Below are 143,018 nucleotides of genomic sequence, written 5' to 3'. Positions count from 1 at the left end.
ACTTTCATCAAGAGGCTTTTGAGTTCCTCTTCACTTTCTGCCATAAGGGTGGTGTCATCTGCATATCTGAGGTTATTGATATTTCTTCCAGCAATCTTGATTCCAGCTTGTGCTTCTTCCAGCCCAGCGTTTCTCATGATGTACTCTGCATATAAGTTAAATAAGCAGGGTGACAATATACAGCCTTGACGGACTCCTTTTCCTATTTGGAACCAGTCTGTTGTTCCATGTCCAGTTCTAACTGTTGCTTCCTGACCTGCATACAAATTTCTCAAGATGCAGATCAGGTGGTCTGGTATTCCCATCTCTTTCAGAATTTTCCACAGTTTATTGTGATCCACACAGTCAAAGGCTTTGGCATAGTCAATAAAGCAGAAATAGATGTTTTTCTGGAACTCTCTTGCTTTTTCCATGATCCAGTGGATGTTGGCAATTTGATCTCTGGTTCCTCTGCCTTTTCTAAAACCAGCCTGAACATCAGGAAGTTCACAGTTCATGTATTGCTGAAGCCTGGCTTGGAGAATTTTGAGCATTACTTTACTAGCGTGTGAGATGAGGGCAATTGTGCGGTAGTTTGAGCATTCTTTGGCATTGCCTTTCTTTGGGATTGGAATGAAAACTGACCTTTTCCAGTCCTGTGGCCACTGCTGAGTTTTCCAAATTTGCTGGCATATCGAGTGCAGCACTTTCACAGCATCATCTTTCAGGATTTGAAATAGCTCAACTGGGATTCCATCACCTCCACTAGCTTTGTTCATAGTGATGCTTTCTAAGGCCCACTTGACTTCACATTCCAGGATGTCTGGCTCTAGGTCAGTGATCACACCATCGTGATTATCTGGGTCATGAAGATCTTTTTTGTACAGTTCTTCTGTGTATTCTTGCCATCTCTTCTTAATATCTTCTGCTTCTGTTAGGTCCATACCATTTCTGTCCTTTATCGAGCCCATCTTTGCATGAAATGTTCCCTTGGTATCTCTAATTTTCTTGAAGAGATCTCTAGTCTTTCCCATTCTGTTGTTTTCCTCTATTTCTTTGCATTGATCACTGAGGAAGGCTTTCTTATCTCTTCTTGCTATTCTTTGGAACTCTGCATTCAGATGCTTGTATCTTTCCTTTTCTCCTTTGCTTTTCGCTTCTCTTCTTTTCACAGCTATTTGTAAGGCCTCCCCAGACAGCCATTTTGCTTTTTTGCATTTCTTTTCCATGGGGATGGTCTTGATCCCTGTCTCCTGTACAGTGTCATGAACCTCAGTCCATAGTTCATCAGGCACTCTATCTATCAGATCTAGGCCCTTAAATCTATTTCTCACTCCCACTGTATAATCATAAGGGATTTGATTTAGGTCATACCTGAATGGTCTAGTGGTTTTCCCTACTTTCTTCAATTTAAGTCTGAATTTGGCAGTAAGGAGTTCATGATCTGAGCCACAGTCCGCTCCTGGTCTTGTTTTTGTTGACTGTATAGAGCTTCTCCATCTTTGGCTGAAAAGAATATAATCAATCTGATTTCAGTGTTGACCATCTGGTGATGTCCATGTGTAGAGTCTTCTCTTGTGTTGTTGGAAGAGGGTGTTTGCTATGACCAGTGCATTTTCTTGGCAAAACTCTATTAGTCTTTGCCCTGCTTCATTCCGTATTCCAAGGCCAAATTTGCCTGTTACTCCAGGTGTTTCTTGACTTCCTACTTTTGCATTCCAGTCCCCTATAATGAAAAGGACATCTTTTTTGGGTGTTAGTTCTAAAAGGTCTTGTAGGTCTTCATAGAACCGTTCAACTTCAGCTTCTTCAGCATTACTGAAGAAGCTTAGACTTGGATTACTGTGATATTGAATGGTTTGCCTTGGAAACGAAGAGAGATCATTCTGTCCTTTTGAGGTTATAGTAAATTTGGGCTGTGTTCTCTTCTTCCACTCTTACACTGTAGTTGTAACTTTAGATTTCATTGACCTTACATTATTGAATGTCTCTTACGTGCCAGACTGAGCTGAGCACATTTATATACACTGTTTCATTTAGTTCTCACAACAGCCCTGAGAGACAAGCTATATTTCCCCCTAAGAGTCCTGGGCTCACAGCCAGGAAGGGACCTGTCCAGCACTGGAACTTAAAGCCTCTGACTTGATATCACTCTTCCCCCTGTTCTGTAGCTGTGCCATCCTCTCCTCCCCCTCTCTCTCGTCTTTCATTTTTGTGGAGGCACCATATGGTCTGGTCCTTGGCATGACCCTTCCACACCTGGCCTATGTTGATGACTCTCTGCCCCAGGTCACATCAGGCACCTTAACTCTGCAGCTGTCAGAGACTCACCGCGCACTCTCACACTTTAAAAAATTGCAAGTTACTCCCCAGAGGTCTGACCCTGTGTTTGTTTCTGGTTTGGTTTGTAGCTTCTTTAGTCAGGGCATTTGAGAGGAGTGATTTCTTTGATGCTAGCATCACCAAGGAGAAGGCGATGGCACCCCACTCCAGTACTCTTGCCTGGAAAATCCCATGGACGGAGGAGCCTGGTAGGCTGAAGTCCCTGGGGTCACTAAGAGTCGGACACAACTGAGGGACTTCACTTTCACTTTTCACTTTCATGCATTGGAGAAGGAAATGGCAACCCACTCCAGTGTTCTTGCATGGAGAATCCCAGGGACGGGGGAGCCTGGTGGGCTGCCATCTATGGAGTTGCACAGAGTCGGACACGACTGAAGTGACTTAGCAGCAGCAGCAGCAGCATCACCAAGGCCCAGCCGTTCTTTGTCCTCCCTAACTCTGTGCTGTTTGTTTTGCTCTATACTGCTTTGTTGGAGGAAATGATCGCTTTGTTTACTTCATAATTGATAACTAAAACTCCTTAGGAAAAATCCCAGTGGTTGATCTTATTAGAGATAATTACTCCATTCAAGCTCCTTTTTTAAAAAACTTTTATTTATTTGTTCACTTTTGGCTGCACTGAGTCCTCACTGCTGAGCGTAAGCTTTCTTCAGTTGTGAGTAGGAGCTACTCTTTATTGAGGTGCAAGGGCCTCAACAAGTGCAAAGAATTTTCAGTGCTGGAACTTAAAAGCCATTGCAGTGGCTTTTCTCGTTGCAGAGCATGGATGGGCTCTAGGCGCATGGGCTTCAGTAGTTGCGGCTCACAGGCTCCGGAGCTTGGGTTCAGTACTTGTGGCACATGGGCTTAGTTGCCCCACAGCACGTAGGATCTTCCTGAACCAAGGATCAAACCCATGTCCCCTGCATTGCAAGGCAGATTCTTAATCACTGGATCACCAGGGAATTCCTCAGCTACATTCATGAGATTTGAATCTCCCACTGCTTGTCATCTAGAGTCTGTCTATGGTGGCTCTTTACCAAATCACTTTGTGATTTACCATTTGATCAAGAATGACTTTCTTATTTCTTCCTGGTAGTGAAAGAAGTAGAGTCTGTCTATTTTGTTTCTTTTGACACTTCAACTTAGGCCCCAGGGTTAGAACCTGTTGAGTCTTAGAGTATTAAGGTTCGTGGTGACTTGTTTTGAGTTGAACATTAAGATTTATAGTCCCAGAGCATATGAATGTGTGTATGTATGTGTGTGTTTGTGTGTGTGCATAGGCTGAAATATATACTTGAGGTGTGTATTTGATGTTTATTAATCTGAAGTTAAGTATCTGATGTTTTATTAAATTCAAATACAGGTTTGCAGAGCAGTTCTGAATATGACCCTGAGGGTCCCTGAATACCGTTCCTAACTGCGTCGCTTGACCATCTCTGGGCCAGAACTTGCCACCTCTGTCCAGTGAACTCCAGAGAGAAGGGAGTCACGTGCAAACACTAAGCAATAATACCAAGTTGTGGTTGTTTGTGAGGACCATCCAGTGTGTCCCTGTCACGCCTGTGCCCATGTCTAGCCTAGCACCATCTTCACTTGAACACTATCTCTTTATGTGAACTGTTTCCCCACTTCAGATCACGGACAACCCTCCCTCTCACTCCCCACCCTGCACGAGATCATCTGATTCTCTTCTGTGTTCCTGGCATTTTGGCCATTTCCTGGCCTATAGCAGTTTGCTCATCAGATGTTTACAGAGCTGAATGGGTATGAGGTACATATACCCCAGACAAGTGAATGACCAAAGAGATTGGAAAATTCAGCGAATTCAAAGGCCCTGTCCTCTCCTGAGTGTGAAGACCTCTATCACTGCTTTACTCTCTCCCCACAGATGTTCAGCGCTTTCCAAAACGCCAACATCTTGGTGCTCATTGCAGGGTGTCACTGTGAGTATCCCTCCTCCCAGGCAGAGGGCTGCGTTTTGAATCGTGGGTCCTCTCCTCCCCAGGTGTCTGACCCTGTGTATGTTCCTGGTTTGGTTTGTAGCTTTTGTGGTCAGGTCACTTGAGAAGAATGATTTCTTTGACGCTGGCATCACTAAGGCCCAGCTGTTCCTCACCCTCCACGATGCTGTGCTATTTGCTTTGTCAAGGAAGTTGCCAGAGTCCTCCGAGTTAAGTGTGGACGAATCAGAGACTGTCATACAGGAAACCTTCTCAGAGACAGACAAGGTTGGATGATGTGAGGCAATGGGAATTGGGGGGAGGTAGGGGGAACGTCTAATTAGAGAGAGATGAGCAATGTGCAGGGCAGGTTTGAGTGTGGCTGTCCCAGAATGTGAGATGCTGGAGGGTTCCCTTACCAATTGGTAAAGAGCAGTCAACCTGGTCCCCAGGTTCCCACACTGCCATGACATCTGCATGTCATTCAGGATCCTTTCCCAACCGAAGAAGGGTTACCCCACCCAGAAGGGGCCTCGAGAATCCTTTCACAGCAAGCTCGGTTACTGCCAGTGCCTTACCGATTAACACCTATTTTAAATATCTCCCTTAGCTATGCCCCTACCCTACCCTTGGGATGAATAATAAAACTGACAAACTTCCAGACGTAAAGATCTGTCAGTCTATTTATGACTAGAGCAAAAGGTAGGGATTATGGACAGATGCAAAGCTGAAGAAGACAGCAAGGGTCCAGGTCATGAAGGGCCTTACACGCAGTGCCAGGGATTATACTAAGTCCCCTACATACAAATGAGTTCTGCTCCCAGAGTGAGTTCATAAGTCCAACAAAGCTAGCCTAGGTACCCAAGTAACACAATTGGCTGTATAGTACTGTACTGTAATAGGTTTATAATACTTTCCACACAAATAACACATAAAAACAAACACAAAAAAATAAACATTTCAAGTCTTACAGTACCTTGCAAAGTACAATAGTACAGGACAACAGCTGGCATCCAGGGGCTGGCATCGAGTGAACAGGTAAGAAGAGTTACTGACTGGAGGCAGGGAAAAGAGGTGGGAGATGGTAGAGCTGAAGGATCGTCAGCAATAGGAGATGGAGGGCAAGCTGCAATGTCACTCATGCCTAACATTGACAGGCAGAGGTTCTGGTTCCTTGCTGGAACCAGATGCGCATTCACATCTTTGGAAGCTCGCAACTTGGTTTGTATGTAGGGGACATACTATACATTAGGGGGTTGGAAAGACAAGTAAAATCAAGAAGACAAGACATTCGGGAATGCTGACAAGACCACAGTTGTTTAACTGGATGATCATGAAATCCAGGCTGGCTTAGAAAAACTAGAGAAGTTGGAGGTTATGGATTAATGGAGCCTGAAGCATAGTAAGTAACTGGGAAACTAGAGAGTGCCAAGAAGATGAAAAGCAAATTTAGGCCAGAAATATTTTCTACTTTGCCAGGAACCCGTGCTTTCTGGTACATTAAGTCCTACTATATTCTGAAATCCCTTGACTGTTCAAAAATTAAATGTACTTGGGAAGTTTTAACCCATCTAACTGTGTGTATTTCAGAAAGAAGAATCAAGACATAAAACAAACAGAAGTCTTATAGAAGCCCCCAGAAGTAAAAGTCCAGGCTTCTCCTTACTCCCAGACCCAGAGATGGAGGAGGAATCAGACTTGGATCTATATTCCACGATACAGATGTCTAAAGACCATGGGCTGGATCTGGACCTAGACCTGGATCGTGAGGTGGAGCCTGAGTCAGAGCTGGAGCCTGAATCCGAGCTGGATCAAGAGACAGAGCTCGAGCCTGAGCCAGAGGCCAGTCCCAAGCCGAATAGGCAGAAGTACTGGTCTCTGTTTAGGGCTATAATTCCCAGATCCCCAACTCAGACTCAGGCTAGGACACAGTCAGTAGACAGGAGACATCAAAATGTGAAACCATATACATCCAAGGCTGACACCAGTGAGGATGCCTTGGAGATCTAGGAGTAAGGCATCACATTTCCTTGGCAAATCCTCCCCACCCAAACAGGGCCACTTGGCCCGGAGATGCAGGTTACTTACAAACTAGCAGTACTTGCTTGGTGACTCCTCCACCTGCTGGCCTCCTTCCGTGCTCAGCACTGGGATCGCACTCCCAGATCACAATGCTAACCAACCAAGAATTATCTCTGAATTCCTTATCCAGGCTCACTTCATCTCATCTTCACCAGAGGTTCCACTGAGGACTTCCTTCTTCATACCCCTCACCCTTGAGATTTTTTTTCAGACCACCTCTAACTTATTCCCCTCATCTCTGTTCCCCTTCCTCCAAAGAGATGAGGCTCAAATAAAATACATAACTCTAGTTATATCTGGACCCTTCCTGCATCTTCTCTCTTCTCTAAGTTCTATATGCTGAAGAAAATGTCAGGGGGAAGAAATTCCAGAAGTGGGTACACGGGAAGAAAGGAGCAATAGAAAGAAAAACTGCGTAGCATCTGTACTTTATATGTAAGTTATCTCCACTGTGGCTTCCCTGGTGGCTGAGATGTGAAAGAATCCACCTGCAATGTAGGAGACTCAGGTTCTAATCCCTGGGTTGGGAAGATCCCTTGGAGTAGGAAATGGCAATCCACTCCAGTATTCTTGCCTGGAAAATTCAATGGACAGAGAATCGGACACGACTGAGCGACTGACACTCTACTATCTCCACTGTACTGGGGGAAATAGGCAGGTTAAGTCAGGCCAGCCTGTGAAGGCCTGTAGTACAAAGAACTGTTAAGCTGAAAACAGTTTTGCTATCACTCCAAGGTCAGGATCTTGACAGTTTCAGAAGGCCAATAAACTGGACCACCTGATGTGAATGTTAGCTCTATACAACTCCCCGTGGTCTTCAGATTACCTTCACCATTACTTCTTTCTTACAGGTTTTTAAGATACAGGCAATCTAGAATCTGTACTGTCAGTGGGCCAAATTCAGTTAAAATCTGTGACAGACACAAACTCCTTAGGAATGGAGAAAGTCAATCAAGTCACTAGTTTGGTCCAAATTCATTAAAGAAAATTTCCCCTCCTCCATTAAAAAAGTCTAGTATTAAGGTACAACCTGAAGAGAAATATAATCTCCTGGGCAAAGGCATATGGAATACTGAATTTTATTTCCCACTCAGTAAACAAGATTCCTCTTGCTTAGATAATCAACTTCTCTCACCTGTTAGATGAAAGAAATACTTTTTAAAGTGTGTCTCTTATCACAGAGCTAGCAGGTGCATTTACTCATTCTGCAGACATTAAGCATCTGCTACAGCACCCCAACTGTGGGCTAAGTAAAATAGTAATATCCCTCCCTACCTGACACATGTATAAAGTGAGACATAAGTTTTGTAACTAGCCCAAGGTCATATACAATCATAGACAACCTTAAAAGAGGTGGGAGCCCAAGTCACAAGCTTCGTTTGTTCCTGTTTACTCAGCACATTTACTGAACTCCTACTATGTGCCAACCATGGTCCCAAGTGCTGAAGACACAAAACAAGCAGTATAGATGACAAAAATAATTATAAATTGTGATAAGTACCCTGAAGATAAAATACCAGAAACCCAGAGGGCATAACATCAGGAGGACCTGTACCTATCTTGGGTGCAGGTCCTCTCAAAGAGGTCCTCTCAAAGCATCTATCACAGAAGCTCTTCCTATGGTGATGGCATATGGCCTTGCATCGGATAGACAAGAGAGAGACTTAAAGCAGGGCCCAATGACTGCTAGGAAAGCAGAACCAGACGGGTGACCAAGAGTGGTGACCGTGGGTAAGTACAGAAGCTGGGCAGTCAGGGACACCCACAGGTGGAGCCTCAGGGTGATTACCATGGCCCCAAGGGTTCAACCAGAAACTGGGTCAGACCAGGAATGAACTGTCAGGAACATTGAACTGTGGCAGGAACAGGCACAGAAACGTTTCAAAACCAAGAAAACATTTCACATTTAAAACAGGAGACTAGGAAGTGCATGGAGAGCCCAGTTTCTGTGAATGGCTGCCCTCTCATCCCAGCTCCCTTTCATGCCCACATTTCCATCAGCGGAAGGTCTTTCTGACCTGGCTTCTGACACTGGTAGAGTTTAGACTTTGGTTCTTTCTGTTATAACTGCAACAGAGCTAAAAATTGACTTTCATGCATGACCTCAGAATGACCAACCTGATGCTTGGACTACAGTCTATCTTTAAAGAACATTCTCTATAAACCCATAGCATCCATCCCCACCCAAAATAAGAATAAAAATGGTCAACTGATTGTAAATAGTTCAGCATTAAAGAAAGAATAAAGTGAGCAACAATTCAAAGGCTGAGTCTTCTTCCAAAATGCAGGTCACCTGAAATTCTGACATTTCAAACTTTACAAAATGCCATGGTTTGGATTGGTTGGCTCACTTTCATTGCATGGTCATCATTGCAGATTTTATATCTCTCATGGGAAATTGGAGAAAAATTCTAAAGCCCAAAAAACTAGTATAGGCCAGATCTGAAAGTATAATTATTTTAGCACAAATCCCTGATGGATTAGTTGGTAAAGTAACTGCCTGCAATGCAGGAGACCCCAATTTGATCCCTGGGTTGGGAAGATCCCCTGGAGAAGGGAAAGGCTACTCACACCAGTATTCTGGCCTGGAGAATTCCATAGACTGTATAGTCCATGGGGTTGCAAAGAGTTGGACACGACTGAGTGACTTTTTCACTTTCACTGAAAAAAAAAGACCTCAAAGTGGCTATGTTCTACAGTAAATGGATTATAGGGGTATGATTTATATTAATGCGTATTAAAAACTAAGTGAAATCAATAGAACTGTAGAAAAGTAAGTTTGGAAAAAAATTCGTCAAAATAGGTGGCCCTAGGTAGCTGTCTTTAAATCCATTAAACATCACAAAGCCCAATGGATTGTAACTTGATCTTACCCATATCTTATTTAGATGATATTTAGATGAGACTTTGCACTTAGACTTTTGAGTTGCTGCTATGTGAGAAGGTCATGAAGTTTGGGGAGCCAGAGATGGAATGCTATGGTCTAAATGTGTTGTCCCAAATTCATATGTTGAAATCCTAATCCCCAAGATAATGGTATTAGGAGATGGGGCCTTTGGGAGGTAATTAGGTCACCCTTATAATTATTAATGGGATTACTGGCCTTATATAAGAGGCCTCAGAGAGATCCCTCCTCCCACTCTATGAGAACACAGCAAGGAAACAGCCATCCATGAGCTAGGAAGTGGGTTTCCACCAGACACCTAACCTGCCAGCACTTTGATCTTGGACTTCCCAGCCTCCAAAACTGTGAGAAATAAATTTCTGCTATTTATAAACCACTCATTCTATTGTATTTTGTTATAACAGCCCAAATGGACTAACATGCCCAATGACTTAACTATACTGCATCTAGATTCAATGCTCATTTATCAGTAGAAATACAGGAAGTAATGGCAAAATCCATAATCCATGATGGCATAATAATCTTGAGATCATAGAATCTCAGTGCTAAAAAGGAACTTGAGGGTCATCCAGACTAATTTTACCCATCCAGGCTCCTACAGTTAAATTTAATTAAACACATACTTATTGGAAGACTCACTGTATCCCAAATACTCCATGTTTCCATAATCTATTACTGTGTAACAATGGACCCAAAATTTAGTGGCTTAAACAGTAGTCATATATTTGCTCACAATCCTCAATCTGGGCTGGGTTTACCTGGGCCCATTCATGAGGCTGTAGTCATCTAGAGATCCGCCTGGGGCTAGAATTGAAGATGGCTTTGCTCACAAGTCGTGGGGTCTCTGCTGAGATGGAGGGAAGAACTGGAAACTGGCCAGGCAGTGATCTTTTTCTCTGCAAGATTTCTCCAGAAGGGTACCTGGACTTCACACAGTGGCTCAAGGCAGCGTGTCATCCACCACATTCTGCTAATCAAAGTAAAGTGACAAGGCCAGCCTTAATTCAGTGTGAGGGCAAATAACCTCTACTAATTTTTTAACAAGTCTTTATTACAATATCACTTCTGTTTTATGTTTTGGTTTTTTGGCTGAAAGGCATGTGAGATCCTAGCTCCCCAACCAGGGATCAAATCATTGGAAGGCAAAATCTTAACCACTGGACTGCCAGGGAAGTCCCATATACTCCACTTCTTGTAGGGGAAATAATTTATGGCCATTTTTAAACCACCACACTATGAGAAGCATGAGGATAAAAGAATGAATAAAACACGATGTCTCCCCTCAGGAAGCTCCAAGCTTACAAATAGGCCATGTGGGGAGGGAGTGTCATGCCTCCTAAATGAAAGTATGGAAATATAGATGACAGGAAGGGTTAGAAAGAAAATGCGTCAGAGAAGCGAAGAAATGACACCTGAGCCGGGCTCAGTTGAGACTAAGTGGGATAAACCCGAGGTTCTTGATGGGCCAAGGATGAGCAGGGGCGCTACGTCTGCTGTGGAGCAAGTGTCCGGTTGGGGTGGGCACCAAGAAAAATCTTGCGTTTTGTTCTGGGAAACAGTTTGATCACTTCAGGTATGACTTGGATGCATTGTTAGGTGAGACTACAACATCATTTGTGTAGGGCTAAATTATTCCCCTAAATTGGGACAAAGTCTTTCTAAAAACTCTCTGAATACTGCTCTGAATATTGGACTTAACAAAATCAAAGGAACCTCATGCTTGAATTAGTTTTGTCTTATCTTAAAAATCTGCTGATGGAGACGTTTTTGAGCTTGTGATGTAGTTTTGAAGTGAAAGTGAAACTCACTCAGTTGTGTCCGACTCTTTGTGAAATATAGCTTTTTGTGTCTTTTTCTGGCCGCATCAGACAACATGCAGGATCTTAATTCCCACCCAGGGAATGAACCCCGGCCCCAGTGATGGAAACGTGGAATCCTAACCAATGGACCTCCAGGGAAGTCCTCAAAATACAGTTTTCATTGTAAGAATAATACTCTTTAATGAAAATCTATAAAATACAGAAAAGCAGGGAGTAGAGGGGAAAATTTTTTGAACTGTGGTGCTGGAGAAGACTCTTGAGAGTCCTGTGGACTGCAAGGAGATCCAACCAGTCCATCCTAAAGGAAATCATGTCTGAATATTCATTGGAAGAACTGATGCTGAAGCTGAAACTCCAATACTTTGGCCACCTGATGCGAAGAGCTGACTCATTGGAAAAGACCCTGATGCAGGGAAAGATTGAAGGCGGGAGGAGAAGGGGACAACAGAGGATGAGATGGCTGGATGGCATCACCAACTCAATGGACATGAGTTTGAGTAAACTCCGGGAGTTGGTGATGGACAGGAAGGCCTGGCGTGCTGCAGTCTGTGGGGTCGCAAAGAGTCGGACACGACTGAGTCACTGAACTGAACTGAACTGAGGGGAAGAAATCTGTACTTTCATTCCCTAGTGATAAATCCTGTGAACATTCTGGAGTGTTTCTCTTGCTTTACTAGAAAGCACAGAGTTGTCATATAATAAAGGGATTCTTCCCTCCCAAAGTTCAGTTCAGTTAAGTCACTCAGTCATGTCCGACTCTTTGCAACCCCATGAATCACAGCACGCCAGGCCTCCCTGTCCATCACCAACTCCCAGAGTTCACTCAGACTCACGTCCATCGAGTCAGCGATGCCATCCAGCCATCTCATCCTCTGTCGTCCCCTTCTCCTCCTCCCCCAATCCCTCCCAGAATCAGAGTCTTTTCCAATGAGTCAACTCTTCGCATCAGGTGGCCAAAGTACTGGAGTTTCAGCTTTAGCATCATTCCTTCGAAAGAAATCCCAGGGCTGATCTCCTTCAGAATGGACTGGTTGAATCTCCTTGCAGTCCAAGGGGCTCTCAAGAGTCTTCTCCAACACCACAGTTCAAAGCATCAATTCTTCGGTGCTCAGCCTTCTTCACAGTCCAACTCTCACATCCATACATGACCACAGGAAAAACTATAGCCTTGACTAGACGAATCTTTGTTGGCAAAGTAATATCTCTGCTTTTGAATATGCTGTCTAGGTTGGTCATAACTTTCCTTCCAAGGAGTTAGCGTCTTTTAATTTCATGGCTGCAGTCACCATCTGCAGTGATTTTGGAGCCCAAAAAAATAAAGTCTGACACTGTTTCCACTGTTTCCCCATCTATTTCCCATGAAGTGATGGGACCAGATGCCATGATCTTCGGTTTTCTGAATGTTGAGCTTTAAGCCAACTTTTTCACTCTCCACTTTCACTTTCATCAAGAGGCTGTTTAGTTCCTCTTCACTTTCTGCCATAAGGGTGTTGTCATCTGCATATCTAAGGTTATTGATATTTCTCCCGGAAATCTTGATTCCAGCTTGTGCTTCTTCCAGCCCAGCGTTTCTCATGATGTACTCTGTATATAAGTTAAATAAGCAGGGTGACAATATACAGCCTTGACGTACTCCTTTTCCTGTTTGGAACCAGTCTGTTGTTCCATGTCCAGTTCTAACTGTTGCTTCCTGACCTGCATACAAATTTCTCAAGAGTCAGATCAGGTGGTCTGGTATTCCCATCTTTTTCAGGATTTTCCACAGTTGATTGTGATCCACACAGTCAAAGGCTTTGGCATAGTCAATAAAGCAGAAATAGATGTTTTTCTGGAACTCTCTTGCTTTTTCCATGATCCAGCAGATGTTGGCAATTTGATCTCTGGTTCCTCTGCCTTTTCTAAAACCAGCTTGAACATCAGGAAGTTCACAGTTCACATATTGCTGAAGCCTGGCTTGGAGCATTTTGAGCATTACTTTACTAGTGTGTGAGATGAGAGCAATTGTGTGGTAGTTTAGAACTCCCAAAGTTATAGAACTCTAAAACTTTACCAAATTCGTGGGTGCTCTGATTAAATCTAAAATGCCCTCATCCCAGCATGCATTTCTTGTTCTCAAGGACTAAGATGAACAACCTGGAACTCTGCCGGATGCTCCCACCTGGCCTCAGCCCTCTAGGCAGCTCCAGGCCCACAAGTTTGTTTCCAGTGTCCTTTATTCAATGTCATAAATTTAAGGAAACGCTACGGAGTTGGCAGAAATCTGGTTTACTTAACAGTAACTTTTATGAAAGCGACTAGGAGACTGAGTATTAACTACAGCAACACTTAAATGCACTATGCCCTTGTGCCAGAAATTAGCATTTTTTTTCCTAAAAGGAAAGCAGTCTTTATTTTGGGGGGCTTCCAAAGCTTGATTTATAGTAACTACAAACATTGCTACTTTTGAAAGTTTATAGAAAGATTCTTAGAAAAATTTCAAACATTAGTCACACTGTTGTAATATTCATCCAGTGTTAATAATTTGTTCTTCAGTAAGAATGGAATTCTTCATAGCAAATGCCCAAGAGCAGCCATTAAAAACTTGCATGCATGGGTGCTAAATTGCTTCAGTTGTGTTCAACTCTTTGTGACCCTATGGACTATATAGCCTGCCAGGTTCCTCTGTCCATGGGATTCCCCAGGCGAGAATACTGGAGGAGGTTGCCATGCCCTCCTCCAGAGGATCTTCCTGACCCAGGGATTGATCCCAGGTCTCTTGAGTCTCCTGCATTGGCAGGCAGGTTCTTTACTACTAGTGCCACCTGGGAAGCCTATTAAAAACTGACTGTTAACTAAATCAGCTAAATGTTAGTAAAGCCTTCCTGAACACCTGTAGCTCTATCCTCTGTCATCTCCATAGGCACCACGTTTATCTAAGTAACAGCCAATCATGTCCGACAGGTACTAACACTAAGCTCTTTTACTGTACAAAAGAAGCCTAACATGGATATGTGTGCTTGCATAGCTGTACTGTTTGATGCTTGTAAAAGTAGATCTAAGTAATGCTTCCCTGGTGGCTAAGACGGTAAAGCATCTGCCTGTAGTGCGGGAGACCCGGGTTTGATCCCTGGGTTGGGAAGATCCCCTGGAGAAGGAAATGGCGACCCACTCCAGTACTCTTGCCTGGAAATTCCATGGACGGAGGAGCCTGGTAGGCTACAGTCCATGGAGTCGCCAAGAGTCGGACACGACTGAGCGACTTCACTTCACTTGTGGATGAGAGAGTTTACTTGGCCTTGACTGTTTCTCATTCTAGCCAGCGAACTCTTTGTTTATAATAACACTTAAAAAAAAAAAAAACAAAACCCTGTAGGGGACTTTCCTGGTGGTCCACTGGCTAAGACTCCGCACTCCTAATACAGAGCACTTGGTCAGGAAACTAGATCCCACACGCCACAACTAAAGATCCTACATGCCACAACGAAGACTGAAGATCCCACATGCTGCGACTAAGACCTGGCTCAGCCAAGTAAATATAAATAAATAAGTAAATAAAAACCCTGGAACACTAAGGGCAAGTAAAGGGAGCCCATCAGTAGCACAATTTGTGGGGCACCTGCAGATGACTGCATGGCAGATACATTGCAGCCTTAAAGAAAATGTCCTGTTTGCTGATATAGTAAGCAGCGGTTCAAAAACCATGCAAGAACTGGGATCTTCATCAAAAGTCCTGTTACAGTGAATCATGTAAGGGTCGTGAGCGTTAAAACTAAAGTTGGGATTCCACTGTTCAATTCAAGCAGGCAGGGATCTGTTGTCACGATGGAGGTTCACAGAGAAGAGAACTCTTCATTGAGCCCCTGAGCACAAATGGGCCTTCGGTTTCTCTTCAGGAATAGCTTCTGCTTCGAAATGGTCAATCACTCACTAGTGACAGGGACTGCCTGTAATCTAAAGCAAATCAGGCATGAAGTGAAGTCTCTCAGTCGTGTCCGACTCCTGGTGACCCTATGGACTGTGGCCTACCAGGCTCCTCCATCCATAGGATTTTCCAGGCAAGAATACTGGAGTGGGTCGCCATTTCCTTCTCCAGGGGATCTTCCCAACCCAGGGATTGAACCCGGGTCTCCGGCATTGCAGGCAGATGCTTTACCGTCTGAGCCATCAGGGAAGGCTAATCAGGCATGAGAGCAGTGTAAATAATCAGCCTGTTTATTGGTGTAATCAACTCTGTTTATCCCAAGCTCCCTGACTGCAAACATGGGCATGGCTGTCTCCAGACACTAATACCTGACATTGCCTCTGCCTACGTGTCTGTAAACACTGGGTGGTTGTATCCTCTTCTGAGTCACAATTAGCTTGTGAAATTGCAGAATCGTTCTGATTTATTTCAGTCATTCCAGGAGCTGACTTTGGGTCCCATTTATATAACAAATTAACATGTGAAAGGTCTTAAAATGCATGTATTTGTGCATTGGGAAGGGGATCAACTTCTTTTTCAATACTAAGCTGCCTTCTCTCTCTAAGCTCATCCTTTTGATCTTCTGTAGAAGCCAAGGATGGAGCAAATGTATCAAAAAATGCTGAATATGGGCTCACAGGAATATGCTGGGTTTTTTTTTTTTAATTAATTTATTTGTTTATCTGGCTGCACTGGGTCTCAGCTGCAGCATGTGGGATCTAGTTCCCCAAACAGGGGTCTATTGGGAGCCCAGAGTCTTAGTCACTGGACCACCAGGGAAGTTCCAGGAATGTGTTGTTTACTCAAAGTTCATTTTGGGGTTTAACCTGAGTCAGCAGGAAAAGGACATTTCTCAAGCATTAATCTAGAAAGGTGTGTGTGTGTGTGTGTGTGTGTGTGTGTGTGTTTTATTAGAAAAGAGGAGATTCAACTGTTAGTAAGTCTTCATGGGAAAACCCCAGCCCACAGTATCCTGCAACTTCTGTCTCAGAGTGACTTTCTATAGTGCTGCTGGAAATGACGTTAATATCACGCACAGAGCTTATGCCATTGTGCCCCTCTCTCTTTTGAAGTCCACTTTGAGTACCACCAAACCTTTTTATTTATTTTTGCCATGAGAATTGCGGGATCTTAGTTCACAACCAAGGACTGACCCCAGGCCCTGGCCATGAGAGCACCGAGTCCTAACCACTGGACACCAGGAAATTCCCTCCACCGAGCTTTCTGCAGAACATATCCTGTGGAGCATGCCAGTAGCAGAAATCTCCTCTTGCAAGTCTTATTCCTGGCGTGACACATGAATTATTATCGATTTCAATGCTTATTTCAACAACCTGAGGAGTTTCAGTGGCACAGTTTTGGTTTCTCCTTGAAGAATTCTTTGAAGGGCTTAATCCCTATTGTAAGGCAACATTTCCTCTTCTGGGACTGCTCTGTGGCTGAGAAGTGTCTCCTATACTGATTTTTTTCTCTTTGACAGGCAAGCATCTCTTGGAGCTCAGGCCCACATTTTCACTACAGCTTCCTCTTTCATGGCTGAAGAGATTCTGACACCTGGACTGGAAGTTATTCCATATTTCCCCCACTTTACCCATTGATTATAAGATTCTGACCAATAGCAGGCAGGGCTTTGGAGCGGTGGGAGCCTTGAAGGAAGTATGCTGTTCTTGTGGCCACAGATACGCATGGTGCCCTTAACTTGCTATACTCACTGAAACTCGCCCCACTGGTGTTCATTCCTCCATAGAACCCGCCTCTGAAACATTCTGATTAACAGTGTGTGGGAGGGACTTGCCTGGTGGTTCAGTGGCTAAGACTCCGGACTCTCAACACAGGGGGCCTGGGTTTGATCCCTGATCATGGAAATAGATCCCCTCATGCCGAACTAAGAGTTGGTGTGCCACAATTAAAATCAAAGATCCCAAATGCCACAGCGAAGACCCAGTGTGGCCAAATAAAATATCAAAATTAAAGAAATAAAGACAGGGCAACTCAGACGGTCCCCACTCTTCCACTCTGCTATGATCAAGTGCACCTTCTCTCCCAGGTAGCACTCATTTATTAACTCTTGATTGTGTGTCAAGTTCTGTTCTAAGCACTTTGCAAAAGTTAGCACATTATTCTGCACAACAACCCCATGAGGCAGGGCTGTTATGACCCCCGTTTCCTAGATGAGGAAACAGCACAGGAGTCCCCCTGCCCTGGACTCCAGCTGAAGCCTCAACTCTACCATCTTGTATTGCTTAACATCTGCGGCAGTGAAGGTTCAGAACAAGTCCAAATGAAGGCAGATGCCTGTTGACTGAGTGCATGCAATGCGGCAGGTACTTGACGGGTAATATCATATTTAATTGTCATTTCCTCCAATGCCTCTCCTTGAGCGGAACAGTTATTCTTTTTATCCAGGGTAAGACTCTAAGACCAAGAGTTTGTCCAAAGTCAAAGCTATTCAATGTCAAAGCTGAAATTCAACCCCAAGTGAGATACCAAAGATGAGGTGTTTTTTTCTGGTGGTGGTGTTGCATCATTTGGCTTTTAAGATCTTAGTTCCCCCATCAAGGATCAAATACGGGCCTCTGACATGAGGGCACCAAGTCCCAACCACTGAACTGCCGAGGCTTTCTCTTTACTCAGTGCTGCTTCCATTTGGGGAAAGGTGGTTTTTGATGTCTTTAAATTGAAAAATGCAAATCAGTACACCGAGTGCCTCTGTGTCTCTGCCTCTTCTCCCTGTCCCCACCTACCCCCTACCACTGCCCACCATACACACACCCAGACACCGTGGTTTTTACATTCTTTTGTGTTGTTGTTGTTGTTCAGTCACCAAGTCACATCCAACTCTTTGAGACCCCATGGACTGCAGCACGCCAGGCTTCCCTGTCCCTCACACTTTCCCAGAGCTTGCTCAAACTCATGCCCATTGAATCAGTGATGCCATCCGACCATCTTGCCCTCTGTCACCCTCTTCTCCCACCCTCAGTCTTTCCCAGCATCAGGGTCTTTTCCAGTGAGTCAGTGGTTCGCATCAGGTGGCCCAAGTATTGAAACTTCAGCTTCAGCATCAGTCCTTCTAATGCATATTCAGGCTTGATTTCCTTAGGATTAACTGGTTTGATCTCCTTGCTATTCAAGGGACTCTCAAGAGTCTTCTCCAACACCACAATTCAAAAACACCAACTCTTCGGCGCTCAACTTTCTTTAGGGTCCAATTCTCACATCCATACATGATCACTAGAGGAGGGAATGGCAAACCGCTCCAGTACTCTTTCCATGAGAAGCCCACGAACCATATGAAAAGATATTTTTTTCATAACATTCCTGAAGATAATTTACTGAGAACCTACTACGTATCTGACACTTTTCTTTTAGGCCCTGGAGATACAGCAGTGAACAAAAGTCACTGTCCTTCCAAGGAGCAGTGAGGCAATCAAACAAAAAGTCCTCTCCCTCCACCAAAAAATGCTCAGGTACACTGGCTGAGGGTGTATAAACCTCTCAAGGGTCCAAACGAAGGAATATGTTGAAATACTGCCGTTTGGATTGAGACAGTAAATAACTTTAATGACTGGATAACACATCTTTTTGCAAGTCAGATGGTTTCCAATTACCTGCTTTCAACAAAATGAATAAGGACCTCTTGGAATTGTCTGTTGATGGCCATGAATATAAATTTTGATGATTACCATGTTATTTTTGGCACGTTTGGAAGGAAATGTTTTAAATTATATTGCTGTGCCAAACCCTTTCTATTCCCATATATAAAAATTTTTTATTTTATGTGACCAAGTTTTCTCACCCATTACCAAAAAAATGAATAGAATAATGCAGGCCTCATTAAGAAACATCACCTACCTTTGCACTGATGCGTATTTGCAACAAAATTTCATCTATCACAAAATGATCCTGTATGTTATTTTGATTTATCATGCTGTGATATTCATGATAGGTAAGAGTTTTTAGAGGACCATGATCTTAAGAAATGTCTTTGGAAACTAAATTACAATGTTAATGCACATTTATGTGGTGAGGGATGACAGGATGAGCAAGACTTTTTTCTTAAAATTTATTTGACTTTGCCAGGTCTTAGTTGTGGCATTTTAATCTTTGTTGTGGCATCCAGGATCTTTTTCTCTTTTTGGTTGTGGCATTTAAAGTTTTAGTTGCAGCATGTGGGATCTAGTTTCTTTACCAGGGATTGAACTCAGGGCCCTGCATTGGGAACGTGGAGTCTTAGCCACAGGACCACCAGGGAAGTCCCAAAACAAGGCTTTTAAGCATAAAATTGTATTACCTGAGGATGAACTTCTGTGAGAGTAAAATGAAATAGAAATACAAGTTCAAGGAGAAAAGGAGGTAATGTAAAATTTCTTATAATTAACAATGATTTTATTTTTTTACATATAAAAGTGTATGACTACTGCTGCTGCTAAGTCACTTCAGCAGTAGTCACTCTGTGTGACTCCATAGACGGCAGCCCATCAGGCTCCCCCGTCCCTGGGATTCTCCAGGCAAGAACACTGGAGTGGGTGGCCATTTCCTCCTCCAATGCATGAGAGTGAAAAGTGAAAGTGAAGTCACTCAGTCATGTCCAACTCTTAGTGACCCCAAGGACTGCAGCCAACCAGGCTCCTCCATCCATGGGATTTTCCAGGCAAGAGTACTGGAGTGGGGTGCCATTGCCTTCTCCGAAAGTATATGACAATGGATATCAAATTGCTATTGTATTTAAATTCCACAGAATGGCATTCAAAACTGTGATGTAACACTATTTTAAATTGTCAATTTCCTTTCCAGTTTGTATGCCTTTTATGTTAATTTTCTTGTCTAGTGACCCTAGCTAAAGCCTTCAGCAGGTGACTGAATACCAATGCTGAGAGTGGACATCCTTTTCTTGTTCCTGATCTTAGGGAGAAAGCTTTCAGTCTTTCATCATTAAATATGCTGATAGCTGTGGGTTTTTTCCTCAGCCTTTATCAGGTTGAGGAAGTTCTATTCCTAGTTTGTTGAGTGCGTTGCACAGGGATAATTTCAAAAAGTTATTTTAGTGAGGAAGGAGACAAAGTGTTTTTGTGTTTTGGGCTGTGCTGGGTCTTCGATGCTATGCACAGGCTTACTCTAGTTGCGGCGAGCAGAGGCTCCTCTCCAGTTGTGGGGCTTCTCATTGCAGGGGCTTCTCTCGTTGTGAAGCATGGGCTCTAGGGCTCGTGGGGTCAGTAGCTGTGGCACAAGCTTAGTTTCTCTGAAGTATGTGGAATCTTTCTGGACCAGGGATCGAACATGAGTCCCCTGCATTGGTAAGTGCATTCTTTATCACTGAGTCACCAGGGAAGTCCAAGGAAGGAAAGCTCAAGTTCAAGTTCCTTAGAAGCTCTAACCTCCCTGCTATACCCCCCAGCACCAAACAAAGTGCCTGCATAAAGAAAGGGCCCGATCAGCATTTGTGGAGCAAACTACCTCCCACCTTCCCCCTTGCACTTTATACTCCAGCGATGCTAAGCTGTTTATGGTTCCCCCACATATCACATGGGGCTTCATCCCTGCCTTCTGTTCCCAGCTGACATTTTTTCGATGCTCTCCAATGCTGCACAGTGTCATCTCATTCAGGAGACGTCTCTCTCCTTACCCCTCCTCAAATCCTGAGCTGAGAGGGCCTCTTTTTTTTTTGTGCTCCTGTGGTACTTCATGCATCTATTATGTTTATAATATGGTGTGTGGTGAAGAGTAGGAATTTGAGAGCCTGGCTGCTCTGATTCAAAACTCTTACCTCTTACTATATAGTTTGTGTGACTTTGGTTGTACCTCAGCTTCCTCATCTGTCAAACACAGATGATAATAATAGTGTTGACCGCATAGAGTTGTTTGAGGGATGAGGGACAACAGTGTCCAGGAAACAATCATTACTATATAAGGATTAGCAGATATCTGTATATGTATAAACGGCTCACTTGGCTGTACACCTGAAACTAACACAGCATTGTAAGTCAACTATATCCCCCCCACCAATTTTTTTTTTTTTTAATAATTAAGTCCTACTGGGCAAGGTCTATGTTTTTTTCTTCTCTGCTTCTTGAAGCCCTTAGTCTCATGCCTGGGCTGCAGCAGGTACTTGATAAATCCTTGTCCTGAGGGTGGACCTGGTGGAAAGGATTTGAAAGAAGGAAAAGAAAAACAGATCTGATACTGCATAGCAGGTAGAAATCAGAACTCAAATGTCTAAACCATGTTGCCCATTTTTATGTGTTTCTCAAACTGTCTTTATTTTGGCCTCGAGATTGCCAAACTTTAGAAATTAAACCTGCAGTCAGAGCCTCCAAAAGGGCAGAGACCTCAAAGAACATACACAGGTCATAAGAGCTGTTCTGTGCCTGCCTGCCAGTGAAGGTTAACAAATGTGTGTGGCAGATTTTAGTCAAAACTTGCTTCCTTTATATCCCAGGAGTGAGGATGTGGGGCAGACAAGTCCTCATCACTCAGACTTGTCTGGTAGAAGTTCATTACCAAGGATAAAGAACTTAGAGTTAGACCCGATCAGCTTAGGTCAGTTTGTAACACCCTACTGCCTCGCCAGCACACCTCCAGGGAGCAGAGAAGGGGCTCCACCTGCCTCCAGAACCGCCAGTCTCTGCAACCTCCTCATTGCTAGAGAACCCGCACCCCCAACCTTCATGCTGTGGCCAGAGGAGGCCATCTAAGAGGAGGCAAGAGTTTCCCACCCCACCGAGCCAAGGCTTTTATTCTTATATCTCTTCTACCTACTCCCCTCAACTCTTCAGTCCAGCACAATTTCCTTGTGAAGTTTTTTTTTTTTTTTTTAATTTTTTGGTTGTACCACACAAGCCTCTTAGTTACCCAAGCAGGGATCAAACCTGTGTTGCTTGCATTGGCAGCACAGTCTTAACCACTGGACTGCCAGGGAAGTCTCAAAAGGGAAAGTTGCTTGGTCCTGTCCAACTCTTTGCAACCCCAAGGGCTATACAGTCCATGGAATTCTCCAGGCCAGAATACTGGGGTGGGTAGCCTTTCCCTTCTCTGGGGGATCTTCCCAACCCAGGGATCGAGCCCAGGACTCCTGCATTGTGGACAGACTCTTTACCAGCTGAGCCACCAGGGAAGCTTTTATAGAACAAAGCCAGAAAGGGGTTTATATCTCCAAGCAACTTCATTTCTCAAGCCTCTCCAGGGACCAGGGAGCCCAAGAGGCTGACTTACTCGCTTGGAAACTGAGGTCTGCTTTGGGTGGAGCCTGCTGACTGCCCAGACAGGCTGTGCTGGATATTCTGTTTGCCCCTCCAGACTCACCCTCCGCCGTCTCCACCCTGCTCTGTGCCTTGGGAGGCTGGCTGGACTGTATCACCCAGGCACCCCTGTCTTCTAACTTCCAGTTGGGTTTTGTGAATGGGAGGCAGTACCCAGAGAGGATGATTAGATAAAGAAGCTGGGTATTAATTTCCGTGCTAGGTGACAGCTGGAGCTTCCCTGGTGGCCCCAATATACAAGCATCTGCCTGTCAATGCAGGAGACATAAGAGACGCATGTTCAATCCCTGGGTTGGGAAGATCCCCTGGAGGAGGGCATGGCAACCTACTCCAGTATTCTTCCCTGGAGAATCCCATGGACAGAGGAGCCTGGTGGGCTACAATCTATAGGGTCACACAGTCAGACACGACTGAAGTGACTTAGCACACACACAAGTGATGGTTTTATCCCTTTATCAAAGGGCACAGCTGTATTCAGGTAGTGCTTTCTTACCACTACAGCTCTGTTATGGGTTGAATTGTACCCCCTCCCCAAAGACGTATTGGTATCCTATCCCCCAGGACTTCAGAAGGTGACCTTTTGGAGATAGGGTCTTTACAGAGGATTAAAATGAGCTCGAGAATGGGTCCTAATCCAATATGGCTGATGCCCTTATGAAAAGGGGAACTCTGGACATAAATCAAGACACACATAAAGAGAAGATGATCTGAAGAGACATGGAACAGGAAGCCACCCACAAGCCAAGGAAAGAGGACAAATCCTTCCCTCATAATTTTCAGAAGTAACCAACCTTGCTGACACCTTGATTTCAGACTTCTAGGCTCTAGAGTTGTGAGACAATACATATCTGTTGTTGAAGCCACCTGGTCTGTGATACCTTTTTTATGGCCTCATGGCATATGGGTCTTAGTTCCCCTACTAGAGATCGAACCTGTGCCCCCTGCATAGGAAGTGCAGAGTCTTAACCACTGGACCAGCAGGGAAGTCTCTATGGTACTTCGTTAAGGTAACCCTAGCAAACTAATACAAGCCCTCACTGGGTTCTGGTAACACGTCCACCCTTGTTTCTTCAGGCCTGGGGTGGTAAACACTCCCACTGTTGCTAGTCCCTGGATGCCTCGCCATCCCTAGCTGGTTTCCCTTAAGCCCCTCAATCCCTTTCTTCAGTTCACTCCAATTATTCTATTGACTGTGCCATGTTTCCTGATATTCAAGCCTACAATGTAATTATATTTTCCCAATATACTTCACAAAATTATCACAAAGGCAAGACAAAGTTCTGTGGGGGTTCTCCAATCATGCAGATGTCTACTGGGAATATTATTCAAATAAAGCATCTGTTTTATTCTCACTTTCTTCTTCTCTTGTCTACTTCCCCAGGACACAGGGAAATCCATAAGGGGAAGCGATACTTTGGATTTAATTCAGATCAAAACTTTGAGAGTTTGTGGTAATCAAGCCAGGGAATGTTGGGTGTGATGAAATAAGTATGGTACACTTAGGTGCTCATATTTCAAAATTCCAAAGAAGCATTAGGGAAGATCCAGGAGGGTCTTAGTAAATAAATTAGCTCATAAGGAATGGGATCTTTGCAGAAGTTAAATTCTCACTGCCCATAAGCAGCAAAACCACAACGATTTATGTTCTCTGAATTCTACTTTTAAAAGAACTTGCAGAAAAACAGTTGTGGGAGAGGAGTATGCATGTAATTGAGAATACCAAAGAATGCCACCACTTTTAAGAATAACTTCTGGAAGGGTAAAATCCAAAATAGATTAAGCCTTGTGAAATGGGGGGGGGGTGATTTTTAAGGTTACATTTAAAGCAAGAAGCATAAAAAATGATATAGGCTTTAGAATAGGGGGAAACCCAAGCAAGCTAGCTTATGTGAACAATTATAGAAACTGTAGAAAAAGTGTGAAGAACTGAAGCATGCTGGGAGAATGGGGGAAAACAGAAGAAAGAAAAAGAAGAAATGGTCAATTCTGGGAACTCAGTCCAATAAACTTGACAGTGACTCTGGAAAAATTCTCAAATGAGTTATTAAACAGAGGACTGATAAGCTCTTGAGATAGAGAAGCAACAGTCACCCAGGGTCAGAATAGGTGCGACTGATTCATGCCAAGCTACACATTCCTTTTTGATGGACTGGCACTAACCTATTTGAGTTTTAGCACAGCTCTCCAATTGTCCCTGTCAGTGTTTTCTCTCCCTCATCCAGACCTTTCTCATAAACTGCACGTCATTTGTTTTTTTAGCCACACCCTGTGGCGTCTGGGATTTTTTAGTTCTCTGACCTGGGATCGAACCTGGGTCCTTGGCAGAGAGAGCTTGGGGTCTTATCCGCTGGACAACCAGGGAATTCCCACATCATTTATTCTTTGATTAGACAAATATTTGAGCACCTAGTAAGTGTCAGACACCCTAATAAGTGCTTGTTAGTGAGGATACACCAAGGAAAACCCAAGCAGCACTCCAATTCCTATGGAGTTTACTTTCTGTGGGAAGTAATTTCCCCATTCTGGGACTCTCCTGAACCACCAGCACTCTCCTGTCTTTTCTAAATCCTGAGCAGGCAGAATCCTGACTCCAGGGTTTCAATGTCTGCCCCAAATCTCCTTTTGTTTTCAAGGACAGAACTCAGAGGAAACTGGGTTGTAGTTTTCCTGGACAACAGGCGCTGTCCTCTTTTGCAATCTGCCTAGAAATGCTACCATTCAGGTTCCCTGCAACAGATATTAATTATCTAAATTTCAAATTTGGCAAACCTACATTTCCAGCCTCACATTCTACTTCATCTTTTCAGTCATTACCAGCCTCAGTCCCTGCCTGTAGGTGTCCAAGCCTGTGTCTTTTTGCTCAATTGATTTTCTCATTCAGGAATGCGTGACATCTCCTCCACCTCTGGAAATCCTACACATTTCCCAAGACCCAGCACAAATGCTGTCTCCTCCCTGGCTGGACTTAGTGACCTACTTTGCTCAATAAAATCCTGCCCAAGCCCCCAGGCTTGACCTGTGCAGCATTATTGTACTTTCATCTTCCCGTCTCGGTTAATTAATTACTTCTCGGTCTTCCCCACTACAGTAACTTCTAGAAGAGCAAGGATCTGCAGGCTTCCACCTGTCCTGCCGTAGTACTTTACAAAGGGGTTGACAAACAAAGGCCTGAACCAAGAATGGTTGAAATCATGGGAAAAGATCAACAGAAAAATAGTATTTCATGATACTGGAAAATTACATGAAATTCAAGTTTCAGGGACCATACATAAGGCTTGTTTTGAGCACTGAGAAGCTTTTGAGCTCTAGTGGCAGAGCTGAATAGTTAACAGATCTTATGATCCCCAAGCCTTTTAAGTTTACTACATGGCCCTTTACAGAAAAACTTTTCTAACCCTGCTATACAAGTATTTGATGACTGATCACTGTGTCAGGACACCAAGGTTCTGAGTACATATCCCCTCCGAGTTAGCTTATTTGTGTAGTGGAAGTAATAATTATCTTGCCTTTAGGCTGTCATGAACATCAAATGAGACAGAGCACTTAGAAAAGTATAAAACTAACTATTCTATAAAGACAACTGCGTGTATCTGTACTGAAAAGTTGATAAAGTGGTAAAATAAGAAAACATTAAGTTTTATTCTCCCGCTTCCTTCCTTTAACAGTCTTCATTTGACTTTGAAATTATACGAGAAAACTCACTTTTAAAGTCTTTGCTTTTCAGTAACGATAAAATCACAGGTTCCTTCCTTCCGGTCCTTGTGTTGCTCCTACTCCTTTTTCTTACTTGTAATTTCTCCCTCAATTTTCCTCACAGAGTTTCTCAACTGGCCCTCACAATAGCGCCGCGGAGGGACTGGGACACACCTGATCACTCCCTTTTACAGACCAGGAAACCAAGGCAGGCTACAGTCGGCTACGGAGCTCTGACTCAGCACGCAGGGAACCCTCTATGCCACTCTGTTCGCCATTCCTCAGGGGGCGACCGCCCGGCGAACGGAATAAACCTCGTACTGCGAGGCTTTCAGGCTCGCTTCTCAAACACCGCGCGCGCGCTCACGCTCGGCGTTCTTCCCCTCCCTCCTCTCCCGTTCTTCTCGCCCTCCCCTCCTCGCGAGCAGGTGGTAGGCTCCGCGCTCAGCGCGCAAGCGCGCGCCGTCGTGGGCGGGGCGGGGCAGGCGCCGGTGGGCGGGGCGTGCGCGGGCTGGGTTTGGGGCCGCGGCGGGAGCGGGAGTCAGCGCCACTCGAGTGCGCAGGCGCCTGGCGGTTACCGGTCTCGCCATGGAGCGGAAAGGTGAGCGGTGGAGCGGCCTCCCGCCACGAGGGGCAACGGCCGCCGGGGGCGAGGCCCGGGTCACCGCCGGGAGCTTCGCCTAACCGCCGCCGTCCGGTCCCCGGGCGTGCGGCACCCCTCCACTGAGGTGGCGCCGCCCCTCACCCCCCGCTTCTGGGCTGCGGGTCCGCGCCCCTCAGCTCGGGCGTCCTTCCGCGCCGGCAGTCATCGCCCCTTGTTCCCCGCCAGGCCCGCCCGCGACTTGGGGCCGCTCCAGGGCCCGGCCCTCGCCCGGCGAGGCCGACCACTGCTCGCCAGCTCCCTGACCCGGCCCGAGCCCCCTCCGGCGCGCCCCGCCTGGGCGCTGCTTTGCGCCCCGTGGGCCGCCAGCCCCCCGAGCGGCCGCCCAGCAAACGCCGCGGCCCTCAGCCCGGAGCCGCCCCTCAGGCAGCCCCGGCGCCAGGGCCTCGCACCCCTGCTGGGTCTCCACCCTCACCTTGGTCGCCTCCTTTTCTCCCCATTCGCCCTTCATCCATCCCTCTCTCCTGCAGTGCTTGCGCTCCAGGCCCGAAAGAAAAGGACCAAGGCCAAGAAGGACAAAGCCCAGAGGAAGTGAGTTTCGCACCCCAACATTCCGTTCTCTGGGTCTATCCCCGCACTTCCTCTCCTCCGGTTTCACGCCTGGAACGTTCACGGGGTCTGGGGCACCCGGGCGGCCCCGGCCACATGGCCTCGGGGCGGCCGTGGAGGGTTGCGCCCCTGGAACCATGTGGGAGGGAGCTTCGGTTGCTGAAGGTCTGGTTCTGAGCAGCCCGGCGCCTGCTGGAAAAGGGCTATTGGTGGAGGACCGGAGCAGCCCGGGCCATTACCTTCCCAGCTACAGGATGAGGCACCGGCTCCCCGAGTTTGGGCCTTCGCACCGAGCTGTTGGATCATGATCAGTTTGTGAACTGTTCTCTTTGCATACCTGCGTCTCAGCGTCTTAACTTGCCTCCTACGTGTGCAGGGTAGGCAGCCAGGGAATTCTTGAATGAATTTTCCGTCTTTCGGTCTGCCAGCCTACACGCTCCCTTTTATAGAGGAGGGCAGGAGCTTCCCCCCTGGGTTAGGCAACTTCCTGAGTATGCAGGCGTCTCTCCTTCCTCGCGGTGTGCAGGCAGCCCCCTGGTCTGGAGCCGGTTTCGGTTGCTGCTTGTCTTGCGCTGAATGCAGAGGCCTTCTGGAGTGGGCATGGCAGCAGTGGCGCGGAAGTTGTTTAGCCAACGACGCCGTTGGATTCTGGCATGGTTTGTTCAGTGCCACAGGCCCGTTTTTATCAGCAGGATGCATAATCGTGGTTTAGCGCTATTGTGGGAAACACAAAAGTTGGTTAGAGCTTCATAAAAACGCCCAGTAGAGGGCTTCGCAAGTGAGTCTTAGTCTGAAGAACTTTTATCTTATACTCACGTTTAATTGCAGAGGGCCTTGGGAAAAAAATGCATTTTCTGAACACTTTTCCATTTACTTGGGTCTACCTGGAGTTGTACACCATCTACGTCTTTCTGAGCTGATGAAACTCATTTCTGAGGCTTCCCTAGGTTTCCTTTCTGAGTGATAATACAAGATCCGGGTATGTGTGCGTGAGTGTACGTATGTGTATTGTTTTTGGCGGCTACCTGATGTTTCAGGAGAGCAAATAATGACTTGTATCAATAGAGCTAAAGTAGACGAACTCAACTCTTGCTTCGTTTCAGTCAACTGTTTTATGAAATTTTTTATTTTGTGAAGTGCTTGGTAACCGGTGTATTTAAATTGTACGTATTTGGTTTGCCCCTTGATTATCCATATATGGATGATTCAAAAACCAGTTTTTACTCAGATAGGTTTAATAGAAGCAACAGGGAGCTAACCTGGTTCTCCTGTGCAGTGGGAATTTAAATGTTTGTGTGTGTGTTCTCTGTGGTTCTCCTGTGTGTGTGTGTGTGTGTGTGTGTGTGTGTGTGTTCTGTTACTCTCTGTGGTTCTCCTGTGCAGTGGGAATTTAAATATTACTCTGTGTGTGTGTGTGTGTGTGTTTTGTTACTCTCTCTGGAGCTGATATGAATGTGTTATAAACCAATATGTTTTCTGCTGATGTAAGGAGGTGGTGATTTTATTACTCACTGTATTATTTAGAATTCTTCTAAATAATTCTAATTCTAATTCTTCTGTTTTTGTTCTCTCCATAAGGAAATTAACCTTGATATTAGCCTGAATCAGCCTATATATAATTTGGGAAGTAAATATAGTAGGGATGATCATATACTTTATTTTTAACCAAATATTCATTACTTTGGATTATCTATTTAGACCATATGTTTTATTTGTAAAGCTGAATGTATGTATTTTGGATTATCTGTTACTCCATTCACTGCCGTGGGTAACTTAGAGTTACTTGCACAAAAACAAGTGAATATTACATATAATTAGCAGTTACTGTACAACCTTGATTCTTTGAACCACCCTCATTTACTTGTAGTTTCAGAGGTGCTTTTTTTTTTTTTTAATTTTAATTAATATTTTGATTTGGGGGGACAGGTTTCTCCAGCCTCCTTTTAAGTACCTGAGAAGTCTAATTAATTAGCTTGGTTACAGAACCGTGTCAGAAGTTCAAGCCCATTTGACTCAGGTAACCTGACTATTCCATAACTTCTGACTGCACTCCTGATTTCCAGTCATTTTGCAAAAGCAGGCTGCTAGTTACCAGATTAGTCAAGGAGAAAGTCTGAGAAAAAGCATGTCATAGTCTTTGGACCTTGGATTACTTAATTAGGGAAACAGTCTTATATGTTACGACTGGTAGCTCAGTCATAATGAAAACTGATCAGGACTTGTTTTAAAAAAAGCAAGCATTTAAATTAATAATTTTAGAAAATTTTCATGTAAAACAGTAAATGACATCCTAGTAATTTAGTCCTGGGGTGGTACAGGTAGAAAGGATTTTTAGTCTCTATTTTGTGGATCTTAATACTGGAATCGACACACTTTAGAGAATATGCCCGGGGAGCTGCACCTGTTTGTAGCAGTGTCAAACTGGAATCCAGTGTTCCTATTTTCCAGTTCAGTGCTCTTTAGGATTTGTTTCCTTTCTGTTCTTTTAACTCTGCTGAAAGATCTGACTTGGGGATCTTTAGTTGTCTTACTTGGGGAATTCCTTCTCCATTTCACTTTTTCACACACTGTACTCTCATTTACTAATGTTAACTAGTTGGTGACAGTCTCTATTTTATTTACAGATAAGGAAATTGAGATTCACCAGATTACCCACCTAGAAAATTTGAAGCTAGGATTCTAACCCAGATCTTACACGCCCCAAAGTCCTGGTATATCTCCCAGTGACAATTCCTTTTGGTGTATCTAAGGACAATTATGGTAGAAGCCTAGTGAACAGAGGCTTCTGAATAAGGGACCTCAGGATGCCTTGGTGTTGAGGTATACATTCATCGCCCCCTGGATATGTCTGTTTCTAAAGGATAGTGTTCTATCTCCCTTTGAGTGTTCAGTTTTCAATGTGTATATCAAAAGCTGTGTGCCTTTATTTGTTTATTGTAATTTTATAATTCAGTGCAATTTACATCTGCATTTGAAATTGTATGGAATAGAAACATATATAGATGTACATATATATTATATAGAAATATATGTGTTTCTATTCCACAGAATCATATAATTCCAGAATAGATTTCATAACTGATTATTACGTAGCCTAGGAAGTTAGTTTGGACAGTTATTTACACTGTATTTGCAGTTAAAGAACTTTATGAAGTTAGTATAAATTTTGTAGTAAAATTTTTTGAGCTGGAGAAGTGCTTTTGCTCATTTTAGCACTCATATATGAAATCAGAGGGGAGGAGGTTTTATTTCTTAATTTTGCAATGTAATTGAAAACTCAGAAGGGACAATACTTTGAAAAAAAATTTCAACATTTTTATTCAGTAAAGGGTAAAGTACATAAACTTGAAATAATTTTTAATTAAATGGTATTAGATGTGTTTTATGTTTAACAACATACCTTGAAAATTGGTTCTGCCCCAGTTCCATATAGTGCAGGATTACCATTTTTTTAAAGGTCTGCCTTTTTCATCATCTTAGGAATGGTTCCATATCAAGACACTAGACAGTAGCTTCATTTAGCATTCCATCAAATGGATGGACCATAATTTATTTTAGTTCCTATTAATAAACATGCATATACTTTTTAAGACAAAAATAGAATTATTGAATATATTTTTCAGTAGTAGACATTACCAGGAACATTTTTTACAACTTAAGTATTTCACGTCGTTTTAAACATTCCACTATATGCTGTTAATTCACAGCTAAGATGAATAGTCTTTTGGATTACTATTGCTCCCATCAGTGATTATTTCTTTAGGATAAATTCTTAGAAGTGATATTACTAGTGTGTACATTTAAAAAATTTTAAGTTCATATTGTCAAAGTTTTCTCCAGAAAAAGTTAACCAGCTCCTATTCATTAAATACTTCAGTTCAGTTCAGTTGCTCAGTCGTGTCCGAGTCTTTGCGACCCCATGAACCGTAACACGCCAGGCCTCCCTGTCCATCACCAACTCCCGGAGTTTACTTAAACTCATGTCCATCGAGTCAGTGATGCCATCCAGCCATCTCATCCTCTGTCGTCCCCTTGTCCGCCTGCCCACAATCTCTCCCAGCATCAGAGTCTTTTCCAATGAGTCAACTCTTCACATGAGGTGGCCAAAGTATTGGAGTTTCAGCTTTAGCATCAGTACCGCCAATGAGCACCCAGGACTGATCTCCTTTAGGATGGACTGGTTGGATCTCCTTGCAGGCCAAGGGACTCTCAAGAGTCTTCTCCAACACCACAGTTCAAAAACATCAATTCTTCAGCGCTCAGCCTTCTTCACAGTCCAACTCTCACATCCATACATGACCACTGGAAAAACCATAGCCTTGACTAGATGGACCTTTGTTGGCAAAGTAATGTCTCTGCTTTTGAATATGCTATCTAGGTTGGTCATAACTTTTCTTCCAAGGAGTAAGCATCTTTTAATTTCATGGCTGCAGTCACCATCTGCAGTGATTTTGGAGCCCAAAAAAATAAAGTCTGACACTGTTTCCACTGTTTCCCCATCTGTTTCCCATGAAGTGATGGGACCAGATGCCATGATCTTAGTTTTCTGAATGTTGAGCTTTAGGCCAACTTTTTCACTCTCTTCTTTCACTTTCATCAAGAGTCTGTTTAGTTCCTCTTCACTTTCTGCCATAAGGGTGGTGTCATCTGCATATCTGAGGTTATTGATATTTCTCCCGGCAATCTTGATTCCAGCTTGTGTTTCTTCCAGCCCAGCGTTTCTCATGATGTACTCTGCATATAAGTTAAATAAGCAGGGTGACAATATACAGCCTTGACGAACTCCTTTTCCTATTTGGAACCAGGCTGTTGTTCCATGTCCAGTTCTAACTGTTGCTTCCTGACCTGCATACAAATTTCTCAAGAGGCAGGTCAGGTGGTCTGGTATTCCCATCTCTTTCAGGATTTTCCACAGTTGATTGTGATCCACACAGTCAAAGGCTTTGGCATAGTCAATAAAGCAGAAATAGATGTTTTTCTGGAACTCTCTTGCTTTTTCCATGATCCAGCGGATGTTGGCAATTTGGTCTCTGGTTCCTCTGCCTTGTCTAAAACCAGCTTGAACATCTGGAAGTTCACGGTTCATTGCTGAAGCCTGGCTTGAAGAATTTTGAGCATTACTTTACTAGCATGTGAGATGAGTGCAATTGTGCGGTAGTTTGAGCATTCTTTGACATTGCCTTTCTTTAGGATTGGAATGAAAACTGACTTTTGCCAGTCCTGTGGCCACTGCTGAGTTTTCCAAATTTGCTGGCATATCGAGTGCAGCACTTTCACAGCATCATCTTTCAGGATTTGAAATAGCTCAACTGGGATTCCATCACCTCCACTAGCTTTGTTCATAGTGATGCTTCCTAAGGGCCACTTGACTTCACATTCCAGGATGTCTGGCTCTAGGTGAGTGATCCACACCATCGTGATTATCTGGGTCATGAAGATCTTTTTGTATAGTTCTTCTGTGTATTCTTGCCACCTCTTCTTAATATCTTCTGCTTCTGTTCGGTCAATACCATTTCGGTCCTTTATTGAGCCCATCTTTGCATGAAATGTTCCCTTGGTATCTCTAATTTTCTTCAAGAGATCTTTCCCATTCTGTTGTTTTCCTCTATTTCTTTGCATTGAAGCTGAGGAAGGCTTTATCTCTCCTTGCTATTCTTTGGAGCTTTGCATTCAGATGCTTATATCTTTCCTTTTCTCCTTTGCTTTTCACTTCTCTAGAAGCAGTTTATTTTAATGAGAGGATACAAATAAACAACAGACATCGTAAGTAAATTATGTAGTATGTTAAGTGATAAGGTGGAAAATAGAGAAAGATAAGAGGGATTGAGAAGCTGGGATGGGGGTGCAGTTTTAAATAGGGTGAAGGAAGCCACATTACTAAGGTGACACTTGAAGGAGGATGGCTGCAGGCAGAGTGTGAGGAATAGGAATGTTCTTCCAGCTCCTGCTTAGCCTCCAGGACTGGGCAGTATTACTTGAAAAAGCTTCTCAAAAATGGTAATCTACGAGATACCTTAATTTCTTTTATTACTAACAAAGTTGACCATTTGGAGGATATTATTGGCCAGCTACTATCTTTTGCCCATTTCTATGTTGGATGTTGATTCTTTTCTTAATCTTAAGAGCTACTTGATAAGAATATAGCTTTTGTTAAGTGGCAGGTTTGTATTTCTCTCAACTTCATAACCTTTCAAATTGCATTTATAGTGTGTTTTTGACATAAATTAACTTTTTTAAATGTGGCTAATCTTTTTCTTTGCTTTTTGACATTTTCAAAGGTAATTGTCAACTGTCCGATGTTTAAAAAACAGTGGCATTTTTAATTTTGTGTGATTCCATTAAAATATGTACTTGGAAAATTATATACTACTAAAATTTCACTTTTAGAATTGCTGTTATCAGAAATGTTTTCTTGTCTTCTTTCTCAGTAAGTTTATATATGTTACTAAATTTTATTTGTTAGTGTTTCTTCTATAGCAAGACCCAGAGGCTTTACCGTGTTCCTTTAGATTGCTTGAAACCAGCAACTTGTTGAAATGCTAAAAGTGACTGTTGCTTAGGAACTCCTTTGTTAAAAATGAAGAAAAGACAGGCTGGTCAACAAAAATTCATTTTTACCATATTTTTTAGACCTGCTAGAATAACGATAGCAAACATATTTTTCCTCCCACCTTATATAGACTTTTGCCCAGTGTTTCCCAAATCCTGTCTACCACCAATGCTGGTTTGGGGACTAAGTTCATTTTTATATTGACTAAAGTACTTTTATGCTTCTCTCACTGTATCTGAAGTAATCCAAGCATATAAAAAAATTCAGGTAGCTAGTAGTTTTAATGATTTAGCTAAAGAGATATAGGTATCTAAATATATTTTATACAGTTTTTCTTTGAATTTAAGATGCTATTAGTTTTTAATTCACCATTTTATTAAATACTTCCAATTAACCTGATAGTACCATTCAATATAAGATGTGTCTTTATTTCAGAGATGTGAATTGGTGGGAAACATTTTCATGTTTGAATTTGTGAAATGCAGTAATTCCGAGGTTGTGCAGAATTGACAGCTTGATTGTCAAGAGAAAATGGCAAAATTCACCTCAACTTCAACAGTTATCAACTATGGCTGATGTTATTTCATCTATATCTTCTACTTCCTTCCATCTTAGTTGAAAGCAAACCCCAGACATATCATTTGGTAAGATTGGGACTCTTCTTTTTTTTTTTAGGCCACATCATGTGGCATGAGGTATCTTAGTTCCCTGATCAGGGATTGAACATATACCCCCTGTGCTGGGACCACAGGAGTCTTAACTACTGAACTGCCAGGGAAATCCTGGACTCTTCCTTTTTAAATGCATAACTACAGTACTATTATCACACCTAAAATTTTTTGTCACACATGGGCTCTTTTATTAGGTTGGTGCAAATGTAATGGCCATTTCAGACTGTGGATTTTAAGTCATTATAATTAGGCTCAAACATCTTTATTACTCAAAATAGGAACCACTGTAATCAACCTATTTTTGCCAACAAGAATTAAGTTTGTTTATTCCTGTAGTGTAAAAATCCATGCTTTGGGGTTTGACGAACTCTTGGAAAGCATTTTCTGCCTTCTGGTTGTGGAAGTTTTCTAGATGCTTGAAGAAGTGGTAGTCGGTTAGGGGGAAGGTCAGGTGAATATGGCAGATGAGGTAAAACTTCGTAGCCCAATTTGTTCAACCTTTGAAGCGGTCAGGTGTTGTGGTGGAAAAGCATTGGGCCCTTTCTGTTGATCAGTGCCGGCTGCAGGCATTGCAGTTTTCGGTGCCTCTCATCAATTTGTTGAGCATACTTCTCACATGTAATGGTTTCACCAGGATTCAGAAAGCTGTAGTGGATCAGGTGGGCAGCCGACCACCAAACAGTGACCATGACCTGTGCTTTGGAGCTGCTTCTTGGTCCAGCTGTTGAGCTGGTCATTGCCATTTGTCATATAAAATCCACTTTTGGTCACACATCATGATCTGATTGAGGAATGATTCATTGTTGTATAGAGTAAGAGAAGACGACACTTCAAAATAATGATTTTTTTTATTTTCAGTCAGCTCAGCTTACTGAGTTTTTTCATCTTTCCAATTTGCTTGAAATGCCAAACAGTTGTAGAATGGTTGACCCAGAGTTCTTCAGCAACTTCTTGTGTAGTTGTAGGAAGATCAGCTTCAATGATCTCTCTCAATTAGTCATTGTAACTTCTGCTGGCCAGCCACTATGCTCCTCATCGTGCAGACTCTTAATCTCCTTTGCAAAACCTCTTGAGGCAGCCCCACACTGTTAGCAGTTCCTGAGCCAAATGCCTTGTTGATGTTGTGAGTTGTTTCTGCTGCTTTATGACTCATTTTGAACTCAGAATCGCTTGAGGGACTCCCCTGGTGATAACAGTGGATAAGAATACGCTTGCCAATGCTGGGAACGTGGGTTCAGTCCCTGGTCTAGGAGGATTCCACACGCCTTGGAGCAACTAAGTCCCTGCATAACAACTACTGAGCCGAGGCTCTAGAGCCTGTGAGCCGCAACTGCTAAGCCCATACTCGTAGAGCCTGTGCTCCACGACGAGAGAAGCCTGAGCACCACAACAAAGAGAAGCCCCCGCTCACTGCAACTGAGAAAAGCCTGTGAGTAGCAGTGAAGACCCAGGGCAACCAAAAATAATAAATAGAAGTATAGAAAGATAAGAAAATTATTCAGATTTGCTTTTTGTCTAACATCATTTCAATAATCCAAAATAAATATAAAACAAATAATGTCATTAACAGCAAATAATAAATCATTAGCAAAAAAAACCCATAAAGTGAGAAATGCACACTGAAATGATCTATGACATAACCACATTTATTTAAGAATGTATTCCAACATCAAATGGCAAATTTCAACAGTGCAAAAACTGCAGTTACTTTTGCACCAGCCTGTTAGTTGTGGCTTGGAAGTCGTGGCATGGGGGATCTAGCTTCCCAACCAGGAATAAAACCTTGGCTCCCTGTGTGGGAAGTGCAGAGGCTTAGCCACTGGACCACTAGGGAAGTCCCTGTTTTGTGCAGCTTTATGGAGGTATAGTTTATATACCATAAAATTCACCTGTGTAAAATGGATAGTTCAGTGGTTTTCAGTATGTTCACAGTCTTGCAAGCATCACCACTATCTGGTAAGTTTGAAATATTTCCATCACCTCAAAAAGAAATGCTGTACCCATTTACAGCCACTCCTCATTACCTCCCAATCTATCTGACCTCCAGCCGTCGGCAACCTCTAATTTACTTTCTTTCTCCATAGATTTGCCTAGGCTGGACATTGTGTATAAATAGAATCAACTATATGTGGGTCTTTTGTGATGACTTCTTTCATTTAGCATGTTTTTAATGTTCATGCATTTTGTAGCGTGTATAGTTGTTATTTCTATTGATTGTCCTATTTTTGGCCAATTGGAGTCCCTTCATGATGGCTTCTGAGTAGTTTTGACTCAACCTGAGGCATTTTTTATAGTTTTTGGTGTCTGGTGTGACAGTTTGTTCAGACTTCTGCATTTTCTGCCCCAGACTAGGAAGTAGCCCTTTCTCTAAGAATACTCTTTTAGTGAGAAATGATGTTTAGAAATCACAATCAGTGCACTTATTTCTACTAAATTTAGTCACTGTTTCTAGGACTTGTCTGTGGTTAGGAAATAAGTTGTGTTTTTTCTCTTAAAAAATAATGAGTTTATGTTATACTTAAAAATCAAATTGAATGACCCAGGGATTTTCCTTAGATCTTACATCTCTATCTCCTTTCTCTCAAATTGAAAACCCCAGTTCTCAACAGCAGCAACATGATTATTCGTTTTCTTTCCTCACAGCATGAATACAAAATAGTCTGAGAATGACAATGTCAATACTACCAGCAGTAATATGATTACTGAAGAAAGCTGATGACTTCTTCAGATTGTTGTTCTTAGGGCATAGTTTTTCACTAAGGGTGTAGAGTCAAATTCCCGAGTTTTAAAGTTATGTGAGCTAGTTCTTGCTGTGTGATTATGTTAACCACCTGGTACACAGATTCATTTGTTTAATTTTTGCTTCATTTTACATCATCTTTGGCTTTTTAAAAATCTTCTTGTAGAGTTTGGGTCATCTGTGTTCTTAGTTTAGAATGAATATTGTATGTACAATCATTTGTGATTGTGTTGATTTATTTTTAGAACATGGTTTCTGAAGCATATGATTAATAAGCACAAAGGGAATGGTGATTATCAGAATATGGGGTGGGCTTTCTCATTTGTTCTGTGAGAAGATGAGTCATGTTACCAGGTCTTCAAATTTTTGGAGAGACCCTGGAAATTTTTGTTTTAATGTGACTTTTAATTTTTAAAAAACTATTACAAAAGTTAGAGGCAGGATTTTACAGCCTGCAGTTTGTTCAGTTCAGTCGCTCAGTTGTGTCCGACTCTTTGCGACCCCATGAACCGCAACATGCCAGGCCTCCCTGTCCATCACCAACTCCGGAATCCACCCAAACTCATGTCCATTGAGTCGATGATGCCATCCAACCATCTCATCCTCTGTTGTCCCCTTCTCCTCTTGCCCTCAATCTTTCCCAGCATCAGGGTCTTTTCAGATGAGTCAGCTCTTCGCATCAGGTGGCCAAAGTACTGGAGTTTCAGCTTCAACATCAGTCCTTCCAATGAACACCCAGGACTGATCTCCTTTAGGATGGACTGGTTGGATCTCCTTGCAGCCCAAGGGACTCTCAAGAGTCTTCTCCAACACCACAGTTCAAAAGCATCAATTTTTCGGCACTCAGCTTTGTTTATAGTCCAACTCTCACATCCATACATGACCACTGGAAAAACCATAGCCTTGACTAGATGGACCTTTGTTGACAAAGTAATGTCTCTGCTTTTTAATATGCTATCTAGATTGGTCATGGGCTTTTCTGGTGGCTCAGAGGTTAAAGCGCCTGCCTGCAATGCGGGAGACCTGGGTTCGATCCTTGGAGAAGGAAATGGCAACCCATTCCAGTATTCTTGCCTGGAGAATCCCATGGATGGAGGAGCCTGGTAGGCTAGAGTCCATGGGGTCACAAAGAGTCAGACACGACTGAAAGACTTCACTTCACTTCACTTCACTTCTAGATTGGTCATAACTTTCCTTCCAAGGAGTATTCATCTTTTAATTTCATGGCTGCAATCACCATCTGAAGTGGTTTTGGAGCCCAGAAAAAAAGTCAGCCACTGTTTCCCCATCTATTTGCCATGAAGTGATGGGACCAGATGCCGTGATCTTAGTTTTCTGAATGTTGAGCTTTAGGCCAGCATTTTCTTCACTCTCCTCTTTGACTTTCATCAAGAGGCTCTTTAGTTCTTCTTCACTTTCTGCCATAAGGGTGGTGTCATTGCATATCTGAGGTTATTGATATTTCCCCTGGCAATCTTGATTCCAGCTTGTGCTTCATCCAGCCCAGCATTTCTCATAATGTACTCTGCATATAAGGTAACTAAGCAGGGTGACAATATACAGCCTTGACGTACTCCTTTTCCTATTTGGAGCCAGTGTGTTGTTCCATGTCCAGTCCTAACTGTTGCTTCCTAATCTGCATACAGGTTTCTCAAGAGGCAGGTCAGGTGGTGTGGTATTCCCATCTCTTTCAGAATTTTCCAGTTTGTAATCTCTGCCGTAGAGTCTTCAGGGTGAGAGTTAGTCATTAATTGGCCTAATCATTAGGCCTAATACTGTCTTTAGTGCTTCTCCCTAAAGTTATAGTAAGCACAGTTGTGGAAAAGCCCTGTGGTTCTTTGTGCCTCTTACTAGAAGATTAACTTGGAATTTGAAAAAGATCCATGAGATTAGCTGTGAAGACCACAGTATCTAGTTTTTTCAACTCCCTAAATGATTAGTTTCAGAAAGTTGTCAGAAACCACAAAATAAGTGGTTTATACACAAAATACACACAAAATAAGTGAAATATACTTCATTTTCAGAAAAGTATAGTAGCACTGGACAGAGAAGTTAGCTGGAAGGAGGTAGACAGATAAAAATCATACTCATTTGTACAATGATGAGCCTGTGGTTTTATAGATGAAGGTTAAGGTCAGATGTAATTCATTGCTATTGGGTAATTTATTGGTGGCTTAAATGCTTCGTACAGTAGATATTTAAAGATTGCCTATCAAAGAGTTTGAGAACATTTGATATATATTTTAACTAGGATGTAAGAATTGTCACCAGTAGTGGTGAACAGTCATCAGTGACATGAAGTTTGGTGGTGGTATCGTGAGTCATGTTGATGACCTTTATATATTGTTTAATTTACTCAGATTCTAAATTCTTTGTTTTGAGTGACTAGGCATTTTGAACAATGCTACCTGTCCTTTTGGGGGTAGACTTATGGAGAACCCAAAATACTAAAGTAGTCTTATTTTGTAACTAATAATAAAGGTAATTTTGGGGCAACTGTATCTTCTCATTCACTTTGCTCTTGATTGTGGTGCTGCCCTTCGTCATGTGAAGGATCTTGAATGTCTTTTCAACCAAGTTGTTTAACCACAGATGTCGGGTCCTTTCTATACAGAGCTTAGTGGCAAGATCCCTTGATACTCTTTTTCTCTTCCATGACTACCTTTGCTTTTGAGAATAGATTTTGCAAGAATTGTATGTTGCATATTTCTTTGCTAGTGTTAAGAATATAATGACATAAATTAGGTAACTTATGCTTGTGTTGCTTCCCTTCCCTGGTGGCTCAGTTGTAAAGAATCTTGCCTGCAGTGCAGGAGGCCCCGTTTCAGTCCCTTTGTTGGGAGATCCCCTGGAGGAGGGCATGGCAACCCACTCCAGTATTCTTGCCCTGAGAATCCTATGGACAGAGGAGCCTGGTGGGCTGCGGTCCGTGGAGTTGTACAGAGTCGGACACGACTGAAGCAACTAAGCAGCAGCAGCATGCTTGTGTTGTAGGTAGAAAGATAGTAGAGGTATATGCTCTCCTGTGCGCGTGCACGCACGCTGAGTTGTGTCTGACTCTTTGCGACCCCGTGGATTATAGCCCGCTAGGCTCCTCTGTCCATGGAAATTTCCAGGCAAGTATGCAGGAGTGGGTTGCCATTTCCTGCTCCAGGGGATCTTCCTGACCCAGGGATTGAACCCACGTCTCTTACATCCCCTGCAATGGCAGATGAATTCTTTACCACTGTACCATTTGAGAAACTCATGTTCAGGTACTGTTTACCAAAAAGAGCTTGTACTTTCGAATCCCATAGTCCTAGGTTCCAACTTGCCTCTAACGTGGTTGTTGGGTGAACTTGGACAATATCATTTGACTTCCTTGAGTCTGAGTTGCCTTATCAGCTGATGGTGAGATTCTGATGATGAAATTGTACGTGCATGCCTTGCTCAGCACTCAGCTGGAGTAAAGTGCTTTGGGGACTACTCCCATGTTCATGTTTTCTTCCTTACCTTAAATGGGTTTACCTTTGACTGTTATGTAACATTTCTTACTACTGTTCATGTGTTGAGCTAATGCTTTTAACTCATCTGTTGGTATTTCTCACATGTACATGTATGAATCAAGTCTAGATTGGAGTAGAATTGCCAAAGATCAGGGATGCTGCTGCTGCTGCTAAGTCGCTTCAGTCGTGTCCGACTCTGTGCAGCCCCATAGACGGCAGCCCACCAGGCTCCTCTGTCCCTGGGATTCTCCAGGCAAGAACACTGGAGTGGGTTGCCGTTTCCTCCTCCAATGCATGAAAGTGAAAAGTCAAAGTGAAGTTGCTCAGTCGTATCCGACTGCTAGCGACCAAATGGACTGCAGCCCACCAGGCTCCTCCATCCATGGGATTTTCCAGGCAAGAGTACTGGAGTGGGGTGCCATTGCCTTCTCCAAAAGATCAGGGATGGTTTGTTTAATTTTGTGTACGTATTATCTGATAAACTTAGGCACTCAGATTTTTGTTTCATTGTTGCCAAACCCTTTTTTGAGGGGGATACATACAGTTGAACCCATAACGTGGTTCCTTGATAGTTCTTCACCACAGGAGCTCCTGCAATTATTCAATTTCCAAGGCAGAAAGAAATAGAAGACTAAAGTTTGCATGTAAGTAAACTAGTTTCTAAGGTGCTTTTTCCAGTCAGCTTTCGGTTTGTCTTTTGAAGCCAGAGCTAAATAATTTCTAAGACCCCAAATACATCATCTTCAAATCAGTTCTTTCTCCTGACTTTTGTTTTTTTTTTGAATCTTTCCAGGTGAAACTCTAGCATCTCTCACCTCTTTACTCAAATGTCACAACCTTATTTAAAATAATGTCAGCATACTCTTGTCTCCTTACCCTACTTAAGTTTTCTTTATAGCCCTTCTCATAGCCTGACATAATAGAACATGTATCTCCATGAGAGACATTAAGAGAGAAGACTTTGATGGGACTTCTGTCCTCCCAAGTTTAGCAGTTCACCAGCTGAAACTCAAAAACCAGACAGTTGAGATAAATTGGGGCTCTTTTTGTCTCCTTGTGCTAGCGTGTAAACATAACGAAGACCCAGAACGCTTCTTTCCTCACAGCTGCGTTTCCAGTGCCTAGGAAGGTACCTGACCTACCTGTTGGCACTCAGTAAGAGTGAGTTAAATGAACACATGTTTGCTTACTTCTGTTCCCTTATTTCATATATGTAATGCTAAAATTTATGGATCAGCCACTGATATAGGATAAAAAGAACCACTGTGTTCCTCAGGAGGTAGGTATTTTTCTGCCTTCATTGTAGGTACTGGGCGACTGAAGCACAGAGAGCTTCTTGAATTAGCAGTGCATTCAAAGTCGTGGGGCTCTAGCAGACTGTAGAACCAGGATCAAACCTAAGTCTCCTAACACCGGAGACCTTGACTGTGTCTCCTGCATCTTTGGTCTCCAGCCCTCATACACTTTTACCATCTTATTGTCAGAAGAATTTTTCTAAAGCACCGCTTCTGCTGCTTAAGTTTCTTGATTTCCTTCCACATAAAACACTTCAATATTTGACATTTAATAACTTCACAGTCTGATTTCATTAGGTGATTGCTGGGGTTGGGGTGGGGTGTAATGGTTTTCAGTTGAGTGATGAATAACAGCTGAAAAAGGAAGAGAAGATACTTGCCTTGTATATATACCTTTTCTAGGTATTTATATCAGAGAAGGCAATGGCACCCCACTCCAGTACTCTTGCCTGGAAAATCCCATGGACGGAGAGGCCTGGTGGGCTGCAGTCCATTTGGTTGCGAAGAGTCAGACATGACTGAGCGACTTCACTTTCACTTTTCACTTTCATGCATTGGAGGAGGAAATGGCAACCCACTCCAGTGTTCTTGCCTGGAGAATCCCAGGGACGGGGGAGCCTGGTGGGCTGCCGTCTATGGGGTCGCACAGAGTTGGACACGACTGAAGTGACTTAGCAGCAGCAGCAGGTATTTATATCCCATTTTACAGGCAATGAGCAAAATAAAGTCTGTCCTCATGAAACTCATGAAACTGGGAGTGTGTAGGAAAAAACATCAATCACTGAAGAAAAATGAAGTGGGGTAAAAGGGCAGGGGAGGGTGTGCCCCTAACTACTGTTTTATGTAGGAGTGTCGAGGAGGTTTTCTGAAACGGCAACCCGTTAACATGGATCTAAAGAGATACATGGTCAGTAAGGTGGGTTTGCAGGGGCAGAGCTGGACAGCGAAAAGATTATGTAAGGCCTTATATAAGCCATTATGAAAACATCTATTTTGAGTGTTCAGTTCAGTTCAGTCCCTCAGTCGTGTCCGACTCTGCGACCCCATGAATTGCAGCACACCAGGCCTCCCTGTCCATCACCAACTCCCGGAGTTCACCCAGACTCATGTCCATCGAGTCAGTGATGCCATCCAGCCATCTCATCCTCTGTCTTCCCCTTGTCCTCCTGCCCCCAATCCCTCCCAGCATCAGAGTCTTTTTCCAGTGAGTCAACTCTTCATATGAGGTGGCCAAAGTACTGGAGTTTCAGCTTTAGCGTCATTCCTTCCAAAGAAATCCCAGGGCTGATCACCTTCAGAATGGACTGGTTGGATCTCCTTGCAGTCCAAGGGACTCTCAAGAGTCTTCTCCAACACCACAGTTGAAAAGCATCAATTCTTTGGCGCTCAGTCTTCTTCACAGTTCAACTCTCACATCCATACATGACCACTGGAAAAACCATAGCCTTGACTAGACGAACCTTTGTGGGCAAAGTAATGTCTCTGCTTTTGAATATGCTATCTAGGTTGGTCATAACTTTCCTTCCAAGGAGTAAGCGTCTTTTAATTTCATTGCTGCAGTCACCATCTGCAGTGATTTTGGAGCCCAGAAAAATAAAGTCTGACACTGTTTCCCCATCTATTTCCCATGAAGTGATGGGACCGGATGCCATGATCTTCGTTTTCTGAATGTTGAGCTTTAAGCCAACTTTTTCACTCTCCTCTTTCACTTTCGTCAAGAGGCTGCTTAGTTCCTCTTCACTTTCTGCCATAAGGGTGTGGTGTCATCTGCATATCTGAGGTTACTGATATTTCTCCTGGCCATCTTAATTCCAGCTTGTGCTTCTTCCAGCCCAGCGTTTCTCATGATGTACTCTGCATATAAGTTAAATAAGCAGGGTGACAATATACAGCCTTGACATATTCCTTTTCCTATTTGGAACCAGTCTGTTGTTCCATGTCCAGTTCTAACTGTTGTTTCCTGACCTGCATACAAATTTCTCAAGAGGCAGGTCAGGTGGTCTGGTATTCCCATCTCTTTCAGGATTTTCCACAGTTTATTGTGATCCGCACAGTCAAAGGCTTTGGCATAGTCAGTAAAGCAGAAATAGATGTTTTTCTGGAACTCTCTTGCTTTTTCCATGATCCAGCGGATGTTGGCAATTTGGTCTCTGGTTCCTCTGCCTTTTCTAAAACCAGCTTGAACATCTGGAAGTTCATGATTCACGGATTGCTGAAGCCTGGCTTGGAGAATTTTGAGCATTACTTTACTAGCGTGTGAGATGGGTGCAATTGTGCAGTAGTTTGAGCATTCTTTGGCATTGCTTTTCTTTAGGATTGGAATGAAAATGGACCTTTTCCAGTCCTGTGGCCACTGCTGAGTTTTCCAAATTTGCTGGCATATCGAGTGCAGCACTTTTACAGCGTCGTCTTTCAGGATTTGAAATAGCTCGACTGGAATTCCATCACCTCCACTAGCTTTGTTCTTAGTGATGCTTTCTAAGGCCCACTTGACTTCACATTCCAGGATGTCTGGCTCTAGGTGATTGATTACACCATCGTGATTATCTGGGTCGTGAAGCTCTTTTTTGTACAGTTCTTCTGTGTATTCTTGCCACCTCTTCTTAATATCTTCTGCTTCTGTTAGGTCCATACCATTTCTGTCCTTTATCGAGCCCATCTTTGCATGAAATGTTCCCTTGGTATCTCTAATTTTCTTGAAGAGATCTCTAGTCTTTCCCATTCTGTTGTTTTCCTCTATTTCTTTGCATTGAAGCTGAGGAAGGCTTTCTTATCTCTTCTTGCTATTCTTTGGAACTCTGCATTCAGATGCTTATATTTTTCCTTTTTTCCTTTGCTTTTCGCTTCTCTTCTTTTCACAGCTATTTGTAAGGCCTCCCCAGACAGCCATTTTGTTTTTTTGCATTTCTTTTCCATGGGGATGGTCTTGATCCCTGTCTCCTGTACAATGTCACGAACCTCCGTCCATAGTTCTTCAGGCACTCTATCTATCAGATCTAGACCCTTAAATCTATTTCTCACTTCCACTGTATAATCATCAGGGATTTGATTTAGGTCATACCTGAATGGTCTAGTGGTTTTCCCTACTTTCTTCAATTTAAGTCTGAATTTGGCAATAAGGAGTTCATGATGTGAGCCACAGTCCACTCCTGGTCTTGTTTTTGCTGACTGTGTAGAGCTTCTCCATCTTTGGCTGAAAAGAATATAATCAATCTGATTTCAGTGTTGACCATCTGGTGATGTCCATGTGTAGAGTCTTCTCTTGTGTTGTTGGAAGAGGGTGTTTGTTATGACCAGTGCATTTTCTTGGCAAAACTGTATTAGTCTTTGCCCTGCTTCATTCCATATTCCAAGGCCAAATTTGCCTGTTACTCCAGGTGTTTCTTGACTTCCTACTTTTGCATTCCAGTCTCTATAATGAAAAGGACATCTTTTTTGGGTGTTAGTTCTAAAAGGTCTTGTAGGTCTTCATAGAACCGTTCAACTTCAGCTTCTTCAGCGTTCCTGGTTGGGGCATAGACTTGGATTACTGTGATATTGAATGGTTTGCCTTGGAAACGAACAGAGATCATTCTGTCGTTTTTGAGATTGCATCCAAGTACTGCATTTCAAAGTCTTTTGTTGACCATGATGGCTACTCCATTTCTTCTGAGGGATTCCTGCCCACAGTAGTAGATATAATGGCCATCTGAGTTAAATTCACCCATTCCAGTCCATTTGAGTTCGCTGATTCCTAGAATGTCGACATTCACTCTTGCCATCTCTTGTTTGACCACTTGCAATTTGCCTTGATTCGTGGACCTGACATTCCAGGTTCCTATGCTATATTGCTCTTTACAGCATCGGACCTTGCTTCTGTCACCAGTCACATCCACAGCTGGGTATTCTTTTTGCTTTGGCTCCATCCCTTCATTCTTTATGGAATTATTTCTCCACTGATCTCCAGTAGCATATTGGGCACCTACTGACCTGGGGAGTTCCTCTTTCAGTATCCTATCATTTTGCCTTTTCATACTGTTCATGGGGTTCTCAAGGCAAGAATACTGAAGTGCTTTGCCATTCCCTTCTCCAGTGGACCATTCTGTCAGACCTCTCCACATGACCCGCCCGTCTTGGGTGGCCCATGGGCATGGCTTAGTTTCACTGAGTTAGACAAGGCTGTGGTCCTAGTGTGATTAGATTGACTAGTTTCCTGTGAGTATGGTTTCAGTGTGTCTGCCCTCTGATGCCCTCTTGCAACACCTACCGTCTTACTTGGGTTTCTCTTATCTTGGACGTGGGGTATCTCTTCACGGCTGTTCCAGCAAAGCGCAGCCGCTGCTCCTTACCTTGGACGAGGGGTATCTCCTTACCGCCCGCCCCCTCCTCTAGGCCCTCCTGTGCCCGGGCAGCCACGGCTCCTTGGAGGTGGGGTTGCTTCTCCCGGCCGCCACCCCTGGCCTCGGGCGGCGGGTAGGTCCTCCCGGCCGCCGCTCCTGACATTGGCCGTTCCTGTGCCATCACAGCCTAGCACTCTCGGCTGCCTCCCTTCAGGCATGGGGTCCTTGCGGCTTCTGCCCCTGACGTGGGGTAGCTCCTCTTGGCCGCGCTAAGTGTAGTGGTTACCTAATACGTAATATGTTATTATATATTATTACATATTAGTGCTTTATTAAAGATTGCCCATTGTTTTTTGGTTTTGTTTTTTAAGTATAATAAGTCCAAAATGCTCCCTGTAGAAGCCTAGGCTGCTGAGATTAAGAGATCACAGATTGCCATCTAGTGGCTGTGTAATCATAAATGTGGGTAAACCTTCCAGAAAATAAGCAGGCTCTACAGAAGTTTGCGGAGAAGGCAATGGCACCCCCACTCCAGTACTCTTGCCTGGAAAATCCCATGGGCGGAGGAGCCTGGTAGGCTGCAGTCCATGGGGTCGCCAAGAGTTGGACATGACTGAGCGACTTCACCTTCATTCACTTTTCACTTTCATGCATTGTAGAAGGAAATGGCAACCCACTCCAGTGTTCTTGCCTGGAGAATCCCAGGGACGGGGGAGCCTGGTGGGCTGCCGTCTATGGGGTCGCACGGAGTCAGACACGACTGAAGTAGCTTAGCAGCAGCAGCACAGAAGTTTGTGTTACCATCTTAGGTGTATCAGTGCAAAATGTGGATGCCTGAGGGGGGAAAAAAAAACCTTTATATATGAACTGTTGTGTACCTCTACCCTCAAACACTTTATATAGTCCCTTTGAACAAAGACATTCATTTGTATATTCACAATTTAATTATCAAAATAGGAAATAAAGTGTTAATAACAGTAATTTAGATCTTATTTAATTTTTGAATTTTTGTCAATTGTCTCAATGTCTTTTGTAGAAAAAGGGTTTTTTTTCTGGTGTATCTAACCCAGGATCATGCACTGTATTTAGTTTTTGTGTCTCCTAAATCTACAGCAGTTCCTTGCCTGCCTTTGTGTTTCCCGACATTGGTGCTTTTTAAGAATATAGGCCATTTGTTTCTGAAATTTCTCTCAGTTTGCTTTTTTCTGTTTCCATGTGATTCGGCTTATATGTGTTGGCACTACCTAAGTGAAATGTATCTTCCTTGGGGCATCACATCAGGAGACAATTGATACCTGTCTCAGTATTGGTGATATTATCTTTGCTGAGTTAACGTAGTGACTACCACGTTTCTTTACCATAAAATTAAAATTTTTTCCTCTTTGCAATTCATAAATTATTTCTGGGGAGATACTTTGACCTGTATGTGTAATTTTTTCCTTATCAAAATTTCACTGTTTCAGCATTCATTATTGATTCCCACCTAAAGCAGTTATTGATATGATGGTTACAAAATGGTAATTACCTAATTCTACGATTTCCTTCCATGTAGTTAATTGGTCAGCATTGTGTTACTAGAAAACTTTCCCTTTACTCCATTCATTTGTTTATCATTCTGGCCATCAACATTAACATAAATTTATGGGGTCTCTTTCATTCAGTAGAGTTTAATCAATTGCACTCATTATTATGATGCTCATATTCTTTCATATTTGGCCATTGGGACCCCTTCACACTGGCTTTTGTTTCTTTGACAGGTCTCCTTTATTCTTTGAGCACTTCTCTACTTTCTGGTACAAGATAATTCTATGTTTATCTTGTGCTTTTTCTGCCCCAACCCTGGAATCAGTCATTTCTTTGAGGAGCCCTGGTTCCTTTTAGTGAGGACTGGTGTTCAGAAGCCAAGATTTGGGTATGTTTTTAACTAAACTTTTAAAGTATGATTTTAATACTTCTGTATCACAATATGTTGGAATAGTAGGTTTCTGTGATATCACAGTTCTTTATTTCTGATGAAAAACCTAGGTGGTAGAAGCTGTAATAACTCTTGGGCCCATTCTTTGACATTGCTCCAGTAACCTACTTTAGTGTAAGGCAATGATAATTAATGTTGTAATGTTGTAATTGAAGCTCCATATTTCCATTTTGAAATAATACCACTGTACACTGTGTAACTAAGTAAAGTACTGAATGCATGAAGACATGTAAATTTCCTATCCCTGTAATAATCTGTAAAGTCAATTCCAAACTTTATGTAAAATATGAGCATAATAATCTAAAAAATTTCCAGAAAAGTATACTCCATTTTGAGGCTTTTTTGTTATATGGTGTGAGAAAATGTTCTAATTTGATTTTTTTACATGTAGCTGTCCTGTTTTTCCAGCACCACTTTTTTTTAATTGACCCATGTCCCCTAGCATACACAAAGGCTATTATTTCTCTTATTTTTATATATACAATTTTATTTGTATATTTATTTTTGGCTGTGCTGGGTCTTTGTTGCTGGGTGGGCTTTTCTCTAGTTGTGGTGAGTGGGGGCTACTCTGTAGTTGTAGTGTGCAGGCTCTCGACGTGGAGGCTTTTCTTGTTGCAGAGCGGGGGCTCCAGGGCACATGGGCTTCAGTAGTTTTGGCATGTGGGCTCAGTAGTTGTGGCTCCCAGGCTGTAGAGCACCAGCTCAGTAGTTGTGGCAAATGGGCTTAGTTGCTCTGCAGCATCTGGGATCTTCCAAGATCAGGGATCAAACCCACATTTCCTGTGTTGGCAGGCAGATTCTGTACCACTGAACCACCAGGGTAGCCCCAGCACCACTTATTGAAGATACTGTCTTTTCCCCATTGTATATTCTTGCCTCCTTTGTCATAGGTTAGTTACATAAGTGCATGAGTTTATTTCTGGGCTCTCAGTTCTATTCCATTTATCTATGTTGCCATTTTTGTTCCATTACCATACTGTTTTGATAATTGTAGGTTTGTAGTATAATTTAAAATCAGGGCACCTGATACCTCCAGCTCTTTTATTCTTTCTCAAGATTATTTTGGCTCTTCAGAATCTTTTGTGTTCTCATACAGACTTTAGAATTACTAGTTCTATGGAAAATGCTATTGGTATTTTTAACAGGAACTGCATTGAATCTATAGATTACCTTGAGTAGCATGGTCATTTTAACAGTATTCTTCCACTTTGTGAACACAGCTAATTTTTCAATCTGTGTTGTCTTCAGTTTCTTTCATCTGTGTATTATAGTTTTCTGAGTACAGATCTTTTTCTTTAGTTAGATTTATTCCTAAGTATTTTATTCTTTTAGATGTGATGGTAATTTGGGTTGTTTTTAAATTTCTCTTTCTGATAGTTTATTAGTATATAGAAATGCAACAAAGTTTTGTGTATTAATTTTGGATCCTGCAATTTTACCTATTCACTGATGACATCCAGTAGTAGTTGGGTGTTATCTCTAGGATTTTCTATGAATAGTATCATGTTATCTGGAGACAATGACAGTTTCACTTCTTCCTTTCCAATTTGGACTCCTTTTATTTATTAGTCCTAGTGGGTTTTTGATGGATTTTTTAGGATTTCTAGATGTAGTGTCATGTCTTCTGCAAATAATAACAGTTATACTTTTTCCTTTCTAATTTGGATGCCTTTTATTTCTCTTTCTTGCCTAATTGTGCTGGCTGGGACTTCAGTCCTATATTGAATACAAGTGGTGAGAGTGGGCATCCCTGTCTTGTTCCTGATCTTAGAGGAAAAGCTTCCAGCTTTTCACCATTGAGCACGATGGTCATTGTGGGCTTGTCACATCTGGCCTTAATGATACTGAGATATATTTCCCCTATAGCTGCTTTGTTGAGAGTTTTTAATCATAAATGGATGCTGAATTTTGTCAAATGCTTTTTCTGCATCTGTTGAGAAGATCATGTGATTTTTATCCTTCATTTTTTAATGTGGTATATCATGTTGACTGATTTGCAGATGTTGAACCATTCTTCATCCTTGGAGTAAACCTAACTTGATCATGATATAGGAGAAGGCAATGGCACCCCACTCCAGTACTCTTGCCTGGCAAATCCCATGGATGGAGGAGCCTGGTAGGCTGCAGTCCATGGGGTCCCTAAGAGTCAGACACGACTGAGTGACTTCACTTTCACTTTCCACTTTCATGCATTGGAGAAGGAAATGGCAACCCACTCCAGTGTTCTTGCCTGGAAAATCCCATGGACAGAGAAGCCTGGTAGGCTGCAGTCCGTGGGGTCGCACAGAGTCGGACACGACTGAAGCGACTTGGCGGCGGCGGTGGCGGATCATGATATATGATCTTTTCAATGTATTATTTAATTCGGTTTACTAATGTTTTGTTGAGGATTTTTGCATGTATGTTCATCAGTGATACTGGCCTGTAATTTTCTTTTCTTGTGGCATACTTGTCTAGTTTTGGAATTGGAGTATTTATCCTCAAAATGAATTTGAAAGAGTTCTCTTCTCTACTGTTTTTTGAAAGAGTTTGTGAAGGATTGGTATTAATTCTTATTTGAATATTTATTAGAATTCACCAGTGAAACTGACTGATCCTGGTTGTTAAGAGGTTTTTGACTGCTGATTTAATCTCCTTACTAGTAATCAGCCTGTGTTCAGATTTTGTATTTCACCATGATTCAGTATTGATAAATTGTATGTTTTAGAAATTTATCCATTTCTTATAGGTTGTCAAATTTGTTGGCATGTAATTGTTCATAATATCAGTTACGATCCTTTGTATTTCTCTTGCATCAGCTGTAACATCTCTTTCATTTCTGATTTTGAGTCTTCTCTTTTTGGTGAGTCTAGCTAAAGGCTTGTCAGTTTTGTTTACCTTTTCAAAGAACCAGCTCTTAGTTCCATTGATCTTCTCCCTTGTCTTTTCAATCTATTTCATTTGTTTCTGCTCTCATCATTATTTCCTTTCTTCTAGTAATTTCGGGCTTTGTTTGTTCTTTTTCTCGTTCTTTGAGGTGGAAAGGTAGGATGTTTACTTGGGACTTACTTCTTCAGGTAGGCATTTATCACTCTCCAGTTCCCTCTTGGAATTGCTTTTACTTCATCCCACAAATTTTGGTATGTTACTCTTCCATTTTCATTTGTCTCAAGGTATTTGTTTTCCTTTTGATTTTTTTTCTAAAGAAACAGCCCATTTGTTGTTCAGTAGCATATTGATTTTTGTTTTTAATTTATTTTTGGTTCACTGGGTCTTCATTGTAGTGCATGGGCTCCTCATTTCTGTGGCTTGTCGTTGTGGAGCACAGGCTCTAGGCACACGGGCTTCAGTAGCTGCAGCATGTGGACTCAGGCGTTGTGGCTCGCAGGCCTAGTTGCTCCTTGTTATGTGGAATCTTCCTGGACCAGGAATTGAACCCGTGTCCCCTGCGTTGGCAGGTGGATTTTTATCCTCTGTACCACCAGCAAAGTCCAGCATGTTATTTTATGTCCACATACTTGTGAAAATTTTCAGTTTTCTCCATGTACTTAATTTTTAGTTTCATATCATATGGTCAGAAAAGATGCCTGATATAATTTCAGTCCTCTTAAATTTATTAAGGCTTATTTTGTGGCCTATCATATGATCTGTCTTGGAAAATCTTCCATGTATACTTTAGAAGAATGTGCTTTCTGTTGGTTTGGAAGTCCATCTGGTCTAATGTATCTTGTAGTGCTTATTTTTCCTAATTGATTGTCTGGATGGTGTCTCCATTGACTTTAGTAGGTTACTAAAATCCCCTACTGTTACTGTATTGCTGTCTTTTTCTTTAATAATACGTTTGCTTTATATATTCAGGTGTTCCTTTGTTGGGTACATGCGTGCATGCTGCATGTTTAGTTGCTCAGTCATTCTGACTCTTTATGACCCTTTGAACTACAGCCTGCCAGGCTCCTCTGTCCATGGAATTGTTCAGGCAAGAATACTGTAATGGGTTGCCATTTCCTTTTCTAAAGGATCTTCCTAATCCAGGGATTGAATGCATGTCTCCTCTGTCTCCTTTATTTCAGGCAGATTATTTACCCACTTAGCCATCGAGGAAGCCTGTTGGGTGCATAAATACTTATAAATATTATATTTCATATTGGATTGTCTTCTTTCTCCTTATGTAATACCCATATTTGTCTGTTTAATACAGTCTGAGGTTTAAAGCCTCTTTTGTCTGATACAGTTATAGCTACTCCAGCTTTATTTTGGTTTTCATTTGGATGGAATATCTTTCTATCCCTTTACTTTCAATCTGTCTGCATTGTTTCATCTGAAGTGAGTCTAGTTGCTTGAGATGGGTCTTGTTTTTTTCTTTTTTTTATTTTTAAATTTACTCAGCCGTTCTGTTGACTTTTGATTGGAACATTTAATCTGTTTACATTTAAAGTAATTATTGGTAAGTATGTGCTTATTGCCATTTTGTTAATTGTTTACTGTCTGTTTTTGTAGTTCCTCTCTTAATTTCTTTTCTTGTGCTCTTCCTTTGTGGTTTGATGACTTCTTTTAGTGGGTTATTTACATTTTTTTCTCTTTATCTTTTTTAATTTTCTGGGTTTTGCTTTGTGGTTACTGTGAGGCTTACATATTTAACAGTCTATTTTATAAAGTTAGTAGCAACTAAGTTTGATCCTGTTTGAAGCTCAGCATTTTTATTCTTTCCTTTCCTTCCCTCATTTTATGTTTTTGATCTCACATTTTACTTGTGTATCCCTTAATTATTGTTACCATAATTATTTTCACAACTTTTGTCTTTTAACCCTCATACTGTTAATAGCTATAATAGTGATTAGTCCGTTTTATTTTTACTTTTCCAGTGAGATTTCTTCTTTCATGTATTTTCTTATTACCAATTAGCATTCTTTCTTTCCGGCTTAAAGAAATCCCTGTAACATTTCTTGTTAAGGCCAGTTTGGTAGTGGTGGACAATTTTAGATTTTGTTTGTCTGAAAGACTCTTATCTCCTTGAATTCTGAATCACTTTCCTAGGTAGAGTATTCTTGGTTAAAAGGTTTTGTCCTTTTGTTTTTTCTTTTAGCAGTTTGACATATTGGCCATTTCCTTCTAACCTGCAAAGTTTTTGTTGAAGAATCTACTGATAATCTTATGGGGGTTCCCTTGCCACATAACAAGTTGTTTTCTTCTTGCTGCTTTTAGTATTTTCTCCTTGTCCTTAACTTTTGAGATTTCAGCTAGAATGTTTTGGTGTGCATCTCTTTGGGTCTGTCTTCTTTGGAACCTTCTGGGATTCCTGGATCTGGATGTCTGCTGTGTGGAGTGTCAACTTTATTATACAGACTTTCAGTTAACCTCCCTCTTTACCATCCCTCTTCTCAACCTGCGTTCCTGTCCCCCTTCTCCACTTTAGGTCACCTTACACTTTTCTTTTCCCCTAGATTGCCAGAGCATTTCTCTCTCTCCCTGTCTCTACATTGTAGTAGATTTATCATTTTATTTTAGTTTTATTGGCTTTGAGTGAACAGATGATATAAATGTAATTGTGCAGTCTATTATAGTTTCTGTTTCTAGCTTTTTGTTTTAATAAATGCTGTGATAGCCATTGTTATATCTAAATCTTTGTGTATGTGTTAATTTTTCTATAATAAAACAGATTCACAGGAAGTTGCAAAGATAGGACAGGGAGGTCCCAGGGAGGCTTTGTCCAGTTTTCCCCAGTGGTTGCTTCTTAACAATATGTAAGAAATTGACCTTGGTATAAAGTGTGTGTGGTGTGTGTGCTTATCTTAATTTTTAGGATAAATATAAGTGAAATCATTCAAAATTATTGTGACTATTACCTAATTATGCAAATGACCTATTTAAAATGCTTCTTGTTGTAAGTAACCAAATTCAAACTCACTTCCCAGGCTGTATCTAGAGGGGTTAATGGGGCTTCCCTGATGACTCAGTGGTAAAGAATCCACCTGCAATGCAGAAGACATGGGTTCGATCCCTGGGTTGGGAAGATTCCCTGGGGAAGGAAATGGCAACCTACTCCAGTATTCTTGCCTGAAAAATTCCACGGACAGAGCAGCCTGGTGGGCTACAGTCCATGGGGTCGCAAAAGAGTCAGACACAACTTAACAACTAAACAACAAAGAGCGGTTAATCTGTGAGGCTGGACTCTGAGTATATCTCCATGGATCTGCCTGTTTTCTCCACTCCTAGCCAGTAAATGGCTTAGCTTAGTTTTTCTGTATTTTAACATCATTTTCAGACATTTGCCTCCTATTTGGTGGTAGTACTCCCCTCTGACAATTGCTTGGTTCTTATTGCTTAAAATTTCAGAAGTAGAACTTTCAACATCAATTCTTTCCTTCCCTAAAGATTTCTAGATCTTGCTTGGATCATGCAAGGGAGGTGTTTACCTATGGGAAGGAAGGGTAGTTAGGCTAGGTATTTATCCTAAAAGTAAATGATACCAGACAGAAGCAGCAGCTGAGCATGAGAGAAGTCCATTCTCCCTGCACTCTTCCCAACCTAACAGTAAGTTGAATTTTTTTTTTTTTTAATTTTGCCTATTTTGAAATGATGTGGCTGTTTCCTGAGTAATTCTCATAGGAAAAGATGCCAACAATTCAGAATTGTACTATATAAGACAAAATTTTTTATTCACTCTTTTCCAAGAGGGGAACCAACCTGTTAACAATTGTCTGTATCCTTGCAATTCTTAGTTTGTTTACTAATATATGTACCTGTATACATTTTTTAAAAAATTAAAGCACACACACACACATATATATTATCCAGTTACTTGCTTTTTTCATCATAATGGTGTGTCTTAACTTTCCTTAAATAGTACCTCTCCAGTTACTTGAATGTGCTGTAAATTACTTAATTGTTAATATTGATTACAAATTATATTCATTTTTTTTAAACTAACAATAAAGTGATGACTTTTTTTGCTTTAGTCTTTATTTCCTGCTTAGTTAAAAGATCTAGGAGTCTAGATATTGTTGTGACATCACAGCATCATGCTAAGGCACTGTTACAAGTTCTCTCATAATGTTTTGGGATTGCTTTTTTCCTATGTTGATTTTTTTTATCCCCAAATTGTGGTAAAATACACATAACAAAATCTACCACCTTAACCATTTTAACTGTACAGCTCAGTCATGTTAAGTACATTCACACTGTTGTACAACTATCACCACCATCCATCCCCATAACACTTCTCATCTCATAGAACCGAAACTCTATATATCCATTAAACATTTTGAGTCTTTGCTTTCAACTCTTTAGGTATATGCCCAGAGTAGAATTGTTGAATTATATAGTGATTCTGTTTTTAATCTGGGGGCAGGGGGGGAGGACCCACCATACTGCTTTTCATAGCACCTGCAGCATTTTTACATTCTCAGCAGCAAAGCACAAAGTTTCCAGTTTCTCCATACTCTTGTCAACATAGTTATTTTAAAATATGTACCTGTACTTTAAAACGCATTAATAATAAGTAATATATATTAATCACTACCTATGTACAAGGTGACTCAGTGGTCAAGAATCCACCTGCCAATGCAGGAGACATGGGTTTGATCCCTGATTCTTGAAGATCCCCTGGAGGAGAAAATGACAACCCGCTCCAGTATTCTTGCCTGAAAAATCCCATAGATGGATGAGCCTGGTGAGCTACAGTCCATAGGATCACAAAGAGTTAGATACGACTCAGCACACACACATACATAATAAGATTATGCTAATTATTATGTTAAATGTCAGGTTCTCACAGCAGCTAGTATCCTCATTCTGTAGATGAGTTGCTTTCGACTGCTTTGGATGTCAGGGTTTCTGCTTTGAATGTCAGTTTATGCTAGTGCTGTCAAATTAACTGGAGAGCTTTTCTAGCTCTTAGAGATACACTGGTACACTTTATTTTAAAAGAATTTTTAAAAAAGAATTACTCAATTAACTCTTCATTGAAAATGTAGTAGCACTTGACCTTACTATCTGGACTTGTTGCTTTTTAGGAGTGGTTCTTCAGTTTTTTAATCTACATGATTGTTATATCCATGTAGGTGTTTTGTTTTTTTTTTTTGTTCAGTAAAACTGAGCATAAAAAACAAAAACTATAGAAAAATTTTTTGCAAGTACTTTTTTCTCCCCATGAATTAGGCATGCAATTGAATCTCTCCCCATTGCCTCCATTTGTATTTTGTGATAAAAACATGATTAACCTCAGGCCGGAGAAGGCAATGGCAACCCACTCCAGTACTCTTGCCTGGAAAATGCCATGGATGGAGGAGCCTGGTAGGCTGCAGTCCATGGGGTCGAGAAGAGTCGGACACGACTGAGCGACTTCACTTTCACGCATTGGAGAAGGAAATGGCGACCCACTCTAGTGTTGTTGCCTGGAGAACCCCAGGGACGGCGGAGCCTGGTGCGCTGCCGTCTATGGGGTCGCACAGAGTCGGACACGATGAGGTGATTTAGCAGCAGCAGCAGCAACCTCAGGCAGTGTAAAGGCACTTTTGGGGGTAGTTTATGGGTAAGGTCAATAAGATTTCCAAATGTATGATAATGATTTAGCCAAATGGCATTAAGCCAGCCATGTGTTGGAGTCATACTTAAAAGCAATCAGAGCCAATTTTTTTTAAATAAAACATTTGAAGTATAAACAATAAAATAACAAATAAATAATAGTAGCTCCTACTCAGCCTAAGAAAATCTCATTGTTGTATATGATGCCATGTGTACTCCTCCTTGATCATATCTCTATATTAGTAGTTCACTTGTGGAATATAGCTATCCTGAATTTGTCTTGTATTTCTTTTGTGTTGTTACTTTATTCTTTCTTTTTACTCAGCTTTTTAAAAACTGAGATATGATTGGCATATAATACTGTGTACGTTTAATGCGTATAACATATTTGATGAATTTATATCACATTGTGATTGACATTGTAGTGTTAACTAACGTCTGTTATATCTTATTATTTCTTCCAGTGGTAGGAGCAGTTAAGATCTAGCCTCTTAGAAATTTTGATGTTTGTAATATAGTTTTATTGTCTATAATGACCATACTGTGTGTCAGAGCTCCAACAATTATTTACTGACTAGTTGCAGTTGTGCAATTATTTATATTTTAACTACACATTGGCTGTTTTGTATGTTTTTAAACTCTGAAGGTGGGATACGTTGTATATATTCTACAGCTTGCTATTTGCATTCCATCTTACGTTTGTGCAATTCATTCATACTGATGGATGTAACTTCTTCATTTTTCAGCTCAGTTCAGTTCAGTCGCTCAGTAGTGTCCAACTCTTTGCGACCCCATGAATTGCAGTACACCAGGTCTCCCTGTCCATCACCAACTCCCGGAGTTCACTCAGACCCACGTCCATCGAGCTAGTGATGCCATCCAGCCATCTCATCCTCTGTCGTCCCCTTCTCCTCCTGCCCCCTATCCCTCCCAGCATCAGAGTCTTTTCCAATGAGTCAACTCTTCACATGAGGTGGCCAAAGTACTGGAGTTTCAGCATCTTTCCTTCCAAAGAAATCCCAGGGCTGATCACCTTCAGAATGGACTGGTTGGATCTCCTTGCAGTCCAAGGGACTCTCAAGAGTCTTCTCCAACACCACAGTTCAAAAGCATCAATTCTTCGGCACTCAGCCTTCTTCACAGTCCAACTCTCACATCCATACATGACCACAGGAAAAACTGTAGCCTTGACTAGACGGACCTTTGTGGGCAAAGTAATGTCTCTGCTTTTGAATATGCTATCTAAAGTTGGTCATAACTTTCCTTCCAAGGAGTAAACGTCTTTTAATTTCATGGCTGCAGTCACCATCTGCAGTGATTTTGGAGCCCAAAAAATAAAGTCTGACACTGTTTCCACTGTTTCCCCATTATTTCCCATGAAGTGATGGGACCGGATGCCATGATCTTCGTTTTTACTGTTGGATATATTTTATCAAAATACTATAACTTACCTGTTTCTCCTCTTGATGGACATTTAGTTGTTTTCTGCTTTTCCTTATTTCAGACAGTGCTGCTGTGAACACAATTGCATATGCTTCTTCTGGAGCATTCATAGCAGCAAGATTCATAATAGCTAAATAATAGAAACAGTAGAGATGTCCATCAACTGATTAATGGGTAAATTACAGTCTGGCCTATCTATATAATGGAATATTATTCAGCCATAAAAAGTAATGAAGTACTGATAACACCCTATGGCGTGGATAAACCTTGAAAACATGTTAAGTGAAAATAGTCACAAAGGCCACATAGTATGTGGTTTTCTATATCTGAAATACACAGAATAGGCAAATTCATAGACACATAAAGTAGACCAGTGTTTTCCAGAGTCTGGGGGAAGAGTGTAATAGTGAGTAGCTGTTGATGGGTTGGGGCTTTTTTTGGAGGGAGGGGGATAAAAATGTCCTAAATTTAAATTGTAATGAGATTACACAACTCTGAATATACTTTAACTAGTGAAGTGTACACTTTAGATTGGTGAACTTATGACATGTGAATTGTATCTTTGGTAGCTCAGATGGTAAAGAATTTGCCTGCATTGTGGGAGACCCAGGTTCGATCCCTGGGTTGGGAAGATCCCCTGGAGAAGGAAATGGCAACCCACTCCAGTACTCTTGCCTGGAGAATCCTGTGGACGAAGGAGCCTGGTGGGCTACAATCCATGGGGTCACAAAGAGTCGGACACAACTGAGCTACTAACACACACACAAAGAAGTTAAAGTAACTTCCAGGAAAGTGTTTTCAAATGCAACCCACTAGTAGGTTATAGACCAATTTAGTGAGTCAGAATGGACTTAACAGTTTCTTTGGTTTTACTTTTTGTTTTAAACTACAGGAATTTCTTCATCATTTATTCTTTAGAAAATGTAGAAGTGTGGAGTTTGTGTGGCTAATTTGAATATATGAATTCATGAAATGTGTAAGTGAACATTCATAAATAGCATATTCTTTATGATGATTATGAATATATAGTATTTGACTACAAAAGACTCAGTAAATTTTTATTTAGTGCTTTGGTTTTGCTATTGAGTGATTGGTGATGATTATACCAATGGAATCTTGAGTTGAAAGGATCCTTCGAAATCAGAGAAAACATTCTAACTTGGCTTTTATTTACCTCTTGATTCACACTCCAGACTTTGTGTCAGAACAAGCTTGGAAGTATAAGGAGAGCAAAACTGTCAAGCTTTTCCACTGCTTTCAGCTTTCTTCCCAAATTTTTGCCTTGATTCTGTTCTATACCACAGCCAAGTATATTCCTATTTCTAATATTACTGGTGTTTTAATTGGGTTATAGATTATTTGACTTCTTTGGAAGCATACTGCTATTAAATTTTGATCTGTTGTTCATTTCAGTTTATATTGGAGATTTTGTAGATGTACTGGGTTAAATTTTGTATGCTTTGAGAGCTTTAAACTACTGATAACAATGGTTTTTCTTCTAAATATAAATAGCATATACTTGTGACATGAAATATTGATAGGTATGAAAAGTTTTAAAGCACGGACTGAAACTATTTTAGAACTCTCCCTTTTTGTTCTAGGAAGACTGGTTTTTAGTTTCAAGTGTTAATAAGCTGAAATTCTTTCTGTAATATTTCTTCAGAAATTTTATACTATTATAACAACCATCAATCAAAGTTACAGTGATATTGAACTCTTTAATCATGTTATCATCTTTTCCTCACTGTCTAATAGTAACTGTCTCTGTTTTCTCAAATTTTCTTTCTTTTTTGGGTTTTTGTCTTTTTCTGGCAGAGGCTTTTATTGAGTTGTCTGATGTTCATTGATTGACATCATGTGTAAAACCATGGCTTAGTAAAACATGGGTGGTTTGAGAAAGCCAAGATAATACAAGGATCTAAAGGAAACTTAGAGACTATAAATCCTGTCCTAAAGATGAAAGAAGGCAGTACATCATTGAAACAATACAAGAGTCTGTAGAAAAGGAACATTCAAGAGAAAAAAGTGGGAATTGCATGTCCGTTTTTCACAACTCAATATTTCACTGCTTTTCAAAAATTTTTCAATTACAGTTCTTAAAATAAAAATTGTAAGACAACAAGTTTGAAATCAGAGAATTTGTTTTAGAAACCTGTCTTAATAAATTTGGAAATGTTCATTCAGACTCTTTCCCACTTAGGAAAGTAGGCCAGGTAAGTTTCCCAAAGACATGCTTTCACTAAGAATTGAATCATGCAGTTTTGTAACTACTTGTGTATCCTCTGAGGGACAGAAAGTACCAAGAGTGAGGCAGGTTGGAATGGCCACTGAAAATTCAAATCTAGTCATGCTTGCCAATGTAGTTATGTCTCAGCAGCCCATTAATTTTGCTATTCAATTTTTTTCTGTTGAATCTTTTGGAAAAAAAAACAATCTGATGAAAAAGGTTTGAAAATGCAAATAAAATACTGGGAAATGGGAATTAAAATTCCTTTTCCTGCAACTGCTGAAAAGAGTGATGTGGACACTACTTCTTTTGCTCAAAGCTTCATGAAGCAGGCAGCTTTTAAGTGTCAGAGCCTGAATGCAAATCCAAGTCTTTCTGCCTCCTGAACTACTTACTCAGTGCTTAAAAGTTTTAATATAAGTAATTGATGGCATGTAGAGAAAGGAATCAGTTTTAAGTGTTTAGTACATTATAAGATAACATTTTAACCTGTCAAATAAACCAAGTTTTTGAAATTTAGTAATACTTGAATACTCGGAGCCCATGTGTGTCTGGAGATGTAATTCATTACAGCTCTTTCAGAAAAGTCATACTATATAAAAAACATTTGTGGGCACAGATTGGGAAGAAATAATCCAAAGTGTTAATATGTTCAAAATAGAGATGTTTTAGAACAAAATAATTATTTTTCAAATTTCCTATATTTAACGTGTTATTTTTATAAACAGGGAAAATGTTTCTATCTTTATCTGGTAGTTTAGGGGAATAATTCTAAATGCAGAATAAAAATTGTCTAAAAATACTCAACAGCTTTAATTTTTAGTACTGACAGAATGTACCAGAGTAGATAGTGATACCACTAAAGGAAGTAGATTTAAGAGATTGTATAGGAATGAGGGGGAACGTTAACAATATAATAGGAAAAGCAGGATACAAATTTGTTTATAAAGTATGTTTTTTAATAAAAATAACAGCAAATTACTGGAGGAAGATCTAGTTTTACCAGCAGTTTTGAGTATTGAGATTCAAGTAATTTTTCCCTGTTGTACTTTTATATATTTTCCAGATTTTATTTAATCATGTACTGACTTTTTAAAACTAGGCTTTTCCTAACGCGAGGTAAAGTGATAGGTAATGTTTTCCTAGGCTGCCACTGCGTAACATTCTGTTTGTGTTATCTGTTCATGGGTCCTGTTTTCTTCTGCTCAAATGGAATGAACATGTTTGTATTATTTCTTAGATCTGAAACTCAGCCCCGAGGCTCTGCTCCGCACTCTGAAAGTGACCCGCCCGAGCAAGAAGAGGAGATCCTGGGATCTGATGATGATGAGCAGGAAGATCCCAATGATTACTGCAAAGGTAAGGTTTTCTGTGAGGAGATATCAAGTAAGATATAATTCATGTGTACACTCTTTCATTTGAATATTTGATCTATCAGCATAAATGGTGTTAATGCTTTCTGCTTATTGCATCCTTTTCTCTAAGTATAGGAATTAGTATTTCCTTTTAGTTTGACTTAATTAAAGCTTAGTTTAAGTTAAATGTATCTACTCTCTTTTTCCTTAAAAAATGATAGTGCATATTTTCCTTAAAAAATTTCAGAAATATATTAAACAAAAAGAAAACAAAAGTTATCTATAATGCTATCATCCAGAAGTGAACAGTGATAAGATTTGGTATGTAGACTTTTGAAAAACACATTTTCTCTACTCTTTTCTAAAGTGATGATTGCTCAGCTACATTGTATTAGAATTACGGATACTTAAAAACCATGGCATAAGATTGCCTGATGTATTTTGTTTCTTTTACAAAACATTCCAGGATTCTTGGGTAGGATTGGATCTTGTAACAGAATGTATCTTACCATTGAGGAGAACTTGGTTCTTCTCAGCAGGCAGAGATAGGTGTTTAAATCCTTTGATTCCTGCCACTGTTATCAGCCTTTTCTGGTCTTCTGGTTTGTTTCGTTGTGCTGTGTTTTGGAAAAGTAATTTTTTTTTCAAGTTAACATGAGCTCAATAATACTGTGTTGCTGACTTGATTTAAAATTTTCTTTTGTTGAATTGATTGTATTAAAAGAAACCATTTTTATTTGCTGAAGATGTATAAATGTTGGAAAATGTGAGATTTTTTTTTTCCTAAGTAAGTGATTCTTTCCCTCTGTTGTTTCTTCCAGGAGGTTACCATCTTGTGAAAATTGGAGATCTGTTCAATGGGAGATATCATGTGATCCGAAAGTTGGGCTGGGGACACTTTTCAACTGTGTGGCTATCATGGGATATTCAGTAAGTTTTAGTACAAGAGGATTAGGTGGTTCCTAAATGTTTGTGTTTAATTTTCCACTTTTAGTCTAGCTCTAGACTGATTTCTTAATAAAAATCTTATAGTTGATAATCTTTATATTCTTGGGCAAATGACTTTCCTCTGGTGAAGCAGCACCTTAGAGGAGACACAAGATTGAATTATTATCAGTAAAGCTCTTGAAACTCCCAAATTCAAAACATTACAGATACTCAAAGAAAGTATAGTGTATTAGTTCATAGTTTTTCCCACTGGAATAGAGCTAAATTTTTAGATGGTATCCTAGACCAACCTGTGTGAAATTATTTTCTTGTGTTTTGTTTCTATAACAGATTTGCTCAGCCATACAGCCATATGTCTAAAACCTCTACATAAAAATCACAGGCAGTTAACATTGGATGTTTACCTTAAAGTGTATCTTCTATCTTTGATGAGACAGCAATTGCTATCTATGCACTATTTTTATCAGTTTTTTACCCAAGTATTTCTTCTGGCTTCTTAGAGGAAAGTATAATATTATAGCTTTTAACCTTTTAGGTTTTACTATATAAGTATACAGAATACTTCTGATTTGGTGAAGTTTCCCCCCTTACTTATCTCCATTTCATGGTTTTACATGGGTTCATGGAGCATTCAGAAAGTGGATTTTAACTCAGAGAAAATGTTTTGATGATTGACATTATCTAGGAACAGATTTTCTTCTTCTTATAAGTTCAATATGGCCAGTTAGTGCTATTAACAGGTGCAGATGATCCCACAGAAATAGTTCTTTGTGTTTGAATACCAGGGAAACATGAAATCAATATACATTCTATCACTGTCTCCCAGTTATGGTTAAATCTTAGCGAAACTGAAAGGTAAGACATTTAGTCTTAATTGCCTGTATTTGTTTCTTAGGGGAAAGAAGTTCGTGGCAATGAAAGTAGTTAAAAGTGCTGAACATTATACTGAAACTGCACTTGATGAAATCCGGTTGCTGAAATCAGTAAGTATTAGATTGTATGTGTGAGCTACGTTATAAATAAAGTTTTATTCAAGTTAAGACATACCAAATACATACTTTTTGATATGGCTAAGTTTTACTGTAAAGTTCCAGTATCCTTACAGAGGTAGAAGAAGACAGTATTTACACATTCTGTGTATTTGGTAGGGAACTGGTAGAATATGCTGTGATGGCAACTCTCCCTGTACATGCACACTGAAAAAAAACCTTGCAAATAAAAATGTTTATTGAGCATGTTTTATGTGCCAGGTTTTCTTTCCTGTCATGGTTAAAATAAAAGAAGTGTGAATAAATATATAACTTCTGTTTTGTTTTAAAGTCTTTAAAAATATTTAATATAAAAATAAGCACTGTAGTTATTAAGTCCCTTATGTTACTTGGAAACTTAGGTAAATATTTTCAAGAACTTATTTTCAGTTTTCTTAAAAATTCGGAAATGTCAGTGAGGTAGAAGAAGCTTGAATCCCAAGTGAGAAGACATGAGTTTTTAGGACTGGCTCTATCTGAATATATCCTCAACTCATCTTTTTATTTCCTCTGAGCCTTAGATTTTTCATTCAGAAAAGCAAGGATGCTAGACCAAGAGAGCTTCAGGAAAGTACTTTCAATGTGCTAGTCTGTAACAAGATGAGCTCATGCCCCAAAGTAAATCAGGGTACTGCTTCCTTCCCTGAGAGGTTTTTCTATGAAAAAAATGAAGGCTGAATAAGCAGTATGGTTAGTGCTATGGTTGATTTGCATCATGCAAAAGCTCCTGAATTCTTCCTGGCCTGGTAACTAGCAGTTAATTTGGGAGTAAGTAGCAAAATGTTATAATTAGAACAGTAACTATATAATACAATCTTTGTTGATTGTATTTTCTTTTGTGAACTGTTTTTATTAAGTTCTTTGAGCTATTAAAATTTTATGTTTGTCTTACAGATTTGTATAAGCTCTTTTCTGAAGTAATCCATTGTTACATATGCTGCTGGTATCCCCTCCCTCACCATTTGGTTTATTTCTGTGCTTTCCCTTTGTTTAAATATTGTCTTCCCTATTACAGGTTCGTAATTCAGATCCTAATGATCCAAATAGAGAAATGGTTGTTCAACTACTAGATGACTTTAAAATATCAGGAGTTAATGGAACACGTATCCTTTTTAGAACCTATTTTGAAAACAAATCATGAAATAACTTTATTTCAAAGAAAGGAATGAGATTTGCATTGGTCTCTTTTCTCAAACTATAATCAAAATGTTTTTATTTTATTGTAAACTTTTGAACACATTGTGAATCATGTCTATCTTTTGTATGGTGTGTTTTTTAAAGCTATTGCTTTACACTTTTTCCTTTTTTCAGGCAAATTAAAACTGAAGTCAAAAGAAACTTTAAAAAGAAAGACTTGTAGTACTAATACTAAGTAAAGTTTCTATTTTATCAATTAACACAGATTTTAATGAATTATTGAGAAATAGTAGGTTAAATAAGAATTCAGTGCACTTTATTATCTCAGTATTTAAGAGGCTGTATATGTAGATTATGCTTAAAATCTAAATGTAATTGTTCATATTCTGTCGTAATGAAAAAACTACTAGTTTTATGTTTTGATCTGAAATTTTAGAATTTTAAAGTTGGAAGAAATGTTAGCTGTTCCCCCCCCTGCCCCCTTAAGTTAATATCAGTGTGACATGCAAAGAGCTGATTGAAAGATTGTTGCAACAGCTATGGTTGTAAAGGCCTAGCAAATTTTTCAGAATAAAAGATGAATTTCACTTGGATTGGAGAGTCTAAAACTGTTTTTAAAAGTGTTTAAAAATGTGTAAGGAAAGATTTCATGAATCATTCTACTTTCCCTGCATGTCTAGCTTCTCTTAACACACACTGTAGCCAGTGATTTGTTAAAGGAAATGGGCTACGTAGGGCTCTGTAGTATCATGTGGACTGTGGTTTAAGAGATTTGAACTAAAACACATGGAGAAAGCATAAGAAAGGAGAGAGAACAAGTGATACCATGAGGATTTTATCTGTCATTCTGAAGTTAGTTTTCAGTTATTTCCTTGGAGAAGTATAAATCATAGCCCTCTGCCTTCCATCTCTAAGGAATACAGATACAAGAATCATGCCATATGAATCATCAGTTTATGTCTTGTGGTCATTTCATAGGTGACTTACTATGTGTGTGTGTGTGTGCACACATTTTTTCAAAGAATTAGGGAGGCAAACCAAGAAATAAACCATATAGGATATTGTGATGGCTGTTGGATTCTGTTTCCCTATTACTTGACCTTGTAATGTTTGTCATTGTGCCAAATTTCTCTCTTAATTTGGGAACATTATAGTAAAACTGTAGAAATAGTCTGTATAATCTCCTTAGTAATGCAGAGTACCTTTTTTTGACCCTAAGCAAGAAGAGTTTTTTTTTTTTTTTTTTTTAATTATTGAAATATCTTAATAGATTTTGAATTTCAAGTTCTAAGATGTTTTCTAAACATCACCGTATGGTTTCTCTGTAGTTTCTGTCCACTGAGTTCCTATTTTACTAATTTCTCCCTTTATCCTTAGCCATTTCTCTCTGCCCTTCCTCCTACTTGTCTCCCAACTGTCTCAGTTAAGGCATTATTTGCTGCGTCTAGAGGTTGAAAAGGATAAAACGCAGAGCACTGAGTTAAGGTTTAATGAATTATGTCATTCTCCTGCCTCTCATCTCTTTTCACAACATAGGTATAACTGTATGGAGCCACATATCTGTGATTTTCTTTGTATCTGGGTATACTGCTTTTTCTCTGGAGCACTGTCCTTTCTCATTTTGAAGTATCACAAGGACTCTGAACTAGAAGTTAGTCATAGACTTCAGTATAAATGCGTTCGTTCTACTTCCATGGGTGGTGAGGGGAGAAGAGTGATTAAGAAGTAACAGCTGATCTTTACATAATATTAACATGGGTCAGTGTCATTTTTTGGCCACCTATGTGACCTACTATGTTTTAGGGTACTTTTTTTTTCTGGTGTGTATTTTACCTCTTTTGCTAGCTCTTCTTGTTCATAAGACACTCTAAGTGTGGCTCTTAATTAATTTTCAGCCTTTTTTCTTTACACCATCTCCCACAAAATTTTTTTTCACATATCCTTTTGCTGTTTCACCCAGTTCTTTTGTTTTTAAGCTATTAAATGTTTGATCATTTTTATATCACTATTTGCAAATTAAAACAACACTGTTGTTAAATTGTAATGCTTCTCTCAAAGGAAAGTTAATAATAAAGCTGCTGCTGCTAAGTCACCTCATCGTGTCCGACTCTGTGCGACCCCATAGACAGCAGCCCACCAGGCTCCCCCGTCCCTGGGATTCTCCAGGCAAGAACACTGGAGTGGCTTGCCATTTCCTTCTCCAATGCATCATAGTGAAAAGTGAAAGTGAAGTCGCTCAGTCGTGTCCGACCCTCAGCGACCCCATGGACTGCAGCCTTCCAGGCTCCTCCATCCATGGGATTTTCCTGGCAGGAGTACTGGAGTGGGGTGCCATTGCCTTCTCCGATAATAAAGCTAGGAACTTAAAATTCTCTTTTCTGGTTTGTTTGTTTAAGCAATCTGCATTCTAAAATATCTTATTTTGGTATATTTCGTATATACAGAAATAGAATAGTTTGAATCCTCAGAGATCCATTACCCATTCTCAAATTTATCAACTCATAACCAATATTGTTTTGTCTGTATCTCCTGATAATTTTGTGACCAGTCTTAAATATGTTATTTCATCCATAATTATTTTAGAAAGTATTTCCAAAAGACAGAGACTCTTAAAATATAACCCCAACATAGTTATTTTTCATAAAAAAATTGGGGACCAGTTTCTTAGTCCCTTTATGTAGTCAGTGTTTCAGTGTCTCTAGATGTCTCTTTTTCTTTTTTTAATTTTTTTTTTTAATCTTTTATACAATTTTATTTAAAAAATCTTGTTAATGTACAGGCATTGGCACATTTTAAAAACAAACTACATAAACAGATCTTTCCTATAACCTAGGAAAGTGGAATGTCAGAAGTCAACAAAATGTGATAAACTTAAAGTGCTAAAACAGAAGGCACTTCACAAACTCTGTTCACTGAAACAGTTAATATATCCTAGTTTACACCCTTCATGTTATAAGTGGCAGTGAATGTCTGGATTGGAGGACACAAAGGAACATGGACAGTCTTGTGGCAGTACAAGTGGAAGACAGAACAAGTGATGAGCCCTTGGCCAACTTTCTTGTTTCGCATGACCTGAAGTCTACTTTAACTTTCTTCTCATATAAGGGGAAGAAAACAGAAGGGTTCAGAATGGGAAGAAAAGTTGAAATTTCAGAAAGTAATTACTTGAGGGTGTGGAGGGTTGGTGGATATGAAATCATTTTTTCTCCTGAAACAGTCAGAATCCTTTGTTTTTATGGTTGAAGTTTTGTGAAGCAAAAATAAAGTATTAGGGAAGAACATTTCAGAATCAGTGAACTAAAAAGGTGTTACATTCATTATTTTAAATACTTAGGTTATTAAGAAGTCTAAAATGTTACACAGTTAGAGGTAGATAACAGTCCCAAGTTTCCATGGAATCTAATAATTTAGTATCTGAACATCAAACAGATCACAAACGCCTTCATTATCATCTAAATTAAAGTTGTAGTCATCTGCTGGGGTCGGAGAAAGCCGTAAGAGCGGAAACACATCAGAAGACATTAACTCATCAATGATATCTCCACTAATAGATCCTGCTGAAGACAAGTCGGTGGCTGGCGTGTGCTGGAGAGGCTGGCTTCGTTCAGAGACAGGTGGCTCAGGCAGGCTCTGGACGGCCGAGCTGGGCTTGTGTGGAGGCACTGGGGTAGGAGGCTGAGAGGGAGGCTGCGCGAGGTCGTCTGAGGGGGGCACCGGAAAAACCACGGGCTTAGATGAGCTGGACTCTTTATTTATAAGCAGCACGTGGATAGGTCCTGAATGACTCTTTAGATTGATCTGGTATTTCTTTTGTCCATTCTGACCCATTTCTGGAATAGGTACCTCCAGTTGTGTACCAGAAGGTGCTTGAATGGCCAAAAGTGTATCACCATTAAAACAATTACAGATGTCTTCATGAGTTACATAGGAAAATCTATTATTAATGGAGTCGTCCATCACATTTTTGATGCTTTGCTGTAGCCACAACTTCTGCTGATCAAGTTCTCTTTCCTTCAGTTCTAGATCTTCAATTTCAGCTTTGAGATATTTTAATCTATCTATGACTTCTTTAGTATTACAGCCAGCACCTACCCCTTTCCATTGTATACTGTTTTTTGACTTTTTTTCAATTAAGTCAATTCCTTCCAAGACATTGGTGATATCATAAATTCTTCTTTTTTGCCTCACAGCCAAAGTAATCTGCAGCCGCCTTGAGGTCCAGAACGCCGTCCTTGGCCTCCTGCAGCAGCGACACGAACTTGGCGGTGAGCAGCCCCAGGCTCTTCTTGTGCCGGCTACTGCCGGCCCCGGGCGGTGCGCAGCTCACGGGCTCGGCCGCCGCCATCCCGTCCCTGCGCTCCGCCACCTGCCGGGCCGGACCCCAGGCGGCCCTGGCCGTAGCCGCCCGCCAAGGGCGGGACAAGGGCTCTTTTTTTAATTCTTAACTTCAGTCAAGAGTCACATAAAGTTTTTAACAGTTCCTTTATTATTTGGCACATCAAAATGTTGCAGTCTCATTTTGTATATTTACTATCCCAGACCTGGGGTCAGCCATTTATCTGCAAAGCCCTAATTCCTTTTAGTGGGAAATGGACAGAATTGAAGCACAGCACACAGTTTGCTACGGGTTGGTTACGGCCGTCACTTGTATGATTTGTCAATCCTCTGCAAAGAGCAAGTACCTTCATTCTCTTCCTCCCCTCCCTTTTTTTGTGTCACTTAGAAGTTGCCTTTACAGCTTACTCTTGTGGGTCTGTGGGTTTGTTTGAATTACTTTTCTTTATGTGTTTCATTTTGGATAGTTTCTATTGCTGTACTTTTGAGTTTACTAATCTCATTCTGCAGTGCCTGATCTGCCATTTATCCCATCCACGGTATTTTTCATCTCTCACTTGCTGCTTTTCATCTCAGAAGTTCAGTTTGGGTCTCTCTTTTTCTTCCAGTTTTATTGAAATATAATTTGATAATTATCACACACACTGTGATAAGTCTACTAAGGTTATATTATCATAGAGATGTTAAAAGTTGACTATGTTCTCCACACTGTACATTTCACACCCATGACTCACTTATTTTGCAACTGAAAGTGTGTTCCTAATCGGTCTCACCTTTTTTTTTTTCCCTCCTCCAACCATCCTCCCTCTGGCAACCACCTGTTTGTTCTCTGTATCTATAACTCTGTTTTCTGGTGTTTGTTTATTTGTTTTTGTCTTTGATATTCCACATTATTAAGTGAAATTGTACAGTGTTTGTCTCACTTATTTCACTTAGAAGCATACCCTTTAGGTTCATCTGTTTCACAGATGGCAAGGTTTCATTGTTTTTATATTAATATGTATACACCACCTCTTCTCTGGGTCTCTCTCTTTTTTTAAATCTTTTGTATCTCTTCAACATATGGAATGACTATGACTGTTAATTTCCTTGTCTGCTAATTCTAACAAGTGGGCCAGTTCTGGGTCAGTTTTAAATTATTGATCATTCTAATTTTCAGATACAATTTCCTGCATCTTTGTTGCCTGGTAGTCTTTCATTGAGACATTGTGATTTTTACCTTGTTGGCTGTTGGATATTTTGTGTTCCTTTAAATCTTGAGCTTTGTTCTGCAATGCAATTATTGCCAGGAAACAGTTTGATCCTTTTCAGATTTTACCTTTATGATTTGTTAGATGGCTAGGACTAATCATCCTTTGATGCTAAAGCTGAAACTCCAGTACTTTGGCCACCTCATGCAGAGTTGACTCATTGGAAAAGACTCTGATGCTGGGAGGGATTGGGGGCAGGAGGAAGAGGGGACGACAGAGGATGAGATGGCTGGATGGTGTCACCGACTTGATGGACATGAGTTTGAGTGAACTCCGGGAGTTGGTGATGGTCAGGGAGGCCTGGCATGCTGTGATTCATGGGGTCGCAGAGAGTCGGACACGACTGAGCAACTGAACTGAACTGAGGACTAATCATTCCTTCCACTGAGGCAAGGTTTTCCTAAATATTCTGCCAAATGCCCCATAACTATGAATTTTTCCAGGTTTTTTTTTTTTTTTTTTAATTGACTTTCCTGGTGGCTTATATGGTAAAGAATCTGCCCACGATGTAGGAGACCTGGATTCGATCCTTGGGTCGGGAGAAGGGAATGGCTACCCACTCCAGTTTCTTGCCTGGAAAATCCCATGGACAGAGGAACCTCGTGGGCTATGGTCCATGGGGTTTTGGAGCTGACAAGACTGAGTGACTTTCACTTTCTGTTCATAATTGATATACAACATTGTATTAGTTTTTGGTATACAGCATAATGATTTAATAGATGTATACATTGCAAAATGATTACCATAGTAAGTTAACAGCCATCACCACACAGTTACATGTTTTTCTTGTGTTGAGAACTCTTAGCAATTCTCAAATATACAATATTATTAAGTACAGTCACCATCCTATACCTTACATACTCAGTACTTACTCATCTTAGAACCAGAAGTTTGTACCTTCTGACCACCATGACCCATTTCCCCCACCTCCCACCTTTGGCAACCACTGGTCTGTTTACTGTGTCTGCGTTTGTCTTATTTTGGTTTTAGATTCCACATATAAGTGAGATCATACAGTCATCTTATTTCATTTGGCATAACAACCTCAGGGTCCATCCATGTTGTCACAAATGGCAGGGTTTCCATCTTATGGCTGAATAATATTCCATTGTCTATGTAGACCACATTTTCTTTATATTCATCCATCAGTGGACACTTAGGTTGCTTCTGTGTCTTGCTATTTATTTTGCATTTCCCTGGTGATTAGTGATATCAAACTCTTTTTCATGTACCTGTTGGCCATCTGTATGTCTTCTCTGGAAAAATGTGTTCAGATTCTTGTTTTAATCAGACTGAGATCTTTTCCCCCTGTTGAGTCATAGGAGCTTTTTTATATTTTTTATTTACTCCTTGTCAGATCTTTGATTTTAAGTATTTTTCCCATTCCATAGGTGGCCTATTCATTTTCATTTTGTTTCCTTTTTTTCTGCAGAAGATTTTTAGTTTGAAATAGTTCTTGTTCATTTTTGCTTTTGTTGACTTTGTTTTTGGTGTCAGATCCAAAATATCATCGCCAAGACCAATGTCAAGGAGCTTACCACCTGTGTATTCTTTTAACAGTTTTATTGTTTCAGGTCTTATGTTCAGGTCTTTAATACATTTTGAGTTGATTTTGGGATATAGTATAAGATAATGATCTAGTTTCATCCTTTTTCAGGTGGCTGTTCAGTTTTCCCAGCATGACTTATTGAAGTTACTGTCCCCATTGTATATTCTTGGCTCCTTTGTTGTAAGTTAATTGATCACATATGTGTGGGTTTATTTCTCGCCTGTAACTGAAGTTGCCTAGTCCTCCTGGCTGGAGCCCTGTGGGGATGCTGGGCACTGTTCCCTCGAGTCCTTTCAGATGGCTCCCCCCCAGTAGTTTCCTCATATGCCTGTGCTGATTACCGCTCTGCTGAATGTGTGAGGCGGACCGCATTGCAGATCTTCAGGGCTCTCTTTCTCTACAGCTCTCTCCTCTCTAGTACCTTGTTCTGTGAACCATAGCTGCTGCCTTGATCTCCCAAGACTAGTTCCATCTGTTTAACTCAAGGGGTTTGCCTGAAAAGTCTCAAGACAGTAAGAAGACAGTAATCTGTCAGACATCACTGTCTTCTTTGCCTGATATCCAAGGTCGTTAAATCTGTTGTTTTATGTATTTTGCTTGATTTTGTTGTTGTTGCTTAAAGCAAGAGGGTAAACCCAGTCCCTGTTACTCTATCTTGACTAAAGAACTTCCTAGACACATGTTTAACTCTTAAGAAATTACTGACCAGTTTTCCAAAGCAGTTGTACCATTTTACACTTTTGTTAGTGCAGCATGGGAGCTCCAGTTGCTCCATATCCTCCCCTACATTTAATCGTGTTTTTCACTCTGCTGGATCTTCTTTGCTACACAGGTGTTTGTGTAGCTGGTGGCAAGCAGGGGCTCCTCTTTGTTGCAGTGTCCAGGCTTCTCAACTGCAGTGGCCTCTTATTGCAGAGAACAGGTTCTGGGGCATGCAGGCTTCAGCAGTTGTGGTTCCCAGGCTGCAGAGTACAGGCTAAATAGTTGTGACGCTCGGGCTCAGTTGCTCCACAGCATGTGGGATCTTCCTCGACCAGGGACTGAGCTCATGTCTCCTGCATTGGCAGGCACATTCTTTACCACTGAGCCACCAGAGAAACCCTAATCTTTTTAATTTAGTCATTCTGGTGAGTTTGAAATGATATCTCACTATAATTTTGATTGTATTTTCTAAGGTAGTCAAAAGACACAAGTTTGGGTAAACTCTGGGAGTTGATGATGGACAGGGAGGCCTGGTGTTCGCGGATCATGGGGTCGCAAAGAGTCAGACACAACTGAGCAACTAAACTGAAATGAACATGTCCATTTTTAAATCTTGAATTGAGAACAGTTTCTTTCATGCATTCACCACCACCACCCCCTACTGACCTCAAAGAAGCCAGGCCAGTTGTATTGTTCCTTAATTTGGATTTGCCTGATTGTTTGCTCATGATTAAATTCATTAATCATTTTTGTCAGGTATATCCTGGAATGTGAAGTCAAGTGGGCCTTAGAAAGCATCACTACGAACAAAGCTAGTGGAGGTGACGAAATTCCAGTTGAGCTATTCCAAATTCTGAAAGCTGATGCTGTGAAAGTGCTGCACTCAATATGCCAGCAAATTTGGAAAACTCAGCAGTGGCCACAGGAGTGGAAAAGGTCAGTTTTCATTCCAATTCCAAAGAAAGGCAATGCCAAAGAATGCTCAAACTACCGCACCATTGCACTCATCTCACACGCTAGTAATAATGCTCAAAATTCTCCAAGCCAAGCTTCAGCAATACATGAACCGTGAACTTCCAGATGTTCAAGCTGGTTTTAGAAAAGGCAGAGGAACCAGAGATCAAATTGCCAACATCCACTGGATGATGGAAAAAGCAAGAGAGTTCCAGAAAAGCATCTATTTCTGCTTTATTGACTATGCCAAAGCCTTTGACTGTGTGGATCACAATAAACTGTGGAAAATCCTGAAAGAGATGGGAATACCAGATCACCTGACCTGCCTCTTGAGAAATCTGTATGCAGGTCAGGAAGCAACAGTTAGAACTGGACATGGAACAACAGACTGGTTCCAAATAGGAAAAGGAGTACGTCAAGGCTGTATATTGTCACCCTGTTTATTTAACTTATATGCAGAGTACATCATGAGAAACGCTGGGCTGGAAGAAGCACAAGCTGGAATCAAGATTGCAGGGAGAAATACCAGTAACCTCAGATATGCAGATGACACCACCCTTATGGCAGAAAGTGAAGAGGAACTCAAAAGCCTCTTGATGAAAGTGGAGAGTGAAAAAGTTGGCTTAAAGCTCAACATTCAGAAAACTAAGATCATGGCATCCCGTCCCATCACTTCATGGGAAATAGATGGGGAAGCAGTGGAAACAGTGTCAGACTTTATTTTTTTGGGCTAAATCACTACAGATGGTGACTGCAGCCATGAAATTAAAAGATGCTTACTCCTTGGCAGGCAAGTTATAACCAACCTAGATAGCATATTCAAAAGCAGAGACATTACTTTGCCAACAAAGGTCCATCTAGTCAAGGCTATGGTTTTTCCTGTGTTCATGTATGGTTGTGAGAGTTGGACTGTGAAGAAGGCTGAGTGCCGAAGAATTGATGCTTTTAAACTGTGGTGTTGGAGAAGACTCTTGAGAGTCCCTTGGACTGCAAGAAGATCCAACCAGTCCATTCTGAAGGAGATCAGCCCTGGAATTTCTTTGGAAGGAAAGATGCTAAAGCTGAAACTCCAGTACTTTGGCCACCTCATGCGAAGAGTTGACTCATTGGAAAAGACTCTGATGCTGGGAGGGATTGGGGGCAGGAGAAGAAGGGGATGACAGAGGATGAGATGGCTGGATGGCATCACTGACTCGATGGACGTGAGTCTGAGTGAACTCCGGGAGTTGGTGATGGACAGGGAGGCCTGGTGTGCTGCGATTCATGGGGTCTCAAAGAGTTGGACACGACTGAGCAACTGATCTGATCTGATCTGATCTGATACTACATTCTTTCTCATTGTATTACATCAGAGGGTACATGATGTGAATTTGTGTTTATCATTGGTGATAATATGTTTGATCACTTGGTTAAGGCAGAGTCTTCTGGATTTCCCTGTTTAAAAGTACCTTTTTCCTTTTATAATTAGTAAGCAGTCTGTGGGGTCATAGGGTAACTCCATGAGAATTCTTTCTCCCAGCAGACTTTATCAATAGTTTTAGTATTCATTGATTCTTACCTGAAACAGTTCAGTTATTACTGTAGTGATTGTAAAATGGCAACTTTTATTTCTGTCATACTTTATATATTTATTAATTGACTTTTTCTCTAAAGAAGACATTTTGAACACACCCTTATTTTAGTATCTTGTTTGGATTCATTTTGTTTTTAGTTTAAGCAAATTCATAACTTCACTCTGCAAAATGTTCTCAACTTCGGCCCGTGGTTTCTTCAAGCTGGTTTTTATTTTCTCTTGATGTGTTCCCTTACTGTAGGCACAGCAAGGTATTCCAGGTTGCCAAAAGGCCCTGGATTGGGCCTTTTTAAGGAGTCCAGGTTTTCCTTTAGTGGAGAATCTTATTTAAAATAGAAGTCTATTTTAAAACACTGGATCATTATTACATACAAATGTCTTGACTTTCCAACTTATATAGAAACTTCTGTCGAAAAGACAACATCTTCCTACTAAAATCCCCGCAGTGCCCTGGCCCTAGCACTACAGGTCCGCAGAGTATTCCTGTCATGCAGTGGGATTCTGGGTGCTCACACAGCACACGTGGCAGTGGCACCAAGGTCAGGTTTGTGCACTGCAGAGGATAAAGCAAGTCAGCTTCTTGTTCTTTAAAAATGCTGATATTTACATTTTTTAGGTTGTTCTGGTATATTGTTTTCTGTAGCTAAAGCAGAATTTATTTTTCCTTGCTCTGATACTAGGAGAGTTGGAGTTGTTACCCTGGACATTAGTTCTGACATTAGGGAAGAAGCTGATCAACACCTTAAGCCTAGTGCTCTCACTAGCTTTATGTACATATTTCACTCTTATTTTAATCACTGTTTAGATGCATAGTTTTACTGATAAACCAGCTCCCCCCCCAAGTTTTCCATATTTTGGGTATTTTTGGTGACAAAATATTAACCTTTGAAATTTCATAATATTGACAGCTAGATTTTTTTTCAGGTAAAGCGCTGTAACTTTTTATACTGAAAGAATACAATAATAATTTCCTTGGGGTGGAGCACAGCTTGTCTTGCCCTTTTCTTCTGTCTCCGTTTTCCTCCTTAACAAACTCCTAGATATCTGCATGGTATTTGAAGTTCTGGGGCATCATCTACTCAAGTGGATCATCAAGTCCAATTATCAAGGGCTTCCTCTGCCTTGTGTCAAAAAAATTATTCAGCAAGTATGTATCCTACTATTTTCTATTTTTTCAAGGTTGTACTCTATTTATAGTTATAAAATATTTGCTATATTCCCTGTGTTGTAAAATATATCCTTGTGGCTTATTTATTTTATACATAATAGTTTGCATGTGGTAATTTTTTTAGTTTCTTAAAGTGTCTGGAGTTTCCTATTTCCAATAGAATTTTTACTTCTAAAACTAAGTTTCTTAAATTGCTGAAATTGTTTATTCAGCCTCTAGGGTTTATTGGTTTATTGCGTTTGTTTTTAAATGTTTTAGCACAACCATTTCCCCCAGGTTCATCTTCCGTATTAATTATTAGATGGAGAGCTGTGTTTAATGCCTGATTTTAGAATTTTGGACTGTTATCTAGAAGTTCTGGTTGCAAAAACGGATTGTATATTGATAAAGAATACTTTGTCAAATTACATCCCGCTCTTTACATTATTCATGAGCATTTTCTCATAAACAGCTTTCAATATACAGTAAAGGAGTTTTGTCATCAGGAAAGTAGTAATACTTCAGTGGCAAACAGTTTGTTTAACTAATGTGTTTTGTTGGACAGAGCGCCAAACTGGGAAGCACAAGACCTCAGTTCTTCAATAAGGAAATTTAAATTTAAACATACTTAAATCTCTTTCATCGTCACCTACATTTCAGTAGTTAAAGGACATGTCAACCATTTATTCTCAGTCTCTATAATGTACTTAAAGAATATCTTCAAATAGAATTAACTCTGTAAAACTTGAAAGAACATTTCATTGCAAATAAACTCTTTCCTTTGTTTATAGTTTAAAATTAATCTTTCTGGGGAAGTTCTTTAAAAAAAAGAAAAAGCTTTCTTCTCTGTAGGAAACTACCATATCATTTTTATATCTTTATTTTTCACAGTGTTGTATTGTAGCTTTTTTCTTCTCCAGGAAGACTTGTATTCAGTGTTTGTAAGTCTACTGTTCTGTTCCCATTCAGGTGTTACAGGGTCTGGATTATTTACACACCAAGTGCCGTATCATCCACACTGACATTAAACCAGAAAACATCCTGTTGTCAGTGAATGAACAATACATCCGGAGGCTGGCTGCAGAAGCAACAGAATGGCAGCGCTCTGGAGCTCCTCCACCTTCCGGATCTGCAGGTGTATTTTCTTTGGGGACTTGGTTTTCATTAGAAGTTGAAAGTTCCTGTTTTTATTCTATTACCTGGCAGTTAAGTAAAGCACCACTAATTCACTTAAGAGTAAGGTACAGTAAGTACTTAAGTAAAAAATAGTTCCAGCCTTCAAAAGACTTTTTTATGCTGAGTATTATTTCCATAGGGGAAGAATACTATGCCTTTTAGGTTCAAATATGTTGTGTATTATAAAAGCTGATTCATATTAAAATGTTTTCTCTTGTGATTTGATGTTCTTTTTTTTTGATGTTCATATATGCTGACCTATGTGAATCAGTGATCCTTGTGCAGGGACATGATAGCATTGCTGTTAAAAGTATGGGTTTGAGCACTGGAGTGGACATACCTGTTTCGAATCCTTGCTTCATTGGTTAATGACCTTGGGCAAGGGATTTGACTGCATTTTTCCTCATGCATAACTTATTGGGATTAAATTTCACATGAAGCAATTAGTAGTATGCCACACAGTATTATGTATAAAATAAATGGTGGCTACTATGATTACGATTGATATTTTTTTTCTGTTCGTGGTACAGATTTTAATTTTAATAATTTAATTCTATTTGAGGAACTCTCTTGATCCTCAAGGTGAAGTATCAATTGTCTGTACACATCCCTTAAAAAAAAGAATACCTCCACAGGGGCAAGGGGCAGCTGTTCAGTGGGCATAGAGTTTTCATTTTTACAAAATGAAAAAGTTCTAGAAATGTTGTGCAACTATGTGAAATGAACACTGCTGAACTGTATGCATTACAATGGTTAAAAGGGAAATTTTTTGAATTTCAATTCAGTTCAGTCGCTCAGTCATGTCCGACTCTTTGCAACCCCATGAATCACAGCACACCAGGCCTCCCTGTCCATCACCAACTCCCGGAGTTTACTCGAACTCATGTGCATCGAGTCGGTAATGCCATCCAGCCATCTCATCCTCTGTCGTCCCCTTGTCCTCCTGCCCCCCATCCCTCCCAGCATCAGGGTCTTTTCCAATGAGTCAGGTCTTCGCATGACGTGGCCAAAGTATTGGAGTTTCAGCTTCAGCATCAGTCCCTCCAGTGAATACCCAGGACTGATCTCCTTTAGGATGGACTGGTTGGATCTCCTTGCAGTCCAGGGGACTCAAGAGTCTTCTCCAACACCACAGTTCAAAAGCATCAATTCTTCGGCGCTCAGCCTTCTTCACAGTCCAACTCTCACATCCATACATGACCACTGGAAAAACCATAGCCTTGACTAGACGAACCTTTGTTGGCAAAGTAATGTCTCTGCTTTTCAATATGCTATCTAGGTTGGTCATAACTTTCCTTCCAAGGAGTTAGCGTCTTTTAATTTCATGGCTGCAGTCACCATCTGCAGTGATTTTGGAGCCCCAAAAAATAAAGTCTGACACTGTTTCCACTGTTTCCCCATCTATTTCCCATGAAGTGATGGGATGGGATGCCATGATCTTAGTTTTCTAAATGTTGAGCTTTAAGCCAACTTTTTCACTCTGCTCTTTCACTTTCATCAAGAAGCTTTTTAGTTTTCTTTACTTTCTGCCATAAGGGTGGTGTCCTCTGCATATCTGAGGTTATTGATATTTCTCCCTGCAATCTTCATTCCAGCTTGTGCTTCTTCCAGCCCAGCGTTTCTCATGATGTACTCTGCATATAAGTTAAATAAGCAGGGTGACAATATACAGCCTTGACGTACTCCTTTTCCTGTTCGGAACCAGTCTGTTGTTCCATGTCCAGTTCTAACTGTTGCTTCCTGACCTGCATATAGGTTTCTCAAGAGGCAGGTCAGATGGTCTGGTATTCCCATCTCTTTCAAAATTTTCCACAGTTTATTGTGATCCGCACAGTCAAAGGCTTTGGCATAGTTAATAAAGCAGAAATAGATATTTTTCTGGAACTCTCTTGCTTTTTCCATGATCCATTGGATGTTGACCATTTGATCTCTGGTTCCTCTGCCTTTTCTAAAACCAGCTTGAACATCTGGAAGTTCGCAGTTCACGTATTGCTAAAGCCTGGCTTGGAGAATCTTGATCATTACTTTACTAGCATGTGAGATGAGTGCAATTGTGTGGTAGTTTGAGCATTCTTTGGCATTGCCTTTCTTTGGGATTGGAATGAAAACTGACCTTTTCCAGTCCTGTGGCCACTGCTGAGTTTTCCATATTTATGAGTTTATTTTACCACAATTAAAAAAAAAATTTTTTTTAAGGAGGACTGAAGAGTCTACCTTCCAGCTAAACTAAATTAATATCTATAACATACTATGTAATAAATTACCGTAACTGTTGATACCACTTTCCTTTTAAAACTGACAAGTGCCAAGAGGAACTAGCCTTAGGTAAGAGATGAGATGGTTGTTGCCTATCATATTCCATTCTAAGCGCTACATGGGAAGGGGATTTTAGCAACATTAATAGTGTGAATTGGGCTATCCTGTGGATCAGTGGTGAAGAATCCGCTTGCCAGTGAAGGAGAGGCAGGTTCATTCTCTGGGTCGGGAAGATCCACCAGAGAAGGAAATGGCAACCCACCCCAATATTTTTGCCTGGGAAATCCCATAGACAGAGGAGCCTGGTGGGCTGCAGTCCATGGGGTCACAAAAGAGTCAAACACGACAGTGACTAAACAATAGTATAAATCAGAAACGGGCACTTGGTTCTTTGCATGTACTGATGCTATGTGGAGAAGAGTTTATTTAAATTTATTTTAATGGGTCACCTTTTCTATGCATTGTTCTTTAAATGTTATTATTTTTTTTAATGTTGTTTCTCACAGTTGCTTAACACACTGTACAAAAAAGACTTCATTCTGATAGGGTGTCTTAGTTTATATTGCCTGCTGAATGCCAAGATTCTGACTTGGTTTTCTTTTCTTTTCAGTCAGTACCGCACCCCAACCTAAACCAGTAAGTATAAGGTGTTTCTACATTTAATTCTGATCTATGGGCAATGGGCAGGGGTTCTTCTCTTATGGATCACAGTTTATTTAGAGTTTAGAAAACAAAGAAAAAATGTTACTGCGCTTCTGTAATTTTCTCCAGTAAATTCCTGTGTGTCTTCAGCAAGTTTGTACTGGTGAGGCCTCCATAAATTTGAGCATGTTTGAGCGTGAACCAGCCCCACAGACTGTTCTGAGGACCAAGATTTGTTGTGTATTTTGTTTTAATTTGGTTTCATAAGAGTATCTGCATTTTTTTGGTTAATGAAAAACTTAAGTGTTGTGTTAGGGAAATAGTGGAATTTAATCAGGAAGTAATTAAAATTAATAGTTATCTCCAACTAGGGGTAATGGATTAGCCACCTGAAGGCTTTATCTGTTTGTAATCTCCGCCCAGGCTGACAAAATGTCAAAGAATAAGAAGAAGAAATTGAAGAAGAAGCAGAAGCGCCAGGCAGAATTACTAGAGAAGCGAATGCAGGAGATTGAGGAAATGGAGAAAGAGTCGGGCCCCGGGCAAAAAAGACCAAACCAGCAAGAAGAATCAGAGAGGCCTGTTGAAAGACCTTTGAAAGAGAACCCACCTAATAAAATGACCCAAGAAAAACTTGGTATAAATAGAGCATCACAAATTACTTTATAGCAAACTTTAATTTATCATTGTTATATAATGTAGTGGTTTCATGCGTACACAGCATCTCTGGGGGTGTCCTTACACAGTAAGAATATAGAACTTGTCATAAATGTTAGGGAGGTAATATTCAAATGTAATTTCTAAGTTTTCTCAGGAAATGCAACATAGACCTTTATTTAGCAATTGGGTAAGAATTAGAAGATCTTTGTCCTTCCATGAGTAGGCTTTCGATGTGCAATCATGTTTTTATGTCACTCTGTATAAGTTCTGGAAAATGTTCTAATCTTATGGAGAGATTTTTTTTTTTGCTTTCATGCATACGCATACATGTGCATCCTTTTTGTCTGTTTGTTCCTTAGAAGAGTCAAGTACCATTCACCAGGATCAGACACTTACAGGACGTGGTATAGAGGGTGGTGCAGCAGAAATTAATTGCAATGGAGTAATTGAAATCATTAATTTTACTGAGAACAGTAATAAAGAAACATTGAGGCTTAAAGAGGATCTACGTAATGCTAATGACTGTGATATCCAAAATTTGAAGCAGGAACCTAGTTTACTAAGTTCCCAAAATGGAGACAGCAGCACATCTCAAGAAACAGACTCTTGTACACCTGTAACCTCTGAGGTGTCCGATACCATGATGTGCCAGTCTTCATCAAACGTAGACCAATCATTCAGTGAACAGGACATCAGCCAACTTCAAGAAAGCATTCGGGCAGAGATACCCTGTGAAGATGAACAAGAGCAAGAACATAATGGACCACTAGACAACAAAGGTAGTTTCCCATTACTCCTTTCCTCCATAAGATATTCATGAATTTCTAATACATCAGACAAAGACAAATAATGTATGTTATCACTTACATGTGGAACCCAAAAAATAAATGAGCAAAACAGAAATTGACTTGCAGGTATACATACAAATGAGAAGAGAGAGAAGGGGAAGGAAAGATGGAGGTGGGGACTGAGAAGAACAAGCTACTATGTATAATAAAATAGACAGGCTAAGGGATATATTTTACAGTCCAGGGAAATACAGCATTATTTGTGGTGACTTTAAATGGAATGTAATCTATAAAAATGCTGAGTTGCTGTGTTGTATACTGAAACTAATATGTTGTAAATCAACTATACAATTTTTTTTTTAATTACCACATAGAAAAAAATTTTTCATGAGTTTCTAAAATAAAAGTATACCTTTGTTGTCATAAATACAGCTTTACAGCAGGTATCCGAGTTACCTTCAGTGTATAGATGTGTAGTTCAGTTTGATCTTTATTGGTCATATAGTGAACACACAGCGTTTTTACTTGTCGCTTTGAAGGCAGAGGTTTTATTTCTGGAAACTTGAGGTGTTGCTTTTACTTGTTTTCAGTCTTAGAAAATGTATTAATAGGTGGCCAGTTGGGGGCCTGGGTGTGTTACCTCACAGAGTTTTGTTAACCTTTGGATATTTCTCTGTTCATTGAACAGTCTTATTGATGATACCTGTTGTCTATAGGAAAATCCACTGCTGGAAATTTTCTTGTTAACCCCCTTGAGCCAAAAAATGCAGAAAAGCTCCAAGTGAAGATCGCTGATCTTGGAAATGCCTGTTGGGTGGTAAGTTAAGCTTGTCTCAGTGTTTTGAAGAGACTGGGGATAAATAAGAATTTGGACTTCGTCGTGGGAAAAGAAGAAAACATCTGCAGTTCTCAACCTAGATTGCCAGTGACCATTTTAACTTTCTCTTAACCTTTGCATGAGTAGAGAGAATGGTATGCTGAAACAGTCCCCTCCTGCCCCTGCACAAGGTACCTGTCACCGACATTCAGTGATATCCACTCTTGGCTGGTTTTATCTGTATCCTCATTGACATTCATAGTCCAAATGCCCACGTTCAGACTTTCCCTTCTGTTTTTTAAATCAGCATCTAACCAACTTATTAATTGTAACCTTTTAATTCATTTAATATATTTTGGAGCCTTTGTCAACCACAAATTTATATCAAATTCAGTTTTATGTGATACTTGCTAATATACTACAACCTTCACGTATTCTTGACAGTTCTTTGTGATGAACAGTCTTTGCTCATGAGTCTTCTGTAGTTGACCTAGAACATGCCCAGACGTGACATTGCTAAGTCAGAAGTTGAGTGCTTTTTTTAAAGGGGGGTTTTGATATATAGTATCTTATTAATACTGTTGTTTACCAAGTTAGTGCTTTTGTGTTATTTTTAATGAATATCTTTTTAAAAATCTACAAAGAGTTGCACAATAAACAGTACTATTCAAAGAGCCATATGCTTTATAAACAGGGATGCTGGAGACTATTGAGGTGAAATCCACTTTAATAGATCCTGTTCATTTTTATATTTCACATTCCCTATTCCACATGACATTCTATATCTAATGGTTCATAACCAAGTAGGATCTCAATTTCAGTATTGATTCCAGAATATTGTGGTAACATTTTAGTAAACATCAAGTCAGTACTTAGCACTAACTGATAGGAATATGGAAAAGCTTTTTAGGTAATTGGAATTATCTCACCAGGCCACCATATTTTTACCTGCATGACTACAGTGGCTCCTCACTTCTCTTCGTTGTCCTTTCCTCTTACTGTTCTCAACACAACTATCAGAGTGATCCTTTTAAATGCATGTCAGATATTCTCAAAACTTTGTGGTGGCTTCCTTTAGAATGAATAGAAGATCCTTACTGTGGCCCACATACCACCACATGAAGCAAAAAACTTAGTTTCAAAAAGAGTAGATTTTCTTCAAGTTCCTGTTCAGATGGCATCTTACCAGGGGGATCTTTGCCTGAACACCTGCCTAACATAAACCACTACTCTTTACACCCACACACCTTTTATATTCACTCACGTATTTCCTTTTTTTTCCTCTCACCCTCTCCCCTAAGTTTTCTTTCTCCACGGCACTTAACCCAATCTGATTCTACATATTTGTTTAATATCCCTTTCGCTATCATGTATGTCCCATCACAGCAGAGATTTTTTTTCATTCATTGCTGTATCTATAGTGCTTAGAACAGTACCTGGTACATAGGAGCTGCTTATTAAGTATTTAAAGCAATTATAGAGGAAAACATTGACTCTAACAAAAATCATGTGGTATAAACGTCAAACGTCTGTCAGTTTTCTGCTTACGTCCTTTCAAGTTCCTTTGCCTTTGTGTTTGGAACGCCTTCCGTCACGCCTGTCTTGTGCATTTGGCATACTTTGCCTTATTTGGGTTGTCTTTCCTGTCATTTTTCTACACAGAATTAATCTATTTTCTTTAGTTCTCGCGTACATTTCTTTTTTTTAATGAGTCTCTATGCTAAAGTGACTTTGTGTGGGCGCAGGCTTGACCTGGGCACTAGCACGGTGGTGACTACACGTGGCGCCTGTCCTGCCAGGTCCTGGTCTGACCCCACATCTTGCCGGTCTCTTAAGCACAGCAGCATCTGGCATTCTCTAATGGAATTTTATATTATTTTCAAAGAGCTTGGTTTTTTAAAATATTATACTTTTCGCTCATCACTTACGCACATACATATATAGCTTAGGGTCACTTGCATAGATTTTAGTTCAAAAATCTGTGCCCTTCCTTTGCCAGTTTTTCACTCCCTGCATAATGGTATTTACCTTCATTATTGTTAATAAATAACTTAGGTATGTTGCTTCCAATTCTTTTCAGTTTTAGCTATTTCTTCCTTTCCAATAGGACTTACCTGCCATTATATCTATCCCCTATCTTGTCAATTTAATATGACTTTGGGCTAAATAATTTCATGTTTCTATTATTAGGACTCGGATGCTATCTTCAGCTAAACTAAGTATATATTGTGTTATGATTCCTTTTCTCTTTTTGCCTAACACTGTTGCTTCATTTATTTACGCGTTTTGTTGTTGTTGTTTTTAACTTTTATCATTTAATTCCACCCCATACTTTGACCCATTGCTTTGAATACATACACTTTAATACACATGGATACCTTGGGTATTGGTCAACTTTTTCTTCCTAAAGAGCTCTGTCCTGGAACTTGTCTTCTAATCTGTGTTCATCTCTTTGGTTCATCTGCTGCGTCACTGCCATTTGAGATTTCCTTTCATAGTCATCCTCGAGATTATTGTTAATTCTCTCTATATATACATTTTGTGTCTCTCTGATCTTCTTTCCTGGTTTACTCCATCATGGTTTTTGTTTGAAATATATACAGCTTTTAGTGGCTTCCTAAAGGAGTGAGCATCCTTGCATAGCTAATAATGTCTTCATTCTGTTTTTATACTCAGTTGACCGCATGTAAAATTCTAGGATGAAAATCATTTTCCCTCAGAATGTTTGTCATTGCTTCATGTTTTTCTAGTTTCTTGTCATTGCTGCTGAAAGTCTAGAGTCATTCTGATTTTTGGACCTTTGTATGAAATCTTTTCCCCTGAGGAAGTCTGTGGGATCATTTAACAGCCATGTGCCTCATGCCATCTATTTTCATCCATTAGCTAAGAACCCAGTGTGTGCTGTCAGTATTGAAACGCTGGTTCTTTGGTTTTGTTTCTTGATTTTTTTATTTTTTTTTTTTCTTTAATTCTCTTCTTTTCTAGCTCTGGTACCTCATTATTCAAATGTTAGATTTTATTCAGGTTCTCTAATTTTCTTACATATCTCTTCTATTTTCTAACACTTCCTTTTCCAGGAGATTTCTCAGCTTGTGCTTTTAAGCCTTATATTTTCTTATTTCTCTTATTATATTCTTACTTTTTAAGAGTTCCTTGGTTCCATGATTATCTCTGAGAGGATATTATTTTTCCATTTTCTTCTTTATATGGTGTCTTCCTTGCTTTCTTTGTTTAGGGTCATTAAACAAAAGACTGACTGACCATTTGAATGGAGTGCCAGAAAGCTGTTTAGAAGCTTTGTGCCTGGTGGATCTTGTTGAATTACTCACTATAAAATGATCTGTCTGAGCTGTTTCGTTTCATCCTCAGATGTCAAGGTCTTAGATTGGTCGTGTTTCCCACAGAAAATTTAAGTCTTCCTCAGATCTCTTAACCAGAGAGTAAATGCCTGACTGCTAGTGTTTTGAAAACTGAGTTAAGCTAGAAAACTGGGGGTTCAGCATACAATTACATATAGTCACTTAATTGCCCTGTATTCAGAATAGTACTCTCCCCTCAACCATGCCGAGCATCCTCCAGGAGCTGTTTTACCTGCTTCAGACAAAACCTCTGTGTTGGGTCAGGGAAGGGCTGTTACACTGCATCATGCCTGTGTTCTGAGCTCTGTTTCTTTAAAAGGTGTTCTAAAGCAGTGTTCATTTGTTCAATCCCACTTACCCGCCTACTTCCAGAAATAACCTGATACCTCGAAATCCTTGGGAGGAGGAATACTGTGGTGTTTATCACTGTGCTTCTCAGCTTTCACTAGTGGCTTATTATTCAGCTTCCTTGGATCCATTAAGACATTTAATAATGATCTCTCTGCTTTCCAGCTCCTAAACTGTATTGCTGTGACTTCTTTGCCATTCTCGGTCTTTGTCAGTTTATTCTTTATTTGTTTTTTAAAATGTATTTATTTATTTGAATGTGCCGAGTCTTAGTTGCAGCATGTGGGATCTAGTTCCCTGACCAGGCCCCCTGCATTGGGAGCACATGTCTTAACTGCAACCTACAGGGAAGTCCCTGTCGAGTTTATTCTTTAAAAATTGAACACTGGATTCTCTACAGAAGTGGAGTTTCAGGAATAAGTGGATGTGTGTGTTTCCAGTTCAACTTCTTTTGATGACTCTTGGCCTCATTTATCCTTTACAGAGTCTTTGTAAGGCAGTAGTAAGGCACCATGAGTAGAGACAGCTCCCTTGAAAACAGCATGTCCATTTTTCTAAGTGTATCACCTGTAGTACATTTCCACTTCAAACTCAGTATCTGAACCCATTGTTTTCCTGTAAAACCACATCCCTCTCTAAGGCTTTCCACCCATTTTTTGTTGACAACTTCTACCACAGAGTTCCTTTTGACTCTTCTTCCTGTCTCCCACTTCTAGCCATTGAATTTTTAAATTGTGCTTATTCTTCCTGTGAATGTCCTTGGTTTTAACTCTTCTCTCTCCTGTTTTCACAGCCATTGTTCAGATGTTCATTACTAAGCCTAAATCTGGCCATAAACCAAAAGAAGATTACCGGAATGGTGTTCTCAGAGGTCCTGTCAGTATTCTTACAGGACGCTCTCCTGTTTCCTAACATGCTGTGGTGTTCTTTTGTCGCCAGATGAAATCTGAACTCTTCAGCCTAGCAGTTAGCTGTGTTTGGCTTTTGCAAATGTCTTTCCATGCCTTTGTGATGTCCCCTCTACCTGAAGTACTTCTGGTCAAACTTGTTCCCTTTGGAGCTCCTCTCAGTGTTGGTTTTCTGCCTGAAGCTTACTCTGCCTAAATTCTGCGCTTCACAAATTGCTGTTTTCTTTATTTTTAGATGTTTTCCCTTTTCCCCATACATGTGTTAAAGAAACTGGTTGTTTTGATCATTGCATCTCCATAGTGGTTAACATGGTCCCCAAGATAAATGTTTTGTATTTTTGGAGGGGTGAGGTAGCAAAACGAGACTGAAGGCAAGAAGTCTTTGGGTGGTGTTTGTAAGGCTCTTAAAACTTGAAACCTACATCTTTTATTTTCTCATGATGAGAACACAGCAAGGAAAAGTTTGAATGGAACCTAAATTGGGAACATTTATATGTTGAAATGCAAAGTATTTTAGACAAACAAACAACTTTTGTTTGGGGTGATAGTTTTCCATTTCTTAAAAAACAATTTGTTATTGCCTAACCTGTGTTATCCATATGTAAGTTCAGGCTCATGTTTGCAGAAATAATTTAGAGCAGATGGCATGTAAAGAAAAGTGCTATTTAAAGCCAATAGCATAAAAATGATACTTAAGAAATGAGCCACACGAGAACTTTGGTTTAGGGAAAACTTTGGTGAATTTATCTTAATCTCCGTTATTAAGCAATTATGACTTGTTACTTTTTAGAATAAATGAATTTTAAAATACTGTTTCCTTCATTTACTCAGCACAAACATTTCACCGAAGATATTCAAACAAGGCAGTATCGCTCCTTGGAAGTTTTGATAGGATCTGGCTATAATACCCCTGCTGACATTTGGAGCACAGCATGCATGGTAATGTTTTTCCTGTTGACTTTAACTTGTTATGTGGTAATTTGCTAATTTCAGTAGACCAGCAATTTAAAAAAATAGTAAAGAAATTTTTTTCTGACTTACTACTGGCACTCTAAATCCCATGTCTGGAGAGGTCTGAATTCAAAACCTTAGGTATAAACATCTGGCATTCCTTTCAGTTCCTGCCCAATTCCTGTTAGGTGAAGGAACCAAATGTTTCTTATTACAGATGGGGCTGGGGGTGGGTGTTAAAAACAACTGCTCAGAAGTGGTATTGCTTTTGCAGGTTACAGGTACCCCTTGCCCTTTCAGCTCTATTATCAGATAGGAAAAACCCTGGAAATTGATTCATTCTATACAGTTCTATTGGAGAAGGAAATGGCAACCCACTCAAGTGTTCTTGCCTGGAGAATCCCAGGGACAGAGGAGCCTAGTGGGCTGCTGTCTATGGGGTCGCACAGAGTCAGACACAACTGACGTGACTTAGCAGCATACAGTTCTATACATTCAGCAGTTCTTCAGACATGAAGCTCAGTCATCCATGGATTCTTAAGTTGCTGCTTTCTCCTTGTCAAGCAACTACTCAAGTGATCAGATTTAGTTGCTATTAAATGACTTCCCACAAATAGCTTCATGTTGGAGCATATTAAATTGTTTCCTGAAATGGAGGTATTCTGATTTGTGATTGTGTGTTTTACTTTTTTCTCTCCTACTTGTTGTAAGTGCCGTACGGGCAGGAGCCATGTCTATTATTATGTATAGCTAAGTGTCTGGTTCAGGGCCTGAGACTTTTTGAGGGGGTGCTTACAGTGCATTTCTAATGCTCACTACCCAGAGTCATCACAGACTTCACAGATTAAAGGCATAGTTTTCCACAAGACTATTCTCACTTCAGACACCAGCTGCAAGCTCGGGGGTCCACAGGCCACCTACACTCCTGACCATCTGGCTACGAATTGGGGATTTCCACTATCCTTTCAGATTTAGTAATTTGCTAGAATCATTCACAGAACTCAAGAAAGAGCTAAAATATTACAGTTCTGATATAAAGGATATAAATCAGGACCACCCAAATGAAAACATGCATATATTGAGGCCTGAGAGGGTACCAGAGATGAAGAAACTTCTGTGTCCTTAGCATACCTGACTTTCCTGACAAATCAATGTGTATCACCAACCAGGGAAGTTCACCCAAGCTTTGAGTGCCCAGAGTTTTTATTGAGATTTCATTACAGTCTCTAGCCTCCTTATCCTTCCGCGAGATTAGGAGGTCAGGCATGACAACATTCAGTTCAACACCTCAACTTCCTGATTGTACAATTGGTCTTACCCACACTGGGGGCATGTTCATCCCTGCTCTTGAAACTGTGTCTAGGGACCCACTATGAGTCACCTTATTAGTATAAACTGAAGAGCGGTCCTAAGGGGCCCACCATGAATAAGAGTCACTTTTATGACTTGGAAATCCCAAGAGTTTAGAGGCGCCCTCCCAGGAAACAAGAACAAGATCAAACAAATTCATTAGTATACAATAATACTTAATAAATATTTGTGGACCATCAAATGACTGAACTAAACCAGAAACAAACTATAATTTCAGCTGTTATTTTGTTTTGACACATCAGTGGTCTTTTAAGCAGGGGGCTACCCGAAATGAAGGTGGTTTGGTATTGGTGCACAAGATGAAAAACATTGGGAAAAAAACTTCTTTCTTGCCGTACTTTAAAGCTTTGTATTGAGGGATTTGATGTGGTAGAGGAAATAACTGATACAGATGCCCCCATACAAAATATAGCTAGTGTGTAGGTGGCCTTTGATTTACTATGATGTGGTTTTTAATAGTTTGGTTGAGGGCAGTAAGTCCTGCTTGCTGTTGAAAATAGTACTGACAATGTCAGGCTTAAGAAGTAAGGCAAAAAAGATGAAAGGAGGGGTTGGTTAACGTAGGCCCCTCTTTGGACCAGCTCACATACAGGAATTTTGTTGAGTAAGGGAAGGTACTTAACTGACTTGAGACAGTATCATGAAAACTTGAGCCCCATTTATTACCCCAGATTTCTCTCATTTGCTAATAGACATAGAAATATTGCTTTAAATATCACCATACTCAGAGAATAAAAATAAATCTTAGAATATCATAAGTGTCCTGGAGACATGGATCCTCCTTCATCCTGTGCAATCAATTGATAGAAAGATTGGGACCCTTTCTGAGAAGTAAAAAGGCAAGTTGTGAGATTGCCTACCACTTTAGTGATTGATACTACAAAGTTAGAAGCAATTATAAGACGGGAATGTTCTGTGAAGAGCATTAAGAATGAATAAAGAATAGATACTGTGTCCACAGTTTTATCTTTCCAGAATATCATACAGTTGAAATTAAACAGCATGATTTGTTAGCTTTTTTTTTAACTTTGTAATACTCATTTATGGTTCCTCCGTGTCTTTTCATGACTTGATAGTTCATTCCTTTTTAGCACTGAATAATATTCCATTATCTGGAGGTATCAGCACACTGGATTTAGTAACTGGTTTTGCCTGTGGCTGTTAGCATGACCCTGACTGGCATAGAATAGGCCCTTTGGTCAGCATGAGACAAGGACAGGAGTGTAGCACCAGAGCCCTGGATCTGGGATGGACTTGGCCTTTCCGTTCTGGTCAGGTTGCTCATCTGTAAAGGAAAGATGTTCAACTAGGTGTTTTGTAAGCAAGTTTCTAGGGGTTTTTAGTTCTGTTGTGATCTTTTGGTTTGGGTTGGGTTTTTTGTACTGTTAATTATAAAATTGTAACTAATAAGCAGCTACCTTATGTTCCAAAAATAAAGTTCTTTTAGAGAACTTTAAGTATCTAGGTGGAAAGTTTTAGTGTTTTTGATCTGTTTTTGTTTTGCCACACCACATGGCATGTGGAAGGAACTTTAGTTCCCCAACCAGGAATTGAACCTATGCCTCCTGCATTGGAAGAGTAGAGACTTAACCACTGGACTTCGAGGAACGTGCCTAGAGTATTTTAAATTTTTAGAAAACTATCTTCTTTTTTAACTTGTAATATTTTCACTGAATCTCAACATGAGGAAAAATTAAAGTACTGGTTTTAGGAGAGATTGACGAATTTTGATGAACAAGAATCCGTTTGTTTCTGTTCTGCTTTGAGGGTGTAACAAGTATCTGCTTTATCAGTGTAGTTCAGTAACGAACTGCTAGCATGTAAAACAAGCTATGCTGAGCAAGGAGCCACACAGCATTGCTGACATTTTAGAGACAATCCTGAAACTTCTGGTTTTGTGGTCTTGTTCTGGGCAGTAGTACAGCCCAGGTGATACATTTTTGAGAAAGACTCTGCTTTTGTGACAATGGCAGACCACCAAGACCTAGACCTGGATCTAAATTGAGAATGTGCCCCAACTAAATTCACCCCACATTCCTGAGATTGTCTGGGATACTTGGCACCATTGAGTCAGTCAAAATTAACCCGTGGTTACTAGCACTTGACTGATAACTGTACTTTTTATATCAATAAGGTCCTTTTTAAAACTGCTGTTAAATTACTTGCTCTCTTGTTAATCATTGAAAAATTAATACAGCCCCATCACTCGGATGCTGTCCTCTGTACTGACACTTACTCCTAAGGAAATCGCTTTTTCAGACCCTCTTAAACTGTTTACAAATTTTCTTGTTATAGGAGACATGCCTCTCTTTTTCTGATTGTTGAATGCATACCTGCTGATCAGTATTAGTGGCTTCTGACTCCGTTTATACTTCATCTTTTTCTGATTCTCTATAGACCAAGGAATTGGGAACTCTCTATCTGGGACAGTTTAAGAAGTGCTTTCCAAAGCAAAACTTACTTTAAAAGTGCTTTCTACCAAACTCTAAAGAGTCCTAAGTAGAAAAATTTCTGAATTTTTTTGGTTTTAAGTACAAAATCTTAATTTCTAGATGTGTGAATTTATTAAAAAATACTCACCTCATGAATAATTTAATAACTTAGAATCACCTTAGATATGTCCCTCTCTGAGCAAAAAGAGAAACTTAAGAGAGTTGAATTAATGATTAAGAGATTGGGACGCAGGGGGCTTGGAATAATCCATATATTGATATTAACTGAGCTTTTGCAGTTTTCTTGCTCCATTTTATTACGGTGCAGGTGTGAAAGGAAAGTTCTTTAAGAATAATTTTAGACAATGTTTTAAATGATCATTTGCAGGTTTTTCCAAGAAAAAAAATTACTAAAATTGAGCCAAATAGCAGTAAACTTCCCAGAGGTCTTTTTTTTTTTAAGGCTTTCATAAGCTTTTCCTCTTTTTCTTAGGCCTTTGAACTGGCCACAGGCGACTATTTATTTGAACCTCATTCGGGGGAGGAGTATACTCGAGATGAAGGTAGGTCCTCTCACCTGAGGCTGTCTGTGCGTGGTGGCTGTCATCTGTTAGTACTAAAGAGCCTTAGTCTTCTTAGTGTGCTAAGTATATATAAATCCCAGAAAAGAAATATATTTTATATTAAGTATTAGATATAGTAGATATTTTATGATAGATACTAAAGAATTCTATGTAAAGATTAGAGAAAAGGCCACAGTTGGTTGAACTGAAACTTGTATTTGCCAGATTTCTTCTAAAGCATCTAGTTGTCTTCCTTCCTGTATATTAGTAAATCAGTGATTCATTCTTTACCCAGTTTGGATCTACCTGTTCATCGATTTGTTGCCTAGTTATGCTTCCAACTTTATCCGGAAGTCAATTTCAACATACATACACTCCTTGAATGCAGAGAATATATCCTCTTTGTCTATATAAATCATACAGCATTTAGCGTTCTTTTTTTTTTCCTTTCTGAAAATGAAAGCTATATATTTTTTCTTTTTAAATGATACTAACATTTAGAATTCCATTTTAAAAGAAAATATTACAGGTTTATATTTTACAATACCAGTAGGAAAAGCCTAAGCTGTCAGTTGCTCTATCTGAGAGGCTGTGAAACCAGACAATTAAATGTGTGATTATTTTTTTTTAATCATGGTGGCGTTCAAGTAACTAGATGATAGCATGAATTTAAGAACTTTATTAAAGGAATGTTTTACCTTCTTTATTATATGATTTTGGCGCTTTTGTTTTCAGAATCATTGGGGATTACTTTGAGAGAGTACTGCCACTGTACCCACCCAGGGTGGAAAATAGGTCTTTTACTTTCTGTGCTTTCCTTGATCCTTTAAGAAAACAGGTTCTGTGCTGTATGGAACTGACAGTGCTCTTTTCTCAAACTGGGGTGTCAATAGGCAGTGTTAGTAAAACCTCCTACTAAGTATTGTTTGGAAAATGCTCTGCTAACTAATCTCCATAGCCATATACCTATTTTAATGGGTACAATTTGGACATAATTTCAATACATAAGCCCCTTTTAAGAATATACTATAATTACTACCTCTGTACACACTTGATTTTCCCTATTATCTGCTTGCTTCTTTTCTGGATTATAAGTTTGGGGGCATAGACTTAACACTGTTTTAGAAATGCACTACTAGGGACTTCCCTGGTAGTCCAGTGGTTAAGATTTCATGCTCCCAATGCAGGGGGCCCAGGTTCAATCCCTGGTCAAGGTATTAAGATCCCACATGTTGCACTGCACAGCACAGCAAAAAAAAGAAAGCCCTACTATATCTGTTTTGTAAGGGTAATTAATTTTTTTTCTTTCCCTAGATTCCCTATAAATAGTCTGTGGTACAAAACTCATATAGTGGCTAGAATTATATTATATGGGGTATTATGCTATCAAACCTGAAAAGTGAAATGTAAATGAAAGTCTCAAGAGACGCGAGAGAACCAGTTACCCTAGATATTTAGATCATAACTTACTCCCTTCCATTCCAGTCAATACTAATAGTCCTGAGATAAAACTTCAGTACTATAGGAGCAGGAAAAAGTAAACGCTTAGCCCTCGCTAGTGTAGGCATAGGGTTAGGAGTCATGGTAGGACTGGGGCCTAAGTAGCATGTCTTCTGCTATTAGAGACATTCCACAGCCCTAAACCTTAGAATAATACTTAATAATTTTGCCTGTCAGGTATATTAATCCTATGATTAATTGATAAATGAGAGGTAGGTTGCTGCAACTAAAAGTAATGTTACGATTTCAAGGGGAAAATAATTCCTTAGCATAAGAAAAATAATAAAAGAACCAGTATTTTACTTGGAAGTTTACAGTAAGACAAATTATAGTCTCATTTATAATTAATGTATAAAAAGATACTTATTTGCAGATCCTGCCTAAAATTGGCAAAAATTTCGTATCAGTGAAATACTTGTTACCAGATCATAAATTCAGTCAGACCGCCCAAAGGTTATAGTGAGTTCATGAATAAAAAGCTGCTTTTAAATGACACCAGTGAGTCCTTTACATGAAAAATAAGAAGCACCTGAAACCTTCCCAAATTCCCAGATATGTGAATGTCCCTAGCATATTATTCCCCTCTGAGATACATTATTAGAAGGTTTCAGTGATTCCTTTTGACCTTGATTCTATAACTGCAGAATTAAAGTCATTTTTAAAACTGTTTTGTGGCTAGGAGCCATTGCTTTTTAAATCTCTTCGTATTTCCTTTCTGCCACCTGCAGGGAAAGGTAGTAGGGCTGTCTGTAGGTGTGGATGCAGGCTAGTCCAAGCTCACCTGGAGACGAACTGCACGTCTCCTAGCAGCGCTCACAGTCCATAGTCCTGCTGGGACAGTTACAAGGCACTGCATGACTTAAACACTTTAGAGCCAAATGTGGTCAAGTATAATAGCTGTGCTTTAAATGTTGTTGCTAATTTTTTCTTTAAAACTATGATTTATTAAATTACAAAAAACCCTCTGGACAAGACATGATGAGATAGGGGCTGTTATCTGAGCTCTAGCTCTTATTAGCTGTGTAACTCAAGTAGTCCATTCACCTTGAGGTTTTATTTTCTCACCTTTAAAATGGGGTATTTAATTTTTGGCCTGTTCTACAAGGTGATTGTGAAAACTTAATCATATGTGAGTGCTTTGTCATGAACATTCTTAAATAAAGTGATATTATTTCCCACAGAGCCCTATTGAACACTGTTATAAATATCTGTTATCAGTATCTATCCTAGAATGTCTGAAGCATATTGGTACACTTTTTACCTTACTTGTAAAACCCACCTGAACCTAAACATATAGACAAAATAGAAATAAAATAGATAAGCCTCCAAACTTTAGAATGGGACTTGCCAACTACAGGTGATCAATCACCTGAAATAATTCTTGGCCTTCCCAGTCTTCCCTTGAGTATGCTGGGTTTTATTTGTAGTTCCTTTTAAGTAGCTAGTTTTTGAAAAAGCTGTTCATAGAAAAACCTCTTTTACAGCTTGTCCTTGATCCTGTTCTTCTTACCCTTCTATTTTAGACCACATTGCGCACATTATAGAGCTGATAGGCAGAATTCCAAGACGCTTTGCCCTCAGTGGGAAATATTCACAGGACTTCTTCAATCGCAGAGGTAGTATTGTTAACATGAGTTTTCATCTAGGTCCCAGGGATGCAGCTTCAGGAAGCAGAGCATTCACACCAAGATGGTTTTTAGTTACCACTCAAGTCCCACTGGAGTGGTTATCTGATTTGTAATGGTTTTCTGGATTCTCCATTAGTTGGATAGAGTCCTCTTCTCATTTAGGACAGAAAGCAAGCTGAAATGCTTTACAAAGAGGTGTGCATGCTACTCTTTCTGCCAGTGTTTAGAATTATGTTCGTTATTCCTATTATGTATGTCTTTTTCCCCCCTCTTGAAATGTTTGAAACATACAGATCACATTGCATTGATCATAGAACTTCTGGGGAAGGTGCCTCGCAAGCTCATTGTGGCAGGAAAATATTCCAAGGAATTTTTCACCAAAAAAGGTAAAAGAAGTGTGTTTGTTCCCAGACATTGAGGGGACAAAAGTGTTTGACAATGAAGAGGTAAGTACTGCTGGGTACAGTGTCCTCAACACCTCAAGAAGGATGCTTCTTCCTTGAATGCAGAGCTGTGACTTAGCAGAGACTGGAGCCAGACCATCTGGGTTCAGATTCCAACTGCTGTACTACTGATACGATCTTTGACCCAAACTCAGTCTCCTGATTTCTAAATGGGGATTACTTCATATTAAATTAGTAGTGGGCACATAGTTCGTTGATTATTCCTACTATAGCACTTCTGAAAAATGGGCAGATTTTGCTGAGGCAGTTCTATCAAAAGACAAGTAAAATTAATTTTTATACTTTAAATTTCATAAGTTTATGTTATCATTTATTAGTAAGGAAAACAAAGATAAAATTCACCTTAAATTTTTTACTGGATAATATTATGTTGACATATTTAAATATGTATTTCTTAAGCATTCCAAATACTGAAATGTGAAAACCTGATCCTACAAGGGGCTAGAAAACTGTCCAACCTTTTTTCCCTTTTTGTCATGGTTCCCTTTTTCCTCAAAATCTCTATACTTGTGCTAAGAAAAATCTTTTTTTTGTCAGCACTTGAGAGCAAGCAAGCATTTCTTAATGTTTCTATTTGGGGCAAGAAGATGGTGAAGTGCTTCCTGAGAGTTCTTCCTTTTGTGCAAAGTCAGGTTAATGGCATGCATGTACCAAGTAGGTAATCAGGCACTCACTGCCCACAGAAGAGACTTCAAATAAGTGTTATATAAGAAAAAAAAATTTAAAGCAGCATTAACCTTAACAAGTCACTGATAATTGACTGTCTTTAAAAAAAAAAAATTGTTTCAAGGAGGCAAAAGGAGATTGATGTTCCAAAATGGTACAGTGTGATTCAGCTGTATCTGAAAATTTGTGTTTTTTTAGTTTTATTTTTATACATGTTGGACGTGGTTTTTAGCTCATTATTTTTTAATTACTGCCTTATTTTGAAGCAACATTTACTAGATTATTGAGCCAAAAATAGAGTACAAGCAAATTATTCTTCGTATGTGGTAATAAATTGCCTCTGAATACCATAAGACCATGCTGAGTATATCGGCTTTTAATTTTCAGTTTAGTGAATACCTCGTTCCTGACAGGCCTACCCAACTTGCTCAGGACGAAAAATCCTAGAATGGTGGATCAAAATATTGTTTTAAATTTTTAGGCCTCGTGAAAAATGGAGACACTTCTTTCCAAGGAAGGCATTAGATAAGAGAGGTGCTTTATGAATAGAGAAGGATTAGATTCTGGTGGCAGTTTGATTTCTTGATAGACTGCCTGGATTAGTTCCTGGATTTCCGCAGAACAATGTCACTTAGCAATGTTGGTCAGTTTCTTTGTACTGTCTTTACCGTAGGTGACCTGAAACACATCACGAAGCTGAAACCCTGGGGCCTTTTTGAGGTTCTAGTGGAGAAGTATGAGTGGCCTCAGGAAGAGGCAGCCGGCTTCACAGATTTCTTACTGCCCATGTTGGAGCTGATCCCCGAGAAGAGGGCCACTGCTGCCGATTGTCTCCGGCACCCTTGGCTCAACTCTTAAGCCCAGTCCAGCACTGCAGCAGAGATCACGGGCTGGCCCTCCACCCCTCCCCTCCAAGCATTTCCCCCTTCCCTTTTCAGGGTGAAGCTCTGCCTTCAAGGGTTTCTAGGGTGTTTGTGTCTTTTATTTAATCCAACATGTTCATTTGGGTTTGCTTACTTGACCCTGTGGAGATCCTCCCACAGCCATTGGGCATCCTAGGTGAATTTGGCCTTGATTGGGCTCTGCCAAAGACTAATGGACTAAAATGTGAAACAGCCTCACACCCTGTACCCTTGTCTTTCCATCAGGACATCCTTTAAATTATAAGCATCCTTTTAAAAAGAGCTATGAAGATGTATGAGCTCATCCTTTTATTCACTGACTCTAAGAGTCAAATATTCTAGTGCATATCCTGTTGCCAGCATGAGGATGAGAAGGGGAAAGGGTGTTACTTCTATGTACAGCAGAGACATTAAACTTGCTGTATCCAGGCTGCATCATCTTCCTGGATTGTTTCTGTTGTTCTCTTTTCTTCATATTTTTTTCTGCGACTTTTAAGCTACTGTGTTTTTAAATGAGCTGTATAAACACCAAATTTAGGTAACATTTATCACTGTTCAAAGCACTGTCAAATTCCTTTCATCCTTTAATAACCCTTAGGTCCTCGAATCTTCAGTCTGATTTTTGATGGAAACAGAACTGGAACCATTGACTAGTAATTTCTTCAGAACCACATATGTTCTGCAAACAGTCCTTTCCTGTGTCTTTTCTGTACCCTAATAGCAGAATTACTTTGATTGGCTGTTTATTTTTTGTTTTTTAATCCCTGGCTGGCACTTTACTCATTGCACTTGAGTTTATTGCCCCATAATTAAAGAATTGAGGATGACTCTGGGAAAGAGAACTAAGTTTCAGAGATTTTCCCATCTAAGAAGAAACTATCCTAGAGTTCTTGGGTTTGTTTTTTTTTTTTACAAACAGTCCCCAATTTTTATTTAGGGCCTTTGCTTTACCTCGTCCAGAATTCAGCCATGAAGCAGTTTCCCCTTATGGCTTTGCCCTTCTCATTTTCTCAGAGGCTTCAGGTCTTAAACGAAATCCCAGGATACAAGAACCAAGGGGAGGGGGTGGGATGGTACTTTTTTCATTGTTGTTTATTTTGAGGGTTGTGTTTGTTTTTATTACTTTTCTTTCTCGATTGGTTTAAGATTAGCCATTCTCTGCTGCTATTTCCTTGTATAATGTAAGTTTTAAATTTTGAGATGATTGAAATGTACTTGAGGCTTTTTTTTTTTTTAATGGGAAAAGGAATTTGTGAATCTTATTTTAGGATGAGCCTCTCCTAGACTTGCCCTAGACATTACATATATTCCTCGGGTCATATTGAAAAGCAAAAGGGGCAGGATTGGGGTCACAGCTGCTTGTTCTGCACGGACCAAGTGGGCCTTGGGGATTCAGCATTCTCCAGAAGTGGCTACGGGACTGATTTACAGAACGCCAAGGAGGTGCAACTTGAGGCTCCGCTAACAAAGCAGCGATGAGACTGCTGGGTGGCCAACTTTCTGTACAGAAAATTGGAATCTAGATTCTGTCATTTACCAACAAAGGCAAAGGAAAAAGTGGTGCAATTATGCAATCCATTTAACTCACAAACATATTACCCTGAATAACTGGCCAGCCGTTTCATCGGATCCTTGATGGTAATCCTGAAATCAGACATGTTCCTGTAGAAAGAATTTTAAATGAGGCTGTCTATGCACCTATCAAGAATAAACAAAATAGATTGTATCAAACAACGGCAGGGAAAATCCTTCAGCAGTTCTAATCCACTTTTGGTTTTCAGCGATATATACATGTAAAGCAATACCAGACTAGAACTGAATTCTTTCCTACACTGTAAAATCACAATTGTGGAATGATAGGAATTCTGGTGATGACATTAAAGTGAACTAAGCAAAACATACACAAATAGAAGGCCCTGTTTTAACAACTAACATGAAGAGAAATGTAATGAGAGAACCTGTAACTTCATTTTGGAAATGTTTTCCCACCAAATAAGGGCTTTCCCCCCATCTCTTAAAGAGCCAGATGAATTCAAAGCCGTAGAAAGAGGCAGCTGCAGAATTTGATCTTCCAAGTTTTCCCATGTACCTTTATTGAACTTACTGTCAAATTGCCAGGATCTCACTAAAGGATTTCTATTTGCTCTCAGTAAAAAATAAAACCCCAAACACATTTTTATTCTTTCTACTGGGTGCATTGTCTGTTTTCTTTGTAAATGCAGTACAATAAAATTATTTAATAACCTACATGTTTCCAGAAGATTTCTGTTTGTTGCCCAAGTTAATCTGACCTAGCTTCAGAATGGAGGAATGGATTGGTTGAGTTGCTTTTTGGACTTAATATACCGTGAAACTGTATAACTTAAACACATATCATTTTGTGTGGTTGGTAGCTTTGTTTCTATCTTTAAGGAGGTGAAGTGGGATTAACAAAGTACATTTTGGAAAATTCTAAGAAAATTGTTATTCCTATAACTCAGCACCATTTTTCCTGAATATTTGTGGGTTGTCTTTTTTTTTTTTTTCTCTAAAGATCACAAAGTGCAAAATATCAAAATTTTGTGAACCTCAAGGCACTGGAATACACAGTCTTCCATGTATTTGTCTCGTTCACCCCTCAGTATAAATTCTTAGAAATGGGATTGGCTGGGGCAGAGAGTAAGCACATTTTAAAGGCATTTAGTAAATGTTGCCTAACTTAAGTGGAGAACAGTTGGACTGGTTTGTGGTGACCAACAGTGTTTGAATGAGCCTGTTGTAATCTCTCTCATTTTGTTCCTAATAGCCAGTTTGATTGCCCCAAAAGGGGAGTATCTTGTTTTAATTTGATTTAATTTAATTTAATTAATTTAATTTAATGACTAGTATGGTCAGAATCTTGTTTCATAGGTTTTATTGGCCTTTTTTTGGTCATTTGCCTACGTTACCCAACTTTTCTTTTGGCATGCTTCCCTGTTTGATGATTTGGTAACATTTTTGCCATGTTTCTGTCACATTTTCTAGTTTTTTTAAGTTGCCTTTCATTTTTGTGATAATGTTTATTCATAAAGCCCTTCTCTAGCCCTGAACTCTACGTAAACTGCTTAATTATTTTGTTTTAATTGAACTGTGCTTTAAGGTATAATACACAGTGTGTTCGTATTGTAGTATTGACCAGAATGTAACCTGTTTAAAAAACAACCAAAAATTAAATTGGAATTCTTCAAGCCAGCATGTTCATCAGACTGACAATTCTAGGCAGTCCCTCTAGGTCTTGTGTTAAGCTATCTCAAAGGAACCATCAAACTGAGTTGAGTTACAACCCTGAGTATACACAGGGAAACCATTAAGCTGTTCCAGAGGTGAAATTCAAAAACTACTTAGATGATATGTATTTATCCTTTAAGTCGTTGCACAGATATTAACCCACACCACCTCCTTAGGATATCAGAAACATCTCAGTTTAAAAAACCAGAAAAATTGAGATCGTGTGTTTAGAAGCTTTAACTAAGCAAGTTTACATTAGTACCTACTTCTGTTACTGACTTGAGGGTTTTCCATACATAGATTATCTGGGTTTATATCCTACCAAGTTCACTCTTTTATCATAATCTTTTGTCCTTAATTCACATCTAGTTATTGCCCATTTTAATACTGTAACAATAACAAGCCTTGCTTTCCATTTGGCAGAACTGGACCATGTTATGAAAGTATCAGCTGCCTGCAATTTGAGCTGTGCCCTTAAGACATTTCACTGGTTGCTTTGGATTTATTAAATACAGAGGAAAGTATGGTCAGTGTTGGAAATTAGAGGACTTTTTAAAGGACCCCAATGATTCTTACCTGGTATTCAAGCACTTACACAATTCCCTCACCTTTAACGTGGGCTGGACTTTGTGACTGTTCAAAAGTAACAAGGTGTCACTTTTTGGTTACAAAGGGGTGGTGGCTTCTGTCTGTGCTCTCTGTGTAGGAACCCTTGCTCTGGGGAAGCAAGTTGCCAGGTGAATAAGCCTTTGGAGAGGCCTTCAGCTAGCAAGGAACTTGGGCCCTTGGCCCAACTACCTGTAGAAGCTGAGTCCTACACCCCTGAGCTTGGAAGCAGATCCAACACCTTAGTTGCAACCCTGTGAGAAACCTTGGTGCAGTCACTTGGCTAATCCTTGCCAATTCTTAACCTGACGAAGGGCTTCCCTGATAGCTCAGTTAAAAGAATCCACCTGCACTGCAGGAGATCCCAGTTTGATTGCTGGGTCCGGAAGATCCCCTGGAGAAAAGATAGGTTACCCACTCTAATATTCTTGGGCTTGCCTGGTGACTCAACTGGTAAAGAATCCACCTGCAATGCGGGTAGATCTGGGTTCGACCCCTGGGTTGGGAAGATCCCCTGGAGAAGAGAAAGGCTACCCACGCCGGTATTCTGGCCTGGAAAGTGCAGAGTTGGACACAACAGCAACTTTCAACCTGCAGAAACTAAAATGTTTTAAGCCACTGAGTCCTGGGCTAATTTGTTATTCAGCAACAGGTAGCTAATAGAGAGATGTAAGATAGTGAAAGCATCTAGGAAGGACATCGTTCTGGTTCACATTCCAGATATAAATCATAAGGCCTTCCTCTGTTGACCTGCTCAGTGCTAGTCACTGTTCAAGCTTGGTGATCACAACCATTCCTGGGTCCCAGCCAAAGGCAGAGGAAGGAGTATAGTAAGCTTGGTTAGAGGAGTGCTAGTTTTATTGATTTTTCTATATACTTTCAAAGATGAAATCTGAATTTAAAGATCAGACCACTTGAGAAAGGCTGATGATGCGTTACTGTCAACGAAAATCATCACTTTATTGGAGAGGTTGAATTCTGAGTTTTCTTGAAGATAAAGCAAAAGGTGAAATGCTGACTCATGTGACTCAGATTTGCAGATCTTCTCCAGGTTGGTAAACATCCAGTCCTCCTCTGGTGAAACTCAACTGTTTTTGAGGGCAAGGTGAAGGCTTTTGGCAGATGTACCTGAAGCCCCCCAGAAGCTTCTCTGGACCTTCATAGTTGCCATTCTAGTGAGAAATCTTTTAAAGACAAGGAAGCCTTAGAAATTTTTCTTTTATCTTTTATAAAAAGTTACAAGAAATAACAAACCTAGCTAAAAACATCACTAAACTGCAGAATTGGCCAAATTCTGTCACTCGTGGGTGGTCCAGTGGTTAAGATTGCTTTCATTGCTGTGGGCCAGGGTTTGATCCCTGGTTGGGGAACTAAGATCCCACAGGCTGTGTGGCCAAAAAAAAAAAAAGCTTGCATAAAGTAGATGCCTGACAATGAAATAATTTTATCAGCACAAGAAAACATGAATGTGATCACTCGTAAGTCCCATCCCAATGGTTCCCATCATCAACAACTGGGACGATGCTGAGATACTCATACTTAGCCTATCAGCTAGAGGAGAAACTGTACTGACTGGGCAGGTGTCCGAGTACATTGGTTAAAAAGCACACCCTGCAGCCCAGAATAAGAAGCCTGTTTTCCTTGTTACTGCTGGTTGATCAAGATCCATTACAGTTTTGTTCAGCATTTACCCCCTTTCTACCTGTGAGAGAACAGCACGCATACGTTACTGAGGAAATGTACCAAGGTCAGAAAAAACACTTGTTCTTCCTGGATCACTCGCTGCAGATAATCAGCAAAACCCTGCTTTAACATACCATCCTGAGGACAGGGAACAGCCTGAAGAGCCTGTCTTTGTCTTGGCATCTGCTACAATGAGGTATTACCTAAATTGTGTTCCCCTCTGGGGACTGGTAAGATTCACCAATTAACTACCAAACCTAAAGTTTGTTTTCTTTTTTTTAACGAGAGGGTCATCTATACTGTAACAAATTACTTGGCTACTAGTAACTTTCTGAAACTGTTAGCCCATTCTCTTTGGGTCAGTATAGGCACTGAAAAAATAAGATTTTTGGTTCCCAAAGGGAAAAAGTCAATTTAGTCTTGAAAGTTTTTACATCCTAAAGTTACCCAGTCTTTATGAGACTTCCTGATGGATTCAGGTTCCCGTAACCCCTCTAGTCATTTCCTCTGTGCATCAATTGAAAAAAAAAAACCTGAGGAAAAAAGCAAAGGACTCCCTAAACCTCAACCTGAAACAGTCCAGCATGGTGACAGCCACCTCTTTTTAATTGCCCTCTAAGAGCTGGATGGCAGTTTCTGGGTGCTTTGAAACAAGTATCCTCAGTGAATTAGACTGTCGGGGACTCACCCTAGACACAGTCATTCTGCTGTCATTTTACAGAGAGGCCTCGAGATGGTAAAGCGACTTGCTGGGGTAAAGGGATAGGAAGAGAAGGTGGGTTCCTAGTCAGGAGAGTTAAACCATTACTCTGAACGTCTTGGATGTGGTCACTGCATTTCTGCCTCACTGGAGTTTTCCGAATGTAGTAAGTGGTCTTGAAAATCTTGTCAGTTTCTAACCCTATAATGAAAGGCTTCAGGACTTCAGGCCTAGACTAGCAGACACAGGGAAGCATGGAACAAGTTTTCTGAAGAATTTGATTTGCTCATTTTTCCATTGTCAGGGAAATAGATGATCTGTCATATTAAAAAAAAAAAAAGCAAGATTATAGACTTTGACATTGTTAAGCAAATAAAAACGCAATACTCACATTTTAATTCAGTTCTACTCCAGACAGCAAACTTCCTCATTAGTATATAATATCAGTGTCCCTCAAGTTAAAATTCATAAATGTCTTTTAAGATGTAAAAAAATATATAGGGCAAGAAAAAAGACAGCTAGTTTAGCTTTGATTCAGTAATGCCACCCCAGAATTTATCAACAGAAGCAAAAAAGTTTTCTGTGATAGCAGTCCTAAATAGCTAACTAAGGTCTGGTTTAGCAGTGAAATGGTACAACAGTGCTGTGGAGTTCTGGGCTTTTAAAAAAATTGATAAGGAACATTGCAAAGACATGAGAAAATATTTATACTCTTAACAGTTTGCTACTCAAAGTGTAACCCCTAACCAGCAGCTTATCACTGGGGGGCTGCTTAGAAACACAGTGCTTGGATTTCTGAACTTCAGCTAAATTAGTCTGAATTTTAACAAGGTTCCTGAGGTAATTTATGCATATTAAAATTTGTTGTTCAGTTGTTCAGTCGTGTCTGACTCTTTGAGACCCCATGGACTGCAAGCATGCCAGGCTTCCCTGTCCTTCACAATCTGCTAGAGCTTGCTCAAACTCATGTCCTTTGAGTCGGTGATGCCATCCAACCATCTCATCCTCTGTCGTCCCCTTCTCCTGCTGCCCACGATTTTTCCCAGTACCAGGGTCTTTTCCAATGAGTCAGCTCTTCACATCACGTGGCCAAAGTATTGGAGCTTCAAGTTCAGCATCAGTCCTTTCAATGAATATTCAGGGTTGATTTCCTTTAGGATGGACTGATTTTATTTCTTTGCTGTCCAAGGGACTCTCAGGAGTCTTCTCCAACACCACAGTTCAAAAGCATCAATTCTTTGGCACTCAGCCTCCTTTATGGTCCAACTCTCACATCCATATATGACTACTGGAAAAACCATAGCTTTGACTACATGGACCTTTGTCGGCAAAGTAATGTCTGCTTTTTAATAGTCTGTCTAGGTTTGTCGTAGCTTTTCTTCCAAAGAGCAAGTCTTTTAATTTCATGGCTGCAGTCCTGTCTGCAGTGATTCTGGAGCCCAAGAAAATAGACCCTCTCACTGTTCCCATTGTTTCCCCACCTATTTGCCTTGAAGTGATGGGACCAGATGCTGTGATCTCAGTTTTTTGAATGTTGAGTTTTAAGCCAGCCTTTTCACTCCTCTCTTTCACCTTTAGTTCCTCTTCACTTTCTGCCATGAGGGTGGTGTCATCTGCATATCTGAGGTTATTGATGTTTCTCCTGGCAATCTTGATTCCAGCTTGTGCTTCATCCAGCCCAGCACTTCCCATGAGGTACTCTGTGTGTAAAAGTTTTAAAAGTAGGGTGACAGTACACAACTTTGACATGCTCCTTTCCCAATTTTGAACTAGTCTGTTGTTTCATGTACAGTACTAACTGTTGCTTCTTGACCTGCATACAGGTTTCTCAGGAGGCAGGTAAGGTGGTCTGGTATTCCCATCTCTTTAAGACTTTTCCACAGTTTGTTGTGATCCACACAGTCAAAGGCTTTAGCATAGTCAAAGAAGCAGAAGTGGATGTTTTTCTGGAATTCTCTTCATTTTTCTGTGATCCAACGGATGTTGGCAATTTGATCTCTGGTTCCTCTGCCTTTTCTAAATCCAGCTTGAACATCTGGAAGTTCACAGTTCACATACTGTTGAAACCAAGCTTGGGGAATTTTGAGCATTGCTTTGCTAGCATGTGAAATGAGTGCAATTGTGTAGTAGTTTGAACATTCTTTGGCATTGCCCTTCCTTGGGATTGGAATGAAAATTGACCTTTTCCAGTCTTGTGGCCACTGCTGCAACACTTTCACAGCTTCATCTTTTAGGATTTGAAATAGCTCAGCTGGAATTCCATCACCTCCACTAGCTTTGTTCATAGTGATGCTTCCTAAGGCCCACTTGACTTCACACTCCAAGATGCCTGTCTCTAGGTGAGTGATCACACCATCATGGTTACCTGGGTCATTAAGATCTTTTCTGATATAGTTCTTGTGTATTTTTGTATAGATCTTGTGTATCCTTGCCACCTCTTTTTAATATCTTCTGCTTCTGCTAGATCCATACCATTTCTGTCTTTTATTGTGTCCATCTTTGCATGAAATGTTCCCTTGGTATCTCTAATTTTCTTGAAGAGATCTCGTCTTTCCCGTTCTCTTGTTTTCCTCTGTTTCTTTGCGTTGTTCACTGAGGAAGGCTTTCTCATCTCTCCTTGCTATTCTCTGGAACTCTGTGTTGAGATGGACATATCTTTCCTTTTCTCCTTTACCTGTCACTTATCTTCTTTTCTCAGCTATTTGTAAGGCCTCCTCAGATAACCCTTTTGCATTTCTTTTTCTTGGGGATGGTCTTGACTATGTTGACTATGAGGGCTACTCCATTTCTTCTAAGGGATTTTTGCCCACAGGAGTAGATATAATGGTTATCTGAATTAAATTCACCCATTCCGGTCCATTTTATTCACTGATTCCTAAAATGTTGATGTTCACTCTTGCCATCTCCTGTTTGACCACTTCCAATTTACCTTGATTCAGGGACCTAACATTCCAGGTTCCTATGCAATGTTCTTTACAGCATCAGACTTTACTTTCACCACCAGAGACATCCACAATGGGGCATTGTTTCCCTTTTGGCTCAGCCTCTTGATTCCTTCTGGAGCTATTTCTCTGCTCTTCTCCAGTAGCATATTGGGCACTACCAACCTGGGGAGTTCATCTTTCAGTGTCATATCTTTTTGCCTTTTTATACTGTTCATGGGGTTCTCAAGGCAAGAAGACTGAAGTGGTTTGCCATTCCCTTCTTCAGTTTTGTCAGAACTCTCCACCATGACCTGTCTGTCTTGGGTGGCCCTACATGTAATGGCTCATGGTTTCATTGAGTTAGATGAGGCTGTGATCCATGTGATCAATCTGGTTAGTTTCCTGTGATTGTGGTTTTCATTCTTTCCACCCTTGAGGAATGACTACAGGCTCATGGAGACTTTCTGATGCAAGGGACTGGTTGTGGGGAAAACTGGGTCTTACCCTGATGGGCAATGCCATGCTCAGTAAGTCTTTAATCCAATTTTCTGCTGATGGGTGGGGCTGTGTTCCCTCCCTATAGTTTGGCCTGAGGTCAAACTATGGTAGGGATAATGGCAGTAATGGTGACCTCCTTCAAAAGGACTTATGTCAGCATACCATGGCTCCCAGGACTGTTGTATTCAGTGCCCCTGACCCTGCAGCAGGCTACTGTAGACTCACGCCTCTGCCAGAGACTCCCGGACACTCACAGGCAAGTCTGGCTCACTCTCTTCTGGGGTCACTGCTCCTTTTTCCTGGGTCCTGATGCACACAAGGTGGTGGTGTGTCCTCCAAGAGTCTGTTTCCGCAGTTCGGGGAAGTTCTATAATCAAATCCCATTGGTCTTCAAAGTCAGATTCCCTGGGGGTTCTCCCTTTGCTTGATCCCCAGGTTTGGAAATCTGTAGTAGGCCCTAGAACGTCTGCAACGGTGCAAGAACTTCTCTGGTATAATTGTGCTCCAGTTTGTGGGTCGTCTGCGGCGGCTCTATTGTGGGGCTAACGGTGACCTCCTCCAAGAGGACTTCTGCCACACACCACGCCTCGCAGGTCTGCTGCAGCCGGAGCCCCTGTCCCCATGGCAGGTTACATCATCTGGTAAATTTGTGGGGGTGGGGGGCAGTACTGATTTACTGTTTTTCAGATAAGTATGTTTATGTGGTCGGGGATTGGAAAGCTATTGGAAAAAATTAAAATAGTTAAACTGGAGATATCTGTCCTACCCACACACAGTGCCTGAGCAGCTCTGAGTCCTCAGTAAGTGACAGCTGTCAGGAATATGATGCCACTGTGGGCTGTTCCTTCCCTTCCTTCCTCTCTCCCTCCTTCCTTCCCCTCCCCTTTCTTTGTTTTTAAAAGGTGTTCCTTCATGTTCTCGTTAATTCACATCTTAGAAACCTAAAAGACAATAAGGGAATTAACATGTTATGTTTCCTTTTCAACCAGATATTAAAATTGATTAAGTCATGTTTTGCTTTTTGCTTCAGCTATCAGGAAGCAGGGAACTAAATTTAATACCTAGTACACTAATGCTATTAGCCCAGATTTCTGTAATATTTGTTTTCCTTTCTATGTCTTTTATTTTATGTTTCATTAGGTTTTCCACCATGTCTCTTATAAATCTTCTGAAAATAAGGGTCCAAATTACAATAATGACTTCTAAAAACAGTCTGTTCTTATTGGCCAGGCTCCACAAAAAGAAGAGTTTATGAAACCACCTGCCTGTTTTAAATTATTTCTTCTCTCCCTTTGTTTTTCCTGCTTCTCAAGACACAAGTAAAACTAGAGGATTCTTGTTTGCCCCTTAGTGACGGTCTCCTTTGCCAGCTAGCCCATGCCCCCTCCCACCCAACACTCCACACTCATCCCCCTGCCCCTCTTTCCCTAGGTCCTACAGCCCAGCCTCATGAGTCATTCTGCGAGGCTATAGCACTTGCAAAGACACACAGACCACCCTCCAGTGCAATTACTCACCAATGCTCCAGCTGCTTCAGACTTCCTCTGCAAGGAAAGAGAACAAACAGGATGTGTTTACAATCCAGCCTTGTTTCCAGGCTCATTGCCTGCACACTATTGCCTCTTTTATTCACTATCAGGAAAGCTTGCCCTTTTTGTTCATAATGTTTATCAGCTTGTGCTTCCATCCTGCGTGATCGTCTCCCCTACTGGACTTGAGGTCCAAATGTAGACTTCCTCCCTCGCTGGACCTCTGGGCCAGAAGGTGTCGGGGGAGATGGCGGCGCAGATGGATGAGATAACGAGTGGAGGTACTAGAAAGACAGAACGTGGGGAGAACTAACATTTAGCCTTCACCTACAATATGCAGGCACTGCTGGTGCTTTATACACACTATCCTCAGCACAATTTTTTTTTTAAGATCTATTTTATTTTTGGCTGTGTTGTGTCTTCCTAACTGCACATGGGCTTTCTCTGGTTGTGGTGAGTGGGGGCTACTCTTCCCTACAGGATGCGGGCCTCTCACAGAGTGGTTTCAGAGCATGGGCTGTAGGTGCACGGGCTTCAGTAGTGGCGGCTCTCGGGCCTTACAGTGTGGGCTCAGTAACTGTGGCGCAGGGGCTGAGTTAGTTGCTCCACAGCATGTGGGATCTTCCTGGATCAGGGATCGAACCCGTGTCTTCTCCATTGGCAGGTGGCTTCTTAACCACTAGGCCACCAGGGAAGCCCTTTTATTTTTTTTATTGAGATATGATTTACTAACATAAAATTTACTCATTTAAAGTGTACAAAACAGTGGGTTTTGGTGTATTCACCACATGATGCAACTATCACCTCTGATTCTAGAAATTTTCATCACCCCCCAAAAAAATCCTGTGACTTTTAATGATAACTCCCAATTCCCCTCTCTTCCCAGCCCCAGGGAATTACTAAAATTTGCTTTCTGTCTCTTTTGACTTGCCTATTCCGAACATTTTATATAAATCGGATCATACAATATCTAGTCTTTTTTCATCTGGCTTCTCTCACTTAGCAGTGTTTTCTTCCACATTGCAGCAGTCACCAGTGCTTCATTTCCTTTTATGGCTGAAGAATAACTCCGTGTATGGATACACACATTTTGTCATTCAGTCCTCAGTAGATACATGACTCTGAAAACTACTATGAACATTTGCACACAAGGTTTGGGGGGCACATATGTTTTCAATTTCCTTGACTATTTGCCTAGGAGTGGAATTGCTGTGTCACATGGCAACTCTGCTTAATCATTTGAAGAGCTGTCATTCTGCTCTCCACAGCAACCACACCATTCTACATTTTCTCTAGCGGTGTGTGAGGATTCCAACTTCCTCACATGCTCATCAGTACTCGATATTTTCACCTTTTCTGTGGCAGACATCCTAATGGGTATAAAGTGATATCTCATTGTTGTTTTGACTTGCATTTTCCTAATGGTTAATGATGTTAACTATTTTTTCATATGCTTTTTAGCCATTTGTATATCTTATTCAATGAAAAGTCTATTCAAATCCTTTGCCTATTTAAAAAATTGGATTATTTTTATTGTTATTGTTGAGTTACAAGGGTTCTTAATATATTCTGGATACTAGAATTATGATTATGACTTACAAATATTTTCTCCCTATCCATGGGTTGCCTTGTCACTTTCATTATGGTATCCTTTGAAGCACAGAGTTTTCAATTTTGAGGAAATCCAGTTTACTTATTTATTTTTCCTTTTGGTACTTGTGCATTAGATGTCAAATATAATCCTAATCCAAGGTCTTCTCTAGGAGTTTTATAATTTTGTATCTTACATTTAGGTCTTTGATCCATTTTGAGTTAATTTCTATATATGATGTGTGGTAGGTGGCCCAACTTTATTCTTTTGCATATAAATATCTGGTTATCCCAGCACCATTTATTGAGAAGAGTATTCTTTTCCCCATTAAATGTTCTTGGCACCCGCACTGAAAATCGATCAGTCGTAGATGCTTGATTTTATTTCTGGACTCTCTGTTTCATTCCACTGTCTACCCTATGCCAGTGCCACACTGACATGGCCATTGTAACTTTCCAGTAAGTTTTGAAATCAGGGCATGTGTGCCCTCCAACTCTGTTTTTCTTCAAGATTATTTTGGCTGTTCTGGGTCTCTCACATTTCCAAATGACAAGCTGATCCTAAAATCAAGCCAGCTGGGATTCTGATAAAAACTGCATTAAGTCTGTAGACCAGTTTGTGGAGTATTGCCATCTCAACAACATTAAGTCCTCTGATCCATGAACATGGATATTCCCATTTATTTAGGCCTTTAAACATGTTTTTTTGATTTTCACATACAAGTTTTACATTTTTATTAAATTTATTCCTAAGTGTTCTTTTTGTTGCTATCATAAGTGAAATTGTTTTTTAATGTCATTTTCACATTGTTCATTGTTAGTGTATACAAACACAGTATATTTTTGTATATTGTTCTTATATTCTGCAACCTTGCTGAAGTTGTATTATGAGCTTTAATAGTTTTTTAGTGGATTATTTAGGATTTCCCATATACAGAATCATGTCATCTGCTAACAGAGATGGTTTTACTTCCTCTCCAAACTAGATTTCATTTCCCTGGCTATAATCTCTGGTACAATCTTCAGTAGAAGAGCAGACAGCCTTATCTTGTTCCTGAGTTTTATCTTGTAAAGTAGGTATTTTTTACAAATGAAGAAAAATCTACCTCCTACCCCCTAATGAGGGGAAATGAAGCTCAGATCAGAAAATGGATATATGGAGAATCCCAAGGTGACTCTAATCTGAGGGAGCTAGGCTCCCATCACCTGGAGTCCAGGAGCCATCACATCTGTGCCCTCACCTGCCTCTCCTCCTTCCAGAGCAACTCATCCCTCTGCTCCCCATTGCTCCTCTCTCCACCAGCAGACTCCCCTGTTATTGCAAGACCCAGCCTCAGTGCTGCCTTCCACGGGAAGGCCACACCTAGCTCCCCAGGCTGGACCAGGGCTCTCTCCCCGGAGACCCTGAGAGTGCAGGGGGACGAGGACACCCTTCTATCACAGGCAGCCTCTGCCACGTAGGTCTGTCCCTGCCTCACTACGTGCCAGCCTGCAACCCTCCACTGACCCTTGGGTTCTGGAACAAGAGCTGTGTTTGATTGGTCTTGGTGTCCCCACCCTTGGCCAGGGGACACACCTCAGGCAACTGGCAGAGAGGAAGCCTCAGCTCCCTGGGCTGGAGAGAATTACCTTTTCCATCAGCCTTATAGTCATCAGGGAGCAGCTTGTCCTGGCGGTAGCCCAGCACAAAGGCCAAGAAGGAGAGGATGAGAGCGTCTCCAATGCTGAGGATGGCAAGCATGAAGGCCCAGCGGATGGTGCAGTGACCCAGCGTGTATTTGCCTGTCTGCTCTCCACACATGCGCCGTACCTCACTTGAGTCCCAGCCGTCTGGGTAGACCAGGCAGCCGATCATCAGGCCTGTGGCTGAAGGGGCAGGGGAGGTGCAGATGGCGTCAGGCTGGGGAAGCTCGGTCTGCTCCCTCCCACTGTGCACTGCTGTCACCGTGCCAGCTCCCTTCCTGTGTTAACAGCCTTGAGAGGCACAAGAAGCAAGCTGCTGCCACCCTTCTTGCAGAACAAAGAGGAGGAAACTGAGGCTCCAAGAGCTAAAGCCATGTGCCCCGGGAGCCACTGGTCAGGGGTGAAGGCTCAGAGCAGGACTTCTCAGCACGGGAGGTTCTGCCAGGGCACCAGGTAGCCCTGCCAGGCCCTCAGCTGTGCCCCTCACTTTGAACTTGATGAGGCACCGGCTTCAAAGTCCTCCCAAAATCCAATTCCAGCCCAGAGAACTCATCACTCCTAAGATGTACTTTTGTTCAGACCTCAGCATCTCTGGAATAAGTGTAATAACAAAACTTTAGGCTATAACTTGATTAGAAGCTTTTTTTCCTTTTACACCACATCAAATAATTATGTCTCCTACAACTCAGATATTTTAGATTGAGTACAGGAAGTTTTCCAGCCCCATCTCTGGCTGCTTCCTTCATGAACCTTCCATTTAAGCAAATAGGATCTCCACACCTTTACCCACTACAGCACAGGGCAGTTGTCCACACCTCCCTGAATGTGTTTAAAATGTTGATTCCTAGGTCAGGGTTGGGCTCAGGAATCCCTTCTTTAAAAGCACTCTTCTGGGTGACTCTCTCAACAGGAAAAGCTGGGGAACACTAGGGTAAACTGCCTGGATCTCAAGCCCAGCTCTTTGCTAACCGGCTGTGTGACTTCGAGCTAGGTACATAAGCTTTTGTGCCTCGGTTTTTTCATCTGTGAAATGAGGATAATAGTATCTGCCTGTCTGGATTGCAGTGAGGCTCAAATCAGCTAATACTGGAGAAGTGCTCAGAAGAGCGCCTGACACACAGTTGGCATTTCCCGAGTGGCAGCTCGTATGCCACACTGCTTTCATTGATTCAGTATTGACAGCCAAACGTTTCTTCTTCCCCACCTTCCTTCCACTTTCCCCACCAAACTTCCACCCCACCTTAGCCACCCAGGAAGGTACATATTCCTGGGAGGTGACTGGGGCAACCTCCGGGACCACCATCAGGCAGACACGGGGCACCTCCCCTTATCTGTGCCGCAGTCCCAACCCTGGCCCTCCTTTCACAGGACCCGAGGCTCTTTAGCCCCAAAGGTGTGCCCTACCCAGGAGCCCCATGGAGAAGCACCTCACAGGACCCAAAGTCACCGCTTGGGGCTCAGCTTGTTCTTGCAAGGAAGGTCAGCAGATGAAACAAAAGCATAACAAAGTATAAAGATCAATGTACCAAATCCCACCTTCCCACCTAGATGAATGCCTCCTTTGTTTTTTTTCTAGGAGGACCTGATTTATTAATACAGACTTCTTTTACAGATCACAAAATACTTCATATACCATTTTTCTGTCAATCCTTACAACAGTTCTGTGAAGTAGGCCATGTGTTAATATCCCATTTTACAGACTAGAAAACTGAGGTCCCAGAGAAACCAAGTGAGTTACCTAGTCCTTCAGCTATGGCAAAGCCAAGACCTGCACCCACAACTCCCGACTTTCTTGGCTTCAAAGTTGATTGCCCCAGACTCCCAGACAAACATCTCTCCAAAGAGCTGAATGTATTTAGCAGTGACATTTCAGACTCAGTGACAAACAGGAAGATACTTAGGGTGGTTACCCTAGGGGCTACCCTCCCTGAATCCTTTGGTAAAACCTGTGGCCTCCCCCACTTGGTGTGTGATGAGTCCTCTGGTACCTGGTGTGGCCCTCTTCTCCTATAGCACCTCCCTATAGCGGTTTCAGAAAAGAGCCCAGGGTCTCTGGCTTGGAAACAGGTTGTTTCTATGGGCGCCACAGTTCTGTATGAGCGCCCCACCCACCCACCTAGTAGGGAGATCCACCCCACTGCGGTGTCTCAGGGCTCTAAGCAGAGGCCAGCGTGGTATGCTCAAGCAAGTTTACTTACCATTTCTGACTTCCAGTCTCTTGCTGGAAAAATAAGAATAATAATACCTGACTCAGAGCAGGGTTATGAGGATTAAATGTGATTAAGTGTTTACTGCAGTGTCTGGTCATGACCGAGTGACTTCATTTTCACGTTTCACTTTCACGCATTGGAGAAGGAAATGGCAACCCACTCCAGTGTTCTTGGAGAATCCCAGGGACGGGGGAGCCTGGTGGGCTGCCGTCTATGGGGTTGCACAGAGTCGGACATGACTGAAGCGACTTAGCAGCAGCAGCAGCAGCAGCAGTGTCTGGTATATGCTAAATGGCCAGTTAATGTTAGTTGTTGCTACTATTATTGGCACTAAAGTCAGATGGAAGCACCCTCAATGGATGTCTCTGTCATCAGAGCTGTTCACGAATATTCAAGGTACATAACAGGATTATATTTCCTTGCCTCCCTCCCTTGAAGTCGTGTGCATGCATGCGTGCATTCTCAGTTGCTCAATCCAACTCTTGGTGACCCCATGGAGTATAGCCTACCAGGCTCCTCCGTCCAAGGAATTTTCCAGGCAAGAATACTGGTGCAGGTTGCCATTTTTCCTGCTCCAGAGGATATTCCTGACCCAGGAATCACACTCGTGTCTCCTGCATCTCCTGCATTGGTAAGCAGATTCTTAACTACTGAGCAACCTAGGAAGTCCCCCTTGAAGTTAGGCTGGGTCATAAAGATTCCTTCAGCCAATAAGTGAGCAGAGATGCTGTGTGCTTTTCCAGGCCAGAGCATTCAACTGCTGTTGGAGACTTTCCAGAGCTCTCTTTCTCTTTGCAATGATCACAGCCAGATGACAGCTGATGCTCCATCAGACTGGGCTCTGGAAGAGAACAGTGAGAGCAAAACCCTTCACTGATCCTCAACAAGTGTGTACCGTGATCAAGAAATAAACCTTTGTCCTAACCCACGAAGATTTGGGAATTGTTACTGTGGCATCATCCCATCCATCCCTGACTGAAAAAGCTGTTTTGGGTTTTTCACGTTTACCGAGCACCTACCACATGTCAGGCCTTGTGCAAGATGCATTATAACATCCCATTCCTGCAAGAGCCCTGTATTTCTGCCGTCTTCAACAGATGAAGTTACCAGAACTCAGAGAGATGTGTAACGTGCTCTACTTATGTTTTTAGGAGCTGGGATCACCCTCGGCCTGCACCTGGCATCCAGAAGCTCATTTAACTTTAAGCGACAGCTCCTCACTGCCCCACTCATCAGTCCTCTTTCCCTTCTCCTGTGCCCTTCTCTGGTCCTTAATCTTGTCCAAATTAAGCTAACTGGTTTAGGGCTCCTCTGATGGAGGAAGCTGTCAATGACTGGCTGTGGGACACACCTCCTCCTCATCTCTCCCTTTGCCGCCCCCCTCCTTTCCCCAGCACCAAAGAATGGAACACAGCACCATCTTTGTTCTCCCCCAACATAAATGTTTCATGGGATGGCACCCAGCCACCTCTGCTATCAGTGTCTTCAGCTCCATGACCCAGAAAAGGATCTGACTCAAATGGCCTGGTGATCCCTCTCCCACCCAGGCTCTCCCAGCACTGCCAGTTCAGCAAATGGCACCTGTTGCAGGAGGTTGGGGGAATGGGACAGTGCAGAGAATGAGGGAGGGAGGGTGGTGTTTCCAGCATCCCATTGTTCTGGAGGACCAGCTGGCAAGCATGCCAGGGTCCATTCTGCTCCTCTTTGTCACAAAACTGCTAAATCCTCCCTTCTCTCTCCCCACTGCCCACTCAAGCCCATCAAGACTTGCCTCATCTGTGCCCCAGCCTCTCCCTCACCGTTTAGAGAGACTACAGAGAAAGGGAGGTGGCAGGGGGATTGGGAAGGCAGCTGTGGAACCAGGTCAGTAGCCTGAGTACAAGATTCAGAGTTTGAAGGTTCTGTCTCTCACGACCTGTGTGCTAAAATACAAGTTACCCGCTAGGAGCCTCATCTATCAGATGGGAGGAAAACCCACCTCACTGGGTCATGATGAGGCTCCTCATCTAGTTCTTGGGACTCACTGCCATAATTCTATTTCCTTGGTTTCCAGGTGATCTATTACAGTCTTGGCTAAGTCTTGTCTTCTCTCAGCCCCAGATCCCTCATTTATAGTTGGGGGGAGGACGCTCTAGCTCTCTAGAGCCCCCTCCAGCTCTGACTGTCCTGAGTTTATGGTTTGGTTGTCTGGGATTCAGTTCCCTGTTCCATTCCCCCTGCTAAGGATAATGCTGCTTCTCATTCTAATCAATGATGTCAAGATGATTTCACTCTAGTCTGCAGTCCCCAACAAGGCTCCTGGACATCTCCCTCACATGGACAGTCTGTGTGTGGTGCTTGGATTGAGGAGGGACCAAGGGCTGCAGGACAAAGTCTTAGGTAGGCATCCCTTCCTAGGCTCTAGAGGATAGCAGGACCAGCTGACCCCCAGGACCCAGATGCCTGTCTGTAGCCAGAAGCAGGAAAAGAGGGGCAGATAAGGCTTTGCGTCTGAGCACCACAAGTAGCCGCCCATCTCACATAGTTCTAAAAGACCCTACTTCCCTCCCCCACCACAAAATATCACCTCCATTCACTGCCTCAAGTGCTTACACTTGCTGTATCAAGGATGGAATCCTAGAATTAGGGTACAAAGACCTTCACTCTACCATGAGTGATTTGCTCCTGGGCAAGTCACTTCCCCACTCTGGACCTCAGTTCCTGATCTATAAGATGAGAGAGTTGAACCATTTGATATTTAAAGTTGTTTTGATCTCAGCCATCCTGAGACTTGTTACTCTTCAGAAGCATCTGAAGAGCACACAGCATGGCTGGGCTATACAGGACAACAGCTGAGTTGGAGACTCAGCAACTCCAGGGAAGGTGGGATGCTGCACCTGCTCCTGTGGCCTTGGGGCGGGGCGAGGGGCTCCCTGCCCTCCCACTATCCCTGCTCACCCGCAGCCAGCTGCATCCACGCACAGATCTTGTAGACGGTGGCCGTGTTACAGACGAAGAACAGGCTGAAGCAGATGATGGAGCCAATGATGAGGAACATGGCCAAGGCCACAAAGAACATAGCAGTCTTGAAAGCTCTAGAAGGGATAGAGGAGAAGTCCAGCGGGCCACCCTTGCAGATAAGCTCAGAAGACAGCACGTTGCCCACGCAGTAGGAGAAAAGGCCAAAGTAGCCCGCCTGGGGCGTGTTGACGCTGTCACCGATCCAGTAGGGCTGGATGAAGAGCGCCATGACCAGCACAGAGAAGCAGATGGTGAGCGTGCCCCACATCACGCCCACGGCCCTCGAGTTACGCACGTAGTTGGTGTGGTAGATCTTGGCTGCCTCCTGGGCAGGCAGCAACTTCACCATCGTGAGGGCGCTGGGTCCTGGGGTGGGGACTTGGGGGCTGGAAGTGACTTTGCGAATGGATGGAAGCCCAGAAGTGGGTCACCCCCTCAGCCGGGTGTGGGGAGGAGGCTGAGGTCAGGGAGGATGACCTTGGCTTCTCCTGGGGAAGCTTGTCCAGGGGCTGTGTCCGCTCTGCTCGAGCCGGCCTGCCTCGGGTCTCCTGCCTCCCTTTAAACCCGCCGGGGTCCCGGGCCTGCGGGCGTCGCCCTGCCCCGCCCCCCTCCAGCGGAGAGCCCCAGGGAACTCCGCCCCCTTCGCTCGTCCCGGCTCCGCCCCGCTCCCTCCACCGCGCGCGCAGCTTCAGCACCGTGGCCAGCGCCTCGGGCCCCGCGGCAGAGGCGCGTGCCGAGCGGCCGCCCCACCCACTCCACAAGCCGGCGCCTGGGAACTCTGTTCACCCTCCGGAGCCGGGCTGACAAGGACCGAAAGGGCGGGGCTGTGGTTGTCACCTTCCTCTCGCTCGGTGTCCTGCCGCCAAACCACTTCTGGAGCGCAGTCCCCAGCCCAGCCCATACTTCCCTGGTTCCCTATATGTCCTCCTGGAACCTCCAATCCCTCGGAGGCCAGCAAAGTCTTCCGGGTCACTGGTTTCTCCTCCCTATATCATTCAGGGCACAATTACTAAGAGCCTTCTGCGTACTGAGCCCTGTGTTGGAGGCAAGAACCATATACTAAAAAGGACGGGGCCCCTGCTCTCAAGGACAGTGAGGTATTTACATATATGTAAATATATATTTGAAATGCAGACTGATAGTGTGATAATAGAACCCACTACACAAAGAACGGTCCTTACGAGCCTTCTCAGACTTTAACATATGCTTTTTGTTCAACACAATGTCTTTCACTTCTTGTGTATGTTTTTGTTGCATATTTCTTTTTTTATTTACTTTTATAAGTATAGTTGATTTACAATGTTGTGTTAATTTCTGCTGTCACTCAAGGTACATATGTACATTCTTTTTTATAGTCTTTTTCATTATGGTTTATATCTGTATATATATCTGTATATATGTCTGTATATATATATATATATTTTTTTTTTTTTTTTTTTAATTTACTTATTTGGCTGTACTGGGTCTTAGTTGAGACACGTGGGATCTTTTCGGTGTGGCACACAGAATCTTTAGTTGCACCATTCAAACTCTTTGTTTTGGCATGCGGGAGCGGGGATCCAACCCAGGCCCCTGCGTTCAGAGAATGGAATCTTAGCCACTGGACCAGCAGGGAAGTCCCTATCCCAGGATATTGAATGTAGTTTCCTGTTCTGTACGGTAGGACCTTCTTGTTTATCCATTCTGTAGAAATAGTTTGCCTCTAGTAACTCCAAATTCCCAGTCCATCCCTCCTCCTCCACACCCTTGCTTATTCCTTTCCCCTCCTCTTTTTCAAAATACCTGTATTTTTCCTAAATGTATAGGCAAATTCATGATTAATATACATACATAGGAAAATTCAAGAAAGTTACATAAAAGAATAAAAATCACTCATAACCCAAAAATGGGAGCTAAGGAAAAACAAAATCATTTCACAAACATTCACTTCAGCTTTAGATAGATCTGAATTTGAGTCAGCACTTGTTAGCTGACTCAAGTTAGATGGTCAATTTTGAAATCAGATTGATTATATTCTTTGCAGCCAAAATGGAGAAGCTCTATATACTCAGCAAAAACAAAACCAGGAGCTGACTATGGCTCAGATCATGAACTCCTTATTTCAAAATTCAGACTTAAATTGAAGAGAGTAGGGAAAACCACTAGACCATTCAGGTATGACCTACATCAAATCCCTTACAATTATACAAATAGATTCAAATGGAAGTGACAAATAGATTCAAGGGATTAGACCTGATAGAGTGCCCGAAGAACTATGGACAGAAGTTCGTGACATTGTACAGGAGGCAGTGATCAAGACCATACCCATGAAAAAGAAATGCAAAAAGACAAAATGGTTGTCTAAGGAGGCCTTACAAATAGCTGAGAAAAGAAAAGAAGCTAAAGGCAAAGGAGAAAAGGAAAGATATACCTGCTGCTGCTAAGTCACTTCAGTGTGTCCGACTCTGTGCAACCCCATAGACGGCAGCCCACCAGGCTCCCCTGTCCCTGGGATTCTCCAGGCAAGAACGCTGGAGTGGGTTGCCATTTCCTTCTCCAAAAGATATACCTGTTTGAATGCAAAGTTCCAAAGAGTAGCAAGGAGAGATAGGAAAGCCTTTCTCAGTGATCAATGCAAAGAAATAGAGGAAAACAATAGAATGGGAAAGAACTAGAGATCTCTTCAAGAAAATCAGAGATACCAAGGGAGCATTTCATGCAAAGATGGGCACAATAAAGGACAGAAATGGTATGGACCTAACAAAAGCAGAAGATATTAAGAAGAGATGACAAGAATACACAAAAGAACTATACTTCTTCATGACCCAGATAACCACCATGATGTGATCACTCACCTAGAGACAGACATCCTGGAATGCAAAGTCAAGTGGGCCTTAGGAAGCATCACTATGAACAAAGCTGATGGAATTCCATCAGCTTTGGAGGTGATGGAATTCCAGTTGAGCTATTTCAAATCCTGAAAGATGATGCTGTGAAAGTGTTGCACTCAATATGCCAACAAATTTGGAAAACTCAGCAATGACCAGAGGACTGGAAAAGGTCAATTTTCATTCTAATTGTTCTAATTCCATTCTAATTGTTCTAATTTCTAAATCTAATTTCATTCTAATCCCAAAGAAAGGCAATGCCAAAGAATGTTCAAACTACCACACAATTGTACTCATCTCATATGCCAGTAAAGTAATTCTCAAAATTCTCCAAGCCAGGCTTCAACAGTATGTGAACTTTCAGATGTACAAGCTGGATTTAGAAAAGGCAGAGGAACCAGAGACCAAATTGCCAACATCCACTGGTCGTCAAAAAAGCAAGAAAGTTCCAGAAAAACATCTATTTCTGCTTTATTAACTACACCAAAGCCTTTGACTATGTGGATCACAACAAACTGTGGGAAATTCTTCAAGAGATGGGAATACCAGACCACCTTACCTGCCTCCTGAGAAACCTATATGCAGGTGAGGAGGCATCAGTTAGAACTGGACATGGAACAACAGACTGGTTCCAAATTGGGAAAGGAGTACATCAAGGCTGTATATTGTCACCCTGCTTATTTAACTTGTATGCAGAGTACATCAAGTGAAATGCCAGGCTGCATGAAGCACAAGCTGGAATCAAGATTGCTGGGAGAAATAGCAATAACCTCAGATATGCAGATGATACCACCCTCATGGCAGAAATCAAAGAAGAACTGAAGAGGCTCTTTGATGCAGGTGAAAGAGGAGAGCGAAACATCAGGCTTAAAACTCAACATTCAGAAAATGAAGATCATGGTATCAGACCCATCACTTCAATGCAAATAGATGGGGAAACAATGGAAACAGTGACAGACTTTATTTTTTGGGGCTCCAAGATCACTGCACATAGTAATTGCAGCCATGAAATTAAAAGACACTTGCTCCTTGGAAGAAAAGCAATGACCAACCTAGACAGCATATTAGAAAGCAGAGACATTACTTTGCTGACAAAGGTCCGTCTAGCCAATGCTATGGTTTTTCCAGTAGTCATGTATGGATATGAGAGTTTGACTACAAAGAAAGCTGAGTGGTGAAGAATTGATGCTTTTGAACTGTGGTACTGGAAAAGATTCTTGACAGTCCCTTGGACTGTAAGGAAATCAAACCAGTCAGTCCTAAAGGATATCAGGCCTGAATATTCATTGGAAGGAGTGATGCTGAAGCTGAAACTCCAATACTTTAGCCGCATGATGCAAAGAGCTGACTCATTGGCAAAGACCCTGATGCTGGGAAAGATTGAAGGCGGGAGGAGAAGGGGACAACAGAGGATGAGATGGCTAGATGGCATCACCAACTCAATGGATCACCAACTCAATGGACATGAGTTTGAGTGAACTCCAGGAGTTGGTGATGGACAAGGAAGCCTGGCATTCTGCAGTCCATGGGGTCGCAAAGAGACACAACTGAGTGACTGAACAGAACTTGAACTTGTTAACTGAGGGTTTAGCTTCCTAAGCCTCAGTTTATTCATCTATAAGATGAGTATGATAATAGTATCTATTACATATGGGTTAGGTAAAATAACATATGGAAAATGTTTAACCCAGGGCCTCACATATAAAAATGCTCAAAAATGTTTATTATTATTATTATCTCTGTTGACATTTTGGTGTATTCCCCTCCTTCTGGACATATTGCTTTATACAGTTGTATAGTAATGTATATACATTTGTGCTCAGTCGTGTTCAACTTTTTGCGACCCCATGAACTATATAGCCTGTGAGGTTCCTCTGTTCATGGGATTTTCCAGACAAGAATACTGGAGTGGGTTGCCATTTCCTTCTCCAGTTTACATTTAGTATCCAATTATTTTCACTTAGCATTTCACCATCAGTGTTTTCTCACATTACTAGTTTTTCAAAAACGTGATCTTTAATCTTTATGTAATTGTTTAATTATCCCCCTTCTTGGGGGTATTTCAACAGTTTCCCATTTTTCACTATTAAAAAGAACCCTGCCTTAAGCATATTGTGCTGTTAACCTGTGTTTCCTCTTAAATTTCTTCAGTTTTGTGATCAGTCCTCGCCATCAGATTGAAAGTTCAACAAGGCATGACCTGTATCTCCACCATTGGGCTGGGAGCTTCTCCAGAGTGGGGGCTGTATGTTCCCCCCTTCAGAAAAGGCCTGGGGCCAGGCTCTTCGGGACTAGCAGACACCTTTTGTTTAGCCTGATCAGCAGAACTTCCCCTGCCTTTCAGAGAAGGCTCTCCTGCTTTCTGAGGTTCCTATGAGACAGCCATCTCATGTAGATGGAATCAAACCATCTGTGTTCTTTAGTCCACGGGTTTTCTCATTCAATATTATGGGGGGTTTCTTTTTTTAAACTGTTTTATTTATTTGGCTGTGCTGGGTCTTAGTTGCAGCATGTGGAATCTTTTAGCTGTGGGATGTGGCATCTATTTCCCTGAGCAGGGATCGAACACGGGCCCCCTGCATTGGGAGTGCAGAGTCTTACCCACTGGACCACCAGGGAAGTCCCTCATTCAGCATTATGTATGTGAGAGAAATGCCTATGATCGCACGTGGGAATCAGAAATCGATTCTTTTTTGAGGGGGAAAAAGCCAAAGCAAAACACTCTTTAGATTGGGGAAGGGGTGGTTAGACCATATGAGGTTTGGATACAAAAAAGTCCTTAACTACTTCTTGCTTGTATTTTGGAAGCACAAACATTATCAAAGTTCTTTTTGCTATATTCTTTGTTTGGAATGGAAAAATCTGCATTCTTTCACCTCTGGAAAGGTGGCCATGACCTGCTGGCTATACTAGGACTGATGCATTTTGATAGAAAGAGCTCTTGGGTTCCAGTTCCTTCCCCAGCCTCCTCATCTTGACTTGGGAGAAGGAACAGTGTGGTGGAAGGGCCAGGACAAGCTCATGGGGAAAAGTGGTTGAAACACTGAGCCCCATAAAAAAAAATAAGAGAAGACTGTTTCTTTCATCAATGGCATTTCCAGGTGTCTGGAATTGGGTGGGCTTCTCTCATTTTGAGGACGTCCTTGTTGGTTTCTTCAGCTGCTCTTCTCTAGGCCACCCTCAGTGCTATAAGGGTGAAGGGTCACTATGTTGTCTGAACACCCCCCATGTGTCAGGCACTTCCGTGGGGTTTCACATACACTGTCTTATTCAATCCTGACCTTCCTAAGAGCCACTGACCTCTTTGCCTCGATAAGAAAACAGGTTCATGGAGATTACAAATTTAAATAACCTGTCCAAGTGCGTGCAGCTAATTATGGTAAGTTTTGAAGTCAGGTCTGTCTGGATAAAGGCAACCCAGTCTGGGAACCTCCCCAAGTTGGCCGTCTTCCACTTCCTGGGGTGGGGAAGGGGTGCTCTGCTACAATGGCCAGCCCTCCAGGGAAAGCCGCTCCATCCCACACCTGAGCACACTCAGGCAGCTGTGCCCTTCCCAGCCTTCACCCTGGGCCAGCAGAGGCCAAAGGGACCTTTTCATCCTCAGCCAGGACTAACAACTGCTCAGGCACACACGTGGCCTTGGGTAGGGGACAGGGTGAGGAGACGAGTGGAAGCTTTATCTAAAGGGGCGAGTCTTTGATGCTGGCTGCAGATATTAAGTGAAGTGGAAAGGAAGCGGGAGAGAGTTGTTGGAGAAGGACCTCCTGAGAGTCCCAGAATCACTTCTACAGGCGTCCCCCGGGGGGAGGTTGGGAGGGTGGGACACCCAGAGCAGGACGCCCAGAGCAAGGCGGTACCCACCTGCCAGCGACCACAGAGTCGGTCAGCCCCAGGCGCCTGGGCCTGCCGGAAAAGCCCAAGGGGGCCTGGGACCCCTCCTCCCCTGAGCCTGATACTGCCACATACCTGGGTTTGGGTGGGGTCAAAAGCAAGACCCAGACTCGGGTGAGGCAATAGAGGGGTCTAGGAGGGAAAGTTAAAGGAGGTGCTCACACTCTAGGTGTCTGTTGCCTCACCCAAGTCCCAGCCCTGCCAGGGAGCTCAAGGCACCAGAGGTGAATAACTGCAGTGAGCAGGTACTGCAGCTAACATGTACTGCTCATATGCGAAGCCCTGTTCCAGGCTATAGGTATTTTGTGTATAACATAACATAACATAATTTCGTGTTAATGCTCACAACTCTTATCAGTTGACAGGTAAGGAGACTGAAACAGAACTGGTAACTTGCCCAGCTAATACCTCCTACAGGCAAAGGTGCTCCTGAGTCCCCTCTCTTAGCCAGGCCACCATGTCACACAACCCCCAACACACACACACACACACACACACACACACACACAAAAGGTACGGGTGCCAGGTGGCACCCAGTAGCTTATCAGGACCCCACCCCAGCAGGCTGGCCACAGCTGGGCCTCTGCCCATGGCAGGCCCTGTGGGACTGGGAAGGTGGGTCACATGTGCACAAGGCCTCTTTTATAGCCCCACCACCCCCTCTGGCTCCGTCTTTTGCCACCTGACCTGACCTGCCGGCTGCGACCTACACCAGCTGTGCCCACTCATTATGGAGAAGGTCCTCATCCTTCTGCTCGTCGCCCTCGCGGTAGCCTATGCGGTTCCCGACCCCCGGGGAATCATAATCAACCTGGTAAGAGGGTCTTCCAGGCAGGAGGCATCTGGGCCCCCATTTGGGATATTTTTTAAGCTTGGCTTTTTGACCCCTGGTGGATCAGCTGCCCAAGAGCTGGGAGGTAAAACATCTCTTCCTTGACTGCCCACCTCCTGTCTCCCTTGCCCCTTCCCCAGGGCCCCAGAGAAGGCCGATCACCGTGGAGCATGCTCAGAGCATGGTTCAACCCGGTTGAGGGAACTTGATAAAAATCCAGAGCGGAGCTCCCTGGAGGTCCAGTGGTTAGGACTCCACACTTTCACTCCCGGGGGCACAGGTTCAATCTCTGGTTGGGGACCTAAGATCCCACAAGCCGTGAAACAAGGCAAGAAAAAAGAAAAATCCAGAGTGTTGGGCTCTCGTCCCGGAAACCCTGACTCAGAAGATCCAGTAGTTTAAAAAGCTTCCCCAGTGATTCTGGCTTCTGACCTACACTGACCAGTCCATCTCTAAATGCCTCAGGATTGCTTACTTATTTAGTCCTTGTAAGAACCACATGGGGCTTCCGAGGTGATGCTGGTGGTTAAGAACCCACCTGCCAGTGCAGATGTATGAGACGCAGGTTCGATCCCTGGGTCGGGAAGATCCCCTGGAGGAGGGCATGGCAACCCACTCCAGTATCCTTGCCTGGAGAATCCCAGGGACACAGGAGCCTGGTGGGCTACAGTCCAGAGGGGTTGCAAAGAGTCAAACACGACGGAAGTGACACCGCGTGTGCATATGCACACATGCGCGTGGACACACACACACACACACACACGAGCCATGTGAGATAGGTACTATCATAATCAATCCCGTCTTCACATGGAAAGCTGACTTAGAGGAAGGTTAAGTCTCCTGCCTGAGGTCGCACAGCTGGAAAGCCTTGATCAGGGACTGGCGACCAACTGGCCCGCTCCAGAGCCAGGCTCTCCCCACTGTCCACATGGCCTTTCCACAAGAGGGCACTGCAAGAGCCCTTTGGATTAGGAACCCAGTTTGCAGGTTCTTAACTCAGGGCCAGGCGTGGGTTCAGAGGGGCCGGGATGGCCCTGCGATTACCTGTAAGAGTCTGTGGAGGGAGGAGTTTCCCAGGAGATGGTCCTCAACTTTCACAGGCTCCTTGAAGGACTGGGGGACCCAGGGAGGTTTGGAGACCCCCTTTGGGGGGCCACAGGTGACCATTCCAGATGGGAACACTGAGGCATAGAAGGGGACAGAGACTGGCCCAGGGTCACCCAGGGAGCTGGTAGCACAGCCAGTCCGAGGAGTTGGGTGTCCTGTCCCCACCCAGGGCTACTTTCACAATGCCACACTGCTTGTGTCTCATGCGGGTGGGTCAAGGGGTCGGGGTGGGCAGAGGCCTCCAGCCCCGGGGGTTGGATTTCTTCATACCAGCCCACCATGGTGTGAGGCCCTGTCGTCAGTAGCGGGTGGTGAGTTGGGGGTCTGCATGGACAGGGGACCAAAGGGAGGAGGCCGGGCTGACTGGCTGCCCCCTGGCAGGATGAGGGTGAGCTCTGCCTGAACAGCGCCCAGTGCACCAGCAAGTGCTGCCACCGGGAAGACGGCCTGAGCCTGGCCCGCTGCGCACCCAAGGCCAGCGAGAACAGCGAGTGCTCCGCCTTTGTGAGTGCCGGCGGGCAGGGTGTTGAGGGGTGGCAGAGACAGCTGGGGAGGTACAGCTCAGCGTGGGGAGGGCCCTTGAGGCTTGGGGGTGGGCTCAGGGAAGAGGGTCAGTCTGGACACCGAATGCTGGAGGTGAAGGGAGGGCAGCACACTTCAAAGCCCTTTCCCATCCCATCCGCTCTCGAGCCTCACAACCGACCGGTGATGTGGGCGGGGCAGCGAGGTGTTACCCATCCTATTTCATGGGTGGGTAAACAGACGCTCCTCAGAGAGACCAAGTTAGTAAGAGCCACACAGTGGACAGCAGAACCCAGGTCCTCCAGGCCCACAGCACCCCCCGCACCCCCCCGAGGAGGCACGAAGGAGAAGCGCCATCTGGGGCAGCTGGCCCGCACAGTCTGTGACCACCCTGTCTCTGCAGACACTCTATGGGATTTACTACAAGTGTCCCTGTGAGCGGGGCCTGACCTGCAACGTCGACAAAACCATCGTGGGCTCCATCACCAACACCAACTTTGGCGTCTGCCTTGATCTCGGACGTGCCACAGAGTAAGCAAGCTCACCCAGGGCCGGCACACCCCAGGACACTCCTCCACCAGGACCCGCTCCTGGCTGGCCACCGCCTCGACCAGCATCTCTGCCTTCTAACTGGGTTCTTGGCAATTAAAGCCCCTCTTGCAAACCTTCCCCAGTCACCTGGATACTCTTGCTGAGTCAGCGTCTTCCTTGCTGTTACATCAAGCTTCTTGCACATCAGGCAGGAGTCATCTGAAAAGGAGGAACAGGTCCAGGGGGCCAGACAGAACAAGGCTGACAGGCTGGAGACAAGGTTGTGAAACAAGACCAGTCAGGCTAGGAACCTCTCCGTTTCTAAGGAGCATTGCAGCTCCCTGGGAGGCCCTCCTTGCTACCCAAGTTCTCAGGCAGGCAGGCAGACACGCATGCACACACACACACACACACATGCACACACACACATCTCTGGTGGGGAGTTATAATGGCCCATATTCTTTGCCCTGCATCAAAACTTACCAGTCCCTTCTCCTGGTCTCTCACCCCTTTCCTGGGCCAAACTCAGAGATGACAGCTAGCTGACACAGTCTATGTTAAAGAGATCACGAACAATCGCTGCAGCCTTACTCTGTGGCCAGCAAATTCTCACAACAGCCTTGGGAAGGAGAACTCATTGTCTCCCCTTTATAGATAAAAGAAACTAAGGTTCAGAGTTGTTAAGTAACTTGCTCAATGTTATGTAATTAGAAAAAGTTGGCACTAAATCCACCCAACTCCACCCCCAACCCTTTATACAATTTCCTGTTCTTTCCCAGTTACTCACACTAAGACAAATGGGTGGAATTAAAAGGAAAGGGCTTCCCTGGTGGCTCAGACAGCAAAGAATCTGCCTGCAAATGCAGGAGACTGGGGTTTGATCCCTTGGTCAGGAAGATCCCCTGAAGAAGGGAATGGCAACCTACTCCAGTGTTCTTGCCTGGAGAATCCCATGGACAGAGGAGCCTGGTGGGCCACAGTCCATGGGGTCGCAAAGAACAACTGAGCGACTATCACTTTCACTTTCAAAAGGAATTTAGTTTTGACTTAATATAAAAACCTTATACCCACTGGAGCCATCAAACCTGGGCTTCCTTAGAGAGTCTTGGGATGCTGGGCACTCAGATGTGCAAGTGGAAGTTCAGTGACCCTCGGTGGCGATGCTGGAGAGGAGATTCACATAAATGGGGGAGGGTGAGCTGAATGAAACAGGTGCTCTGCCCGCCCCGGGATTCTGTAGTTCTGGGATAATGAATCCTCAAGAGTAACCATTAGGTTTATGCGATAAGTCTGGATTCAGCTGTGAATAAGTAAAACCCAAGTAATTATGGCACAAACAAAAGGGGCATATATTTCTCAGGCATGAAGAAGTCTGGAGATGAAAGTGTTGGCATGTGTTTGGGTGCCAGCTCCTCTCAGCCAATGCCTTCACAGGGGCTCCTAACATCAGATCCTCTCACCATCTGCTAAGTTAGAAAGCCTGGGGACAGAGGCTGGGTTGGGGATGGGGGCAAGGACAGAGTGCCTCTCCCGGGGTACCTCCTTATCTTCCCCTAATATTTCCAGGCTGACGTCTCCATATCTACACAGCTACAGCTGGGTCACCTGACCACCGCTAGTTGCAAGGGAGGCTGGAAAAGCAAGTATTGGGCAAAGAGAATGGGATTGCCACAACTGGCTTAGGCTAATTACAATCCTGCTCCAGGGCTGGGAATGTGGCCTGCCCAAACAATTCTGGGGTTTTGCAAGGAAGGGGGGCAATGGCTGCCAGCAACATTGCAAGCTTTTTATCTCAGTGATAGTGCATCATCTCTCCCTCCTAGCCCCTCCCCCTTGGGGGAGGCTCTGGGAACTGGGCAAAGGAACACACAGTCTGGGTGGCACAGGAGTAGGTGGAGAAGTGGGAGGAGGCAACGAAGAGCGATCATTAAAAGAAAGCTTTCTCAGCTGGCTTCTTTTTTTCAATTTTCTTACAATGGCTATAGATGATTTTAAACTATTTCTGATTCTTTGGAAATATACAAGTCAGGTCCAGCTGGCAGGGATACCTGTTATCCAGGCCGAGGAATGCCAGGGAAAGGCGGCACTTTGACCTCAGCCTTGAGGGCTGCTCTGGGGGCAGCCCCCACCTTCAGCACAACCCAGCTCGGGGGCCCTCGACTTGTGCACAGCAGAGGAGCCTGGGCATAAAGGACCTTCTCGCCCAGCTGCTCTGAGTCTGTGCCTCTGGTCACCTCCTCCAGGCTGACCTCTAGGGTTGCACAGTGCCCTCCTCACTCCGCCCCTGGCATTGGCTTTCCCCTGTTATCCCACCTGCCAGTCCTAAGTGGATGAACACTGAGAGGGGGCCCCATCTCCTCTCCTTAAATCCTCTCATGGGTCAATCAGCTCCCCTCTCCAGCACACTCAGTTCCTCTCTCAGTCCACTTCCTCCCAGGAAGCCACAGCAGAACTCCTGGGGCTTGGGATGAGGGTGGTTAAGGCAGAGGAAGACCCAGGATTAGGGCCAGACCTAAACTGTGCCATTGACCGTGCTTCTTCAGGGTCTGCTGAGAAGACCCCCGGAGAACGGGAACCCATGTTAGAAAAAGAAGCATCGCCGGACCCCATCCCTGCCCCACCATCCAGGATTCCACGCCCCTGGGGGGAGGAACCCACCTTGGGTCTGTCCGAAGTCTCCCCCAGCAGAGAATTCCCCAGTTGTTTCCGCCCACCTACCCCTCCCTCCTTCCCCTGGCCCCTGGGTGCGCTCCAGTTCCGCCTTCTGTGGGTCTCTCCCCCTCAGCTCCCCCGAGGCCCCGACACCCACCCCTGGGTACACGTCCTGCCCTTGGACCCCCTTACGGTGCAGTACAACTCGCAGTTCTCAGCAGACCGGTGGCAGCACCCACTCTTGCACCCCTTCTTCTGGAAGCAAATCTCCCCCGTGTCCTGCGGGGAGACAGCCTGGCCTGCCTCCTTCTCCCACACCGCCCCCTCCACCTGCCAGGCTGGGCAGTCTCTCAGGCCCCAGGGGCGTCTGTGTGGCTGGGGTTCGGGGGACACAAGGTGTCCGTGGGACCTGACTTGTGCCTAGAGGGGACTAAGCAGTTTTGGAAGATTTGCCCACAGTGTCCCCCAAATAGGTAGCTTCTCCCCTGGTGCACAGGAGAGTGGGCCAGACCCACCTGCCTGCCCCACAGAATTGTCATCTGCACCCCCCAGACGTGCACACGCTCACACGTCAACGGTCCCCAGGGCTGGGGCTTATGACATTATCACTGCCATCCATCAGCCCTCTGTCCGACAATGTCAGTAGTCTTTCAAGGAGCAAATACTGAGCGCCTACTGTGTGCAGGCCCTGGGGCTCCAGCTGAAACAAAACCAACAACTGCCTGCCCTGCTCCGCGTGTCCTGCCCCGGGAGCCCTGTCTGGCTGCTTCCCTCTCCTGCCCCAGGCTGCAGCCCTCTCGGACACCCAGCTGGAGCAGGCCCATCACCTGGGTTTGCCGTGTTCACATCGTATATGACTCTGAATTTATCTTCTTTATCCTGTTTTTAAATTTTTCTATCCCCCTCAACTCCAGGAAGGCAGTGATTTTTGCACTCATGATCACAGTTCTATTTCTCACACACAGTAGGTGCTGAGAGCAGAACTGCTGAATAAAGAATACTGTAATGTTCCTTTGACCTCTCTAACCTCTTCTAACATTTCCATTCTCTCTCACTCCTCTTTGCTGTTTCTGAATATGCCAGGCAAGGTCCCTCCCTAGACTTTTGCCCTGGCTGTTCCTCCACCTGGGCAACTCCTTCTCCTGCCTGCCTGGCTCCCTTTAGGAAAGGCCTGGTGGTTCAGATGGTAAAGAATTTGCCTGCAGTGTGGGTTTGATCCCTGGGTTGGGAAGATTCCCCTGGAGAAGGAAATGGCGACCCACTTCAGTATTCTTGCCTGGAGAATCCCACGGAGAAAGGAGCCTGGCAGGCTGCAGTTGATGGAGTCGTAGAGAGTAGGACACGACTGACTGACTAATCCTCATTCACTCCCTTTAGATCTTTGCTTAAATTTCGCATTGTTAGTAATGTCTTCCCTGAATACCCTCTCCTCACACCACAACTCCTGAAGCCCCTTTCTTATTTTTTTTTTTTTTTTGTCCTCAGATGTTGATCACGTGGCATATATTAATATTTTACTTATTTACCCCCTACAGTAGAACGTCAGCTCTCCCAGGGCAAGGATTTTTGTGTCTTGTTCACAGACCTATCGCTAGCACCTAGCAAAATCCTTTATATGTACTAAGTGCTCAATAAAACGTGAGGGGAGACGAACGTCTATGACTCTTACCAGACGTGAGCGAGCTTGGAAAGGAGTGCTCTGTTGCGTTCACCTCTGCAAGACCATCAGCGGTGCCCCAGCAGGGCTCCCATGATCCAGATGAGCTTTCTTTGTCCCCCCAAACACCCAGCACTCCCTGCTGCCCCCCAACTTCCGGCTTTCACCCACAGAAGCCTCTGGGTCCACCCACCCTTCCCAAACAGAGTCTTAGGATAGTGGTAGATAGTGTACCCTCTAGGTTCCCTCCCAAACTTTTGATTTCCTCCCCAGTGAGGAGGAAGAAAAAGGAGAGGAGGAAGTGGAGGACCAGGAGCAGCCGCCTCTATGTTCCAGCTAAAAACCCTGCATCTTCCACGTGACTGAGGCCTGGTGGGTAGGTAATGAGGTATGAATGCCCAGTCCTGGGCTTGAGAGGGAGAGGCCAACAGTGCCAGCTCCCAGACCAAAGGGACAGAGGACCAAGCAATGGGGATGAAGCAGATGTTCCCCAAGCTGCTTCCTGGACCGTCCACTGTGCTTGTCTTGCTGCTGGCAGAGTAGCCAGTCCATGTGCTTGGGCTCTGGCACCAGCAAGATAGATCTGGATTCAGATAGCTCTGCTATCTACTGGCTGTGTGCTTTTGGCGGACTTCTAAACCTCTTTGAACCTAGTTTCCCCATCTGCAAAATAGGACATAATAACAGTATATCATAGGAGTGACGCAATGCTTAAATAACAGGTATTTTACTATGAGTAGGCACCCAATCAATAGAGGCTGTTGTCATTATCTATACAGTTAGAAGGTCTCAGAACGATCTCAAAAGACTCTCTCATCCTATCTGATTGTATATTACTGTTAACAAATAGCATTGTGAATATTTGTTTCACAGATGAGGTGACTAAGGCCCAGAGAAGTCGCCAAACCTCCCAAAGTCACCAAGCTATCAAACAACAGAAGATTAGACTCTGGTTTTTACCTTTCCACTCCCTACCTCCGGAGACCTTCAATGAGAATTTCAGTAACTCCCCCTCCTGTGAAAGTGCGGTCACCTGAACACATTTCTGTGGGCCTTCTCGGTGAGCACGAGGATTACAAGCTCAGAACACACAAACTGGGAGTGGGTCTGGCGGCAGATAATCAGAACAAAGTGCCTGAGTCTTGAGAATGGAAACAGGTGGTAATGCTGTGGGTAGAGGGGCAAGACATTCTAACATACAGTAATCATGGCAGGAAAGGAAACACTGCGGAAACAGACCACCCAGGAGGCACAGAGGCTTAACACAACACAAGTGGGTGTCTTGCTTGTGCAAAGTCGGCTGTGAATCAGGACATTCTCCAGGGCCACCATCCACCATGTGGTGACTGAGCCATTCAGGCCTCTCCCAGCCACAGAGCTTCCCTTGGTCACCCAGCCATGGCAGGGAACGAGAACTGGAGAAACTGAAGTCAGAGTTTCTGAAAATCAATTGAGCAATCCACGTTTTCTGGGTGCCTCTTGGAGGATGAAATCAACCCCCACCCAGAACTGGTTTGGATGTTGGAATGGATGATGTCACATATATCAAAACAGTATGAAAAGGTTTACTACTCAAATAATGGACCTTTCCGGAGACAGCAGGGCAGGCGCAAGGGGGTCTGAGTGGTAAGGATGAAGGGGTGGGCGGCTTTGACTTTTACTGCAGCTAGGAGATGGGGCCAGGCTGAGGGTTCTCCCAAGCAGGCTGGGGTTTGTGTAGTTTGCTTCTCCCACCAGCACCAGGGGAGGGAGGGGGGCTATTATTGGCTGGCCTAGATGTGGGGCAAAAGGGGTGTGGAGGCTCAGAAGATATCATTGCCCAATCGAAAATGGAGTCTTCCTTGGCACTTCCCTAGCCATCTATCAGTTAGGGCTCCATGTCTCCCCTGTAAGGGGCACGAGTTCCTTTCCTGAGCAGGGAACTAAGATCCTGCAAGCCATGCAGCATGCCCCTCCCCCAAAGAAGTCTCCCTACCTGAAATCATAAAATTCTAGAAGAAAACATAGACAAGTGTTTGCACTGGTCTTTGCAGTATCTTTCTATTAATAGTTGTGACTCTTCAGGCAAGGGAAACAAAAGCAAAAATAAACAAATGGGACTATAGCAGATAAAAACTTACTTATGCACAGCAAAGGAAATCTTCAGGAAAAAAATGAAAAGACAACGTACTGAAAATGGGAGAAGATATTTGCAAATGATATGTCCAATAAGGAGTGACTATCCAAAATACATAAAGAACTACAAATCAAGAACAAAACAACCTGATTAGAGCTGCCTAAGGCAATGGCACCCCACTCTAGTACTCTTGCCTGGCAAATCCCATGGACGGAGGAGCCTGGTGGGCTGCAGTCCATGGGGTCGCTAGGAGGCTGACACAACTGAGCGACTTCCCTGTCACTTTTCACTTTCATGCATTGGAGAAGGAAATGGCACCCCACTCCAGTACTTTTGCCTGGAAAATCCCATGGACAGAGGAGTCTGGTAGGCTGCAGTCCATGAGGTCACTAGAGTCGGACACGACTGAGTGACTTCACTTTCACTTTTCACTTTCATGCATTGGAGAAGGAAATGGCAACCCACTCCAGTGTTCTTGCCTGGAGAATCCCAGGGATGGGGGAGCCTGGTGGGCTGCCATCTATGGGGTTGCACAGAGCCGGACACGACTGAAGCGACTTGGCAGCAGCAGTAGCAGCAGCAACAGTCATTAGCTCTGGGTCCTGGGAGCCAAGCTCTCCTGGCTTATTAAAAAAATAATAAAGGGTTTTGTGACAGCAAATTGTTCCCACATTTTGTCCTTTTGTCCTTTAATAACAGAACTCCCCAAGCTTTAGCTGGGCACATGGATGTCCAGATGAAAACTACATTTCCCAGCCTCCCTTGCAGCTAGCTGCAGCCACGTGACTAACTTTTGCCTGAAAGTGAACATGTTAGTCTCTCAGTCTTGTCTGACTCTTTGTGACTCCATGGACGGTAGTCAGCCAGGCTCCTCTGGCCATGGAATTTTCCAGGCAAGAATACTGGAGTGGATTGCCATTTCCTTCTCCAGGGCATCTTCCTCACCCAGAGATTGAACCCAGGTCTGCCACACTGCAGGCAGATTCTTTACCATCTGACTAGTGGCTCACCAACTTTTGCCTAGTGGGGTGTAAGTGAAAGTAATTCCTGCTGCCCTTTTAGGAAGGGTGAGCTGCCTGCTGCCCCTCTACCCCCTTTCATCTAACTGGAAGGTGGACCCAGCAGGTAAGGTGGTGCACTATCTCTGACTATAGAAGGAAAGAAACAATCTGAGGCAGAGCTTCCCAACTAGTGTGTCTAGAGATATGGATGCCTTCTGCCCTCAGGAGAGCCTCTTTAGGGCCCCGAGACCCTTCTACTCTTATGCCAAGGTGCTATATCAATATGATGTTGCTATGTGTGCTGTGTTGTAAAAAATTAAGGGGAAAAATGGAAGGAAACAGAGCAGCAGATGACTGAGCAAGAAGGTGGAAGGAAGTGGGGGCATGCATGACCTCTCCCAGCAGAGCCTCAGCCAGCCTCCCCCCAACCACCAGGTGAGAGACAAAGCATCCAGCTTGCTGAAGCCATCATTAGAACAGGATTTTGCTTTTGCAGCCATGAAGTTGTGTCCTACAGACCACAGATGGTTTGGACTTGGAAATGATCTTATTGTCTACTCATAGGGAAACAGTTAGGCAGATATGGTCCACATATAAAATAAAATTAGGCAGTCACTACTGCTTTTTTTGTTTTTAAATTTTTATTGGAGAATAATTGCTTTACAATTTGTGTTAGTTTCTACTATGCAGCAAAGTGAATCAGCTATATGTATGTGTGTGTATATATATATATCCCCTCTTTTTTGGATTTCCTTCCTATTGAGGTCACCACAGAGCATTGAGTAGAGTTCCTTGTGTTATACAGTAGGTCCTCCTTGGTTATCTATTTTATACATAGTAGCAAGTCATTGCTGTTTTTAAAAATATTTTGGTGACATGAGGGAAATGATTGAGATATAATGAGATAGGAGAAAAAGAAATTTATGATCTCAGGGTGATCCAAAAGATCTCTGTATTACACTGTGTTTATGTCAAATGAGGAGTGGTGAGTGGGTCCAGGGCAAGGTGACCCCGAGGCAGACTGAACTGGGGTTGAGGTAGAGACTCAGCGTTCCAGTCTGACCCAGGAGAGTGGGTCAGGGTTGAGTATGCAGACTAAGCAGACTAATCCAACTAGAATCAGTCTTAGGATGTTTGCTGAGAATTGTGACACAGATGTTTCCTTTCTCTGGGGAGTCTGATTTCTCCATATGTGAGGTGGATTTGTGGTTAAGACCCTGCCCTGTGGAGCAAGACAGCCTGGGGTCCAACCCCAGCCCCACCCCTACTCGGACACTTTGAGCCTCAACAGCCTATTCTTAAACTAGGGATAATTATAGTACCTACTACAACTTTGTTGTGACAATAAGATGAGTTGATACAGATAAGAAAACACACTGCACAGTGTCTGGAACATAGTAAGTGCTTGATAAATCTTAACTGTTATTATTACCTGACGCCTGGAACTTTTACAGCTACTGGGAAGGAATCCAGCCAGAGGGCCATGGAAGCTACTGGACTCAACCCGACCCGAGGCCAACCTGCTACTGCACTTCCAGTTCTGACCACCAGTGAATTCCCTCAGCATCCAGACCGTTTGCAATTGTTTTATTTTTTTGGATACTTGCAGCAGAAAATACACCATGGTGAGACTTGGGTAAGTCATGTAGCTCTGTGAGCCTCAGTTTCTTTATTTTTAAACATTTATTTGATTGAAGTATAGTTGATGTACAATGCTGTGTTAATTTCTGCCGCACAGCAAAGTGATGCAGCTATACATCATATATATTCTTTTTTCATATTCTTTTCCATTATGGTTTATCACAGGATAGAGTTCCCTGAGCTATATAGTAGGACCTTGTTGCTTATTCATTCTATACATAATAGTTTGCATCTGCTGCTGCTACTGCTGCTAAGTCGCTTCAGTCGTGTCCGACTCTGTGCGACCCCATGGACTGCAGCCTACCAGGCTCCTCTGTCCATGAGATTTTCCAGGCAAGAGTACTGGGGTGGGGTGCCATTGCCTTCTCCGAGTTTTCATCTACTAATCCCCAAATTCCAATCCATCCCTTTGCCCTCCCCTAGCAACTACACCCCCACAAGCCCACGCCCTTCCCACAGTTTCCCCCTGAGACCACCAGGCTTCCAGGCAGGGCCAAACCATGGGAAGCTCTATCGTGTCTCTTCTTTCAGAACAATCCCTATCCGGCTCCCTCTCCCAGGAAGCACAGACAGAGACCAGAGCCAGGAAATGACTTTAATGTCTTTGAGCAAGATGAGGCCCCTCAAGGAGGGGCGGGAGGAGGGTGTTAGTGACCAGACTGCGTCCTCCTCTAAATCAAACGGCACCTACGGCTACAGTCTGGGTCCTTTTGTATGCATTTCAGGCCTACTCGGCAGGGACAAACGATGTTGATGGCGCTCCTGGTCTGCAGAAAATGGGTGAGAGAGTTGAAAGCCACCAAGGAGCAGGGAAGAAGGAGGCTTAAACTTCTTGGGGAGCAGAAGCAAGAGCCCAAGTGATGGAATGAGACAGACTTGAGGTCTGACAGCTCTACAGCTCATAACATTGTGGCCTCAGGCAAGCTTCTTTGTCTTAGTTCCCTCATCTGTCAAATGGGAATACTAAGGGACTTCCCTGGTGGTCCAGTGGCTAAGACTCTTAGCTCCCAATGCCGGGGCCCAGATCCCTGGTCAGGGAACTAGATCCCAAATGCTGCAGCTAACAGTTCATATGCCAGAACTAAAGATTCCCCCATGCCGGGATCTTTAGACCTAGTACAGTCAAACAAATAATTTTTTTAAGGAAATAATAGTAACCCCATTTGTCATTGAGGGAATTAAAACGAAGTAGATTAAGTGCCCATAATGAAAAGACCCTCTGGCTACTTCAGTTGTAGTTAGGCCACAGGAGGGACCTGGCTGTCTTCCTGAGCACTGGCAGTTCTCCAGACAGAGAGATGGAGACTGAGCCCAGCCTCCCTAGAAAGTTTTGGGCCCAGGGCCAGAAAAAAGGCAAGAACAAGATGCACTGTACGTTCTGCTCCCTGCATTTCCACCAGCTGATAACAACCATGTTCACTGAGCACCGTCATTGCCAGGATCACATACTTTTCCCAACAAGCTGGTCGGGGGGGTACCTTAGTCCCATTTTACAGATGAGGAAACTAAGGCTCAGAGAGCAGAAATGATCTGTCTAAGGTCACAAAGACAGGGGTTGGTAAAGCCAGGGTTTAAATTCAAATCCAATCCCAAAACCGTCAACCTGCCTGGGCAGCTCCTCTCGAGAAATTCAGTCATTGCAGCAGCGTGGTAGGGATGGATTGGGAGGTCTTTTCCCACCTGCTCTGTGGCAGTGATGTTAGAGTAGAGATACTCATTCATGCAATAAACGTTTGTTGAGCAACTGCTATGTGCAGGCACTAAGCTGGGGGGTAGGGGGTTCCAAAGTGAATATGCTTTAATCCTGCTCTCGCAGAGCTCTGACCAGTGGTGGAGGCAGACAGAAGACAGGCAAATCAGGGAGATACATGCTCTGCTGAGGGTGTGGGTCCCGAGGGTATGCGAGTTCCAAGGAGGGAAGGATTCTTGGAGGAGGCGCCTGGAGTTGCATTGCAGGACGATCAGGAGTTTGCCAGGTGGAGAGGGGGGAAAGGATGCTTCAAGCAAAGGGTGAAAAAAAAGGTGCGGCCATGCGGGGTTTTTGAACCATCTCCACCCTACGAACCAGCAGGGGCTGCCCCACGGGGGCAGGGTCTCACCTGGGGCAAGCACGTCATGGTTATTCTGGCCCGAGGGGCACAGAAGGCGCCACCAGAGTCCAAGTTGATGAGACAGCAGTCACTGAAACACTCAGAGTGGTGGGAGCACCTAGCCCCATTTGCCTGTGGGGACAACCCCTAAGTCACCAGCTCTCTGGCCATGTGTGTGTGTGGGGGGTCCCCTGACACTGCCAAAGCCCCATGGATCCAGAAAGAGAAGTCCTAAAGAAGTTCACCCCCACGTCCCAACCCCCACTGCACTCAGAGGAGCAGGGGAGAGGAAGGGGGAAGTTAGGACTTTTCCCTCTGCTTCTTTCCTGGGGGACCCCTCACCTCTGTGGGTCCCAAAGGGTTACCTGTGTTGAAGGACCAAATACTCCCCATCACACTTTAGTGGGGGATGTGGAAGGGACAGAGAATGCGGTGGAGAGAAAGACGAGGAAGGAAAAGGAGGAAAGAGCTGCGTGCCTACAAGGGCTGGAGAGGGGCAGACGCTAGGGCAAGTGTGCAAGGCGTGACTTGGGGCAGGACTGAGTGTCCCAGGAGGGGAGGGGAGGGGGCTAGGCAGGGGAGGGGAGGGGGAGGAGGCTGCTGGTTATAAGGCCACTTTCTTATACCTCCAGAGCCACTAGGGAGGTGAAGCAAGGGCTTTGAGTCCTTTCGGAGCACACCAAGCTTCCAGCCTGAGAAGAAATCCCCAGTAGGGGGTGGTCCCCTCCCGCCCCTCCCCCCTACCTCGGCCCCGTCCCCCACTTCTCTCTCCAAACCCAACTGGCCCCTTCTAGATGGAGAGCGATGCCCCGGCCACCACCCTCGCCTAGAACGGAAGGTTCAAAATGTTTCTTGGCTCACCTTTGTAGACCCCTTTTTAAAGAGCGCGAACTCTCCCCAGCAGGGGAGCAGGACCCCCGAGAGGAGAAGCGCGATGGCCAAGGCCATAGGCTTGGGAGGCAGAGAGGCGGCGGCTCCGCGAAGCCCGAGGGGCGGTGGGGAGAAATCCCTTGGCGGCCTCGTGACCGGTGCCCCCGCGGCCGCCCTGGGCTGGAGGCGGAGGGTGAGGGAGTTAATGGTCACAGGCCGCTCGGGAGCCGAGGCCAAACCCCGCGGAAACCCTTTCTAGCTCCCAGGAAGCTCCTGGCCCGGGAAAAAGAATGAGACCCTGATTCAGGCTTTGACAGGCCAGATGATCGGATTTTGGGGGCCCTGGGGCCTTCCGTGCGTAATACTTACAAGTAAAAACTTAAAACTGTAAAGTAAGACTTTATCTTGCAAAATTATGCAAATGTATATGCTGAAATGAAAACAGCTGGCTTCTTGATATTCGGACTCTCTCTCTGCCTTTGCCGCAACTACCTACCTCCTGGCCTACCCTATTTGAACAAGCCAGCCCGGACCTCTGGTGTTTCCCATACCCTCTCCAGGCCCAGACATGTGGTCTGTAAGAATCAGGAGCCAAGAGAAGATGACCTCTAAGACCTAGAGGTCTCCCAGTTCTAAGAAGTCGATGAAGTGTCTAAGAATCTGTGAATCGTATGTGACTCAGCCATCTTGGTATGAGGGCAGGATGGAGGACCGGCAGACTGGGAAGGAAAAGGAGGGTTCTTTCGGGAGAGCTGCAGGCAGCAATCATGGGCCCTGGGGGAGGCAAACTTGCTTCATCTCTTCCCTCTGGATGAAACTCCCACCTCATCTCACCCTGGGCTGCTTCTCTGCTTTTAAAATTTGGCTCCTGGATTTCCCCAGTGGTCCAGTGGTTAAGAATCCACCTACCAATGCACGGTCATAGGTTCGATCCCCACTTGGAGAAGATCCCACATGCCGCAGGGCAACTACTAAGCCGGGCACCACAACCACTGAGCCGGCTCCCTAGAGCCTGTGCTCTGCAACAAGAGAAGTCACCACAGTGAGAAGCGCACGCACCCCCTCTAGAGAGCAGCCCCCACTCTGCAACCAGAGAACGCCCGCGAGCAGCAAGGAAGACTCAGCACAGACAAAAGTAAATAAAGATAATACAATTTTTAAAATATATGTAAAATTTGGCCCTTAAGATCTGAGGAGCCCTGACTTGATGGGGTGCCATAGACTGAGTTGTTCCCCCCTCCCGCAAGTTCATAAGTTGACACCCTATCCCCCAGTGTGATGAGATTTGGGGGTGGGGCCTTTGGGACATAATCATGGTTAGATGAAGCCATGAGGGTCCCCTCAGGATGGGATTAGCACCCTCATGAGAAGGGACCCCAGAGAGCTTACTGTCTCTTTCTCTCTGCCATGTGAGGACCCCGTGAGAAGGCAGCTGTCTGCCAGCCAGAAAGAGAATTCTCACCAGACCAAACCATCCTTAACCTGGATTTTTAGCCTCCAGAGGGTGAGAGATAAACGTCTGTTGTCTAGGCCAGACTACGGTGTTTTGCTGTGGCAATGTGAGCTGACAATTATAGAGGGTTTAGGTCTTTTCTTTAAGAAGAACGGCCCCCCACTATCCTCAGAGGGGTTTGTGTCCAAGATCTCTGTCAGCCCGCCCTGTATCAGTCATGGTAATTGCCACAGTCTGTCATAACAGAGAACTCTTGAAATTTCAGTGGCTTGGCACAATCATGCATTACTTGTCAGGCATGTAAGTTTTGATATGGGGCAGGAAGACTCTCTTCCATCTCATAGCTGCATCATCTGGAAGACTGGCCCCCAAGGTCCTTATGGAGGAAGCGAGAGAAAGGAGGAGGAGGTATGTGGACACCTCAATGCCTCGGCCAGGCCTGACAGCTGCCTCTTCCAGGCACACCATTGGCCACAACAAGTCACGTGACCCCGACCTTTTGCAAGGGAGGCTGGGAAATCCAAGTCTTGGAAGCATTGGCGTCTACTATCGTTTCTGCTGCCGGTTTTACAGGTGAAGAACCCAAAAGCTGGCTCAAGGTAAAATAATTTGCCCAAATAACAGTTAAGTCACAGGACGAGATATCAACCCAGGGCCTTTTAGCTCCTGAGGTCAAGCTCTCCCCATGCCCCACTGCTGTGGGCAGCCAGAAGTCTTTGTCCCCTAAAGGAATCTCTGCCATCCTTTGTTTCCTGTCGGTAAAGCGCATTGTGAACCCAAGAGGAGCCCCAGGGTATAATAATTCTTCGTGTGGAGTCACCTACTTCCCTGAGGTATTTGGCCCTTCCTTGTGAGTGTTTGATAATGGGTAAATAGTGTGTCTTCTCAGGAAAGGGACTGATGTGGGGGCAAGAGACCAGTGATATGTCAGGATTGGCAGGTTGGAATTCTTGATCCGAGGCCCAGGAACCTCAGAGAGGCTTAATGAAGGCCCCGAGGGGGAGGTAAGCCCCTGAAATTCTAAATTCTCTACCCCCCAAAAAAAATTTTTTTTTAAGGCACAGGACTGCATTAGCCTCAGAGACTGGTTCAGAAACTTCGGGGTTTTTTGCTTTTTTAATTATTTCGAAGTCTAGTTGATAGAGCCTTCATTTTTAAAAATTATTATTTTGTTTGGCCGTGCCTCACAGCATGTGGGATCTTAGTTCCCCGACCAGGGATCGAACCTGCACCCCCTGCAGTGGAACCTGAGCCACTAGGGAAGTCCCACTAGTGCCTCCATTTTAAGGTGAAGAAACTGAGGCCCAGACACAGCAGGGACTTCCCAGGTGACTCAGCAGAGCCAGGGCTGGACCCCGGCTCCTGACTCCAAGTCCTGTGCTCTTTCTTTTGCACCAATGGCTTGCTTCCCACATCCAGCCGGCACTGGTCACAAGCACAAATCCAAGACACGTGCAGTGTGAGGGGGTAGGCACCAGATTACTAGGTCCCTGAGACACCTGACGTGTGAGAGCGGCTCCAGCTCTGCCCTTTGGCCAGGACCCAAACCTGGGCAGCCCAGTCTCATATGAGGAGAAGGGGGCAGGAAGGGCCTGGCTGGTGGTCCTCTGTTCTCCCACCCCCGCAACCAGCCCCCCTCCCCCTCCCCATCCATTCTCCCATCCTCAGACGCCCTCCAGCGTCTTCTCCTTCCCTGCATCTTTCTGTTGGTTTCCATAACAATATTCTCACTGATCTACAGCAAAATGGAAAAACTTAGGGCAATGTGGTTTTTGTTCTTGTCGTTAAACATATTTAAAGAACCATTCTTTATTCTGAAATTGCATCCTTCCTACTTTCTTGGCCTTCCAATGCGTTTTTATGAAACAATGGAAAATAAGACAATACCAGTAGTTTTATTTGGTTTTCCATGTTGTTTCTTGGCCAATATATTACACACACACACACACACACACACACACACACACACACACATTCTATCAGTTTCTTAAAATTTTTGGAGCTTTTAATCAATCTGGGAAATCCAAAATAGAAATCTGGTGGAAACTGCCCTAGGTAAAAAAATCACCCATTTCTCTACTCATTCCTGAACGAATGCTCAAGGGAGTCTGAGGAGACTGACGAGCAGAGGCTGGAAAGAGCGTGGGAAGTAGAGAGAGCACAGCCAAGGCTTCCTGGGGAAGAGGACAGGCGGTGTCCGTGGGTACAGGGGTTGAGGCGCGGGGTCCTTCTGGTGCCCAGGACAGGCAGGGAAGCCTGCAGCCAGGGACAGTGCTCTTCCATGAGGGCTTGAAAGGGGACTACGATTTGAGCAGGCTGAGAGTAAAGGCTTGCAAGCAGGGGTCCGATTCCC

General features: G+C 42.5%; 8 protein-coding genes across 18 annotated transcripts in view; 4 read left to right on the top strand and 4 right to left on the bottom strand.

The window, feature by feature from the left end:
• Positions 1-6,619, top strand: part of SLC26A8 (solute carrier family 26 member 8) — a 91,184-nt gene extending 84,565 nt beyond the window's left edge. For 7 of the 10 annotated variants that reach the window (XM_059880371.1, XM_059880372.1, XM_059880374.1 and 4 more), the window contains 3 exons: positions 4,193-4,247; positions 4,348-4,532; positions 5,835-6,619. In XM_059880371.1, coding sequence (XP_059736354.1) covers positions 4,193-4,247; positions 4,348-4,532; positions 5,835-6,254 — 660 coding nt within the window. In that variant the 3' untranslated portion in view covers positions 6,255-6,619. 10 annotated transcript variants of the gene reach the window in all.
• A 19,863-nt stretch (positions 6,620-26,482) lies between these two features.
• On the top strand, positions 26,483-100,011 carry SRPK1 (SRSF protein kinase 1). Its single transcript, XM_002697203.5, is given in 17 exon segments — positions 26,483-26,561; positions 26,563-26,586; positions 26,588-27,132; positions 61,598-61,716; positions 62,534-62,642; positions 63,556-63,643; positions 64,704-64,791; positions 76,229-76,335; positions 77,305-77,470; positions 80,378-80,403; positions 80,833-81,046; positions 81,429-81,848; positions 82,574-82,674; positions 88,121-88,228; positions 92,537-92,606; positions 96,028-96,120; positions 97,538-100,011. Coding segments are annotated over 17 exon segments (2,496 nt in total). The 5' UTR covers positions 26,483-26,528; the 3' UTR covers positions 97,723-100,011.
• Positions 68,124-69,121, bottom strand: LOC786783 (transcription factor E2F5-like). Its single transcript, XM_059880540.1, has one exon. It carries the CDS (start codon positions 68,780-68,782, stop codon positions 68,225-68,227), a length of 558 nt encoding a protein of 185 aa, XP_059736523.1. The 5' UTR covers positions 68,783-69,121; the 3' UTR covers positions 68,124-68,224.
• A 2,443-nt stretch (positions 100,012-102,454) lies between the features above and the next one.
• LHFPL5 (LHFPL tetraspan subfamily member 5) lies at positions 102,455-118,369 on the bottom strand. 2 transcript variants are annotated; one of them, XR_239519.5, is made up of 5 exons: positions 117,373-118,369; positions 112,172-112,408; positions 108,941-108,967; positions 103,990-104,318; positions 102,455-102,802 (listed from the first exon to the last, which is right to left on the bottom strand). XR_239519.5 is itself a non-coding variant. In NM_001205946.1 (4 exons), the coding sequence occupies exons 1-3, from the start codon at positions 117,782-117,784 to the stop codon at positions 108,957-108,959; spliced, it is 660 nt and encodes a 219-aa protein (NP_001192875.1). In that variant the 3' UTR covers positions 104,307-104,318; positions 108,941-108,956. The 2 variants fall into 2 exon arrangements, 1 of the variants encoding a protein (NP_001192875.1); NM_001205946.1 differs by lacking the exon at positions 102,455-102,802 and having other exon boundaries at positions 104,307-104,318; positions 117,373-117,784.
• LOC107131713 (uncharacterized) lies at positions 117,844-118,239 on the top strand. The gene has a single exon (XM_015459774.1). It carries the CDS (start codon positions 117,844-117,846, stop codon positions 118,237-118,239), a length of 396 nt encoding a protein of 131 aa, XP_015315260.1.
• Positions 118,370-124,863: 6,494 nt separating the features above from the next.
• CLPS (colipase) lies at positions 124,864-127,323 on the top strand. Its single transcript, NM_001077967.2, has 3 exons — positions 124,864-125,007; positions 126,514-126,636; positions 127,058-127,323. The coding sequence occupies exons 1-3, from the start codon at positions 124,924-124,926 to the stop codon at positions 127,187-127,189; spliced, it is 339 nt and encodes a 112-aa protein (NP_001071435.1). The 5' UTR covers positions 124,864-124,923; the 3' UTR covers positions 127,190-127,323.
• A 1,638-nt stretch (positions 127,324-128,961) lies between these two features.
• On the bottom strand, positions 128,962-136,235 carry CLPSL1 (colipase like 1). Its single transcript, XM_059880739.1, is given in 3 exon segments — positions 128,962-129,233; positions 129,995-130,212; positions 136,215-136,235. Coding segments are annotated over 3 exon segments (360 nt in total). The 3' UTR covers positions 128,962-129,112.
• Positions 136,236-136,506: 271 nt separating this feature from the next.
• Positions 136,507-139,306, bottom strand: CLPSL2 (colipase like 2). The gene is made up of 3 exons (XM_002697213.5): positions 139,204-139,306; positions 138,352-138,474; positions 136,507-137,019 (listed from the first exon to the last, which is right to left on the bottom strand). Exons 1-3 carry the CDS (start codon positions 139,288-139,290, stop codon positions 136,924-136,926), a joined length of 306 nt encoding a protein of 101 aa, XP_002697259.1. The 5' UTR covers positions 139,291-139,306; the 3' UTR covers positions 136,507-136,923.
• Between the last annotated feature and the right edge of the window lie 3,712 nt (positions 139,307-143,018).

The sequence above is a fragment of the Bos taurus genome, chromosome 23 (assembly GCF_002263795.3).
Source record: "Bos taurus isolate L1 Dominette 01449 registration number 42190680 breed Hereford chromosome 23, ARS-UCD2.0, whole genome shotgun sequence".
NCBI lineage: Eukaryota > Metazoa > Chordata > Mammalia > Artiodactyla > Bovidae > Bos > Bos taurus.
This window is presented reverse-complemented; position numbering and strand designations above follow the sequence as displayed.

Coding starts and splice junctions, on each gene's coding strand:
- LOC786783 (XM_059880540.1), bottom strand. CDS start 68,782: ATGGACGACTCCATTAATAATAGATTTTCCTATGTAACTCATGAAGAC.
- LHFPL5 (NM_001205946.1), bottom strand. CDS start 117,784: ATGGTGAAGTTGCTGCCTGCCCAGGAGGCAGCCAAGATCTACCACACC. Junction 112,409..117,372: donor GTGGATGCAGCTGGCTGCGG/GTGAGCAGGGAT, acceptor CTGCCCCTTCAG/CCACAGGCCTGATGATCGGC.
- LOC107131713 (XM_015459774.1), top strand. CDS start 117,844: ATGGAAGCCCAGAAGTGGGTCACCCCCTCAGCCGGGTGTGGGGAGGAG.
- CLPS (NM_001077967.2), top strand. CDS start 124,924: ATGGAGAAGGTCCTCATCCTTCTGCTCGTCGCCCTCGCGGTAGCCTAT. Junction 125,008..126,513: donor GGGGAATCATAATCAACCTG/GTAAGAGGGTCT, acceptor GCCCCCTGGCAG/GATGAGGGTGAGCTCTGCCT. Junction 126,637..127,057: donor ACAGCGAGTGCTCCGCCTTT/GTGAGTGCCGGC, acceptor CTGTCTCTGCAG/ACACTCTATGGGATTTACTA.
- CLPSL2 (XM_002697213.5), bottom strand. CDS start 139,290: ATGGCCTTGGCCATCGCGCTTCTCCTCTCGGGGGTCCTGCTCCCCTGC. Junction 138,475..139,203: donor TTAAAAAGGGGTCTACAAAG/GTGAGCCAAGAA, acceptor TTGTCCCCACAG/GCAAATGGGGCTAGGTGCTC. Junction 137,020..138,351: donor CCATGACGTGCTTGCCCCAG/GTGAGACCCTGC, acceptor CATTTTCTGCAG/ACCAGGAGCGCCATCAACAT.